The following is a 144,179-nucleotide window of genomic DNA, read 5'->3' as shown; positions in this document are numbered from 1 at the left end:
ACATGTAAACACATTAAAAAAATCAAACCATTCATTCCCTCGGATGACTTCAAAGGGGTCTTTCAATCTCTGGTCCTCTGCAAACTTGACTACGGGATTGCTATCGTCACAGGGACCCCGAAATTGCACCTCGCTCCGCTCAGATCTGTACTAAGCATAGCAGCCAGGCTCATAACAGACATTGAACGATTTGAGCACATAACGCCTGCACTCAAGACCCTCAAATGGCTTCCTACAGAAGGAAAATGCAATTTCAAGACCGCCTGTATCACCTACAAAGCCATTCACTTGCACACCCCTGAATACTTAGACAACAAACTCATCAAATCAGGAAGAACCAGAGCATTGAGAAGCTCCAACATACTTTTTCTTGTTCCTCCCAAACTAAAAAAGAAATCTACCCAGGCCCGATCTTTCTCAGGTAACGCTACCAGCATATGGAACTCCCTACGGAAGGACTTATGATGCAACCCTTCCTTCTCTGGCTTCAAAAGGAACCTTAAGGGGCGTGGCCAAGATGGCGACGGAGTAAGACGTGCCTGCAAGCTCCTCCGGCACCCCGAGCCCTTCATAGCTTTGTGTAGCGGTACCGGGGCGATTAAAACCCCAGCTTTGATTCTCCTGGGTCTCCTGAGGCGCCCTGCATTGGTTTGTCCCTTCTCCCGTCGAGTTACGACACGGGACGGCGGACTTGGCCGAAGTGTTAACTTGGTGACGCACTTGCTCCGGAGCGGCCTACCGGGCTTTGTCTGGGCGGCTTCGACCCTTTGCGAGAGGGGACTTGAGACTTTGGCTGGCGACCGAGTGACGCTTTTTCTGTGCGTGTCCCCTACACTGGCGCTGTGACGAGCCCGCCTGTGGTTCCAGTGGCCCAGCTGTCGACCATCGCCGTACGGAGGTGATAAGGAGGCGCCGTCCTGTCTGGGGCCTTGCTGGACAACGTCATCGGCGACCGATCGGTGCAGTGGTGCCATCTTGCCTCCTATCTTCGACGTTGGGACGTCGCACCATGTCGACGAGGAATCGCCTGAATAAACCGGGGAAGGAAGGTCCTGGGAAGGGGGCATCTGGTTCGCCCCCAGGCCCTAGCAAGTCGCCGACCAAAGACGACGCTGACGGCCCGGTCACGAAGGCCTTCCTGATCGAGCTTTTTTCCTCCATCAAGGAGGATATCACGGAACTGAAAGCGCAACTGGCCTCCGACCTCCGTGAAGACCGTCGTGATGTAGACGGCATTGGCGAGCGTGTGGCTACCCTGGAGGACCATGACTTGGGCCTCAGTGGGGATGTCCATCGGCTACAGCAGGACCTGCTCCAGCTTCGTGAGCAGAATCTGGATCTCCAGACCCACTGCGAGGACCTGGAAAACAGGTCCCGTCGCAATAACATTCGAATTAGAGCGGTGCCCTCAGATGGAGACGGTGGTAATCTGCAGGAATATGTGGAGGCTGTCTTTCTACACATCTTGGCGGAGGACGAACGAGACGAGATCAAGCTGGACAGGGTACATCGGGTGGGCCTGCCGCGTGGCGCGCGCTCGCCGCCCCCCGACATCTTGGCTTGTGTCCACGACTTTCAGCTGAAGGAGACGATCCTGCGGAAGGCGAGGGACACTAACAATTTGCTTTATCGCCTACACAGCCCCCAACTATTTCAGGACCTGGCGGCCACCACCCTGCTAAAGCGACGGGACTTTCGCCCAGTCACGGCTTTCCTGAGGGAACACGGGGTGTCCTACTCCTGGGGTCACCCCTTTCGGCTCATCTTCCGATGGCAGAACAGATTGGTGCAAGTGCGAACTGTGGCGGCAGCCAGGGACTTGCTGGGAATGGAGGAAACATCTGCTTCGGCAGACACTACTGCCTCACCGAGAAGACGTCGCCGCTCCCGATCCCCGCCTTGGCAGAGAGCGGGCCGACAGCGCACAACGGAGGGGCCCTCCCCGTCAGCGAGCCAGACTGAGAGGGGAGATGCTTTGGCCTCGGTGGCCCAGGTGACTGAATCGAGCCGAGTGGACAGCTCCTCGGCGGCCTAGGCCCCGTCATCAGAGGCTAGTGGGAGCCGGAGGGCTCTACCATCTCAGGTACTCTGTGGGACTTTTCTCCAATGGAGGGTTACCCCGGCCCTGGAATCGGGGGGGGGCATTACCTGGGTCTTCTACCCCGACCCTTACGGTCATGTCTGACTTTCATTGTTCTTTCTCTACTTTTCGTTTTCCTCTTTTTATGGTTTGTTTTTGAGACTCCTGAGGGCTCCTGTGGGCGTGTTGGGGATGGACCCCGGTGGTGGTGGATTGGAACCTGGTGTGGCTGTGATGTGTCTGGTGTGTCGTTAGAGTTGGGCTGCATTGATGGAAGCGATGGGTGTGGAGGTTGGTTTCGATGTTGCCTTACGATAGGTTCTTGGAACGTTAAAGGCCTTAACTCGCCTCAGAAGCGTCAAAAGATTTGGAAATATATTCTGGATCATCAACTGGATGTGGTGGGCCTGCAGGAGACTCATTTGGCCCGCAAAGATGAATCCAGGCTCAAGCACAGGCAGTATCCCTTGATTTATAAATCATCTGCCACTACTAAGCACCGTGGGGTGGCACTTTTGTTCCGATCTGCCCTTCAGTTTCAACCTGTGGGGGTGCGGGGGGACTAAGCATGGGCGGAAAATCCGTTTCGCTCGCGGATTTTGCGGATTTTCGGTAAATTCGCAATCCGCGAGATTCGCGAATCTCCCGCAAAATCCGCAAATCCGCGAGCAGCGGATTTTGCTCGCACTGTTCGCGTGAGTTCGCGGCTTCCCAGTACAACTTCGCGCCCCGCAAATAAGTGCAAAATTGCAGAAATACGATCTTAGCAAAACTGAAACTACTTACCAGGTTCAAAAGTTCAGGCTCATCATTAGTAGCCATTTCCTGTAGTGCTTCCTGAGGGGCCCCTCCAGAGTTCAGTTGCCAGTTGCAACTATTATGTGACCCTGCTCTGAACCTCAGAATAGTTACACATATGCCACAAAGGTCCTGAATTACAGCTAAGGGAGACAAGCAGGAGCCAGGCTGGAAGTTCAAATCCATTAATCAGCCCCTAATTCATTATTGTCAGTTGGGGCAGGGCAGGTGTTGTAACTAATTTTGCAACAATGAAAGCACTTAGCAAGTGCAAAAGATCACTAATCAGGAAGCACTAAGGAAGCAGGTGCCAGCTAAAAAAATATTCTGTGACACATTAATCAGCCCCAAATTAATTCAGGTCACTTGAGGCAGGGAAGGTGTGCTTGCGTTGCCACAATAATGTACACTGACTGGACAACCAGAGGGTGCTGTGATGAAACAGAGGGTGGCATGGGTGGGCCAGAGGGTGGCATGAGTAGTCAGAGAGTGGCAGTGGTGACAGAGAGTGGCAGTGATGAAGAAGAGTGTCCCAAACAGGCTGGACACGTAGAAACAACAAGTTCGCGAAACTTGCGACCCGACAGGTAAGTTCGCAATTTGCGAAATTGTACAAAACCCTCGCGAACTGGCAGAAACCCGCGCAAACACACAAAAAAAAAATCCGCAAATTCGCGAGAATTCGCGGATTTTGCGGATTGCGAGTTCGCAAATCCGCAAAATTCGCGAACGCGAGATTCGCAAAATTCGCCCATGCTTAGGGGGGACAAAGAAGGGAGGTGGTTGATGGTGAAGGGGATGCTCATGGGTAAACTCTGCACATGGGTGGTGGTCTATGCTCCAAATACGGGGCAGCATGGGTTCCTTGAGTCTCTCTTGAATGTGATTGGGGACTTTGGGGAGGGAGCGTTGATTGTACTGGGGGATTTCCACTTGGTTTGGGATAAAGATTTTGATTGTTCGCATCAACAGAGAACTGAGACGGGTCTCTTTTCCCCGGAGCTGCGTGATACTATGTTAAGTTTGGGTCTTATTGATAGCTGGCGCTCCCTCCACCCCCGCACTAGGGACTACACATTCTATTCACATGTTCACCACACATACTCCCGTCTCAACCATATCTTTGTGCATCAACCTTTACAGGGTGACCTGCGGGATAGCAAAATTTTTCCACTTTCAGTTTCGGATCATAGCCTTTTGGCGACATGCTTGAACTGGGCCCCTGATTCGTCCCCTCATCGCAAATGGTACTTCCCGGCATCCCTCACGCGAGATGAGGAATCCTGCAAGAAGCTTCGGGCGGCCATTGGGGAGTTCTTTGAGCTGAATAAGATTGGCGACACCTCGATCTTTACCCAATGGGACGCCTTCAAGGCGTCGACACGTGGTACATGCATTGCTCTGAACTCCGCCCTGAATAGGCTTCGGCGGGAAGAGAGGGAGGCGTTGGAGGCGGAGCTGACCACGTTGGAAACTGCACATAAGCAGAATCCTTCTAGAAGAACGCTTCGCCCTCTAGCGGCGGTGCGTGGGAAGCTCAGGGCGCATTATAATAACCGAGCAGAATATACTCTACTACGCTTACGGCGCCTCTCCTACGCTCAGGGCAACGAAGTGGGGAAGCACTTAGCACAGCAGCTCCATGATAAACGTGAGAGAGAATATGTGGGTGGTATTCGGAACCCCTCGGGGTAGTGGAGCATAAGGACTCGGATAAGGCTGCGCTCTTTGGTGATTTCTATGCTGCTCTGTACTCGGCGGATCGCTTGGTGCCGTCCGCTCAACAAGCATATCTGGAGAACCTGGTGCTACCGCAGGTCTCCAAAGAGTGGAATGACCTTCTGGAGGCCCCGATTACTAGGGAGGAGGTACTATCTGCCATTCGGTCTCTCAAGCCGCATAAAGCACCGGGCCCGGACAGCTATACAGCCTCCTTTTATCAGACGTTCGCGTCCAAGCTGGGGGACCGCTTGGTGCTCCTCTTCAACGCCATGAGGGATGAGGGCCACACCTCGGGTTCTATGGCGGAGGCTATGATTTCGATAATTCCCAAGACGGGGAAAGACCCCTCCAGGTGTGAATCCTATCGACCCATTGCCCTCCTGAATATTGATGCTAAGTTGTATTCTTCTATCTCGGCCGCTCGCCTTAAGGACCTTATGCCAGCTCTCATTCATCCGGACCAATCAGGCTTTATAAAGGGTCGCCAGACCCACGATAACACTAGACGCCTAGTTCACCTGATTGAGAAGGCCGAACGCTTTCGGATCCTGGCTGTCGTGCTCGGCCTTGACGCCAAAAAGGCATTCGACCGGGTTGGACTGGAACTTTCTCTTTAGCACTCTGCAGGCGTTTGGCTTTTCCCCCACGTTTATAACTATGCTTCGGGCCAACTATCACGACCCGTGCTCGAGGGTCATGGTGAACGGCCATGTCTCTCCATTTTTTGCTCATTCTCGAGGCACGAGGCAGGGCTGCCCCCTATCCCCCTTACTTTTTGCTCTTAGCATGGAGCCTCTTGCTATTAGGATTCGTGAGGATCCGGATATTGTGGGCCTCCCCTTTTCCGGGGAACAGCATAAAATCTCTTTGTTTGCTGACGATGTCCTTCTGTCGCTAACTGACCCCGGGACCTCCCTCCCGCGGGTGCAGGACGTGCTGTCCCAATTCGAAGCCGTGGCAGGGTTCCGTGTGAACCCCGGCAAATCATACATACTTAATCTCACGCTCCCGCCCTCTGAGGTAGAGCGCATCCGACCGTTCACTCCCCTGGCCTGGGCGGGCTCCTCCATCCAATATCTTGGGGTCCAGCTGACCTCTTCCATCGCCACCCTATATGCGGCTAACTTCCCTCCTCTGCTGTCTCAGATACAGGCTGAGTTGACTCGCTGGAAGCCCATGTTTATTTCTTGGCTTGGACGTGTAAATGCCGTCAAGATGACGCTGCTCCCCAAGCTTCTGTACTTGTTCCAAGCCCTCCCCATCCCCTTGGACGGGGGTTTCTTTCGGCGACTGAAAACCATGATTCTGCGCTACGTCTGGCAAGGGGGCCGAGCCAGACTTTCCTTTCTTATGCTTCGCCGACCTCTGAGGAAGGGTGGGGCTGGCCTGCCGGACATGCTCCTTTACTATAAAGCAGCACAACTCCGGGTGTTGGCTGAATGGACTCAAATGGAGTCGGAGAAGCATTGGTTGCACATGGACAGGAGTGTGGCGGGTCGCTCTATTTGGGACCTGGTTTGGAAGGCGAAAGGGGATCGGCCTCGCAACGCATACATTGGCACCCCTACTAGCACCACTCTGAAGGTTTGGGACTCGGTCTCTCATGATGAGCGATGGACTTCCTTTCCTTCCCCCTTCACACCTATTCACTTTAATCCTGCATTCCCGCCGGCGCTAGTTGAGGGGCCTTTTGATAGATGGAAGGCGGGAGGTTGCCATGCACTTACACACTTGTTTCATGGCTATGAGCCGCTCACCTTCCACAACTGCATGCGCGATTATGGTGTGCCACCTACTGAACGCTACCGACATGCCCAGCTGCTGCATTGGGCACTGTCTCCTGAGGTGAGGGACGCTGCGACGAGGCCTCCCACTGCTTTTGAGTCCTACATTACTCGCACATCCTCCATGAAGGGGGTGATTTCCTTTCTCTACGACTTGCTGTTAACCACGGCTGTTTCACCTCGCCCTAGATACATGGAGTTGTGGGAAGGGCACCTGGGAAGAGACATCTCCGACGCAGAATGGTCACATCTTTGGCGCGACCTACACACATTTAATCATTCAATCGATCTTAGGGAAGCGCATATGAAAACCATGTTAGATTGGTATCTATATCCGACCCGACTGAAAAGGATTTTTCCTTCAGCTTCTGACAGATGTTGGCGGGGCTGTGGGCTTCTGGGGGACTTCCGCCATATCTGGTGGGACTGCCCCATCATACGCCCCTACTGGGAGGAGATACTGTCTCATATTAGGGAGATCCTGGGCTACCCGGTCCCGGATTCCATTGGCTTTGTGCTCCTTGGCCTTCGGGATCCGCTTCTGGAGCACCAGACCAGGGCCGACAAGCACATCCTCTGGCTCTGCCTGGGGGCGGCTAAACTCACTCTGGCTGCCTCATGGAAAAAGAAGGAGGCCCCGGCTCTTTCCCTTTGGTTTGCTAGACTCTGGAGGCTGCTGAGTGTGGAACGGAAGGCAGATATCTTTAGGAACAACTTTAAGAATTTTGCTTTCAGATGGGGCCCACTGGTCCGCTTTCTTTCTCGTGGGTTGCCGTCTGCGGTATGCCCTCCCACTATACGTGCTTTACATCTGTTTCAAGTGTGATCCGGGCCTGTATGAACGGTTGTTTTCTGGCTGCCACCATCGGGGGGGGGTGGGCGCACTGGGGAGGTTGGAGTCTCTGGGGAGAGGGGTTTTTTCTTTTTTCGGGGTTTGCTTTTCTTTTCTGCCAGGGGATGTGGGCGATTGCTTTTATTGTTTTGCACAGTATGCTGATTTCCTTGAGGCCGCACTGCAAGGTGGCGTGCACGGACCTGGTCGACCTAGCCTCTGGATTGCATTGACTTGCCCGATACCATGCAGGCTTTTTCCTCCGGACTTCTCAGGGGGCTTGACGCTCTTCCGAGCTGCATTTTTTGGAACTCTTTCTTTTTTGCACCATTGCATTCTGCCCTGTGTGTTGATGCTGCTTAGCCCTTCATGAACGTTTCCTGCTGCCTGGCCTCTTTGTATGGACCCCTGCGTGGGTGCCTCTCTGATTTACATTTCATGTGTCTTCATCCCCCCTTTCCTTTCTATTGTTTCTGTTTTTCTGTTTCCTTAATAAAATATCTTTTACAAAAAAAAAAAGGAACCTTAAACGCCTGCTGCTCAAGAAATTCTGGAACACTTGATCAATTCTCAACCTTGGTTCTATCAGTCTTTCTATTTGACCCGTTAAACAGATGGCTGTTGATTTCTGTTTTTTGACCCCTTCTTAACTTGAATGTTTGTTCTTCTATTGGACTCTTAAGTGGCGACTTGCCATTAAGCATTACCCGCCTTCAGGGCTGGCAGCTGTCAGTGTACATAGTGTATACCATCTGCATTGCCTACTTTTTTCCAAGCGTATTTATTGCTGTTTGTACATTAGCTTAAGATTGTTTCGTATGTCAGTAACTAAGTGTATTGTTTATTCCCTGGCTCCTAATTATGTAAAGCACTTTGATACTCCCAGGTCTAGCTAGCGCTATATAAAACTTTTGATAACCAAATAAATGAATACATTTTAATATGTTTGAACCAAGGGACAGATACCTAATGGCCAGCAACAAAAAAATCATGCAGAGCTAAAGTGTAATGCAGGAGTTCTGGAGTAGACCATTGCCTCCTCCAGTACAGCAATGGACAAAGTCAGGCTTTGCCCTTGATGTTCTGTAGGCCCATGTCCATAAATAGAGGTATCAAGGAGTACTGGATGGAAGAGTAGTCATATTCTGTAAAAACTGGTTTTCCTCTGAAGTGGGTATGGCAATATTGGAATGACCCCATATTTCAGACCCATATAGAGCTGAACCTAAGGCCCTGGCTTCAAATACATGAATAGTAGACTAAATAAGTTTAAAATGAGAGGCTTCATATTCTTTGAGAATATCAAGCAGCATCTATATATATGAAACAACATAGACCAAAATAAGAATCCCTAAGCTGTGCACTAACAGACCCTTTTCAGATACATATTATACAGAAACAAAGAATTCCACATTATATAATGGATCGCTCATTTCTTGAATGATTGAATTATTCAGATGTTCTGTTCCTTGTATTCCAATCCAAGGTAAGCACGAAATGCGTTTCATTGAAGACCCAAAATATTGGTTGCACCTTCCTCAGGGCGCAAGATCAATAAAAATCAAACATGATCATAAGCACCTCGAACCAAGATTCATGACCAGAAGCGTTTATGTTAATATATATGCAAATATATCTCCAGAGTCCTCTGTGTCTCAGTAAATGGCGATACAATTCAGCATATGGCTGGTCAAGTATGGAGGAAAATCCCCTACTATCCGAATGAAGACATGATGACTGAACTACTCCTCTTTATTCTAGAATTGGTGGCCTTGGGACAACGGTCTGCTGGAATGTCAGCATCCAAGAGTAAATCCGCTCCACATTGACTACCTTTTTGGGTGTCTACAGTATTTTTTATGCATTAAAAGTATCATCAAAGTCTTCCTTTGAACCAAAGCTACTATGGTGGCCTCAAGCCTGTACTTTTTCTTTTGATGTTGAGGGCTTGCTATCCAATGCTGATCATCAACTCACTCTTCCTTCTGAGGATAGGTCTTCCCTTGTTGGTTTCATTTTCCGTCTTCCATTCACAATCCCCTTTCAGATCCAATGCTGTGAAGGTTTGCCTCCTCCAATATCGGTCTTCTATCCAGGGGGCTCATTGGTCTTTTGGGAGATGTTTAACTAGTAAATGATTTAACATCAATGGTTATTTGCTTGATGTTGGAAATTAGGTTTCTGGTTGAGGGGGTTGAACACTACTCAACCAGAATCCACAACTTTTGTTATGGTGAAGCACAAGCTAACCCCAAATTTACCTCTGCTTAACTTAGAGGCAATGTATAAAGTGTTTATGCAGCACACAAACAGTAATGACTTGAAAACGCAACACAAGAAAATTGCCACATCAATTTAGAAAAATAGAGTAAGATTTTAATATATTATTTGAGGTAAAAACGACAAAAATCCAGTCACTAGAACCAGAGATGTGCAATTTGAAAGTTTAAGTGAAACCGGTAACTAGTAGCACAAAGCTCCAAATTAGGTTATTTGGTTGCACCAAACTGGGACAAAGGGTCTGATTTAGGAACGGCAAGACTCCTGTATCCAAGTCCTTTGCCTAGCTGACAGTATACCGCCTCCATATTTAGATCAACAGATTATTTCCTGTTGTGTAAGCAGCGCACTGTCGTCTAGGCGGCAAACTCCTTTGCTGGCTGACAGTAGTCCGTTGCCATCAAGTTGGCTGGCTTGTGCTGAGCCAATTTAGATGTCTTCATTGTGCTAGCATTGTCCTATCAGTGGTTTGCTGATTGTGAGAAATGGGGGTCTCTAGTTGGCAGAGGTAGATACCTTTGTCCAAATAGGGACCCTTGCTTCTAGTCAGGGTAGGGGGGATACACACTTTAGATAACTCATGCTCACCCCCTGGGTAGCTTGGCCCGAGCAGACAGACTTTTCCCAGAGGCAATGTGTAAAGTATTTGTACTCAAAACACACAGTAATACAGTGATAACACCACAAATGGACACCACACCAGTTTAGGAAAAATAAAGTACCTTTATCTAAACTTCAACAAGACCAAAACAACAAAACTCCAACAAACATGTAATAAGAATATGACTTTAAAAAGATTTCAAACAACTTGGTCCATCGAAAACTATGGATGATTGATTTCTTACAAAGTACTTGAAGATGCGTCAAAATTCACAAGTCCAAACAGCTGCAGAGAAATGAAGCATTGGAAAACACAGCGATGCATCAGTGCCTGAGTCCCTGAGGAGGCAAGGCAACAGTTCTTCTATGCACAGGAGAAGTGATGCTTCGAATCCGGACTGTAGGGGCAAGACGATTCTGGTCTGTGGGTGATGTGTGGAAAAACTTTGTGCACAGGTACGATGAGTGACACACCGGAGGTGATGCATCGCTTTGCGAGGCTTCGGCCTGTCCGGCATCGGTGCTGGGGTTTGTGCGGCAAACCTTTGTGTCACCCGGCGGGACTTGGCGAGGCTTCGTATCATCCGGCATCGGTTCCGAGACACTTTGCACTGCTTTGCAATGCCTCGCTACGTTCTTGCAGAGAGTAGCTGCAAAACCTACCTCTGAGGCCCTGTAACTGGAAGGAGGTACCTCAGGCAAGGGTAGGACTTGCAGATGGCAGAGTCCAGCAGCACCAGTGGATTTGCAGGAAGTTTTTTGCATCTCTGAGACTTCCTAACAGGAGGCATGAACACCCAAGCCCTTGGAGAAACTTCACAAGCAGGATATACAGCAAAGTCCATTTCTTTGTCCTTTCCTTGGCAAAAGTAGCAACTGCAGGCCAATCCCAAAGAGCACACAGCAAAGGGGCAGTACTCCTCCTCACAGCTCTTCTCCTTGGAAAAGGCTCCTCTTGATTCCAGAAGTAATCTAACATTCTTGGTTTTTAGGTCTAATACTTATACACCAAAATATCTTTGTTTTCTTTGTGCAAGGGTCTCTGAGCCCGGTCGAAACCAGGTCTGTCCTCACTGGTGCAGTATGGCCACAGGGGGTGGAGACAGCATTGTGCAAGGGAGACAGGCCCTATTCAGGTGAAAAGAAATCTCCTCCTCCTACTCTAAATGCAGCCCAGCCCCATTCAGCTCAGCTCTGAGTACTCAAGGAAGGGCCAGGCATACCTAAATCCCCCCAGTGGCTGTCTGCATTGAATTCACATCCCCAGCCCCTGTCACTCCAAAACCAGACAGTCAATACACAAACAGGCAGAGGCACACAGATTGTTTAAAAATGAAAAAGCCTACTTTCTAAAAGTGGCATTTTCAAACACACAATTTAAGAAGCATCTTTACTAAGAGATGTGTTATGAAATTCTGAGTTCAGAGAGCTTAAACTTTATGTCTCTATCTTGTCCCAATGAGAAGTCATACTTGCAAGATGCCACTACGCATTTCCCATTCTATCCTATGGGGCAAGATAGCCTTTCAATGGCGAAAAACTAAATTGGCAGTATTTCACTATCAGGACATGTCACACACACCAGTACATGGCCTACCTTTCACATACACTGCACCCTGCCCATGGGGGTACCTTGGGACTTCTAGAGGAGTGGATTACATGTAAGAAATGAGAAGGTTAGGGTCTGGCAAGTGGGTGCACTTGCCAAGTCGACATGGCAGTTCAAAACAACGCACAGACACTGCACTGGCCGGGCTGAGATACCCTTTCAGGGCTACTCATGTGGTTGGCACAATCAGTGCTGCAGGCCCACAAGTAGCATTTGATTTAAAGGCCATGGCCATTAGAATTACCAGTAAATCAAATATGCCAATCATGGATAACCAATTATGTTCACAGTTTACACAGAGAGCATATGCACTTTAGCAATGATTAGCAGTGGTAAAGTGCCCAGCGTCCTATAGCCAACAACAAAAGGTCAGAACAAGCATTTGCAATGCAATAGGGCTCGCATTAGTAAAGTTAGAGGTATTAGTATTGTAAATGACAAATTTTTTATTTATGTTTTTGTTTTGAAAATAGCGAAATTATTAACTTTGTCATTTACAATGCCAATAGTGTTAACTTTTGCAAACGTGACACCTATAGCATTTGTAATGCAATATGTGTTGTATTTACATGACTTAGATGTATTCATAATAAAAATAACAATGGGTTATATTTTTTCAATATTTAGTACTTAAATAAAAGTTATTGTAATTTATAATGGCAATAGCTTAAACTTTTGCAAATAACTTTTTGGAAGATTATGTTTAGTGTATTTTATTGTGATGAAAATACAAGAACAGAAGTGAAATATTAACTATTTTTGTGACATTTGTAATAAAGTTTGAAACATTGAGAGAACATATTTGAATCAGTATTTGTTGAATGGTTGCACAGATTAATGCTGTAGTGGCTCTGAATGATGTTGTAGCGGCGACAAGTGATGCTGTGGTGTTCAGTGATGCTCTGGTAGCGCATAGTGATGTTGTGGTGCCCCTGAGTGATGCTGTGGTGATGCGATGGATAGTGAGGGCGATAGATAGATAGAGGGAGGGCGAAAGATAGATAGAGGTAGGGCGAGAGACAGAGGCAGGGTGAGAGATAGAGGCAGGGCAAGAGGGCGAGGGATGGAGTGCGGGCGAGGGATGGAGTGTGGGCGAGGGATGGAGTGTGGGGCGGGGAGGGATGGAGTGTGGTGCGGGGAGGGATGGAGTGTGGGGCGGGGTGGGATGGAGTGTGGGGCGGGAGGGATGGAGTGTGCGGCGGGGGAGGGAAGGAGTGTGGGGCGGGGGAGGGATGGAGTGTGGGGCAGGGAGGGATGGATGGAGTCCGGGGAATGGATGGATGGATGGATGGAGTGTGGGGATGGATGGATTGAGTGCGGGGATGGATGGATGGAGTGGGGGGATGGATGGTTGGAGTTGGGGGATGGATGGATGGAGTGGGGGATGGATGGATGGAGTGGGGGGATGGATGGATGAAGTGGGATGGATGGAGTGGGATGGATGGATGGATGGAGTGGGATGGATGGATGGATGGAGTGGGGGGATGGATGGATGGAGTGGGGGGATGGATGGATGGAGTGGTATGGATGGAGATGGATGGATGGAGTGGGATGGATGGATGGATGGAGTGGGATGGATGGATGGATGGAGTGGGGGGTGGATGGATGGAGTGGGATGGATGGATGGAGTGGGGGGATGGATGGATGGATGGAGTGGGGGGATTCAAATAAAAAGTGTTACTGTCACGTAACAGTACGGAAACACGTCACAAGTCTCTTTGTAAGACAGGTAACATTCTTGCCTTATGTCGAGAGATAAAGGCACACCCTCCACGACGGTTGTGACGAGTGCTGATCGTTTTATGTCTGTGAATATGGGAAAAAGAATTTAAAAAACGCACGTGAACATCTTCAAAATTATGTCACATTTCAGGCGTAAAAAGGAAGCAGGAAGAAATAAACTACGTTAAACACGGGGAATTGTGGAACTGTTCAAGAAAAGTCAAGCGCACACAACCTAAATTAGTTGATAGGTATTGTCTTGTGTCATTCAAGGAAAGGATAAGATCAAACTCAAATGTTATTGTCTTGTTTGTTTTTTATTCATCTGGTGAGAAGCTCCCCTAACTAAAAGGGGAACTTTTCTTTCACAAGAAACCAGGCGACACGTGTTTTTCGTCAATAACGGGGTAGACCCGTGACTCTTCAGGGCTGGGGAAACAAAGTAACGTGTGAAAAAAAAGGGGGGGATAAGGGCAAAGTGATAATGGGAAAGGCTAGAAGGGCCAGTGTGGATGGGTGTGAAGGAACAAAGTGATTGACTACAGGACCAATGAAGAAGCGTGGAAACCAGAGAAAGTGAGCGGGGTAGAGCAGGTGTGTGCCTAAAGGGGAGAGAGCACCCGAGTGAGACATCAATCCAAAGTGAGTGTTTTCAGTGTGGTGGTGAGCTGCTCAGATTTACAACATATCAATTTTTACTAATGCAGCGACGCAAGAGAAACAACATGGTGTGTGTCATGTGGGGAGAAAAATAACATACTGAAAATCACGCAAATCAAAATATACAATTAAATGGTAGGACTTATCCTGGGGAGAAAAAGAGAGGAAAAAGAAACGAGTAACAAATCCATGTATCAACTGTACAAATGGTGGTGAGTGATGTGTAGTGCCCCTGAACATATTAACATGAAAAGTCATTTAAGCAGCCCCAATCTCTTTTTTTCGAATAATTATGTTGAACCAAGACCAATACTACTAGTCTCAAAATACGGCGATTGATGGGGTACGTTGGGAGACAAAAAGACCTAAATATGCATCTCTTAGTAAGGTTTAAGGCCAGCAGTCACATGTGTGGGTTCATTGTCTCCTAACATGGAAGTTTTCAATTTAAACAAGCACAAGTGTTTAGCGTCTGGGTTGGTCTCAATATGTCAAAATGCACCGTACTGAGGTAAGGCATGTAAAGAAAGAGGGTATCTTGGGAGACAAAATACATTTCCTAGCAATTCTCTTTGAGGCCAAACGTGTAATGAAAAAGTTATTTTGTTCCTAATGAAAACAGTCTGAACTTAATGTGCAATAGTATTCGACGTTAAGTTTTGGGCTGTCTGGGTTGAAAAGCAAAATACAATGAGAATGTGACGAGATAAGGAAGAGACGGGAAAATGAAAAGAACGAGCTAAAAAGTCACAAAAGGGTTTGCTGAAAAGGCAGGGAAGGAATCGGACATGTGAAATGTGGGTGTAACTGGAACAGAAAAATGGGAAAGATGAAAAAGGGCCTTGGTATCCTCAACGGTGGTAAGACCATCGAGAAGCATGCATGGTAAAAGATAAAGTTAAAATGCCCAGTGTGATGGGTGAACAACAGGAGTCTCGATATTTTAATATAGACAGAAAAGCGACCTTCGTCGGCGGTAGTGAGTATTGGAAAGGAGAGTGTATTATTTACAAAACTGGATCATGAAATGAAAGAAATAACTAGAACAGCGTGGGGCAAAGCAGATGCGTGGGATGCATGGAGATGGATGGATGGAGTGGGATGGATGGATGGATGGAGTGGGATGGATGGATGGATGGATGGATGGAGTGGGGGGGTGGATGGAGGGAGTGGGACGGATAGATGGAGTGGGGGGATGGATGGATGGAGTGGGATGGATGGATGGAGTGGGGGGATGGATGGATGGATGGAGTGGGGGGATTCAAATAAAAAGTGTTACTGTCACGTAGTTTAACAGTACGGAAACACGTCACAAGTCTCTTTGTAAGACAGGTAACATTCTTGCCTTATGTCGAGAGATAAACGCACACCCTCCACGATGGTTGTGACGAGTGCTGATCGTTTTATGTCTGTGAATATGGAAAAAAGAATTTAAAAAACGCACGTGAACATCTTCAAAATTATGTCACATTTCGGGCGTAAAAAGGAAGCAGGAAGAAATAAACGACGCTAAACACGGGGAATTGTGGAACTGTTAGCCTACACTCCAGCTCCATGAAGTCCTGTCCGGCGTATTTTGCATTGCTGTTGGGAGTGGGAGAGGAGAAATGCGAGACACGGCCTGGCGGCCATGAAAAGTGTGAAGCAGGGGGCGGGAGAGCCCTTTGAAGTGAAGCTCTCGGAAAAGTGTGAAGCAGGGGCGAGGGAGCCCTTTGAAGTGAAGCTCTTGGAGGCAGGCGGCTTGGGGAGGAAGCACGTGCATGAGCACGTGCACTTCATGAAATCCGGCTATGGTTTCAGAGCTCAGATGAGCCTCTATACTCTCGTCCTATTAACGCTTGCGCGATTAATAGGACGAGCCCTAAAAATATAAGAGGAAGAAGCAAAAAGTTAGGGGATAACCCTGCAAAAAGGGACAAATCCAACACTCATGGAGTGAGTCCTTGTTGGAGTGGAGAAGGTAAGTACTACTGATTGTGTTAATACACATATAGGCTGTATTTGCTTCAAAAATATATGTAAGTAATGCGCAATGCTCATTTTCTTTCATATTGCATTGCACACAAACAGCACACACACTATTAAATGCACACCCACAGTCACCACAAGCACAACACCCAAAACCACCACAAAAACATACATTTTTTTTAAGTGTCAAATTGGTGTATTCATTTTACCTTGATAAGTTGTAAAATTTATACTAATGCATTACCTATATGAAAAATGCATGTAAGAGCAATGTATACATGCACAAGACTAAAGCGATTATCAACATACTAGTCATAGTAAGACAAGTGTAAAAGAAGCTTAGTTTAGATCCCGCCTTCAACAGAGTTGATTAGCATCATGGTCTTGTAGTAGCAGCAAAGTGAGGACCTGGACAAAGGGTTTCGAGACAGAAACGGAAGCGGGAAACAGAAACAAAGGTAATTGTCTACCTCATTTCCACCCACTTAAAATAGGAGTGATCCCTACCACAGTTTCCTCGATGGAAAGGCACATCATTGTTGGCCCGGAGGTAACCTTGGCTGGACTCTCACCAACAGCCGCTTTTGTGGTTGATGCTGTCCTCACAGGTGAAAATTCCTGGCAGAGTCGGTGGCACCTGGGGTGTCTTTTGTCCATAGACCCGCTAACATCCAAATAGAGCGGGTGGACAGTCAAGTAGGAGGGTGGTGAAACCATCGAAAAAGTGACACTAGGACCAGATCTGCCAGGATCTAAAGCAGGCCCAGAGTCATAAGTACTGGTTGAGTGCGAGGGAGCACAGGCCAGATACAGGGGCCATGTTAGGGCCCATGAACAAAATCCTGCTTTGCGGAATGTAGTGAGATCCTGTGTTGAGGATGTGTCACACAGCAAAAGTTCTGAGGAGGTGAGGGGTTATGATGCAGCATCCCGCACCATTGTCCAGAATGCAGTCAATGAAGGGCTTGCGATGCGTAGTCCTGCGTCAAAGATGCTTTGTGCATCAGAAATTCTAAGGAGACTGTGGACTGCAATACGAGGTCCGCAGTCAGGGATGTATCACACTGCAGCAATTCTGATGCTTTTGCAGGGAGATGAATTGCGCTGCATCATTTCGGCTCACAGGACCAAAGTTGGGCTGGCAGAGCACCTTCAGGCCCATTTCCAAGGGTCCAGGACTTGGGTGGCACCATGTGAGGATCGGACTTGCGGCAGGTAGAATCTAGGAACTAGGTTTGAGGTGGCTAGAGCCTTTTCTGCCCCTGAGGCTCTGATCAAGAGGCCAGCCAGCTAGCCCTTGGAGTCACTCTGGTGGTCCTGGTTTCAAGTTGCAGGTTGAGTCCTTTCACTTAGATCGCATGGCAGCAGGGCAGCAGGGTGGCAGTCCTTCTTGCAGAGCAGCACAAGAGTCCTTCTGAGTCTTCCACAGGTTCAGAGGTGTACTGAAGAGTTTGGTCTGAGGGTCCAATACTTATGCCTGGTGCCTTCTTTGAAGCAGAAGAAGTTTTTAGAGAATTCCCTTTGAAGTCCTCAAAGTTTCCTGCCTCCCCTGCCCTGGCTCCGCGCTGGCTGCATGAACAATGCAGAGGTGACAAGTCCTTTGTACGAAAGCATGGCACAACCCACGCAGTTGCAAGTGGGGCTTTGCCCAGCTCCACCTCTACCCTGCCAGTTGATGACCCATCCAGGCAAACCTAATCCCTCTATTATGTGGCTATTTGGGTGGAAAAAATAAAGTCCAACTGCCAACTACTCTCAGTCATGTGACTTAGGAACAGGCTGCAGGCACCAAATAGGGCAGGAAAATGCTAACTTTGTAAAAGTCAATAGGCAATAATAGGCACGTGCCTTACACGCCCACTGGTCGCACTGCTAAATGCTGGGGTTATTCCTCACACTAAACAAATGTATAGGTGAAACACTTGTTCAATCCACAAAGTAAACCAATATCTTTAACAGTTTTATCAAGGCTTATACCAAAATTAATCCAAGAATTCACAGTCATCTCGAGGACAGCATGATTCCACAGTTGCTTTTTATTTCATGTTTTTCAAATGCCTTCTGTGTGCCCATCCGGGCTTCAACGCCTTTGTCAGGGGTAACTTAAAAAAAAAATTGATAGAAAGACTTCTAAACCATCTGCTGAATATGAACTATTTTCAATGATGCAAATAGACCCCACAGTTAATTTTAACCCATCCTCCCCTCTACCCTCATAGAACTAGGGGTGCGCGGACATTTCTGTTCCACCCACGGGATGTGCGGAGATTTGCCCCTTCCGCCTTCCGCAAAGAAGGCGGAAAAACGGGGCAAATCTCCGCACATTCGGGGGGGGGGGGAACGGCAGTGGCCGCCCGCCTCCCGTTCGCCTCCCGCCCGCATTATTAAATTATATGTAAAAGCCTAAAATTAAAGTTAAATAAAACTCACCTTTCTGCGCAGGCTTCTGCGCATGCGCAGTTTGCAGATGAAACTGCGATGGGCAAGGAATGCGGCCGCAGTAAGGTAAGTTTTATTTAACTTTAATTTTAGGCCTTTACATATAATTTAATAAGACGGGCGGGAGGCGGGCAGCGGGCGGGCGGATGGGCGTCGCATGACGGAAATATCGCAGAGAGGAACGGAGATTGGTTTAATCTCCGTGCCTCTCCGCGATAGTCCCATACGCGACTTCCGCCCATCCCTACATAGAACCATGCTTGTATCAACATAATCAAAATGCCCCTTCACCTACTGTCTTAAAAGTGAAATAATTTCTAGAATACCTTATCTGCTTAAAACCCAACTCATTCGTAAAGACTGGGCTTGTCCTGACTGGCGGCTCATCCAGCCCTTGGTCCTCCGCTTTTTGGCCCCCTATTCTTGGTCCCCCTCCCACCCCCGTCCCCTCCGTTAAAACATTGGGCATTAAGGTCAGCCAGGACCTGTCTATGCACGGCCAGGTCAGTGCTGTAGTGTCCTCTTGCTTTCTTTCCCTCCGGTTGATCCGAAAAATTTCCCGTTTCTTCTCCCTTGACTCTCTTAAAATGATCATTTCTGCCCTCATCACTTCCCGCCTTGATTATGGAAACAGCTTGTTCGTAGGTATCCCTGCCTACGAAACTCGCCGTCTTCAAGCAATCCAAAATCAGTCTGCCCGTCTCATCTTCCATTTCCCCAAAACTCACCATATCACTCCTGTCCTCAAATCTCTCCACTGGTTACCTATCCTGCAGAGATCCCTGTTCAAACTAGGGTGCCTTGTCTTTCGGGCTGTTGATCGCTCTGCGCCGGCATTTATCAACTCTCTGATCTCTACCCACACCCCTGTTCGCACTCTCCGATCATCTTCCTCTGCCCTCCTCACTGTTCCCGGTTTCCGTAAAACTCGCACTGGTGGAACTAGATTCTCTGTCCTTGCGCCCCGGTTTTGGAACTCCCTTCCTCTCTCTATGCGTTCTATCCCCATCTTCTCACACTTCCGTAAAGCGCTTAAAACATTTCTGTTTGCCCAGGCCTACCCCTGCTAATCTCCTCGGCCCTGTCTGTTCTGTTCACTAGAGCTCTCAGCGCCAGGAAGCCGTTTGGCCACCGTGCGCTCTATAAATACTTTCATTCATTCATTCATTCTAATATCGGAACCCCTTCCATTTAATGCACACAAAACCTTTAGTTAATGTAATGTTGAAAATCTTCCAAGCCACCTCCCTGTTTCCCGACCGAATACCTGTTGTGGGCCTGAACATTTTAAGTAACCAAAATAAAAACCAGTGGAAACTACCTCGAAAGTCACAGGCCGTAGCCTAAACTCGTCCTCCTAGCTCTCTCCAACTGACAGAAATGCAAATTCTCTCACCTTGACATTGCATATCTAGGCTCTACTCACATGAAGGCTATCTAGTAATCACCAATCAGTAACGTGCAATCTTGACCCCGTGACCCCGTCCCGATTTGAGCAAAAACCTTAGTGAATTTATGATCCTACCACTCGGTATGAAATGTGAATACTCTAAAGCAAAAATAAGGTAAAAGAAACAATATTCCATCCCACCCAAAAAATCTGTGACAAATCTTGTTATACCAATCTCACCCACCCACATATCAAACCCCACAATTTCGCCAATGATTTTGTCAAATGAATACATATAAATATGTATTTCGAAGTATAACCATTGCTATTGCTGCGTGAATGTCATCAAAAATTAATCTTGAATGGAAAAAAACAAGTGTGTATAAACAGGCTTTAGATGTCCAACATGGCAAACATCTATCTGTCCTTTCAATAAGTTGTACATAGTCACATGAGCTTCCTTCTGAATGAATCTCTGTTCTCCTGCTGCCTTCGAGGTGACGTATTCATTGCAGTTACATTTTCCATATTTTGTTTGAATTAATCATCCACAGGGTGCAAACTTTGCGCGGGACAGAATATTTGCAAAGCATAAACAGCATGATGCAAGAATGCACTCCTTCCCTTCTACAAGGGAAGGAGTGCATTCTTGCATCATGTTGTTTATGCTTTGCATATATTCTGTCCCACGCAAAGTGTTGGGACAAGTTGTTTATACTTTGTAAAAGTGGCATTTTAAAATGGGAACTTAAAATCCGACTTTACCATTAAAGAGAATTTCAATTACAATTTCTCAGACATCAAAAATTGCATTTTTACCTATTCCATAATCAAACGTTAGCACTTATTAAATGTAATAGGGCAACACAATGTTATCCTATGGGAGAGATAGGACTTGTAGAAGTGAAAAACGCATTTAAAGCTTTTTTACTATCAGGGCATGTACAACTTAAAAGTATATGTCCAACCTTTTAAATACACTCCACCCTGTCCTCTGGGCTGCACAGGGTCTACCCGAGGGGTGGCTTAGGTGTATTGAAAGATAAGATTTGGGCCTGGCAGGAGGTTCATCTTGCCAGCTCAAAATGGAAGTTTACAACTGCGCACATAGGCTGCATTGGCAGGCCTGAGACATGTTTAAAAGTGATACTTAAGTGGGTGGCACAACAAATGGTGCAGGGCCACTAGTAGCTTTTAATTTACACGTTTTGGTTACATGTAGTACCACTTTACTAGGAACTTATAATTAAAATAAATGTGCCAATTGGGTGTAATTCAATATAACAATGTTTAGTGAGTGAGCACACGCACTGGTAAAGTGTGCAAAATTCTAAAAGCCAACAAAACAGGTCTAACAAGCAGGAAGTTCAAGGCAAAAGGTTTCGGGATGACCCTGCAGAAAGCACCAAGTTCAACATACCCTCCTCTAACCAAAAACCTCCTATCTAGGCCCTCAACTCTGGAACCAACTACCCTTGGACATACGACTCTGCACTAATGACCTGAGCTTCAGGAAAAAACTCAAACCTCAGTCTTTTAAACACCCAGGGGCCTCATTTATGAGCCATTGCGTCACTTTTACGCCGCCGGTGCGTCACTTTTTATGACGCACCAGTGGCGTAAAAGATGCGCCTTGTTGCGTCATATTTACAAAGTGACACATCTAGGTAGATGCGTCACTTTGTAAACCCCTGCGCTACATTATACCTACGCAGGTATAATGTATACAAGGGGGGGCGTATTGACGCAAGGAAGGGTCGTAGAAGTGACGCAGTGAAATTTATGAGATTTCACAGCGTCACTTTTAGGACACCAGTGCGTCAAAATCCTGCGCCTGCCTCACAGCAGGTGTAAGACTGACGCAGGCCCTTTCATATGGGGCTTGCCCCATGTGAAAGGACGCATTGCTGGAGTTGCGTCACTTTTGTGACACACTCCAGCAATGCGTCACTTTTGCGCTTACAGATGCGTCATAAATACTGACGTATCTGTAACTTCTTGTGACATGATGCTCTCATACATTAAATATGACGCATCAGGAATGTCGCAAGGAGTGCGCACTGAGAAGTGACGCATCGCTGCTTTCACGCAGCGATGCGTCATTTCTCATAAATGAGGCCCCCAGTGCCTCACCTGCGTACGTCCTCAGCGCGGAGATGCCCCATGTGGGGTGATTCAGGCGCTTTACAAATAAAATAAATAAATAAATAAAAACCAGGGTAGACTAAATAATACCTTGATAGGCTTCCCTGTTTACGTGATAGAACATGGACAAAGGCCATGTTATGCAGGGGCACTCGTCACTTGTATTATTTTTCTTAACTCAGGTAGATCCAGCTGTCTACACTCTCCTGATCCACTAAACCGACCCATGGGGAACCCTATTCCTCTCTTATGGACCCCATCTGTGCATTACGCCAGATTTACCAAGCCATGGAGGGCCATGCGAGGTGGCCTTATATGTCTTGATACATTTCATTATGGGTTTTGCATCAAGCTGCGCAAGTGTAATGTAGAACCATTGATACATATGCCCCCACGCCTTAGTCTTTAATAGGTCTCCTCAGGCGCAGAATAAAACCACTGCATTGGATTTCTGAGAAAATAAAACGCACATCTGTTTGCATTTGAAATGTTTGGTGCGCCACCGCAAATCGGAGCACATCGACTATTTTAAAACGGTAGTCGGTGTTTGCTGAATCAACGATGGGTTTCTCTTTTATAAATTGTTACATCTAAATGTTTTTAAAAAGTATTAACTTACCTCACAAATCGATCATCGATCAATATTTAAATATGGATGCGCACACAGGGAGTGCAACCACCTCCACTCATCAGATATGGACGCTGAATTGTCTTCGAAGCTAGGAAAGCGGTTGTTTGATACACCGGACCTTAAAGAAATCTTCAAAACAGAATCCAACGAAGCAAATACTGAATGTACAACTATGTTCACGGCACCCTACACAATTTCACTTTTTTCCTCTCCGTTTTGCAAAATATTAGTGAATTGCATTTAAAAGCTGTTATTTCTCAATAGACATCTTACATAGACTTTGAGAAACTTGACTTTATATTGTTTGGTACTACTGCCGGTACAATTTTTAAAGGGTGAACGTTTTTTAAGCTTTATAGTTTTCTGTTTGATAAAATACATTTATGATAATAACTTTTTATATAGCGTAATATTGCACTTTTCCTATTTCTAAGCGATGTAAATAACATCATTATTACCCACAGAACTGTTAATTGTTAACCATTTTGCTACTCTTGTTGTATGGTAAAGCTAAGTAAACTAAACAATAAACACTTCAGAATGACTAAAATATCTAATGAGTTTCCAATGCTCCGGGAACGGACAAACCCAGAGAGATGGGGAGAGAGGACCTCCTGGGAGGCTAATTAATTAGCATATTAGAAAGCCGCGGTATTGATCAGGAGCCACTTCACGGTCCTATTGAAAACACTTTTTCACCTGTGCACTTTTTCAGATCACACTTTGGCTTCAGAATTAGCGAGGCAAAATATGTATTGTTCTTCCGTCGGGTAATAGATCACCAAAGCGTGAGGAAGAGGAATCGATGTGCGCCTCACAGTAGTCCTGCCACAGCAATGGCCGCCATGACTCTGAGAGTGACTGCAGCCTTACCCGCGGTGACGCCATCGCAGGCTCCATCAGACACCTGATGGAGAGGGCTGGTGACGCCTGCCTCGCGGACAACGCCGGTGAGGAGCCAGCAGGGAGTGCAGCCCTGATTTATTGCATGGCTGTCCCAGGCTGTTTGTTATCTGTGTCCAGAAGGTGGAGAGGAAATGTGTTGTCACTCTCGGTTTCTGAGAGCATCGATCACATTTCAAAGAGGGCAGGTGCTCGCGGGAGCTGGATCGGGCACTTCAGGAGATCAATTGAAGAATAGTTATGCCATGTCATGCTGGCTGAGTCAGTTTCTCAGCATTAGCTCGTGGCAGCTGGTGTACCTAAGGCCTGGCGTGAAAAACGGACTTGTGCGTGACAGTGAAGAGATGGGACACAAACTCAGGGGCAGATCTACGAGGAAGTGCCGCCGCATGGCACTGCAAGCCCTTTGTTTGCGCCACGCTGTGGCACTTCCGTAGCACAGGGATGCGACATATTTACAAGAATATGTTGCATCTGTGCTTCCCCCTGCGCTGGAGCACACACTGTAGCCATGCGCTGGCGCAGGCACCCTTGCACCATTGTGCAAGGATGCCTGCGTCGTGGGGAGATTGTTTTTGTGCAGGAAGGGGCACCTTCCTGCACAAAAACAATCACTACAGGCATTTTCCTCCTTCAATGCGTGCTGTAGAATGCAGCACGCTTGAAAGAGGAAAAAACGAGGAGAAATTAAAACGTTTCTCCTCATTGCGCCTTGCTACGCCACCTCTAGGGTGGCGTAGAATTTACAAACATCTCCAGATTTGTAGTTCCTCGTAAATCTGGAGATGTGTCTGGTTCCATGGGTGTTGCGTGGGAACACCCACAGCAACACCCATGGAATGCCCCTTCAACACAAAGTGCTGCGTCTGAAGGGGGCGTATTTACAAGGAAAGGAAAAACCACGCAGGGTGGCTTTTCCTCTCCTTGTAAATATGGAGGAGCCCCCTACGCCAACAGTATGTTACGAAAAGCTAAATGTGACGTACTGGTGGCGCAGGGGCAGCCGCGGTCGGTAGGGGAGTACCTGTCGGGGTGGTGACGTAGGGAGGGGGAGGGGCAGGGTGGGAGGCAGTAATCTATAGATAATGGACGTTTGCAGGTAAGTAAACATATAAATACATCCCCAAATGCAATGCAGTGTGTGCAATGAAATTTGTTTGATGTATTTATATGTTTACTTACCTGCAAACCTCCATTATCCATACATTACTACCCCCAACACTGTACCTCATCCTCCCAACGTCACCGCCACGGCAGGTATTCCCCTACCGGCCGCGGCTGCGCAGGGGGCTTGTAAATCTGCCCATCAGTGCCTCCAGCCTCCCACCCTGAAAGCCTTGAATACAGCAACACTCCAAACTGGCTGGCAGGATAGGAGTGAGAGAGTGGCTAGAGAGGATAGAGGGCACATGCACAATCACACCGCCAGTCGTTTGAAAACAAATGCAGACCAAAAGTTCTCTTTCAAATATGTGCTCTACAAAACTACCAAAGGCCATGTTCTCACCCTAATTCCATACTTAACTAGTAAAAATGGTTCATAAACACTGATTAGTTCGAAATGTATTTTTTGGGCTGGGAAAAGATTCCAAAGTGCCACTTAAAGTAGAGAGTGCCACTTCTCTGTTTCAGTTTGATATCTTCTCAAACCAGTGCAACATTAAATATTGTTTCAGGTAATCATTTACGTGTTTTTCAACAATTATTACATGCTCTTTGCTGCCTGCACAGTGTAGATAGGGAAAACGGCAAGGTAGTGTATATACCACCACGAAAGACCAAGAAAAAAATTAAAAAGCAGCACCAGGAACAGTGTTGCGATCACAACCAGATCTGTGAAAAGAATAAAAATAATTTTTGAAGAAAAAATCGGACCATAGATTTTGGTAGCATAGGGGAAGCAGCAAAGAACACTTACTGTGATTGTTGGAGTCAAAAACAATCAACAAAGAGTGATAATATAAGTAAATAAACCCAGCATCTCCTATACTGCAAAACACAATGGACCTCATTTATGAAGAGTGACGCATCGGTGCGTGAAAACAGCGATGCGTCACTTTTCACTACGCTCTCCCTACGACACTAACAATGCATCATATTTACAGTATGACACATCATGTCGTAAGGAGTTACAGATACGTCAGTCTTTCTGACGTATCTGTAGGCGCAAAAGTAACGCATTGCTGGAGTGTGTCACAAAAGTGACGCAACTCCAGCAATGTCCAGGAAGTGGTAAGGAGACAGACTAGTGCTGTCTCTTCCCAAGACAAAAAGTTGTTTAAAAAACGATTTTCACTTTCTGTGTTTATTGTCTATGCCTGTGGTTGTTACAGTTAGACATTGTAGTTTTAGCCTGCCTGTAATTGCATATTTTATCCCCTGACTGTATTTTAAATTTGTGGTTTTCCCTGCCCATGATTTCCTCCATTTAGTTTGTTGAATTGTGGGATTTGCAGTCCAACCTGTGTAGTTTGTCCCTCTCATTCCTTGGTGACAAATCTGTTTTCCCTCCAAATTTCTCCTTTGCTCTGTGCTTAGACTTGTGTGCTAAAACAGTGCACCCCCAGCCACCATTTTGTGTTCACAAGCCAGTGAGGCCAGCCCCCATGCCTCGCCCCCTAGCAGCACGGATTTTCTACATCAGAGGGTGCTTCTGTGAGCTGTTTGAACTATATTTACTGGGGCCTGTGCACTTCGATTTTTGGCCAGCAGGGGGAGTCAAGCTTTATTCAAACAGTATTGCTAGATTTTGAGTTAGTGAAGCCTTTCTGTCTCCTAGGAGATTCTGAACAGGAGAAGCAGCTGCCCAGACCCCACCCCCAGGCCAGCAGACCATTGGCTATTAAGCTTCCAGGCAAGTCTGAGCCCTCCTCTCACACCAGCCCAGGCCCCTTAAGGCCTTGCTGGGTGCACCCCAAATCATTCTCCTCCATCTTGTGAGTTGCAACCCACATGTGCCCCATATTGCAGTGAGCAGAGTCCAGGAAGTGGTAAGGAGACAGACTAGTGCTGTCTCTTCCCAAGACAAAAAGTTGTTTAAAAAACGATTTTCACTTTCTGTGTTTACTGTCTATGCCTGTGGTTGTTACAGTTAGAAATTGTAGTTTTAGCCTGCCTGTAATTGCATATTTTATCACCTGTGCTGTGTTTGAAATTTGTGGTTTTCCCTGCCCATGATTTCCTCCATTTAGTTTGTTGAATTGTGGGATTTGCAGTCCAACCTCTGTAGTTTGTCCCTCTCATTACTTGGTGACAAATCTGTTTTCCCTCCAAATATTCACCTGTGCTCTGTGCTTAGACCTGTGAGCTAAAGCAGTGCACCCCCAGCCACCATTTTGTGTTCACAAGCCAGTGAGGCCAGCTCCCCCTCCCCCCAGCAACAGGGATTTTCTACATCAGAGGGTGCTTCTGTGAGCTGTTTAAACTGTATTTACTGGGGCCTGTGCACTTAGTTTTTTGGCCAGCAGGGGGAGTCAAGCTTTATTCAAACAGTATTGTTAGATTTTGAGTTAGTGAAGCCTTTACCTGCAGAAGTCCAAAGTTGTGGATTGAGCCTGTCTGTCTCCTAGGAGATTCTGAACAGGAGAAGCAGCTTCCAACTCCCTGGCCAGCAAACCTTGTCTGAGGTTGCTGGAACCTTATATGGTCTGCCTGCTAGTGGTTGGCACATGTGTACACTGATTGGTGGTTGTATCTGGTGTTTCTATTGGGTTAGGGTTAATGTCCTCATTGGTTGGGTATTTGAGGGTTCTGATTGGTTTCTTGGTCTGTGATTCAATCCTTGTAGGGTTGAGACTAGGGCTAGGGTTAGGATTTCTATTGGAAGTAGGGACTAGGGCTTCCTATGTTATTGGTTTTTGGGAGTAGGGTGGGACTAGGGCTAGGGTTAGACCTTTAATTGGAAGGAGCTATTTAGGGCTTCTGGTGTGATTGGTTGTTGGACCAGTTGTGGGACTAACAGTAGGGTTAGGCTTTCTGTTGGAAGTAGGGACTATGGCTACCTGTACCATTGGCTCCTTGGACTTGGGTTGGGACTAGTGGTAGGGCTAAGGCCTTTTATTTGACGTAGAGATCAGGGTTTTTTAAGTGATTAGGTGCTTGGACTAGGGCTAAGATTGGCTGCAAGGTCCTGGTCTCCTATTGGTTTTAGATGTTAGGGCTAGTGTTGTGATTGGATAGTGTTAGGGCTAGGGTTCTCATTGGCTGAAGGGGTCACCTGACTACTAGGGCTACAAAAAGGCCAGGCTTAGGGCGTCTCAGCCCGGGCGTCGAGGCTAAGGGCGGAGAGGACAAGGGTAGTTGCCTGTTTGAACCTGTTAAGGGCGGAGAGGACAAGGGTAGTTGCCTGTTTGAGCTTGTTAAGGGCGGAGAGGACAAGGGTAGTTGCCTGTTTGAGCCTGTTCGAGATTGGTCGGGACAAGGGCCAGAAATGCTACCCTTTTTCTCATTTAACAATACTCATCCCACACCATCCACAACCATGTTCATTTCGCAAAATCCATATTCCATATTCAACTATACTAATATACTGCCCAAATAACTGAATAACATATCTACTACTCAAATTACTTCATATTTATACTATACTAATTTTCAACACTAATCCTTTATGGGTTCCGGAGTGGCATGCTACTCACCAGAAGAGCGCTTCAACACCCATCAGGGGTAACATGTGCTATATGAATGCAAATCTTTCTTCCCTTTTTATCCATCCGCTATCCTTCTCACTCCAAGTAACAGACTAATATCCACCGCTGAAATTACCTCATATTTCACCATATTAATTCACCACTAATCCTTTAACCCCTTCGCTGCTCATGACGAGCACAGCTTGTCATGAGGCACGGTTGAGCTCGTCATGAAAAATGGGGAAACTCAAAGCTCAGCATAGGAGGGGAAACTCAAAGCAGCCAAGTTGTTAAAGGCTTCCTGAATAGCATGCGTCAACAAGCGAGCAATAAATGAATACAAACCTTTGTCCTCCTCTATCCTTCTGCTATCATTCCAAATCCAAATAACTGACAAATCTATCCACCACTTAAAATGTACTTGCATGTTTCACTATACTAATTCAACACTAATCCTCTATGGGTGCAGGAGTAGCGTGCTACCCGCCGAAAAAGCGCTTCAACGCCTCGTCAGGGGTAGTAAGCGCTATATAAATGCAATTACAATACAATACAATGTTGTTAGTGCCTGCGTCAGTCTTACGCTTGCCATGAGGCAGGTGCAAGATTTTGACGCATTAGCGGCCAAGAAATGGCGCAGTGAAATCTTATAGATTTCACTGCGTCACACTTACTATTAAGATATTTAGGGCCCGATGTAGGTAGGCCGTTACCGATCGGTAACGGCCGAAAATACCGAATATTGGCCCTTACCGATCGGTAAACAGCCATCGAGATGTAGGGAACAAAAAAAAATCAAAATCGGAGTGAAAACCGATTCGGAATGAATACCGAATGGAAAAGAATCCAATACGTACATACCGAAAATCGGATATGTAACGAATCGGTAACACACCGATTCGGATGCAAACACCGATTCGGTCAATGTACCGAATCGGTAGACACACCGAATCGGAAAATAACCGATTCGGTCCATGTTCCGATTCGGTATTGACACCGAATCGGAAAATAACCGATTCGGTCCATGTACCGATTCGGTAGTGACACCGATTCGGAAATTATCCGAATCAGCCCATGTACCGATTCGGTAGACACACCGAATCGGAATGAAGCCGAATCGGTCCATGTACCAAATCGGTAGATAGACCGAATCGGACATGAGCCGATTCGGAGAACATACCGATTCGTATGAATCAGCGATCGGGAAATTCCCCGATTCCGACAGATGGGGAGATGTAGGGAGGCACAGAAACACCGAAATCGGCTCAGAATCGGTAGAATTCACTCGGTATTTACCATGGATTACAATCAGGTGGTAACCAACTCCAACCCATATAAACAGCCCCAAAATGCATTGCAACTTGCAGGATGGCAGCTTTTTATGTCATTGCGAGGCGGCTACGGCTACAGCAGGAAGGACAGAGGGAATGGCTAAGAAATGAACAGGTCTACAGACAGAGGATAACCCTGTTCATGCTCACAGAGGCAGAGATCCTACAGAGATACAGGCTGGACTCTGACACCATACTTGAGCTCATCAGGGATCTCAAACCATTCTTGGACCACCACACCCCAAGGGCACACGCCATCCCAGCACACGTCCAGGTGCTATGCAGCCTACACCTGCTAGCGTCTGGCAGCTATCAAAGTGGAGTTGCGGCGGTAGGAGGGGTGAGCCAGAGCAGCCTGTCAAGGTTCTTCCACACATTCCTTGACGCCATGATACACAGGATGGACCAATACATCTCTTTCCCTGCAACCCACGCAGAACTGCTACAAACTAAAGCTGACTTCTACCAGATGGCACAATTTCCCCAAATCATTGGTTGCATAGATGGCACGCACATTCCGATTTGCCCACCAGCGGACACAGAATACATATACCGCAATCGGAAGTCTACACACACCATCAACGTGCAGGTGATCTGCAATGCGAAGTGCACCATCACCGACCTGGTAACAAAATTTCCAGGGAGTACCCATGACTCCTATATTTTCCAACAGAGCGGCATCTATGCACGGCTGATGGCTGGCGAATTTGGTGAAGGATACCTCCTAGGTGAGACACATCATCAGACCCCCATAACACACAGTAGCTAGGTGGAATACATGTATGCATGTGTGTAATGTTACCCCTTTCTCTTCCAGGCGACAGTGCATATGCCCTCCGCTCATTCATACTCACCCCCTACCTCAACCCCTCCACACCCAGCCAAAGGAGGTATAACCGGGCCCACATACGCACAAGGAATGTCGTTGAACGGACCTTTGGCATCTGGAAAAGTAGATTCAGATGCCTGCACAAGAGTGGAGGTGCAAGGCAGTATACCCCATCACCTGCTGCAAGATCATAGCTGTATGTGCAATGTTACACAACCTTGCCGTGAAGAAGGGCACTGAGGTGGAGTTGTCTGACTACGAGGACCATGACGACGACGAAGCTGTGCCACTGACACAGCCAGCTGGGGTGTGTACGCCAAGTGATGGCAGATACAGACGTGAGGAGATTACAGAAAACTATTTCTGAGTGAGTACAGATGCAAAGACAGCTAAATGGTTGTTGTGAAAAAACAATTTTAATACTGTTGCAACACATTTACTGCACTGATGTGCAACAAAAAAAAGGTGTAATGGCAAACAAAACAAAAGTCCAAGGTCCAGGTTGCCTCACCCGCCCTTGCAAGGCTATTTCTTTGACCGCTTGGCAGCCCCACTGGGGTATCCCTCAACCCCCTCTGAATGACCAGCGGCATCTGCAGAGCGCCTGGTGCTCCTGCGTGGCTCTGACGCAGCGCTGGCCGGGCTGCTGCGGCTGCTGCTGTCCCCAGCATCCCCCAGGTCCAGGGCAGGATTTGCGGCAGTGTTCGAGATGATCATGGCCTCCATTGCAGTCGTGATGCGGGCCATTCCCCTTGTTAACTCTGCCGTATTTTGTGTGAGGCTACACTCCATGTTGGCACTGCGCTGGCAGAGTTGTGCCGTTGCCGCAGCAAGGCGGCTCATGGAGCGGTTCTGCACCCGGGCATCCCGCCTGCGCACCAGCTCTTGCTCCTCCATTCTGCCACACAACTGGGTTATGGCAGTGGTTAGCCTGCCCAAACCTGCTGCTACCTCCTTGTTTGAATCCACGAAGGCCTGAAATCCTTTTACCATTTCCCCCATCTGCAGGTTGTGCTGCAGGAGCTGGCGTTGGCAGGCCATCATGGATTTCGCCTGCTGCCTCTGTATCTTTACCATCTTTCCTTCGAGGCCCAGGAAGACACTGCCCTCCGGTGCTGGTGCTGCAGTGGTGGGGATGGCACGGCGCCGGGTAGTGCTGCTGCCGGCCTGCTGAGTGGGCTGGGGTGCCACTGGTGGGGGTGTGGTGCTGGCCGGGGCCTGAGCCCCTGCTCCCAGGACAGGTTGTACTGGTGCCACAGCCATGGTCGTGGCAGGAGCTGGTGTAGGTGGAAGGAGGGCCCTTGTCGGGGAGTTCTCTGGGGAGAACTGCAAGGGGGGTGTGCTTGGCATTTGTGGGGAGTGCAGTGCTTCAAAGTCTATTACCGGGTCTCCCTCCATACCAAGCCCTATGGTGTTTTCGTCCTCCTCCTCCTCGGCAGCCTGGCTGGTGCTCGGCCCTGCGAGTGCAGTGTCAGATGGTGCTGCTGCCTCTGTTGACATTGTTTGTCCGCCTGATGGTGCCCCTAGGTACAAAGAAGCATTTGTAAATTGAGTGCCGATGTATTACAGTCAGTACAATTAAAGCATTCCACATGTCCTTGCATCTCCTTAGAATGTGTTCCACTGTTTCCTGTCTTGTGATTCTGCACTGCCATAGTTTGCTAACTTCTGCTGACTACATGTACCATGATGCTTGACTATTGTATGTTGGTTACAGTACTGTGCTGGGGTTTGCCTATGCATTGTGTCTAATGGGGAGGTGTCTGGTAGGGTGTGTCATGATGCGCATGCTTCTTACCTGTAGCTGTAGCTCTGGCTGAGCTGTCCAGGGTCCCAATTCCAGTTACGCTCTCCCTCTCAATGGTGGTGGAGACCATTTCCTCGAGGTCTGTGAGGGGTGGCGCCGGGTTCCTGCCTCCACCAGTGACTCCAGCCTGCCTCTGGATGTCTGCCATCTTCCGTTTTGTGAGGCTGCGGATGTCATAGAAACGCTTCTTCAGCTCTTCCAGGGACCTGGGGGTGACACCCACAGCATTCACCTTTTGGGCGATTTCGCTCCAGATCCTCCTCTTGGTGCTGTCTGGAACATTCAGGGACAGCTTTCCAAATAGCTGCCGGTGCACCCTCACCACCTCCTCAACCAACACCTGCAGCTCGGTGGTGCTGAACTTAGGCTTCCTCTTCTGGGAGGACTTCTGGCTCTCGCTCTGGTTTGCCATCTTCTTCAGTACAGTTCACAACCTCCTACTCCCACTGCTGCTAACTGTGAGTGTTCAGCTCAGGCTGGCTCTCCAGAAAGTTCTTAATTAGCTGCACCTGCCAAGGTTGCCACTCCCTGTTTGGGTGGGGGAGGGGGAGCCACCTCATTGGCTGAATCGGCTTTTGCCGAATCGGCTTTTACCGATTCGGATATTACCGAATCGGTAAAATCCGAATCGGTATTATCCGATTCGGATTTTGCCGATTCGGTTTCTTCAATGCATTCCTATGGGCTTTTTGGCCATGGGTGTGTTTTCATAGCTACGATTCGTTAATTGCCGATTCGGATTTTACCGATTCGGATATTTCCGATTCGTTGGTAGCCGATTCGGCTATTTACGAATCGGTGGTAGCCGATTCGGTACTTTCCGATTCGGTCCGTGCCGATTCGGAACGTACCGATTCACATTACCGATGCCGACCGATTCGGTCTTATTTCGCCGTTTGTTTGCTACATCTCGTTTTCCGATTTCAGAATACCGATTCGGCCCGCCTCGGTATTTTGAAATCGTAAAATCCCTTTTACCTACATCGGGCCCTTAGAGCCATGCATTGAGCAACTGCAGTAAGTATGTTACCAGGTATAGTGGAGTAGGGACCGGAGTCTTGTTATAACTATAGGACTGAAAGTTGTCTGTGTATGTTAACAAAGTGAAGCCAAATGGTTTGATGACATTGACAAGCAGACATAGGTCTATATTAAAAAGAGTGGGTGAAAACTGCAGATCTCTGCATCAGTAGACACCACAGTAATGGATCTAATTGATACCCCCCGAGTTCCGCCCCTACTTAAACGTTCCATCATGTGTCAGCGCAGCGGACGAGCGCAGCGGGCGCGACGAAGGCGCGCCGGAGTTGCGCCTGAGTTAAGCCCGTCTGCGCCCGTCCGCGGCCGACCGGGACCCGGGCCCACCCCCCCTGGCCAATTTCTCAGGTACTCGTCTTTTGAACTTCAAAGCCTGCGCTCTCACATACCCCATGGATCTTGCCTGTACTCACTACCCTTACATACATTGACCTCTTTAACCATCTATTCCTGAGCTTCGACCTGCATCTACTGTAACTCACAATCTGTGTTGTTATTATCTCAACACCCGGTCATTGATTAAAAACCAAGTCAACATCTTTCTATTCCTGAAGGAGGCAAAACCTGACATCCTTTTACTTACCGAAACTTGGTTAACCCCTCACTCCCTTCCCGATATTCTTGTAGCACTTCCCTCAGAATATTATATTCTGACAGCCAATCGCACATCCGGGAAGGCGGGAGGCGGTGTAGCAGCTATTATCCTTAAATCCCTCCACTTCAGGGAATTACCCTCTCTGACCCTTCCGGACACAGAGAATCTGGTGATTAAGCTCGATACTGAAAGTGGGGCCCTTATCCTGGTCTTGATATACCGCCCTCCCCAATACATGGCCAACTATCCATCTCTTTTGGCAGAGCAGTTGGCTTCACACGTAGTCAGCTACTCTAAAACCATCTTAATTGGGGCCCTAAACTACTGGTTCGACAGCATAGACACAGATACCCAAGCTGCTGAACTAAAAGACCTGCTCACAGACCTTAATCTAACCCAGCACATTCACTCACCTACCCACCATAAAGGTCATAGTCTCGACCAAATCTGGACGCACAACCTACCACTACCTAACCCTGTTATCAGTCCATGTATTTGGTCGGATCACTTCGTCATTCAGTTCACGTTGGAAATACGAGGGAATGTCAAGACCAGATCATGCATGGGCAAAGAACTCCGTAAATGGAAATCTATGGATCTTCCTGGATTCATTGACGTTTTAAGTAAATCTATACCTCTGCCGCATGATGACCTGGACTCTGGCGAGAGATCGCTGTCAAACTGGCTACGCCACGCAGCTGACCTTTCAGCCCCCCTTGTACTGGTCTCCAGTATTAGAGGGAACGACGCCCATAAATGGTTTACCCAAGAATTGAAAAATCTTAAATTAGGGGTACGACAAAAGGAACGGAAATGGAGAGCAAACAACTCCCCACAAGATAGAGAAGTGTATTGCGCTGCTAGGAAGGAGTTCCAAAAAATTCTGCACCAACACAAAACCAATTACTTCTCCCAAAAAATTTTAACCTCTTCCAACAAAACTAAAGATATATTTAACATAGTTAATGAGCTCTGCGACGATGATAGGACAGCCCCCTCAATAGTTCCTACTCAGAAGTTGTGTGACTCTCTGAATGAATACTTCAGAGAGAAAATTGTAATAATAAAACGCAACATTGCAAGCTCTCCTACATCATCTCCCTTAGATGATATATTTAATAATCCCGCCACGTTAGATGCCTTCCCTGCCATAGACTCTAAAACCTTTTCCGCTCTCCTGGCACGTGTCAAGTCTGGTTCACCCGACGACATCTGCCCACCCCACATTTTTACAGAAATAGGGCAATCTATCCCTCAGGGGATCCTTCCTCTGTTAAATGATTCACTTGATCAGGGAAAGGTACCTGTAGGGTTTAAACACGCTCTACTCATTCCCTTGATTAAAAAACCTGGCCTGGACCCCCACGATCCATCAAACTATCGTCCGATATCCTTGCTACCATTCCTTTCAAAAATTCTGGAGGCACATGCTGCTAGCTGTCTCTCTAGCTTTGTTGAATCCACTGGATATCTGGAACCTAATCAAGCTGGGTTTCGACTGGGGCACTCCACCGAGATGGTGACACTGGCGGTCCAGAATGTACTCAGATGCAATGCGGACAAGGATATTCATCAAGCACTAGTACTTCTTGACCTGTCGGCCGCGTTTGACACGGTCGACCACACTATCTTGGTCGACCGTGTCGAGCAGGCGGGCCTCAGAGGCTCGACCTTGAGATGGCTGAAGTCATTTATCTCAGATCGTACCCAGGCAGTGAGACTAGGAACCTTTACAGCCCCTAAAATTAAAAATGAATGCGGAGTCCCTCAGGGATCGTCCTTGTCCCCACTTTTATTTAATTTGTATTTACGACCCCTGTTGTTTTCACTAAGAAAGTTTAAAGCTTTAATTTTTAACTATGCTGACGACTTGCAATTGATCTTCCGCTTGGACTCCCCTGGCGCTGCCACCGAATTTCGGGAGGCCATGGTCCACATCCAGAGATGGATGAGTCTAAATCACCTGAAACTCAACCCAGGCAAAACTGAATTGATTTTGCCTGGGAAGAGTGAACTGTACTGGGGGCCACATTTTTGGCCTCCAGAAATGGGAAATCCTCCAGCCAAGTCCCAAACAGTAAAAAGCCTAGGGGTTACTTTTAATGAAGACCTCTCTCTTAAAAGTCAGGTGGGGACGGTGGTATCCTCAAGTTTTTTTCAACTCCGTAAGATCAGGAAGATTGCCCACCTGTTAACCTACTCTGCTCTGATCCAAGTTATCATCGCTCTCGTGCTGTCCCGCCTGGACTACTCCAACAGTTTGTATTTGGGTCTTCCAGCCGGGCAGCTCAAGAGATTACAACTGGTTCAGAACCAAGCAGCCAGGTTGATCTGCAAGATACCCAAGTGGCAGTCCATCAGGCCGGGTCTGGCCGGTCTCCACTGGTTGCCAGTAGCACAGAGAGCAACCTTTAATGCTGGATGCATTATCTTTAGGGCTCTACAAGGCAAGGGCCCTGGATTTATTAGCAGCCTGCTTGTCAGGTACACTCCCTCACGCGCTTTTCGCTCGGGTCACAAGAACTTGTTAGTTGTGCCTCGAATTAGGAAACAACGCCAGGGAGGCGGTTCTTTTCACTTTCTTGCCTCCTCCCTATGGAATTCTCTGCCACTGACACTGAGACTCCATGAAGACCTTTTGGTTTTCAGACAAGCGTTTAAAACTTGGCTTTTTAGGCAAGCCTACCCATAGTTAACTTCTGCCTCTTTTTGTTGTTGTGTTATGTCTCTGCAAATCTTCCAATAGCGCCATGAAGCCTACGGGCGTACGTGCGCTCAATAAACTCTATTTAACATAACATAACATACAGAAGCGTCAGTAGCTTTACTCGAGGCAGCGGTTGCCTCAGGAATGAATCTATGGATTGCACCTAGGCGTGGCAACGCTATTACTCACATAAGAAGTGGAATACCACCAGGTGACTGACAAGGGCAGATGATGAATGGGATACCTGGGGAAGGAAGTTATTGCCAGAAAGGAGGTGAGGTGTGGCAGGGAGGTACAGTATGAAATGGCATCGGTTCTGGCCCAATCCCATTCCAGGCGCTAACAGAATCAGTCAAAGATGTTGCCACAGGGGCCCTGATTACAAGTGCAGTGCTAAATTCCAATCCTTGTGCAAACACATATTTGCATAGAGTTTGGAATTAAGAGCTGTGTGATAATTATCACACACTTACAGTTTCCTCCTGATAGATTCTGGCAGGTCAAACGTGTCAAAATATATTGGGGAAAATGGGCTATGAAATAGGCAAAACGTGAAATTTGGGGTGTTACATATTGATTCTCCCTGTTATGCTTCATTTGCAAGTTAAAAAGTCTAAATGGGAATATTTACCACATGTGGCAAATAAATCACTTCATGGCAATTGTATTTACAATGTGTGGAAAATACCTCCTCTAGGCAGCCTAAGTTGTAATGAAGGCCGGGAGGTTTTTCTTAACCTCTCTGCACTTTCCCTAGGCACCTGACATGGACGCCGTGGTTGAGAGAAGGGGGTGGTGGTTGGTCTAGCTGGGAGGAAGGTCACTTCACCTGTAATACCACACTTCAGAAGGACCAATGCCCTACAGACAATAGTAATGCGGAGATAATGCAGCAGCACTTCAAGAGATAGGCTGATAACTGTTGTCCACAGAAAAATATCCCGGGAGAGCAGAGTGGAAAAGTGATCTGGACTAGGGATGATTAATTCTTAAATTCATTTGGAGAAGGCATTCTTCTACTAAGGCGTTCTACTACGATCTGAGACATAATTTGGAATTATTATGGAATGTCTGTAAAGATTTGCTAATTGTATTGATGAAAACAAACAAGAGACATGAATCTTGAATACATGTATCAATATATCTATAATTAGATCTAAAGCTAGGGAATGGAAGATGCATACAGAAGTTTACTGCTTGATTCACACAAAACGGTAGCCACGTAATTTCATAAGACAAATTCACCAGTCAAAGATGGCAGCACTAATTAAGTAGTAATGTAGTTGTCCTGATCTCTGGAGATTGCAGAAGGGAGTTTATTCAGAGAAGCGGAGGGAGTAGATGGGCAATGTGGCGTATCATGGCGAGCAGCCTATCTTCTGTCGGGTTGATTCTCTGCTATGCGCTCTTTAATTGAGATGACAAACTGCTTGGAGATTTTTTCATTCTCAGCCATGAAAATGCAGTGAAAAAAAAACACACAATTTGTGCAGAGACGTTTTTAAAATATTAACATACCCAATCCAAGATGAAAATATAGACAAACGTTGTAATTGTGTACTCAAACGGTTTTTTTTTTCTTGTTGTTTTCTCAGAACTTAACGTGAGCGTATTGACTCCCAGGGTTACTTCCTTTTCAAGGAAGTGAAATATGCATTGTCTAAGTCGTTTTTTCTAAACAATGAGCCATGAAAGCCAATGTTTCCTACTCTCTCCTTAATGTCATATTTTCTTAGAATAACCCTAGCCCGTGGTGCATTTTTAATCGTCTGCAAGTTGATGTCATATCAAGACATGAAATAATGATTACATTACACAGAGTAAAGATGTGGACCGGTACTACCATTGTACCATTCTCCCATGTTGGATTCCTTGCCCGCTACCACTCGCCTCTTTCTTCGTTGTCATGATTTTGCCCCTCCAACCATTTACTTTTCTCTCCAAACAACCGCATTGTCTCCCATCTCGTCTCCTTCCAAATGAACTCTTATTTCGACCTTCATTCGCCCTTTATTCCCACTCGACCTTCTTTTCTCGCTCATTTTGTTCGCCTTGCTCTCACCTCCCCTTCTGTCCCTTTCGTGATCTCAGCTCTCTGCCTTCACATCAACAGCTTCTCTCACTTTTTATCCTTCTTCTGCCTCTCATTTACATCCACAGTCCTTCACTCTCCCTCTCTTAGTTCCCTCTCTTTTCTCTTGCTCTCCCCCATCTGCCCTCATCTCACTCCCCCTTCCCATTTTCAAACCTTCTTTTTATCGCTCCGGTCAGACGCCCCTACCCACTTCCCTTCCAAGGGCTCTCTTTCCTTCACTCTCTTCTGTCCTGACTCCTGTCCCTCTATCCTTCTCAGATAATATCGCAATAAGTCAAGCTATCATTGCATTTAGTTCACCACGAGGCCTCTGGTAATTGTATACATACATACAGCAGCGCTTTCAGCTACCTATCCGTGGAGATGTACGGGCCCGACTGGATTACAGAAGGCCAACTCGGCCATCCGTCTGAAACTTCTGTACCATGACATTTGGCAATTGCAACACGTTAGTTACAGCGCCTGGGAACGGCTAAAAGTGAGGTATGAGGCTCGCTTTACGAAGTTACTATCGCTATTCTACAACAGGGCTTTAAGTGGGATAGAAAAACTGGGGGGTCTCTCAAAGGGGCGAAGCCAATGTAATTGAGGGCGTGGCTTAAAACACGTAACCTAAAACTCTGTGCTTAGCATAGTAGTGTGCCACCCGACTTGTATTTTGCTGTTTCTGTTATTGCATCCAAATATATGATACACCACGTAACATTATGCCTACAGCTAGCCATGACTATTGGCTTTGTCAATGGTGGAGAAGTATGGCTCAAGTGGTTGGAGCGGCAGACCCTGATGCACAGCCCTGATGCACAGGTCTGGCCCGGACCAGGGTTCAATTCCCCGCCTCGGCGGGTCTTGGGCTCAAATTTCCCCGGACCTGACAATTCTCGCCTCGGTGCCTCTACCAATCATGGAGTCCCACTCTGTAACTCTGGGCAATAGCTTGCTTAATCTCCACAACGGCCCCTCGCAGTGGGATGCCTGGCTTTCACCTTGGGGATGCCCAGTAATGGGTTATCTCGCAGGGGAATACCAGGATGGGTTCCCTAAGCAAGCGCTGGGACGCTTTCGGGCAGCCATGCGCTCTACAAATCAAATTTCATTTCATGTTAGTTGCATAAGATAAATAGGCAGCAACTATGGCTTGTATATAACATTGAAATAGCTTCCACTTAAGCCCTGCTGACACCACCCTGTTGCTGCTCCTAAGTTACAAAAAGAGAAGGGAAATCCAGAGAGAAAATGACTCTCATCAAAGGACTCCCCTTTCCCTACAACACTCGCCCAGCATGACGTAATGCCCTAACCTCCACTAGGGAGAAGTGAGCAGTGTGAGCATGCGCACATGGATGTGCCTGCTGTCACTGCAGTCGGGGAAAAAACGGACCGCCTGTGTCAGGGCACAAAACAGAACCCGAAAGAGACCCGTTTCGAGGCCCCCTTTAAAAAAAACTGCCGGTTCTCAACACCGGTGAGACCCAGCTCACTTAAAGCCTGGTCTACAGACATCATAGAGAGTGCAACCATTGCAAAACATACCCGTGTTCGTTTGCTCGTAGAATTTCTGCACTCGTTAACACCTCACAATGTTACAATATATGACACTACAGGTAAATGGCAGTGGGCCTAACAGGACTATCCAACTGTGGAAAGAGACCATATAACTTCATATCAGTAAGGGAGAGCATGGTCTAGAGTTTCCATTTCCATATCACTGTAATGTACAGGTTTAGTTCTATATGTCAATATGTGTTGCCATGTGGCGCCCTCACTAGAAAGGTTCAGTGATTATTTTTTGCTTGATTTGCACTTCAAGTCATGTCATTTTTCAATCCGAAGACTGGAGATGCACCAGATTGCTGAATTGCATATAAATATCTTATGTGGTCGTGTTTTTTGTGGGCCTGCACTTTAATAAAAAAAAGTAAATTAATGCATTTCGCAGGCCCTTCATTCTTGCTTAATTTTCATATTTTCTTTTAGTGAGGGAAAATGCAGCCAGCGTTTAAAGCTTGCAGCGCCATTGCCTGGCCTACGGCCAATATTGCAAAGGTGGAAGCGAACATATTGCATGCCCAGTTCTCTCTAGGACCCTGGCCCCCTGCTCCATGCGAGTGTGTCTGGAGTGGGACAGTTAGAGATGCCAAGTGTCGCAGGCCTGCCAGCTGAGCCTCGCTTGCCCGCGGGGTTTCCACTCACTCACTGGCCTTCCAGGGGTTTCCTTTCTGCTTGCCAAGCTGTGATTTTCAAAACATAAGGACGGAAGTATGGTGAAGGGCAGGGGCGTAGGAGACACTAAAATTCTGGGGGGGACAGGGACAACCTTTTGGACTTTCCAGTGACCTTTTACAAATCGGCCATTGTCTGAGAGCCGTACGCTCTGTTAAAAAAAATACAATTGCATAGTTTTGTAGTGTAACATTGATAATTGCAGGCATGTAGACACAGTTTGCAAATATGCTTTAATTGTTATTTACATTCATAAAGTAATTAGACCAAATGTGAAAAAAACATGTTTTTGAATCTTACACCGTCATGCATCAAGCAAACAAAGGTTGGACGAAAAAAAGGAAAAATAAACTGAATGCTCTTTGCGACATTCCTATTCCCAAAATGCAATTAGACTAATATTGAAGTGTACTGGAGACAGGCTGCATGCACACAGAGCTGTAAGAGCAGATAAATGTCCACTTTCTAAAAGTGGCATATCTTAAATAGTAATGTGCAATCTATCCTTATCAGTAAAAAGGATTTATCATTGCCACTCCAAAGTTATAAAACATGCAACTACTACTCCTTACTAACCAGGAGCTCCACCTTAAAAGAGTGTATTAAGGAATTCCCAATGTCTATCTATGAGAAGAATAGGCCTCACATTAGTGAAAAATGAATGTAGATGTTTTTCACTACAAGGACAGACAAAGGTAGGTAAACTCCTCAGTCCTAAGGTCAACAAAATTAATCACAAAAAGAGGAGGTAAGCTGGCAAAAAGGTTTGGGGGAAGTCCATCCTAGGCTGACAGGTCTAACAGTATGGTGTAGGATTCTGTGTGTCTGTTTGAGTATTGTAGTCAGTCAGACCCTTTTTGGAAGTCCCAGGTTTAGCAGGGCACTAGAAGGAGAGCGAGAATAGTTTCTCAAACACTGTAAGTTTATCGCCTGCATTCCTGAGGCTGGAGGGTGGAGAAACCCTCAATGTTTCACAAAGTGTACAACGCAATACAAAAACATTTGTTGTCTAATCTATGAGAAGCGCTATTGCAGCTGGATGACATAAGTGTAGAGTGCACTCATTCCACATTATCTTGCATAGGAATATAAGATACCCTATAAGATGCATTTGCAATAAGAATTATCCTTGTGTGGGATGTCACAACAATTGGATTTACAGTGTTTGTGTGGAAGAGAGATGCTTACCAATGTAAAAAAGCCTGCTGTGAGAGACACAAATGAGATTCTCACAGAAGATAGATATAGTTAGATATGCAGAATGAATTGTGTGGCAAAGCTCAGGTATGAGGTGTTAGTGATGAACGCCAGAAACAATGTTTGTTTGTGAAGCTTACAAATGAATACAGTGGGTGGAAGGTCACAAATGAGAAGTGAGAGGCATGCAGTAAAGCACAAAAACGTTGTTATATGAGAGGCTCAAAAAAACTCAAATGACCAAACTAGCAAATATGCCTCATGCTAGGATTTTTCTAGCCAACATATGGAGCATTTAATTAATACAATAATTGAAGGTGTGGAGGCCTTGCTCAAGACTATGATGATTTATTTACAAGAGACATTTGGAGAGTTGGGTATTAACAGTGAAGTCATCTTTGGAGAATAGTAATTGCTACCAAGAAAAAAGGTCAGATGGACAGGGTAAGTTGGATATGGTAGGGGATGCTCCTGAGGATGAGCCAAACTCTCCTTCTGAGCACATCCAGGAGGAGTCTGGAGGCCCCTTACTGGAGAACTCTAGTCCCCCAGAGAATAGTTCTAGTGACACAGGGGGAGGCCCTAGAGGTATGACTGCAGTTATTCCTCCTGGGAGGGTTCAAAAGGTTCAGGAGAAGTCCAGGTCCTCCTCGGTTAATTCAGCCTCCTCTGCCACTTCAATAGGGACTTCCATCTCTGGCAGGAAGTGGGAAATGTTTTAGAAAGGAAATACCACCTGCTCAAACTTTAGCGAGCCAAGCTCAGAATCAAGAAGAAGTTGACCCTAGATAAGGACCCCCTAGAAGTGCAGAGGGCTAGGAAGAATTTCGTTTTATAATCCCATGATGGCAGGACTAGTGAACGTAGAGTTAGGGAAGATCCCTTTGACAATTGGACTAGAGCAGGATACTCCCTCCTTACCAGGAGGGTGATGACATCCATAAGTGGGATACTGCTTTAGAGAGGGCCTGTAAAGTTCAGAAGTTTCCTCGGGCAGTGGGCAGCTATCCTTTGGCTCTCCTTTGCAAACAAAGGTAGAGAAAAACTCTTGACTGTAAAGGGAGAAAATGCAGCTTTCAAGACAAGTGGAGTGCCCCTTGGGTCACCTACTTAGTTGACCTAGGTACTCCAAGAAGTCCCCACAGGGTGCATCATGTGAATCACCTGAAAATGTTTATTGATCAGGCTTACATGAGGATGCTCATGGTCTCTGATGAGGGTGAGGAGGAAGAAAGTGACCCTCTTCCTGATCTTTTCTCTCAGGACCCTGTTGATGGATCAGTTGAAGGAGTAGTCCTGGCAGACAGACTCTTTGATCAACAGCAAGCTGATTACAGACATGTTCTCAATCAGTTTCCTGGTCTCTTTCTCTGAGAACCAGTCAAACCACATGGTGTAGCCATGAAGTGGACACAGGTGACAGTCTGCCTCTGAAGAGCACCATTTACAGACAGCCTGACCATGTCAGAAATTGCATCAGAAAAGAATCCCAAAAGATGCTGGAGTTGGAGGGGGTCATTGAGCCTTCATATAGTTCTTAGGCTAGCCCTGAAGACATTGTACTAAAGGCACATATCCAGGATGATAAGAGAGAGATTAGGTTTTGTGTTGACTATAGAGGTCTCAATTAAGCCACTAGGACTGATGCCTATCCAATTCCCGGGACAGATGAACGGACTGATTCTTTGGAAATGTGTCAGTACATTTGACCTCACTGCTGGTTATTGGCAAATCAGACTTTATGAGGATGCCAAATCAAAAATAGCATTTTCAAACCCCAGTGGCCATTATCAATTTATTGTGATGCCTTTTGGTTTGAAAAATGCACCTGACACATTTCAGAGGCTGGTGAATAAAGTCTTAACAGGACTGGAAATTTATAGAGCAGCATATCTAGATGATATCTCTGTCTTTAGCTCCACCTGGGAGGATCACCTGGTCTACCTCAGAAATGTACTTGAGGCTACTCGAGGCCCTGCAGAAGGCAGGCCTCACTATGGAGATCACAAAGTGCCGGATAGGGCAGAGTAAAGTTGTGTACTCAGGCCACATTGTAGTTGGTGGCCAACTTCCAACATTGGAGAGCAAAATTTAGACCATCATGGACTGGGTTGCTCCCGCTACTCAGACTCAGGTCAGAACTTTCTTGGGCCTGAGTGAGTACAGCAGAGGGTTTGTTAAGGGCTACGGATCCATAGCAACACCCCTTAATGATCTCACCCCCCAAAGAATGCCTAAGAAAGTTCAGTGGACAGTTAGCTGTCAGAAGACATTTGATGACCTGAAACAATCCATGTGCTCTGCTCCAAATCAGCAATGTCCGGTGCTAGAAATATGATCCCATGCACTTGGGGGGCTCTTTAGGAGACCCCCATGTACTCCCGGTAACAGTTTCTTAGGGTCAGCCAGCAAGCTAGTGCTGCTGCCAGCCACAGACATGATTCTGCCCTCCTGCCACTGAGCTGAGCCTAAACAGGGGAAGGTAGAACAATAGGTTTTCTGTCACATGAATTATGACCTCCTCCCAGACAGGATTTAGTGTATTGGGCTGTGTTCGGATCGCCTACCAGGCAACCAGACTGTTATGAAGGGCATACTTGAGTCCCTCTTTGCATACTCAAGTTTGAGCCAGTTCAGGAACCCTTGTTTCCTGCTCTGGCAAGAAACTGGAGAAAGGCCAAAGGACAGGATGATCCCCTCGGTCCAGCCCCTCCTATAGGAGGGACCATGGTGAAGTTCAAACGCTTTCTATATGGTACCGAAGTTCTCCACTGTGGGAGGGTCCTCATACTCATCGTAGAACAAGAATCACTTCTGAAACCAAGACAACACTCTTCGACCGTCTGGATACTTGAACTTCGTTGGGCTTTGATTGGAACCGAGACTGCATCAAGGAAGAGTCCTACTGCTCCTGGTCTTGCGGTCAAGTCCTCTGAGTCGTCTGTGCTTCATCCAGGTTCTCCAGAAGGCCTGTAGGCATCAAGGACATCCCTTGCATCTGTAGGCACTGCAACAAAGCTGACTGGTCTGCTGCTCCTGTTGTTCGGAGGGCTTCCCAAGGCCCAGCAACACAGGTGGTGGTTCTGAAGCTCCCTCGAGGCCGGACCTGCCTTCTCTGCAATTTTGAGGACACTATCCCTCGTTGGAGCCGCTGGGACTGAACCCCTGTGCACCCAGTCTACGTGCCATTGCCAATGCTTGTTGTATTCCAGAGATCTTCGGGCTACAAGAAGCTCAAGCCTCCAGTACCTCATCCGTTGAAGATCAGCATCCTCATTGCATCATCTGCAACCTGGGCCACCATCTTTGCTGAGCTGCCTGAGGTCCTGTGGGTCCTTTCAAAGGTCTTCCTCTGCTGCAGTGGGCTCCTCTGCTTGCTCAGGGCCTGCTCTGATTCTCCTGCTGTTGGCGAGTCCCGTGGACCTTGCTGGTCCCAACGTTTGCATCTTTTTGCTTTCTATACCAATTGCGGCTACCAAGGCTTGTTGCTGCTCCCGCCAGACACCAGACACCTGGACACTGACACCTGATGTGGGCAAGCTGGTGCACAGCTCCTGGTCTTCTTCAGCATTGCCTGGTCCTCACAGCTGCAGGGACAAGGTAATTGTCTTCAATCCTAAACCTCCAGGCATAGGTGGGCGTTGTGCTTCCATGCCTCCTCGTCACTTCCAAGTGGCATGGACTCTGTCCCCTCTGCTTGCAGGTTCTCCTCTTGAAGAGTCTACTCTTGGATTCCACCAAACTCCTTCACAGGCTTCTCCAGAGTCATTTTCAAAGTATTCTATTGTCGTCTACGGCAGGTTCCGATGCCACTTCACCCTATGCACCTGGCTTTCCTAGTGCAAGTAACCTGATTCCAGGTGGGGCGGGTCTTCAACTTCCAAACTTCCAAAGGGTTTCTTTTGAGTCCTCTGGGATGGGTTCTTCTTCTTTAAAACTGCAACTGTGACTTCTCCATTGACTTCCATTGGGCATGTGGCTGTGTTTCCACTCTGCACACAGCATCTGGGGGGTCCTGGGTACTTACCTTGGGTGGTTCCTTGTGTCTGCAGCTCCTCTGAGTCTTCTGGTCCAAGTCCCATTCTCCTTTGCAGTTTATATTCCACTTTCTTAGTATATGGGTTGGTCTTCTCCTGGAGACCAGTGTATATTTGTACTACTGACTTCATTATTTTGAAGTATTCTTGTGTGTATTATTGATATCTCTGGATAGGAGATATGCCAATTTGTTAGTGATTGTGTTGCATAATAAATAGATCTATTTTTATAAACACTGTGTGGTTCTTTTTCATCTAATCTTTACACTCCTTCAAGATAAGCCTGAAGGTTGCTCTACACAGCTACCACTTTGACAGCTTTCTATGGTTATTAAAGACCACTAAAATCACCATAAGGGTTGTCTTGATAAGTGCAAGGTGCATCACTCCTGGGCGTACACTATATACTAAACCAGCCTCCTACAACCACCAACACTAATTCTCCATTGTACTTTTCCCACCAGGATACAAGTCCTAAAAAAGAAGTGGGGCACTAACCAAGTTAGGCAGTATGTAAGTGACTATCACAAAAAATGACATCAGATTTTAAGACCTCATATATGTTAAGGAGGTCTGTCATGAGTACATTTGAGCATATTACAATATTTAACAAGTTAGATCTTGCGTCGAAGTTGTACCAAAAAGTGTTGCAACCCCAGCGCAAGATCTAGGCCTCAGATTACACATTTATTTATTAAAACTCTGCCAGAAAGAAATTGGCAACAAGGAGAAACGTGGCAGTGTATCTGTTCTGCTTAATTGCTTGCAAAGTCTGTCTTCTAAAATATCTTATGGCGTTAAGGTGCCTGCTGCATAGATCTTTAAGTACCCAGTAAATCTGAGGGAATAATACTGTTAAAATAACTCTGGAGGTTAATGCACTTGCTGGAGAGACAGGTGTTTTGTCTAGTTCCAGTTTTGTCAAAGTAGCATGGAGGGTTTATGTGCCTCCCACAAAGAACATCATGTGACACGCAGATGATGGATCTTTATTTTATATGGATGGGTAAGTAGGTTATTGCTTTTAACACAGAGATCCTTTCTTTACTTACAGTTCATAAATTGTAATCCTTCTATTATAGCACAGTGAACTATGAAGGAAAAGATATGTGGATCCCCAAATTGTAACCCTGTCTTATGTAACACATCCACTAAATTGATTTTAAAACATATGGGGCCATATGTATCATAGTTCCGTTTTGCGATTTCTAAATAGCGATTTTTAAGGAATCGCTATTTGGAAATCGCAAAACGGTATGTATGTAAAAAAAAAATCAAATTTTTTTGTGATTCCTTAATCTTCCTTATTTGCGAATTCGCAAGTTGCGAATTCTAAGAAGGAACAATTTCCCATTCATTCCTATGGGCCAGGAGGCCCATCGGAATGATTGTGTCCTGCTTCACCCCTGAAATCAGCATGTGTGTGCATTTGGCGCACATACATGCCCTATGGGCAGGTATGTGCGTCACATGCCACATTCAAAAATGCCAATTTGTGCATTTTTACAAGAAATCGCAAATTACCACCAATTGAAAGTTGGTGGTAAATTGCGATTTCTTACGCTTAATTCGCTATAGAAAAATGCTTCATACATAGCATTTAAGGAATCGCATAAATTCGGATTCCTTTAATGCTATTGCAAAATAAGGAATCGCAAATTTATGCGATTCCTTATGATGCGATTTTTTGATACATATCAAAAATTGCTAAACAGCCTTTTGCGATTCGCAAAGGCCGGAATTCGCAGAATTCCGGCCTTTGTGAAGCGAAAAAAAAAGGCTTGATACATATGGCCCATGCTTTATTGCCAATGTGCATGTGTGATGTAAGGCGCTCTGACACTCTGGATTGGGTTGAGTGGTGCAATAAGAGAAATCAGACAAACTAGTGGTATCTAAATTGTTATTTACGTAAATACAGACCAAAACATCTGACACCCAACAGAAGTGGGCTCAGACGGTGTCTGATACTAATTGTTTTTTCATGGTCCCTGGCGCGGTTCAACTGCTCAAAATATAAATTTCAACAAACATTACCCTTTGAGCGGCTAAATTACGTAGTCAAAATAACTAAGTAGGGTCGGGTCGGGGCTGAGGAGGTGCAGCATGCAGACAGCAATTAACAAACTGTCTCTTCTCCTTTGTCCTAGAAGTACAGAGTGCAGGCAGCCATGGCAGAGAGAACGAGGTGTGAAAATTCCTGGAGGTTTGCAGCACAACAAAAGGGAAGGGCCATCGGCACCTGAAAGGCTTTGACAAAAGAATCTCCCCTCTCCCGTCTGTCAGTAGCAGGGCCATTGGCACCTCAAAGCACTTATTGGCACCTGAAAGCACCAGTGCTTTGAATTGTCAATGGCCCTGCGACTGACAGAAGGGAGAGGGGAAATTCTTCTGTCCCCTCCACCCTTGTCCCCCGTGTCCCCCCCACTACAAAATCTGGGGGGGATATATCCCCCGCGTCCCCCACACTTCCTACGCCCATGGTGAAGGGATGCCAAAGGAGCACCTGGGTGAGTTGGCACGTGGTACAGGTTTGTGAAAAATGAGGCAGCGTCAAAGGGGAAAATTGAATGCTGACGATGAAGCACAGATATGCTGCAGTGACGCAGCAGCCCAAACAACATGGCTTTTGTCCGGTTGCACAGTTAAACATCCTAAGGAACTATCCTAAAACTATAACCCAATGCATACTAAATCAGCCAAGGAGCTTAGATGTGGAGAAGTTGGGGGAAACTCTTTAAATGTGGTTAGGCTGTGGAAGAGTCACACCACACATGGACAAATCTGCCCCAGCCCTGCCCAGTCAGATTTTCATGGGCAGTATTTTATCTCAACAGTCCTCCAGGGACTGGCTCTGCCCCGCTCTACCATCTTTGTTTTTGTCAATGGCTTGCTGTGAAGTCTGCAGAAATCCTTCCAGGACTTTATGGATCATGCGAAAGGAGATGTGTTCTTTCCGAGCTGCCACTATTTAGGAAACTCAGAATTACATATGTTAAAGCATATGTCAGTTCATTTAAATAAACAAATAAATATGTCAACAAATCCTGAAGCCCCCAACATCATTCATGGCTTCACATGAGGGAGTAAGATAGTGGCACTCTGAATTGTTTCTCTTATTCGTTCATGAGTGCCGGAACCGGAAATAGATACTTAAGTCTTGAGGAAATGAACTTCAGAGCGCTGAGTCCCTAATGCAAGCCGAGCTTCAAATGACTGATTCATGGAAAAAAAACCTGTAAAAAAAGTTAGAAGACAATTTCAAGAAGACTTGACACGACAGACACTGTTTCATAACGCACAAAGGGGGATATTCTCAAGAACGTGTGATAACCATTGCAAAATTAACTTAAAGCAACTTTCAACATCGCAGTCTATTGCTGGAAAATAACCCTGTGTTAACTAAGTATTCACAACATGGAGGCACCATGCGATAGGCACCCGACAAAGCATCAAATGTCTGCGATAAAGTCAACACGAAGCCTCAAAAATGCAAAACACGAATGCAAAAAAAGTTGCGATGAGGCCAGTCGCGATACAAAAAGCAGCAAAAAGCAGCGGTAGGCCTGCGAATCCCACGCGTTTGGCGGGAAAATGCACTATAAAAGCAACTAAAAAAAACACACCAAAAACAATTCAAAGTGCGTAGCAACATGGATGCACCCTGACCGAGTGCAGATGTAAACGCAAACCCGACAAGCCCCACAGACCATAAGCAAGGAAAAACAGGGTCGGGGAAGGCCAAGGAAGAGAAGGAGAGGAAGACGGGGTGCAGTCTGCAGAAAAACCAGATCAGCATCACAGAGGTGACAGAACACCACCATCAACTGACCCACAATTGGACTACCATGAATGCAGTCGGAGTGTCGAGGAGGTCAATGGAGGAGGCCAAGAGGCGCAGTCATGATGTGAAAACCAAACCAAGGACAAACCCGCTGCCAACAAGAAGGCAGAAAACGGCAAGAGGATGCAGGAGTCCTGCGCCACAGGAGGAGCTGGAGGAAATCAAGGCCACAGTCATCAGTGTGGAGACGGTGCAAGGATCTGGGAGTCTGGACACAGCTCGAGAGGACCTGACACAACAACAACAGGGCGAGTAACGACCAATGACTGAGGGAACGGGGGAGATGGGCACAATGGCACACTGCACAACAATGTGTAGCGCACTGCACACCCACAATTACCCTGGGTCATGTCCCTGATCCCCGTGGCACACTGCAGCACACACACATAGCAAGAACAGCACATCCACATTGACGACAATGTGGTACAATATGCAACCTCAACACTGCAGAACAGAGGACACAACTGGCTCCATACATGCGCAGAAATAGGCGAACAACATCTAACAGAGCTGGAAACTGTGAGATGTAAATGTACGCATACAACCTCACATCCGTCATGTAGTCCAAATGTCCACTGTCCACCCTCAAAGCACCTCCTAAACAGTCCCTATGTACATTGCCAGACAGTCTGCATGTAAACAAGAACAATGCACCAACATACATGTCAATACAATGTCAACATGCATCTCCCATTCACATTGCAGAGAGACAAACAACACCTCCAGCAGAGTAGCCAGACAACTCATCAGTGATACCAGAGCGGACCACAACACCTTCGACACGGACGCCCTATAACAGCTCATGGACATCCCAGGCAATCCACCTCCAGGACCAGAGCAGCCAAGCTACATAGAGGAGACCCCAGCCCCTGCACAGATCACACAGTAGGAAGCACCCGCAGGCCTGGCTGGCACACAACACTTCACAGAGGCACACATGCCATCCCGATTCCAGGTGTCAGAATGCCAAAAGGAGGTGGCTGAACAGGTGCGAGTGGGGTCTGAACCCATGGAAGACTAACTAGATCACATACATGGGTGCCTAATACTCATCAGGGACAACCTGCACCCCACAAAGGAGACCCACAATGCTACAGAGACACATGCATATGCACATTTCCAGTACAGAACAACACCCAAAGGCATGTAATTATCATTCACACACCCACGTTGGCTCTGCGTATGACGGCCCAGCCCACTCCTCTTACATATTGAGTGGATGACGCCAAAGCTACATGTCCAAACTCTAACCCGCTGCCTGTAGTAACATGCCTGTGTCCCCTGTACACAGCACAATGTAATGTCTTAGGGTCCAGGGCCCTCATACATACAACATGACCACAGGGACATACGCAGAGAGTATGTGGAACTGGCTATGGGCACTAGCACCTGGCCCTTTATTGGCAGGGTCACATGTACAGTGACACCTGTGCTGGATGTGTATGGGGTGAGTGTAAGCCAGCCTGCACAGAGTGGTTGGTGCTGGCAACAACTTGAACAGTGAGCACCATTAAAACGGAAACTGAAAACACCAGCATAACACAGACAACTGCTGAGCAACATGGAGGTAGCCAGAGCAAGTACAGAGGTCACCCAATATGCAAACAGAAGTGTCTGCGAGTTGCAGTGCACTGAGGTTGGGGTACTAGAGCTGAGCGCGCTCATGTGTACAAATTGTCTAGGATTGTGTCCCTTCTGGATATACCTGATGCAGCTGCAGTTGGGTGTGTTACACCTGCATCATCTTCCTCATTATAGTCCAAGGTCTTCCACGCTGCCTGAGGTGACATTGCTGCGCAACCTCTCCACAACACAAAACTTAATCAGTAACGGTCCATGAACTGAGTCAATGCACTGAGTGGTGCACTGAGTCAATGGCACCTGGAGTGCAGAGCAGGGTATCTGGTGGATGATGGCATCTGTGACAGGTGTGAGCAATTCCGTTAATCTGCCAGTACGACAGTTTCAATTCTGGCAGATGGCGGTTAGAGGTGGTCCTGGCGATGGTGGTGTGTGCCTCCTGCAGTGATGCGACGTCCAGGTCGTTCAGGACTTGATTTGATGTGTGAGCCCTGGTGGACCGCAGTTGATGCTGGAGGCAATGGACAGCACTAGGCCACAGACACATGGCGCCGATGACCCCAATGCCATCGTCTCAGAGGCCATCCAATATCTCTGGAAGACAGGATCCCTGACTTGAGCTGCACAGAGTTAGTGGCCCAAGTTGCACTGCGCCGGCACAGGCACATCGCCACGGGATGATGATTTTCAGTCCACTGAGGTAGGGCCACACGGACTGAGTGGGTCCTCGACGATGTACAAGAGGAATGTGGCAGAGGGTTGCGGGGGACACTTGAAGGTGTCCTCCAGGGCATGATGCAGAGGGCAGTAGCCGTCTGGAAGCAGCAAATGGAGGAGTGGAATGCTACAGCCTCATCTCCACCACCAATTCGGTATCAGCTACATGAGGATGAAGACTACCCCCTAGTCCATAGACTCAGATGCCACCATAGTTCAACCAGAGAGTGTCCATGAAAGTCGGGGAACAGACTTAGTGGCCCTTGGTCTGAGAGGGGATGCAGTCTGCGATGATGCCGGTACAATGATATGGACTCCGCTATTGCTAAATCAAGACTCTTTCCCAAAAGTGTGACCTACTTGACCACAGTGTAGGCCTGAGGCAGCGGTCAGCAGGTGCCCACAGCCATGTGTCGTTGGCTCACGATGCACAGAGTTAGTGACACCAGGGCAGTTGTCGATAGTGTTCGATCACCTCCGTAACGATGATCTTTTTTTCATCCTGACTGAAACGCGTCATCCTCGTACACCTCCCCTTGCAGGCAATGATATGTACTCTGACATTGAAAAATCGATGCTCAGGTCCAATCGTGTGACCTACTCGAGTGCAGCGTAGGCCAAGGGCAGAAGTCCGCCTCGGCCAATAGACACGTGTGGTTGTAATGCTATGTACAGACTTGGTGGCACCACATCGAAGGGAGTATAGTGACATAAAATCTGCCATAAATAATGTTCTCTGCCATAGTGTAATCAAGACTCAGTTCCAAATGTGTGACCTACTAGTCCGCTGTGTATGCCGGTAGAGTACGTAAACGAGAAAGTAGTACTGCGGGCCTTGCTTGCAGAGGCCATGATGGTCATAGCAGGTTTCCAAAAACAAAGAGCGAGTATCCCCAGGACACAATGCCCTAGTGATTTGAAGAAATGGAGAGAGACAATAAAGAAAGGATTCTTTCTTTATTTAAGAAACCCCTCACTCACCAACCTAGTTGGTGACATGCTTCCTCATCTGGGTCCACCCAAGTAGCCAGTGTGCTTCGACGCCTATAACTACAGTGGAGCTGGGACTTTTTTTTTAAGTGTGAAAGTGTTGTAAGTGAGTGAGTTAAAAATATCTTTGTTATACTCCCTAAACTTTTTATTTGCAGTCACAAGATACAGTTAAAATCAAGTGAGATACTTACATTGGCTTAATTGACCAGGAAGTATCAGTGTTTTCGTGAAGAGATGGCAGCAGGAGTTGGTGGTTCTATATTGAAGCAAATAAAAGACTACAAAACTTACCAGGGTGAGTCTTCTCAACATTTTTCTGCTCACAGAAGACAAGCGATTTTGAGTCTTCTCAACACATTCCCAGTGGTGTGCGTTGCTAGATTGTGTAGTTGAGGTGTGTGGTGTTCATTTGGTACTTGCCAACGAGCACTGCATTTCCGTAAGTGCCATCCTGGTAGCGTTGGTTGATGATGAACTGTTGGAAGATGTAGGAATCATACACACTACCTGGGTGGTTGGTGTCGACGTTGGTGGAAATTTAATTTATGCCACACTACACTGCACTTTCACTACCGCCATTCCCAGCCACTGTGAAATCAATTGTTTCTTTTTGTGTTGTATTGTCTTACCCGACCCTATTATTCCACCCGTGCCTGGCTACAACGGGGTATTTAGTAAGCATCCTATGAGGAAGCATGTCACACACTTGTGTGATTGAGGGCAGTATTAGCACATACAGCACAAGCCATAACAAAATATACCCACATCCCTTTATCAGTCATGCCTTTACCATGAAATTGCATGGAAAAGGCATGTGTGGTAATTGAATGCGTTGTTCAGATGCATTCGATGTTGGGGCTACATAATAGAGGTGCACATGGTTTAGCCATGTGTGCCTCTGTCATTCAACCCATATCCTTACCGTTACCTGAATCTTAAAACCTCCTTACAAACTGGTATCAACCCTGAACCCTAAAAAGCCACTACTAACGTCTTTCTTTACTCAAGTTCAGCATTTCGGGCACGTTGCTGAAATTCGCAAGGCAGTATTATGGCTACCGGGTTAATTCCCATACTAGACTTCAGGAATTGAGACTGGAGTCTTCAGGATTTACTGTAATTTTGCGATTGGTAATAATAGATCCACTGATTCTGAAGCAGAAATAGTTCGCTAGATGCCACATATTTGGTGCATAATGGTCCGTTCTTCGTAACGTCACTAGTTTATTTGTTTTTTTGTTTCACTAGTCACTCTCTTTTTACTTTTTTTGTTTCTCTGAACCACTTTTTGTGCATAAACAAAAATGTACAATAAAAAAGAATTACAATGACATATAATCACTATACATATTTACACTTTTTCACTCATCCACACCGTACTTTGACTAGTCCATTCAACCTGCAATCAAACACACACATGCATAGAACAAAAAACAATAAGGTAAGGCCCTTTGTCAACAAAAGCAATTCAACATACAATTTATGTACCCTAATAGATACCACAATGTGACTATAGTACATAAAAATATATAGTAGGAACCTAATTCTAAGTATCCTAACCAAGTCCTTCTAGTCTTATTATTGACGCAAGGCCAAAAAAGAGTCGACGCGTTTCGAACCCCTTGATTGCGGGGTTCTCCTCAGGACCATAAAGCTCTACAAAACAAAAGGCAAATGTACCAGATTAAGTCACCTATTTCGTACAACTGCCTTTTTATATCAACATGCAACCACCAGCCTACTCGCTACCGCCTACCTTATTTCTAAAGGAATCGATGTCCCTTGTGTGATCATGTGGTGTAGTCACAATGTTCTAGACATAAAAACAATTACAAAGAAACATTTACTATACATAAGCCCGTCCTCTGCATATGTATAACAATGGATCAACTCATGGAACAATGGCCATTAGCACTCACCTAATTCACTATGTGAGGAGCTGCGCCACTAGATGGAAAGAAGCTAAGCATTAATAGCGAAGAAGGCACCATAGGTCACTAACAAAGTTAATGGAGGCAACACTAACCTTAGTCGTGCTTTCGAAGGGCTCATAGTGCCTAAAAGGAGGACATATACCAAGAGTTACTACCTAAATTATGCCGTAATCGATCACAGTTTACTAGAGTCATAGGAGTCGCAGACGGAACGACTTACCCGGTCTCCTATATGGCGCGTCCACATCGGGTGGGTAGATTGCTGTCGGCGCTTTGTTTCTGAGCGATTCTAAGAACAAAAAATCAGGGGGACTGGGTTAAATCATTAAAAGGCTCAGAGAGGTAGGGGAAAGAGCAAAAACTTCTTTCTAGACTTACATAAATGTTCGAGTTCTGATTTACTAAATTTTTGCAGGCAGGTGTTCAGAGGGCACACCCCCTTTTTACAACACTCTGCAGGGCAACCCCTTGCGCGTTTGCAGAGAATGAACTAATTCCCCTTGCATACTGGGGGTCCCTGGGGGGCAACTAGCCCACCAGGAGCCTCCAGTATAAGCCAGTGGGCTGCATTGCAGAGAGGTGTAATGAGGCCACACCCTTTTTTACACCTCTCTGCAACGCAGCCCCAGCCGTGTTTGCAGAGGGGGAACTAATTCCCATTGTATACAGGGGGTCTCTGGGGGCCAACTAGCCCACCTGGAACCTGCAGTATGCGCCAGGGGGCTGCATTGCAGACAGGTGTAATGAGGCCACACCCATTTTTACACCTCTCTGCAGTGCAACCCCTGGCGTGTTTGCAGAGTAGGAACTAATTCCCCTTGCATACTGGGGGTCCCTGTGGGCCAACTAGCCCACCAGAAGCCTCCAGTATGCGCCAAGGGGCTGCGTTGCTTTGCCTCAGGGGTGGCGGTCCCCGGGGATGTGTGGGGGGGGATTGCAGACCCCCACACTCCTTTATCACTATGCCTCCGTGATTTGGTCCCCCCGGGGGGTAATTGTCTAAAAAACAGACCAGGTTTAAAAAAAAAGAATTGGGGCCTTTTTGTCCTTGTGGGACCACCTGGGCAGGCCTAGGGGGTCAGGGTGTATCTACCCTGCCCCCTTTTTGTGTTCTTCACATTTGTTTTTCTTATTTCTTGTGCCTCGGTCTATCGAGCACAAGATGGATGCAAGCAATTCCTGGTTAGAAGTGTTGACAGCCAATGAGCATGCAGCTTTCTCGGAAAGGCATGCTGATTTGCTGCCACTGTCTGTCAACACTAGCACAAGATGGATGCCAACACTTCCTGGTTTGAAGTGTTGAAAGCCAATGAGCATGCATCTCCTGCTCGGAAAGTTTTATAACTCAAAAAGGGGGCAGGGTAGAAGCACCCTGACCCCCTGGGCCTGCTCAGGGGGTCCCACAAGAACCCCCAAGTCCCCCCCAATATGCTTTTTTGGGGGGGGAAATCGCGGGGTGCGCGCACAGTGCGCGTACCCCGCGATTTATGAATTTTTTATTTTTTTGGGCCCGGGGGTCCCTGTGGGACCCCCTGAGCAGGCCTAGGGGGTCAGGAACCTCCAGTATGCGCCAGGGGGCTGCCTTGCAGAGAGGTGTAAAAAGGGGCGTGGTCTCTTTACACGTCTCTGCAAGGCAGCCCCCTGGCGCTTTTGCAGAGGGGGAACTAATTCCCCTTGCATACTGGGGATCCTTGGGGGGCCAACTAGCCCACCAGGAGCCTCCAGTATGTGCCAAGGGGCTGCATTGCTTCGCCCTGGGGGCGGCAGTCCCTGGGGCAGTGTGGGGGGGATTGGGGACCCCCCACAGTTCTTTATCACTATGCCCCCGCGATTTAGTCCCCCCGGGGGTAATTTGAAAAAAAACAGACCGCGTTTAAAAAAAAAAAAAAATTGGGCCTGGGGGTCCTTGTGGGACCACCTGGGCAGGCCTAGGGGGTCAGGGTGTGTCTACCCTGCCCCCTTTTTGTGTTCTACTGGTTTATTTTTCTGCTTTCTTGTGCCTCGGTCTACCGAGCACAATATGGATGCCAACACTTCCTGGTTTGAAGTGTTGACAGCCAATGAGCATGAAGCTTTCTCTGGAAGGCATGCTGATTAGCTGCCACTGTCTATCAACACTCCAAAACAGAAATTGTTGGCAGCCATCTTGTGCCTCGGTAGACTGAGGCACAGGAAAGCAGAAAAACAAACGTGTAGAACTCAAAAAGGGGGCAGGGTAGAAGCACCCTGACCCTCTAGGCCTGCTCAGGGGGTCCCACAAAGACCCCCAAGGCCCAAAAAAAATTGTTTTTTCCAAAAAATCGCGGGGTGCTCGCACGGTGCGCGCCTTGTGCGTGCTTATAGATATATACATTTTTTCAAATTCAATTTTCTCAACAATACTGGAGGGATTTACACCATGTAACAAAAAGCGTGATCTGCGAGCAGAACTCTACCATTTTGACAAGTTTGGTGTAAATCCGTTGAGCGGTTCGGGCTGTAGCCGTGTCTAATCGTCCTATGGAAAATAACATGGGGAAAACATGTTTTGGGACCCCCCTTTTTTCTCAGCCCCCACTTGACAAATCCCCCCAAAACTTTCAGGGAAGGAGCGGAGCGGAGTGGGCCATCTTCTTTGAGAAATTCACGGAGATTCATCAACCGGCGCCAAAGTTATTCCCAATAGAATGTTGCGGATTTCCTATGGAAACTAGGTCCTAACTATATATACCTACTGGCGACCGATGTATATATATATATATATATATATATATATATATATATATATATATATATATATCGCAGAATTCCGTCCTTCCACAGCATTCACGCATCAGACAGAGACAGACCACTCAAATTGTGCCAGTTACAAAATGTTTATTTGCCTGCTCGGTCCTGACGCGTTTCGGCTCGGGGTGAGCCTTGATCACATGACACGGTACAACAAACTTTTTTTACTTTTAAAGTGCAAGTGCTGATAATTAGTGCTCACGTTGAGGTTCTGTGATTCTGAACCCGTTTCATAAAGGTGGTGATATCGTGACGACTTTGGTAATAGCGGACCACAAATGACGAGTGCGGCAAGCACGAGTGTTTTCGTCATGATCGAGTGATGGATTCACTATGGAATTAGGGATTTCGTTCTGAACCTTCGGGTTCCATTTTGTGTACGGCAGCCATTTTGTGGTTGCCCTCACATAGGCCGATGACTACGGCCGAACGAGTCTTTGGGACACATACACCTTTAGCTGACTTCTGTGTGACCTGAGTGAACTGAGCCCGAAGCTAACTTGCTGAGCCAGTTCCTTGTCCGGCAGCTGGTCAATATAGAGATCAAAGAGCAGGACATTGCTGAGTTTTTGGTACACGCACACACCCTTCTATCTTGCTTCTCATCTGTTTCTGTTCCTTCTTTTATGGCCTATTTATGATTTGGCATTGTGGTCTTTATTATGGGTTCGTCCGGCCTGTCCGAGCAAGAATGTTGGGCTTTCCCTTGTAATTGATGGTGGGCTGGACAAACTGAAAAGTGGGCTTGTCGTTATGTGATACCTTTTGCAATGTCATCTGTGATTGGATAGTTTGTAAATAGTTGGTGCTAGTCAGGAATGTGATTTTTAGCATAAAAGATGATGTCTCGCAATACGAAAATTGTGCAGTCTCTAGCGAACCACCGTGTCGTGCTTCGTAGACTTCTGTTCCTGGTTGCAGCCAATAAATTTGATCTTTGACGCCACCGAGAAGTATCCCGTGTCTCTTTATTCTAAGACAGGTGAAACCGAAAACTTTGGGCGTGCCCCTGGTGGCGCTGGGTTCTAAAACCCGGTTCTTCAGTTGGCGCCCAATGTGGGGCGACTTCAGTGGTACCGGTCCAAGCCTGAAGATCATGAGGAGCTTCGTGTGAAAATTCTGGAGGAAGGCCTACCACTTCATCGACCCCTGTATGTCGTCCTGGTCCGAAAGACTTTGCTGCGGGTTTCCCCGCTTTCCGACGGCTACGAAGGACTGCTGCCCTGACTGTCACCCTGTCTTGGACCCTCTTTGATGATTTGTAGAGCGAGACGATAGACGGGTCTTCTGGTGACTTCATCGATATTTCAGTTAAGTATGAGTGGAGTGTCTCCCAGTCCTTAGTTTTTGGGTTTGGGTATCCCTTTGGGATCTTTGATTTTGTACTTGCAAGCTCCAAAGCTGAGGGACTCGTGTATTTGCGAGACTATCGAGTTCGATAATCCGTTGAAGTTTGAAGCTAGACTAGTGAGCGAAAATGCCTGGTCTTAGCAGACTTGGAAAGATAATTTGTTGTGGTTGTAATAGGGATTCCCGATTGGAGGATTCGTGTCCGATACCTCCGGTTGGAACTCCGACCTATGAGCTCTATTTAAAACATGGCGTGGGCCCCATCACGTATAATGAAGTGTGGGTTCGCTACACTAGAAAGGATGGTGTCTTAAAATGGCCCCAACATGGTAGCTATGACACGGAGATTTTAGATAATCTAGAAGTTAAACTGTTCAAGAAGAAAGCCCGGCCATCGATGTTTGACTCTTTCCGCCTCTGGCGAAAGGAAGCCAAACAGAAAGAAATTAAACTAGCAAAGAGAAATAAAAGACAGAAGGGTATATCGATAATGCAGGCTGCTATACAGTTTAAAGATAACGAAGAAGAACAAGCGAGTGAGCAGTTGCATAGGCAACGTAAAATGGCTATCGATAAATGTTATCCAGCTTTGTAACCCCTTAAGCAGGGTGCAACGAAGGACCTTGAGAAAGATCCTTTGATGTCACATTTGTTGAGTTCTCCACCCCCTTATGTGCAGAGTGCTACAGCAACTCCGCAACCTCCAGTTGCTTTGCCTCCTGTTATTGCACAACCGCCAGCTCCTCTTCAGTTGGCTCCTATTCCTCTGGTGCAGCCTTCTCAAGGGCCGCTGACTTTGCCTCCTGTTCCGCCTCCAATTCCTACGACTTTGTCTCCTGTATTTCTTACTTCCTTTGATTCTCCTTCTGGTACTACTTATACGTATACTTTGTCTCATTCTGTTTTTCCTCCTGTTCTTGCGACAGAGAATGACCAATACTGTTACTGGTCTTTTGTCTCCTTTCTTTGGGTCATTAAGTATGACCCCCGTTTCAGCGCGTAAACAGTTGCGGAGCCAAATGCCTGGTCCCGAAGAGCGGGAAGTATTGGATCATTTAGCGCGTAAATGGGTTACTAGTTCTTCGAGATATAATTTAGAGTCTGTTATGGATGTCTTCCGCCAATGGGAAGCACCAAAGCAGAGGTATGTCTTCAATACGATGTGTACTTTCCTTTGTGAAGAATGGGAAGATGGTGATCTGGGACAGACTCCTTCTGAGTTGTTCCGTGTACAGTCCGAGTTTGCGAAAGGTACGATTGTGGGTCTTGATGTCGAAAAAGCAGTTGCATTGCTGTCGTTTAGAAGTCCATCTCCTTCTCAGCTGTTGTTTGAGCCTGATTCTTCCATTAGGAGAAAAGTGCGACAATATCCAATGAGAGAGGTTCCTCCGGTGTGGAAAGAGGCAGTTCAGGCTGATGCTAATGCTGGTATTGCTGCTGTGGATGCTCATTTTCAGCGTGTTTGGGTACATGTTCCATGGAAGCGAGCTGAAGTCTTGGCTCTTAAGCAGACTTTGCCTGACCCCCGTAAAAATCCTGCAGGGTACAATAAAGAGTTATCACAGACAGCAGACGCATGTATTATGAATTTAGCCGATATAGACATGTTGTTTGGGAATGTGGTTCCTCAGCCCCTATGGGGAATGATTCGTCACGTGGATCATGCACAAGAGTTAGGTGATACATGGAATAATATTAGTGCCGTTGATGGTCGACAAGGTGGTGGTGCTAAACCTGAGCCTTTAGTTGCAGAACTCCCTGGTAGGATCATTAATTATATGAAGACTTTGATGCCCGCTATGTGAGTGAACTGGGATAAATTGTCTGCATGTAAGCAGAAGAAGGATGAAAGTGTGTCTGATTTCTTCACAAGGTTTGAAGAGACGCTTATAGACCATAGTGGCCAAGATATGAGTACGGAAGGTGGCCAACGATTGTTTGTAGATAAGTTTGTGCATAACTTGCTTCCCGAGTTGTGTACTAAGTTGAATAATTCAGAGAGTTTGTGGGCTGTTTCTTCGTCGGCGCAGATATTGGCTACTGCCCAGTATTACGAGAATAGAGAAAAGGATGAGAAAGAGAAAGCGGATAGAAAGACTAAAGATCTGAAGACGAAGGTTCTTTTGCAGCAAATGTATCCGCCTTGTAATAATCAGTGAGATTATCAGCAACCTCAGCAGTTTCAGAGAAACTCGCAAAGGTTTGAGTCTTCTCAACCGCGTCATCCTGTAGGCCCTAATCAGTGTGCGTATTGCAAAGAAGAGGGTCATTTCAAGAATAGTTGTCCGGTTCTGTTACAGCGCACGAATGGTGCTTCTGGTGTTCAGCAAGCTCCAAGAGGTAGGGGACATGGTGTGTTCACCCAGAATACACGTTCTTTTCCTCCACAGAATTCAATGCACTGTTTTGATCAACAGAATGGTGCATCTGGTAGGACGACTCAGTACTATGATGACGACTACTATGTCGAAGGTGAGAATGTTGACAGTAATGATTGCTAGGACAGCCATAGACAAAGAGAGGGAGTTGTGTCAGTTCCAGTAGATCAGAGTGGACCTTATGTTGAAGTGCTTACATCAGGTGTGTCAGCGCCTTTTCTGTTGGATACTGGTGCTGCGAAGAGTTCTATCATGCACTCTAAACTCCCTGGCGCACCTTTGTCTGGCTTGACGAATGTCTCAATAGGTTTTTCTGGCGCCCCAGTTTGTAATCCGGTTTCTAGTCCTTTGTCTCTTTCTGTTGGACCTTGTGAATTTGTAGCACCCCTCTTTTTAACAACAAGTTGTGGTGAGAATTTGTTGGGACTGGATTTGTTGAAAAGATTGTATGCGACGCTACATTGTTCTCCTTCAGGAGTACAGCTTACATTGGGTAAGAGAGTGATCTCTCCGATGTATTTGTCTAAAGATCGACTTCCATTGGAATTGTGTTCTCTCCCTGATACTCTTTGGGCTACTGGTCCTAATGATGTGGGTCTTTTGGAGATTCCACCATATGTTGTGACGTTGAAAGCGAATGTTAGATTGCCACGTATTCCTCAATATGGGATCTCTAGTGGTGGTGAAAGAGCGCTTCTAGCGATCATCTATGATCTAATCGATAAGGGTGTGATTGAAGAAATGAGAGGTAATGTGTGCAATAGTCCGGTTTTGCCTGTTCTGAAGCGTACCGATTCTTCACAACCGCCTGTGTATAGGTTTGTGATCGATCTCCGCGAAGTGAATAAGATTGTAGTTCCGCAATTTTCTGTTGTTCCAGATATTACTGCTTTGTTAACTATGATTCCTGCTTCTGCTACCTGGTTTACGGTGATTGATTTGAAGAATGCTTTCTTCAGCATCCCGATTGCCGAGGAGAGTAGAGATATGTTTGGCTTCTCTTTAGGAGGCCGAAGTTTCCGGTACAAATGCGCTCCTCAAGGTTATTGTGAGAGTCCATCGATCTATAGTCAGGCTTTGAAAACACAGCTTGATACGATTGTCTTACCTGATGGTGCTGCTCTTATTCAGTATGTTGACGATTTGTTAGTTGCTGCTGATAATGAGGAGATTTGTAAAGAAGCTACTTTGTCGTTGTTGCGTCATTTGTCTGACTTCCATCATAAAGTGTCTCTTTCGAAGTTGCAGTATTGTCGACAAGAAGTGACCTACTTAGGTCATCTCTTATCGAAGGAGGGAAGAAGATTGACCCCAGAAAGAATTCAAGCAATTGCGAGAATGAGTGTGCCAACCACGCAGAGAGAAGTGCGTGCTTTCTTGGGTATTACTTCATACTGTAGGCAATGGATTCCAAATTTTTCGCTCCTTGCGAAGCCTCTGTTAGCTCTTACTGTCAAGGATACTCTGAATCCTATTCCGTGGACTGACGAATGACAGAAGAGTTTTTCTGAATTGAGTTATGCGTTGTGTTCGTCTCCTGTGTTGGGTACTCCCGACTACAGTAAGCCTTTTACACTCTATGTTCACGAGAGAGAGGGATGTGCATTGTCAGTCCTGACACAGCAGTTCGGCGATAAACAACGTCCATGTGCGTATTTCTCGTCGACTTTGGATCCGGTAGCTAGAGCCTTGCCGAGTTGTTTGAGAGCTACAGCGGCAGCAGCTGTTTCTATCTGACAGTCTGCTGGTTTGGTGATGGATAATACGTTGATTGTGATGGTTCCACATGCAGTGGATACCTTGTTAAACTGGACCAAGACACAGCACTTAACTAGTGCTCGGTTGTCAGGTTATGAGTTGACACTTTTAGCGAGTCATGTGCATATAAAGAGATGCAACACGTTGAATCCAGCTACGTTGTTGCCGATTTCTGTAGAGACAGATGTCTTTGAACAGCATGATTGCTTTCTTAGGACAGAGGAGGTAACGAAAGGGAGAATAGATCTTAGGGACACTCCTCTTCCAAAGTGTGATGGTACCTTATGGGTAGATGGTTCATGCTTCAAGCTTCCGAATGGTGATACGACTGCGGCATATGCTGTTACGACTTTGCATACGATTGTTGAAGCTGCACGTATCCCATATAATTCAGCTCAAGCAGCAGAATTGATTGCATTGACAAGAGCGTCTGTGTTGTCGAAAGGGAAACGAGTGACTGTGTATACCGATAGCCAGTATGCGTTTGGTGTGGCTCACAGTTTTGGCCGTTTGTGGAAGGAACGTGGGTTCCTCACGTCTCATGGAACTAAGATTCAGCATGGTCAGTTGGTGAATGAACTTCTTGAGTCGCTTATGTTACCGATGCAAGTTGCGATCGTGAAATGCAGTGCACACAAGAAGGTTACTGATGACGTTGGTCGTGGTAATGCGTTTGCAGATGAAGTTGCGAAAGATGTGGCGAAAGATGTGATGAGTCGAATGTATGTTGCAGGTCCGGCGAGATGGGTTCCGGATAGAGGTATGTGTGAAGATACAATAGAGAGCGTGAAGTCAATTCAAGCTGAAGCTACAGAGAAAGAATTGAGTGTATGGAGAGAGAGTACGGGTAAATTGGATTTGAATGGTTGTTGGATTGAGTTGTCAGAGCATCAACGATGGTTGTTACCTGATGCGTATGTGCTTGCAGTGGTTACGATGGCTCATTGAATGGCTGATGTACAATCCTGGTAAAGGAACTCCAACTCCGGCTGGTCATTTTGCACCTCCGACATATCCGTTCGAGGTTTTGCAATTAGATTTCATTCATATGGAGAGGTGTAACAACTTGAAGTACGTCTTCGTGGTTGTTTGTGCCTTTTTGAGATGGGTAGAAGCATATCCCCTGAAAGATAATACTGCTTTGTCCACAGCTAAAGCCCTGATTAAGGAATTTTTCCCTAGGTATGGTTTGCCGAGAATGGTCTGGAGTGACAATGGGAGTGAATTTGTGGGTCAAGGGGTGAAGAGAGTATGTGATGGATTAGGTATTTGACAGAAGTTTCACGCTGCAAATCATCCCCAATCAGCTGGTTTAGTTGAGTGCTATAATGGCACCTTGAAGCTGAAGTTAGCCAAGATTCAGGCGACCTCTGGTCTCCAATGGCCCGATGCTTTGCCATTAGCACTTTTGTCAACTAGGATGACAGTACATTCTCGAGTGGGACTTAGTCCCTATGAAATTGTTTTTGGTCGCCCGGCAAATATATGGGGAGTGCCGAGGCCGACAAAGTTCAGCGAAGTCGAACATCCTGTATGCTGACTATCTGTATGATTTGACGGCTAAATTGCGTGTTTTACACCAACAGGTTCATGAAACACTACCTCAGGCTTCTGAAGGATCCAGGACACGCCATCGATCCTGGTTCGTGGGTCCTGGTCAAGAATTTTCAGCGGACAAAGAACGGTCAGCCCCGCTGGACCGGACCTTACTTGGTATTACTGTCGACGCGATCTGCAGTGCGAGTGCACGGGAAAAAGAACTGGATCCACGGCGTACATTGTAGGAGAGCTCCTTTGCCTCTGCCGTACGACCGGTGGGCCCAGAAAGGTATTGCCGATTCGGAAAATGAGACCGTGCCTCGTTTTGTGCCATTCAGCGATGCATGTTTAATTGTGACAAGTTCTGAGCGTGAGAACGACGATATTCTGCAAGAGGCTGTGCCTCCATCAGTTCGCTTGGACACTTCTGAACCTGAACTATTGTTTCGTGAACAGACATTGCCTGGTAAAGGCCGCTATAATTTACGACCGAGAGTCGATGGACAAATAAAAGAAAGTCTTTTCTTGCTACTTTTTTTAAACTAAGCTCTCCCATCTGAGAAACTGTTTTGACCGATTTTTGTTTTTCGTACCGCCATCCGGGTTCAGCTGTAGGGTCGCGGTATAAAGACTCAGAGTGCACGGCCGTGTAGACACAAGGTCGACGGTTCTGGTTTGTTCTAGGGCGTTCCCTGGGACATTCAGAGGTACACTGAGTGAATCTAACCAACTGCCTCGAACAGCACGGTTAGAGGATGGAGTTTTTCGAGATGGAGAGACCTGTTGAAGAAATTAACTTTAAGACGAAATTGTGTAGAATACTGAGTAGGAAATGTTTTCTAATAATGTGATTTCTGATGCTACTTAGTATGATGATGTTTTTGGTGGGATAAATTACTTTCTCTTTTCAGGTGACGTTTGCACCCACTACACATCCTATATTTTCTTCTACTGTGTTTTCGCATTCTTTTCACCCTTTACCTGAACATGAGTCCACTAGGAGATTGGAATTTATTAATAACTCCTTTGTTCAGCTTTTGCACCAACACCAGCTAGTAGTGAACACCACTAATTGTTGGGTGTGTGGCCTTATGCCTCATACTACCGATAAAGGTATTCCTTACCTGGTTCTGCCTTTCAGCTACAATGGTTCAGTGTGGGCATACAGAACAATGTTCATCTATGCTCGTGAAGTTTACCCCTGCGTTCTGTGAAAGACAATCCAAAGAATAGTGCTCTAGTCAAGGGTATAGTAGATATGATTAGAGGAATCGATTCCTTTGAGACTATCCCGAGAGATGAGACACTAGCATATATTGGATGGAACGTGACTGGATATGGTGTTAGTCTGAGTGGAAACCAGCGAGCGAAAAGATCGTCTCCGATTTGGATCGTACTCCATCGTGGTCATTTTTGTCTGCAAGGTAATGGCAAGAATCCGAGAGCTCAGTTAGGGAAGCGTATCTGCACTGAGACGTATGTTTTTGCGTCCCAGACTTCCCCATCATTTTTAGCAGCTAAGGGTACCTATTTTGTCTGTTACGATAGAGCATATACATGGTTGCCCCCTGACTTTTTGGGCACATGTTATGTCTCGTTCCTGTTGCCTCCCACGTATACAGCTGCGGCAGATTACCAGAAGACGAGAGTAGTTAGAGGTGTCTTCAGTAAGGAAGATACCGCTGGACCAGAATTGGGAGATTTTCTGAAGGGTTTTGGGGACCAATGGTTAACAGCAGGAACATACGGCAATTGACGAGAGTGGTTGAGTCCACTGTAGTTGAGACTGCTGTTACCCTTAGTAATTTGACTGCTGAGATCCAGTAAGATCGCCTTATAACTCTCCAGAACAGAGTTGCGTTAGATGTCATACTTGCAGATAGAGGAGGGGTATGTAAATTGATTCAATCGAGCTGCTGCGTTTTCATTCCAGGCAACGCTCCGACAGTGTACCAAGCCATTTCCAAGCTACATAAGATCTCCGAGTCTATACACGTGGACGAAGGAGATTGGTCGTTAATGGGATGGTTTTGGGGATTGTTATCCACCTGGGGATGGAAGATTCTGATGATCATTGGGATGGTATTAGCCATTCTTTTCCTGTTCTGTTTTTGTGTACAGTGTGCTCCTGCTATGTGTGACCTCTGTGCTACTTCGTGTGCGAGGAGACCTGTCCAGCGAGAGCTACTAAGTATTAGGATGATGCTACAGCAACATCTTGATGATCTGATGAATATAGACCTGGATTCAGACTGACGTGAGTTTAGGTTATTGCCTATGTAAGGGCAAAAGGAGGGTCTGAGGTTCTGTGATTCTGAACCCGTTTCATAAAGGTGGTGATATCGTGACGACTTTGGTAATAGCGGACCGCAAATGACGAGTGTGGCAAGCACAAGTGTTTTCATCATGATCGAGTGATGGATGTAGGAGAGTGGGGTCTGCAATCCTATGGTCACCCCCGATTTTTGCTTTTTGCTTCACTGGTTTACGACTTTCCCTGGCTGTGGGCCTGCTAATCAGACCAACAGCCTAAGCTGTCTCTCTCTAAATTGACAACCATGTACCTTAGGTGCATATCTAATTGGACACTGAGTCACCATATCAGTCCCTGTACAGTGTACCTTAGGTACCCAGGGCATAGGTGCACTCAGGGCCTACCAGGGGCTGCAGCATGTATTATGCCACCCCTGGCTGGCCATCCAAATCTGACACAACTGGCTGATCAATCAGCTGGGGCAAGGTGGTGTAATCACCCTTTGCTTTAGATATAGTATCCCTATATCTAACCCTAAAATGGACACATATCCTCCTATCAGTCACTCCTATGGCAGGCCTTATCAATCCTGAAGGCAGAGTGCTTGGAATTATGTGAGATGATGCTCTAGCATGAGCTGAGCCTGTCTGCAGCTTTCGGAACCAAGTCCTTTAGCTGTTTCCATGATAACGCTATACCATATACTCTTAAGTGCATTATAATCCTCGCGGTTATTGCCAACTTTGGTATAACATTATCAAAACATGTCGAGTAAGGTGTCATACGAATTGGAATACTACCCCCTCGCCAATTCTGGTGACGGGGGTAGCATTCCACCCTTCTAGAGGGTCACGACATGTATGTAACTGTGAACCCCGGTTTAATGTTAACTCGAGCCTCAGCATCACAAAATGGATGCTGCCACCACAGACACAAGTCTGACCTCCTGCTGCTGGGAGTCCTTCCAGCGAGGGAGGCTTGGACAAAGGGTTTCCTGCCTTGGGAGGTGCTAGCACCACCCCAGACAGGATTTTGTGTATTAGGTAGGACAGGGCTGAAAGGAATGAGACATGCCTGGGGCATACAAGGTGTCCCTGTGCATACACCGGTCTAAACCAGTTCCTGGGGCACTCCAGCCCCAGAGCTGGCGCAAGACCAGACAAAGGATAGGGGGTGTAACCACCCCCCTTCCTGGTCCCACCCAGAGGAGGGACCTAGTCGTAGTACAGCCCCCTTTAGCTGGATAAAGGTAGGAGCTGGTCCCATTCCAAATTAGATTATCCTGAACAACTTTACAAGAAGAAACTCTGGACTTCGACGTTCTGCTCCACAGAAGACTGAAGAAATCTCCCTTGTGGGCAAGGAGTGTCCACCTTGCACAAGCAGGCACCATCAGCGTCCAGCGGCTTCCCTTTGTCTTCTTCCCTCGAGGATCCAGACTTCAGAGCCCGACGAGACCCGGATTCCCAGACCTCTCTGACCTCTACCTACATCTGCAGCTCAGCTGAGATCCGTGGGTGCGACGAGACACGTGGGACCGGCCATCTTGAAAGAAGAAGCACTTCGCTCCAGTACAACTTCTGAGGTAACCTCGTCCAAGTGCTTTGGGGACTGAGTAGCCCCGACCCCGAGCAGCTCCTGCACCAAAGACCAGCCTTCCAGCATCCACGAGATCTGCGTGGGGCCCTTCTGCCTGTTTGCTGCTCGACGCGTTGTCTGGTCACTTGCCGGCTGGCTAGTGACCTCCTAGAAGATGAACTCTGAAATCTTCACTGCTGGTCTGGTTGCTTCAGACTGGCCCTTCTCCCTTCCAAAAGAGGAGCACCCCGGACCCTCCTGGTCCACTCCAGATGACGTTTCCACTCACCGTGTGGGTTGCCTTTGCCAAGGCCTGTTAACTCCGAATCCGAAGCCGACACCGCCGAAAGCGAGAGCCTTCGTGGGCAGCTCGTGCCTCCATCCTGGCTGTCGAAGACACCACCTGGTCCATGTGGCTGCAGAGACAAGTGTCCACCCTCACCTGATCGCGACGACGACATCTGGTTCCACTCCTGGTTCCACTCCAGTCACTGGCTAGTGACTTTGAACATTGTCCCCCCTGCTTTCAGGTTCTTCTCTTCACTGATCCACCCTTGGATCACACCGGACATCTTCCTCCTGATCGCCTGCAGCATCTTTTCTTCCAGGCCCCATAGACTTCAATGCCTGAACCGGACACGACTTGGCACCTATGCACCCGCAGCCTGTGGGTGAGGTAACACGAGCATTTCGGTGCTCAAGGGTAGCTTGACTCTCCTAGTGTCCAGTTCCACAGTTGTTTTTTGTCTTACCTAGTCAGGATTGTCCGTACTCACTTTTTTCTTGAACTGTACTGTCCATAGACACTGTTACGCATCTTGCGTGTGAGTTCTCACTCTGCACACGCGTTTCGTGGGCCTCCTCTTACCTACCTATAGTTAGTATAGCGTGGTCCCAGCGATCCTACAGCCTCTGGACAGCTCTATTCCTTTTATTGACTTTCACATTCCACTTACTTAGTATATGGTTTGTCGTGCCCCTAGGGCACCATTGTAATTTGTGCAACTTAAACATATTTTTCCTAAGAGATTGTCATGTGCTTAGCCCTCTGATCTCATAAAGAGTTCAGAGGTGTATGTTAGTTAATAAATATATTGTTTATTTTCATAACAACCTGTGTGGTGTCCTTTCACTTGGTATTCAAGGGGTTATATGTGGTAAAACAGCTGGCTTCACGTGCCAAAAGAGTTTAGCCTAAGACTGCTTTGTCCATGCTACCATTAGGCTAGCTGGTCTATAAGGTTGACTTACAACCAATCACCATAAGGGTTGTTTGGACTGATACAAGGTGATAACTAGAACTAGTGAGCATCATATATCAGGCCAACTTCTCACATTGATGTGCAGCGGTTGGGATTTGAGCTTGCTGTTGTTTTTACCAAATATAATCTTGAGATATCATTTGAAAGATCACATAAGGTACCATAGGTACATGTAACAAGCTTAGAAATACTCTGAGTTCTACTGAACCAGCTGTTGTAGTAGAAAGGGAGTAGCACACCCTGACTACAACTCTTAGCAAGGGATCAGTAGGAAAACCCATAGTGTAGGTAAGTGCACCACTTACACCTCACTAGAAAAGCATGTCTATCACAGGAGAGAACACAGTGGCTCCCCTTGGTGATATTGACTCTCCACAGGTCATGTCAAGATATGCAGCCCTTAGCTTCCAGGAGATGAGACAATTGTGTACCTCCAGGAAACTAAAACAGGATTCTAACCCTACAATTCCTTTTCTGATAGGTCTCTTAGAGACATTTGATGCCAGAAGGGCTTCTAATCCAGGGCCATCTGACCCTACAGAGGGAAACATACCCCCAGTAGAGGAGGACTCTAATCTCCCTGAAACTGATGAAGTAGAGGAAGATGGAGACTTATCTGATGGAGAGGTAAACCATGGTTAGGGAGGCGTCAGCAGACTTACCAGGGCCAACTCAAGCATACATGAGAATGGAACTGGGGGAGCCCCAGGCCCATCCTCAGGCAGGCTTAACCTTGGGAATAGATGAGCTAGGTCTCACTCCAGAGGCTCTAACAAATATATTCACACCCATGTCTCTCAGGCATCTTCCCAGTGATGGATGACATCCCCTCAGAGAAGAGAGCATGAAGCTAAGATGAGGGAAGTCAATCTGAGGATTGAGAGGGAAGAACTTGCCCTTGCCAAAGAAAGACTTGCCTTTGCCAGAGAGCAGAAATTGAGTGGGGCAGACCCCACTGGTGGCAGCATTATCCCTAGAGATAAAGACAGGAGTTTTGAAACTAGACACCTGAGTAAAATAGTGGCCCCCTTTAAGCAAGGGGATGACATCCACAAATGGATGACTGCTCTGGAGAGGGCCTGCACTGTCCAGTGCACCCCCCAGAGTCAGTGGGCAGCTATATTGTGGCTCTCCTTTGAAGGTAAAGGTAGAGATAAGCTCCTCACTACTAGAGCTGAGGATGCTAACAATTACCAGGTCCTGAAGAATACACTGATTGATGGGTTTGGCTTAACAACTGAGCAGTACAGGTTGCTGTTCACTGACACCCATAAAATTCAGTCTCAGGATTGGGCTGACTTTGTTGATTGTGCCACTAAGGCTTTTGAAGCCTGGTTACTGGGAAGTAAAGTTACTGATTACACAGGATTGTATAATCTAATTATGAGAGAGCAAATCTTAAGTAATTGTCAGAATCAGTTGTTGCATCAGCACCTTATTGACTCAGATCTGACCTCTCCCCAAGAATTGGGAAAGAAGGCAGACAGATGGATCAGGACAAGGGTCACGCAGAAGAACCAGAACCAGAACCAGGGTGGTGGCCAGAAGAAAGCAGACCAGAAGGGTAATGAGAATAAGCAAAATGACCAGAAGTCTTCAACAGGGCCCCAACAATCTAAGGAAGGTGGGTCCCAGAATTCCCACAAGAAGAAGAATGATGGTCAGAGGAAACCATGGTGCCAATACTGTAAAAGTAAAACTCACTGGTTTAGTGAGTGCACCAAGAAAGGCCCAGCTCCTACCACTACTGCCCCTAAGGCACCTGCACCCCCTAGTACAGTTAGTAGTGGTAGTGCTCCTTCCAAGGCTATAGTGGGGTTAACCCTGGTAACTGAGGTGGGCTCTGACTTAGTCAGGGTACCTACTCAGGCTGTTATTGTTTGTACTGGGGACATGGATATGACCCCTACAATAAGTCCCAGTACTCTGGGCAAGTACAGGCAAACGCCTTTAATTAATGGAAAGATGGCTACGGCCTACATGGACACCTGTGCCAGTGTCACTATGGTGACACCAGCATTTGTGGACCCTGGACAGGTAATACTAGGTTCAGACTACCTAGTGACCAATGCTAGCAATGTCACTACCAACCATAGTATGGCACTTGTTAATATCTCCTGGGGAGGGGTAACTGGCCTCAAAAGGGTTGTAGTTAGTTCAGACCTCCCAGTGGACTGTCTTTTGGGCAATGATTTGTAATCCTCCTTATGGTCTGATGTGGAGTATAGGACTCATGTGGGAATGTTAGGGTTGTCAGCACATGTCCTTGCTGTGACTAGTCCCGGACGAGCCCCCAATTCATTTGGAAGTATTTTCAGCTTTAACAAACTTCATACTGAAATTTTTCCTCTTGCAGGGACCCCCTGTTCTTCATGTACCACATAGCGCCCAGGTCCCCGTGACTGCATGGGTAAAACCCCCCTTTTTGTGTAATGCTTGCTGTGACTAGGTCACAGGCCAAAAAATGCCCAGCTGAACAAGTGCTGGATCCTGGAACAATGGACCAGACACTTCCCAAGAGCAAGAGCAGTAGGGTTAAGGCAGTGCCTTCCCCCCTTCCTCAAGGTGAGGAACAGCCCTCTCAGGAGGCTGACCCAAAGACCCCAGAAGGAACTGTCCTAGAAGGGCTTGAACCTGAACAGGTTGAGTTTCTTGGGACAGGGGGACTTTCCAGGGCAGACTTGAGGCAGGCACAGTTAGACTGTTCCTCTCTTAAACCCCTCAGACAGCAGGCTGCTGCTGAGGCTGCAGGGAATGCCACAGGTAATCACAAGGTGTACTGGGATGATGGACTCCTTTACTCTGAGGCAAGAGACCCCAAACCTGGTGCTACCAGGAGGCTGGTCATCCCCTTGTCTCTGAGAGGTTTCCTTCTTACCTTGGCCCATGAGATTCCCCTTGCAGGTCACTTAGGCCAGAACAAGACTTGGGACAGGCGTGTCCCTCACTTTCACTGGCCCCATATGTCTGAAGACACTAAAGAGTTTTGTCACTCATGTGTCACCTGTCAAGCCAGTGGCAAATCAGGTGGCACAACAAAGCCCCCCCTTATACCACTACCTGTGGTGGGGGTACCCTTTGAAAGAGTGGGGATTGACATTGTTGGACTAATGGACCCCCCAACAGCATCTGGGCACAGATTTATACTGGTGGTAGTGGATCATGCCACCAGGTACCCAGAAGCTATTCCCCTTAGGACCACTACAGCTCCCGTTGTGGCCAGGGCCCTACTTGGAGTTTTCTCCAGAGTGGGGTTTTCTAAGGAGGTTGTCTCTGACAGAGGTGCAAACTTTATGTCAGGATACTTGACTGCAATGTGGAAGGAGTGTGGTGTCAATTACAAATTCACCACCCCCTATCACCCACAGTGCAATGGGCTTGTGGAGAGATTCAACAAGACCCTCAAAGGGATGATAAAAGGGTTACCAGAAAAGCTTAGGCGAAGAAGGGACATCCTTTTACCCTGCCTTCTGTTTGCTTACAGAGAGGTCCCACAGAAGGGGGTTGGCTACAGCCCTTTTGAGCTTCTATTTGGGCATTCTGTAAGAGGACCCTTGTGTTTTGTGAAGAAAGGATGGGAGTTACCTCTCAAAAAGTCTAAGCAAGACATAGTAGACTATGTACTTGGTCTAGGTGTGGGCGGAAAATCCGTTACGCTCGCGGATTTTGCGGATTTTTGGGAAATTCGCAATCCGCGAGATTTGCGAATTTCCCGCAAAATCCGCAAATTCGCACGCAGCGGATTTTTTTGGCGGCGCGCGGCGTTGGTGATACAATTTTTGCGGCGCGCGGCGTTTATCATCGTTTGCCGAGTTGTTTTTTTCGATAGTTTGCGAGTGCTGCGCCATTTTGGATCTTGCTGTGTGATCCCGCGGGAATTGGCGAGCGCGATTACGTCATCGCGGCTTGCCAGCGATAGTTTGTCAACGCGAGTACGGCGAGATCACGTCTCGCGGTACTTCGCAATTGCGAGATTTGAGATGCGGCGAGCGAAAATATAAATTTGCAATTCTGCACAAGAAATCCACCAGCAAGCAGCATAAACCTTCTAGAAATGATGATTTTTATCTGAATAACTCCTTAGTTTGACATTTGCCTGCACTTTTTTAGCGAGGAGTCCATTTTGGGGAGGGGGGCAGGGGGGTGGGAGGAAGGAAGTGCCCCACAGTCTTCAACTTCCTGTTCCTGTTCAGCAGGCTCCTCCCAGTGCTTTGTCCATCTCCTGGTCACTTTTCATTTGGGTCTGGAGCTGGAAGGATTACTTTTTGTGGATGCTGCTGGATATTTGGATTTGAGGCCTTTTTGACTTTCTTTGGATCACTGTTGGATTAGAAATTTTACAAGTAAGTTTGTTTGGGGCATTACAGTTGCTGCAATTAAAATTTTGGAATTTTCGATTTTTGGGCTGTTTTGGGGCCTTTTGCCCAGGGGTACTCAGTGGTGGGTGGACTGAGTCTTTCTGTGGGTTGTCTTGAACTTAAACATCATGGAGGCCATGGATGAATTGGGATTGTGCTGATTTTTCTGTGTTTTTCGATTTTTGACCTGTTGTTGGGGCCTTGACCAGGGGTAGTGAGTGGTGCATGGGCCTAGTCTTTCTGTGGGCTGTCTTGAACTTAAACATCATGGAGGGCATAGATGGAATGGGATTGTGCTGATTTTTCTGTGTTTTTCGATTTTTGACCTGTTGTTGGGGCCTTGACCAGGGGTAGTGAGTGGTGCATGGGCCTAGTCTTTCTGTGGGGTGTCTTGAATTTAAACATCATGGAGGGCATGGATGGAATGGGATTGTGCTGATTTTGCAGTGTTTTTCAATTTTTGGGGGTGTTCATGGGGAGGGACATGCCATGTGGCTGGTGGCCATTTTGAGTGCAGCTACAGGCACTGGCCATGTGCTGGCAGGCAAGTGGCCATTTTGAATGCAGGCTTTGTTGTTAGGCCTCCAACCATTTTGCCTACTTTTCAACCTTTATTTATGCCCAGGGGTAGTGAGTCTTGCATGGGCCTAGTCTTTCTGTGGGTTGTCTTGAATTTAAACATCATGGAGGCCATGGATGGAATGGGATTGTGCAGATTTTTCAGTGATTTTCGTTTTTTGGGCCTGTACTTGTGGCCTTTTCACCAGGGGTATTTGAGTCTAGCATGGGCCTAGTCTTTCTGTGGGCTGTCTTGAACTTAAACATCATGGAGGGCATGGATGGAATGGGATTGTGCTGATTTTTCTGTGTTTTTCGATTTTTGGGGGTGTTCATGGGGACAGGCCATGTGGGTGGGGGCCATTTTGAGTGCTGGTACAGGCAGGCCCTGGCCATGTGCTAGGAGGCAAGTGGCCATTTTGAATGCAGGCTTTGTTGTTAGGCCTCCAACCATTTTGCCTACTTTTCAACCTTTATTTATGCCCAGGGGTAGTGAGTCTTGCATGGGCCTAGTCTTTCTGTGGGTTGTCTTGAATTTAAACATCATGGATGCCATGGATGGAATGGGATTGTGCTGATTTTGCAGTGTTTTTCGATTTTTGGGGGTGTTCATGGGGAGGGACATGCCATGTGGCTGGTGGCCATTTTGAGTGCAGCTACAGGCACTGGCCATGTGCTGGCAGGCAAGTGGCCATTTTGAATGCAGGCTTTGTTGTTAGGCCTCCAACCATTTTGCCTACTTTTCAACCTTTATTTATGCCCAGGGGTAGTGAGTCTTGCATGGGCCTAGTCTTTCTGTGGGTTGTCTTGAATTTAAACATCATGGAGGCCATGGATGGAATGGGATTGTGCAGATTTTTCAGTGATTTTCGTTTTTTGGGCCTGTACTTGTGGCCTTTTCACCAGGGGTATTTGAGTCTAGCATGGGCCTAGTCTTTCTGTGGGCTGTCTTGAACTTAAACATCATGGAGGGCATGGATGGAATGGGATTGTGCTGATTTTTCTGTGTTTTTCGATTTTTGACCTGTTGTTGGGGCCTTGACCAGGGGTAGTGAGTGGTGCATGGGCCTAGTCTTTCTGTGGGGTGTCTTGAATTTAAACATCATGGAGGGCATGGATGGAATGGGATTGTGCTGATTTTGCAGTGTTTTTCGATTTTTTGGGGTGTTCATGGGGACAGGCCATGTGGGTGGGGGCCATTTTGAGTGCTGGTACAGGCAGGCCCTGGCCATGTGCTAGGAGGCAAGTGGCCATTTTGAATGCAGGCTTTGTTGTTAGGCCTCCAACCATTTTGCCTACTTTTCAACCTTTATTTATGCCCAGGGGTAGTGAGTCTTGCATGGGCCTAGTCTTTCTGTGGGTTGTCTTGAATTTAAACATCATGGAGGCCATGGATGGAATGGGATTGTGCTGATTTTGCAGTGTTTTTCGATTTTTGGGGGTGTTCATGGGGAGGGACATGCCATGTGGCTGGTGGCCATTTTGAGTGCAGCTACAGGCACTGGCCATGTGCTGGCAGGCAAGTGGCCATTTTGAATGCAGGCTTTGTTGTTAGGCCTCCAACCATTTTGCCTACTTTTCAACCTTTATTTATGCCCAGGGGTAGTGAGTCTTGTATGGGCCTAGTCTTTCTGTGGGTTGTCTTGAATTTAAACATTATGGAGGGCATGGATGGATTGGGATTGTGCTGATTTTGCAGTGTTTTTCGATTTTTTTGTGCTCTATAACTGAACTGATGTTCCTCTGTCTTCCATTTTTTTTAGGTGCACAAGACTCAAGAGAACCACCAGTGCCAGGAAGAAGTCCTGCAGCGGTGTGTGTGTGCAGCATAACGTCACGCGACGTCACGTCTGGCCTCAGACAACTCTACAATTCGTGCAACTGCGGCCTGCTGTCTGACCTGCTCTGAAGAAGATGGCCCCGCCCCCAAAGAAAGTTCTCCGTAGCTCCTCTAGCAAGAAAGTTGCTAGTAAGGAGCAGAAGAAGCAAGTTACCAAGGAGGCTGGTGTGCCACCCGCCACGTTTTTTGGAGCAAAAAAAAAAGTACGCCTGCAGCAGCAGGATCTGCTGGGGACCAAGCTGGGAGCAGCACCCCTGCTCCATTGGGTTCAGTGCCTCCACCACCACGCCAACTTAAGTCAAAGCCCTTGAGTGCTTCAGAGGCAGTCAGTGTACTTCTCCAATCACCATCGACCAGTGATGTTGGCTCATCGCAAGAAAGTAGCAGCAATGTCCCTGAATCAACACAGGTTGTTGTAACTCATCTGACAAGTGTTGAACAACCACAGCCGCAACAACAACACCATGTGCAAGTACACGCCCAAGTACATGTGGAAGGAGAGGCAGCAAAAGGAGATGCGCAAGCAAAGGTGCATGGAGGTTCACAAGTGCCCACAATAGTTGTTCCTCCCGAAGTAGGGGCACATTTGGAAATCGACAATGAAGCCGAGGTATCATTGGAAGCCACTCCTCCTGATGATCATTCATTGTCTTCCACATCCCTAGCAAGGAAAAGATCAAGGGGGGTGTCTACATCTTCTTCAAGCCCACCTCGTTCTGATGCAAGTGATCTGTCTTGGGAACCACAACTGCGGTCTGACAGTGAGGCACACCATGATCTGACACCGGTACCTAAGCGTAAAAGGAAGGTCGTCCAAAAACTCAAACCTATGGAGTGTGATGAGGCTCAACAAGAAGTGACAGATACTGCTGGTGATGAAGCCTCTCACGATGACGACGAGCCAGTCATCACAAAGGTCACTGCAGCCCCACCGGGCATGCAGCAAAGAGACATTTTGACCCTATCCCGAGAAGCTGCTGAGCGTGATGATGATGTCGGCGAGGAGGCAATGGAAATTGAATCATTAGATTTGGAGTTAAGTAGTACACCAAAACCTACCGCTTCCATATTTCTTCCTCGCAAGAAGGTACCCACCTCGTCCTCGACCTCAATTCGTGGTGGTGAAAGTGCAAAACGTACTGAAGTTCGGCAATCCACATCCTCCACTTCATCTGGCATTAGCAGCAGGACCACCACCACCAGTATCGCCGCCTCCTCCGGCCCCCGAAGACATTTCAAGTCTCCAGTTTGGGACTTCTTTAGTGTTTGCTCAAAAAATGAAAACGTAGCCATTTGTAGCATTTGTAAGCTTCGAGTTAGTCGTGGTAAGTTGGGTTCCAACTATGGTACCGGAGGCCAGAGAGGTCATCTTAGGAGAACGCACGATGTCCAATGGTTTGCGCACCTACACACGATCAAGGAAGCCGGAATTGCACGCAATGAAAACGTTGTTTTTTCATCTGGTGATGACGAGGAGGTAGAAGACGATTCAAACACTTCACTTACACCCAGTTCCCCTGTCAGCAGCACACCCCATGGGAGCCACACTAAGAGTGTGGGAGAGAGTGAGACATCAATGCGGAAAAGTTCATCAGCGAGCGTAACTGGGTCGAAGAGATCATCATCATCCCGTAAATCCTTGGTCCAGGGCAACATTAAAAAGATGTTGTTTACAGAAGCGCAATATGAACGCAACCACCCAATGACCCGTCTGTATAACACTAAGCTGGCTAAAATGCTAGCTCTGGACCTTCTCCCTTTTTCTTTTGTAGAAGGGGTTGGTTTTCTAGAATTAGTGACAGCGCTCTGCCCTAAATGGAAGGTTCCTAGCCGGTTCTATTTTGCCCGAGTTGCGGTTCCAGCACTACATGAAGATGTTCTGAAGGTGATTGGGGCAGCTTTGCAGAAGAGTGCTGTTCACACTATACATCTGACAACAGACATGTGGACCAGTGGCGCAGGCGCTGATTACATGTGCATCACTGCACACTGGGTCTCTTTTTCAGGGGCTAAAGCAAAGCTAAACTCAGGTGTTGACACTAACATTGTTTTTAAAGGTGCTCGGAAACATGCAACACTAGCCATGTTTGGTTTGGAGAAACGTCACACAGCAGAAAACATTTTGGATGTCTTTAACACAAAGGTCCTTAACTGGCTGTCCCCACTAAAACGCAAGGTTGGTTATGTTTCCACGGACAATGGCGCCAATATAGTTAAGGCCATGAGGGACGGTTACTATTTCAGAGTGCCGTGTTTGGCGCACTGTATAAACCTGGTTGTCCAAAAATTCTTGGGTAATAAAGGCAGTGCAGCGTACAGTGTATTGGAGACCTGCCGAAAAATGTGCAAGCATTTCAGGCATTCTTTTAAGGCCCGGAAGCAGCTGAGGAGCCTGCTATATCAACGTCAAATGCCAGTGAAAGCACTCATCCAGGAGGTGGTAACACGTTGGAACTCAACCTTCTACATGCTTGAGCGTCTGTATGAGCAGTATACGGAACTCGATCAATATTTCTTTAAAGAGGGTATAGAGGAGCTGAGGATGGGTGGGCCGCAATGGAACATAGTTGAAAGCCTGACACGCATGCTTCGTCCTTTTGAGTTCTTCACGCGTGCAGTCAGCAAGGAGGACTCTAATTTGGGAAAAGCTATCCCATTGTTGTACATGCTGGAGGACCAACTGAAGGAGGTGTGTTCTGTGTTTGGAAAAGATGACAAAAACCAAGACTCTTTGCTTCTGGCTGAGCAATTATTAGAGCTCCTACAAGGTGATGAACGTCTTAAAAAGATCCACTCAGAACAGCATTACATTTGTGCTACTATTCTGGATCCACGCTACAAAAAGGCGCTGGCAGGCCAAGCATTCTTTCCTTTTGATGATGAACATGTTCCAAAGTACAAACGTTGGCTAGCCTTGTCAGCCAAGAAGTTTGAAACAGAACGGCTGGAAATTGAAGGAAATGGCAGTACATCAGCAGGCCATCCCCAGTCAAAACAATCCACTTCTGCACCTGTGGCTGTGGCACAAGTGACCTCTCAGCCGTTAAAGACACCGGCAACCGGATCATCTGCACGAAAGACAACAGAAACATTGGAGGCTGAAGAGGATTGGCTAGCTCTGCGTGGGTTTGGTTCTCAAAAGGTCAGAGGCACAGCAAGAGCTAAGCAAAGTGGAGGAACCTTGGATGAGGACCTTGAGTCGATGGTGAAGGACTATCTGAATGACTCAACAGAGGTCTATGTTAATTCTGACCCATTGGCGTATTGGCATGGGAAAAAAGAATTGTGGCCACAGCTCACCAACCTGGCTTTAAACTACTTGTCTTGCCCACTCGCAAGCGTGTCTTCTGAACGGGTTTTCAGTGCGGCTGGTGGGATTGTAACTCCCAAACGGAGCCGCCTCTCGCCCAAAAATGTGGAGAGGTTAACAATGATCAAGATGAATCAGCACCTCATACCACCAGATTTCAGAGTACGAGAGAGCGTGCCGGATGAAGAGGAGGTGGCCAGCAACATAGATGAGGGAATTTCTACTCTGTCAGGTGACACTGAGCTCACCCTGCCTGAATTCGCAGAGTATGATGACGAAGCCTTATTCTTATTCCTGGACCGTGATACCGACTTCGAGCCCTGAAAATGAGACAACGAATCAATAACTTTCTTTTTCATCCTTATTCACTTTTATTCCTGTGTGTCTGTCTTTCTTTGTTGTGCACAGTTAATATAATTCAAACTTTAATCAGATAATCACAAAAACAAGCCCATCAGCAGAACTGTCTTCACTTGTTTGCTAATTGATTTGAAGGTGCCGCAGTCTGCATTCCTCAGGTTCACAAGTTCAGAAGAACATGCTCCTCTATCCTCCTCCTCCAGACTCCTATTTCCATCAAAGCAGAGGGCTGGTTTACGCCCAATGAAGAAAGACTCAGCACTTGTGGGGGTGTTGTTCTACCTCTTTGCAGGTGAGTTGACGGGTCTGGGGCCATTGCTGGGAAGCACTAAAAGTGGTTTGGACCAAATCCGAGGCGGACATTTTTTTGTGTTTTTGATGACTTGCTTGCCTTTGAGGTGCTCTTAGGGGGGGTTCCGTCTGTTTGTGGGTGAGTTTCGTGGTCTGGGAGCATTGCTGGGACACTCTAATCTTGATTGCATTTGCTTTTCAGGAAATCCGTCGTGCCAACCCCGACTTATGGCCAAGCTACGCAGCGCGTTTGGACCGAAGGCCCAGAAATATTGCAAGTATGAGATTTTGCTTTTGGCCTGTTTGGGGGTGTTATGCTTCTTGGCGGGTGGGTTGCCGGGTCTTGGGGCATTCCTGGGAAGGTCTAATACCGGGTAGAAGTGGTTGGGACAAAATCCAGGCCGATTTTTTTTTTGGCTATTTCTGACATTTTGCTCTATGTAGCGTTTTCGGGGGTCCTGTTTGGGGGGCTTCCTGGTGTTTGTGGGTGATTTTCGTGGTCTGGGAGCACTGCCGGGACACTCTAATCTTGATTGCATTTGCTTTTCAGGAAATCCGTCGTGGCAACCCCGACTTATGGCCAGCTACGCAGTGCGTTTGGACCGAAGGCCCAGAAATATTGCAAGTATGAGATTTTGCTTTTGGCCTGTTTGGGGGTGTTATGCTTCTTGGCGGGTGGGTTGCCGGGTCTTGGGGCATTCCTGGGAAGGTCTAATACCGGGTAGAAGTGGTTGGGACAAAATCCAGGCCGATTTTTTTTTTGGCTATTTCTGACATTTTGCTCTATGTAGCGTTTTCGGGGGCCTGTTTGGGGGGCTTCCTGGTGTTTGTGGGTGAGTTTCGTGGTCTGGGAGCACTGCTGGGACACTCTAATCTTGATTGCATTTGCTTTTCAGGAAATCCGTCGTGGCAACCCCGACTTATGGCCTAGCTACGCAGTGCGTTTGGACCGAAGGCCCAGAAATATTGCAAGTATGAGATTTTGCTTTTGGCCTGTTTGGGGGTGTTATGCTTCTTGGCGGGTGGGTTGCCGGGTCTTGGGGCATTCCTGGGAAGGTCTAATACCGGGTAGAAGTGGTTGGGCCAAAATCCAGGCCGATTTTTTTTTTGGCTATTTCTGACATTTTGCTCTATGTAGCGTTTTCGGGGGCCTGTTTGGGGGGCTTCCTGGTGTTTGTGGGTGAGTTTCGTGGTCTGGGAGCACTGCTGGGACACTCTAATCTTGATTGCATTTGCTTTTCAGGAAATCCGTTGTGGCAACCCCGACTTATGGCCTAGCTACGCAGTGCGTGTGGACCGAAGGCCCAGAAATATTGCAAGTATGAGATTTTGCTTTTGGCCTGTTTGGGGGTGTTATGCTTCTTGGCGGGTGGGTTGCCGGGTCTTGGGGCATTCCTGGGAAGGTCTAATACCGGGTAGAAGTGGTTGGGACAAAATCCAGGCCGATTTTTTTTTGGGCTATTTCTGACATTTTGCTCTATGTAGCGTTTTCGGGGGCCTGTTTGGGGGGCTTCCTGGTGTTTGTGGGTGAGTTTCGTGGTCTGGGAGCACTGCTGGGACACTCTAATCTTGATTGCATTTGCTTTTCAGGAAATCCGTCGTGGCAACCCCGACTTATGGCCTAGCTACGCAGTGCGTTTGGACCGAAGGCCCAGAAATATTGCAAGTATGAGATTTTGCTTTTGGCCTGTTTGGGGGTGTTATGCTTCTTGGCGGGTGGGTTGCCGGGTCTTGGGGCATTCCTGGGAAGGTCTAATACCGGGTAGAAGTGGTTGGGACAAAATCCAGGCCGATTTTTTTTTTGGCTATTTCTGACATTTTGCTCTATGTAGCGTTTTCGGGGGCCTGTTTGGGGGGCTTCCTGGTGTTTGTGGGTGAGTTTCGTGGTCTGGGAGCACTGCTGGCTATATATACTTTACTTTGCAAGAGGTTTGAAGCAAATCCATGGTGGCAGAGGGGACTTAGGGCCTAGCTGCAGAGCGCGCGCGGAGTGATTTGGGAAATTTGTGAAAAATTGACTAAGTCCCCATTTTTGTACTTTTGCTCTTTGGCTGTTTGGGGGTCTTCTACTCGTTTTCTCCTGGGTTGACGGCTCTGGGGCCATTGCTGGGAAGCTCTAATACCGGATAAAAGTGTTTTGGACCAAATCCCAGGCGGAATTTTTTTTGTGTTTTTGATGACTTGCTTGCCTTTGAGGTGCTCTTAGGGGGGGTTCCGTCTGTTTGTGGGTGAGTTTCGTGGTCTGGGAGCATTGCTGGGACACTCTAATCTTGATTGCATTTGCTTTATTAGGAAATCCGTCGTGCCAACCCCGACTTATGGCCTAGCTACGCAGCGCGTTTGGACCGAAGGCCCAGAAATATTGCAAGTATGAGATTTTGCTTTTGGCCTGCTTGGGGGTGTTATGCTTCTTGGCGGGTGGGTTGCCGGGTTTTGGGGCATTCCTGGGAAGGTCTAATACCGGGTAGAAGTGGTTGGGACAAAATCCAGGCCGATTTTTTTTTTGGCTATTTCTGACATTTTGCTCTATGTAGCGTTTTCGGGGGCCTGTTTGGGGGGCTTCCTGGTGTTTGTGGGTGAGTTTCGTGGTCTGGGAGCACTGCTGGCTATATATACTTTACTTTGCAAGAGGTTTGAAGCAAATCCATGGTGGCAGAGGGGACTTAGGGCCTAGCTGCAGAGCGCGCGCGGAGTGATTTGGGAAATTTGTGAAAAATTGACTAAGTCCCCATTTTTGTACTTTTGCTCTTTGGCTGTTTTGGGGTCTTCTACTCGTTTTCTCCTGGGTTGACGGCTCTGGGGCCATTGCTGGGAAGCTCTAATACCGGATAAAAGTGTTTTGGACCAAATCCCAGGCGGAATTTTTTGTGTGTTTTTGATGACTTGCTTGCCTTTGAGGTGCTCTGAGGGGGGGGTCCGTCTGTTTGTGGGTGAGTTTCGTGGTCTGGGAGCATTGCTGGGACACTCTAATCTTAATTGCATTTGCTTTTCAGGAAATCCGTCGTGCCAACCCCGACTTATGGCCTAGCTACGCAGCGCGTTTGGACCGAAGGCCCAGAAATATTGCAAGTATGAGATTTTGCTTTTGGCCTGTTTGGGGGTGTTATGCTTCTTGGCGGGTGGGTTGCCGGGTCTTGGGGCATTCCTGGGAAGGTCTAATACCGGGTAGAAGTGGTTGGGACAAAATCCAGGCCGATTTTTTTTTTGGCTATTTCTGACATTTTGCTCTATGTAGCGTTTTCGGGGGCCTGTTTGGGGGGCTTCCTGGTGTTTGTGGGTGAGTTTCGTGGTCTGGGAGCACTGCTGGCTATATATACTTTACTTTGCAAGAGGTTTGAAGCAAATCCATGGTGGCAGAGGGGACTTAGGGCCTAGCTGCAGAGCGCGCGCGGAGTGATTTGGGAAATTTGTGAAAAATTGACTAAGTCCCCATTTTTGTACTTTTGCTCTTTGGCTGTTTGGGGGTCTTCTACTCGTTTTCTCCTGGGTTAACGGCTCTGGGGCCATTGCTGGGAAGCTCTAATACCGGATAAAAGTGTTTTGGACCAAATCCCAGGCGGAATTTTTTTTGTGTTTTTGATGACTTGCTTGCCTTTGAGGTGCTCTTAGGGGGGGTTCCGTCTGTTTGTGGGTGAGTTTCGTGGTCTGGGAGCATTGCTGGGACACTCTAATCTTGATTGCATTTGCTTTTCAGGAAATCCGTCGTGCCAACCCCGACTTATGGCCTAGCTACGCAGCGCGTTTGGACCGAAGGCCCAGAAATATTGCAAGTATGAGATTTTGCTTTTGGCCTGCTTGGGGGTGTTATGCTTCTTGGCGGGTGGGTTGCCGGGTTTTGGGGCATTCCTGGGAAGGTCTAATACCGGGTAGAAGTGGTTGGGACAAAATCCAGGCCGATTTTTTTTTTGGCTATTTCTGACATTTTGCTCTATGTAGCGTTTTCGGGGGCCTGTTTGGGGGGCTTCCTGGTGTTTGTGGGTGAGTTTCGTGGTCTGGGAGCACTGCTGGCTATATATACTTTACTTTGCAAGAGGTTTGAAGCAAATCCATGGTGGCAGAGGGGACTTAGGGCCTAGCTGCAGAGCGCGCGCGGAGTGATTTGGGAAATTTGTGAAAAATTGACTAAGTCCCCATTTTTGTACTTTTGCTCTTTGGCTGTTTGGGGGTCTTCTACTCGTTTTCTCCTGGGTTGACGGCTCTGGGGCCATTGCTGGGAAGCTCTAATACCGGATAAAAGTGTTTTGGACCAAATCCCAGGCGGAATTTTTTTTGTGTTTTTGATGACTTGCTTGCCTTTGAGGTGCTCTTAGGGGGGGTCCGTCTGTTTGTGGGTGAGTTTCGTGGTCTGGGAGCATTGCTGGGACACTCTAATCTTGATTGCATTTGCTTTTCAGGAAATCCGTCGTGCCAACCCCGACTTATGGCCTAGCTACGCAGCGCGTTTGGACCGAAGGCCCAGAAATATTGCAAGTATGAGATTTTGCTTTTGGCCTGTTTGGGGGTGTTATGCTTCTTGGCGGGTGGGTTGCCGGGTCTTGGGGCATTCCTGGGAAGGTCTAATACCGGGTAGAAGTGGTTGGGACAAAATCCAGGCCGATTTTTTTTTTGGCTATTTCTGACATTTTGCTCTATGTAGCGTTTTCGGGGGCCTGTTTGGGGGGCTTCCTGGTGTTTGTGGGTGAGTTTCGTGGCCTGGGAGCACTGCTGGCTATATATACTTTACTTTGCAAGAGGTTTGAAGCAAATCCATGGTGGCAGAGGGGACTTAGGGCCTAGCTGCAGAGCGCGCGCGGAGTGATTTGGGAAATTTGTGAAAAATTGACTAAGTCCCCATTTTTGTACTTTTGCTCTTTGGCTGTTTGGGGGTCTTCTACTCGTTTTCTCCTGGGTTGACGGCTCTGGGGCCATTGCTGAGAAGCTCTAATACCGGATAAAAGTGTTTTGGACCAAATCCCAGGCGGAATTTTTTTTGTGTTTTTGATGACTTGCTTGCCTTTGAGGTGCTCTTAGGGGGGGTTCCGTCTGTTTGTGGGTGAGTTTCGTGGTCTGGGAGCATTGCTGGGACACTCTAATCTTGATTGCATTTGCTTTTCAGGAAATCCGTCGTGCCAACCCCGACTTATGGCCTAGCTGCACAGCGCGTTTGGACCGAAGGCCCAGAAATATTGCAAGTATGAGATTTTGCTTTTGGCCTGTTTGGGGGTGTTATGCTTCTTGGCGGGTGGGTTGCCGGGTCTTGGGGCATTCCTGGGAAGGTCTAATACCGGGTAGAAGTGGTTGGGACAAAATCCGCGTGGAAAAGCCTTTAGTTTTGGCACTTTTTGTAACTTAGGGTTCGTTAGGGTTAGCCCTAGCAGCAGGATTGCATGTGTTTCGGGGTGTTCTAGATTTTTCCAACTGAGTTCTGGGGTCTTAGAGCACTCGTGAGAATGTGTAATTTTGGTTGCAAGTCATTTGAAGAAAATCCATGGTGGGAAAGGGGGGATTTGGCATAGTTAAAGAAAGCCTTTGCCACTATTCTTAACTTAGGGTTCGTTAGGGTTAGCAGTATTTCTATTGCATGTGTTTGAGTGGGGGGGATTTCGAGTCTTGGAGCGATGCTGGCTATGGCTACTTTTGCTTGGTTGCTTGCAAGTGGTTTGAATGCAATCCACGGTGGGTAATGGGTAATTAGGAAGGGGGTACTTCGGCCTACTTTTACTTTCAAAGTAAGTTTTGTCACCAGTTTTCTGCTAGGCCTCGTTTTTTGAGATTTGATTGGGGGTCTTCTACATTTTTGCGACTGGCTTTAGTAAGGGTCTGGGTGGGAGCACTGCTAGGAAGATCTAATTTTGTTCTAAAACACAGTTTACAGTACACCTAGCTTGAGGGGCAAGATCCACTACATTAATTTGCCCATACTTATTTATCCTTCAAAAGGTGACTCAGAGTACGCACTTTCAAAAATATTGTACTGTCTACTAGGAAAATCAAATTGTGACTTTTTGCACTCCACAGCCTACATACCTTATATTTATTTATCAGTGGTGTTGTAATATTATATCACTTCCTGTTTTTCGTTGAATAATTACAGGCCGGGTTTCAGTCTCTGCAATGGGGAAAAAAGGATGGAGTCAGGCTTCACAGTAGCGAGCCACAATTCAGCATCAGGCAGGCAGTGGACAGGGTGTCTTCTGGTGACCAACATCGATGGACGAAGCGTCTGCTGCAATGGAGGAGTGCCGCTAATAGGAGGATTTTTTTTCTGCAGGCAACTTACTTACCACTTCCAACAGGACCACTACAACCACATAGATACAGTATCCCTTGCCTTTTTCTCTGACTGTGACTGCATTTCTTGGCTCCCTCTCGGCTTCTAAATTGATCCCTTAACACATCACTTAGTCCACTCCACTATCACATCTGCACCACACATAGTCATTTGTAAGTGCTCCTACGTAATTCGCAAGTCGCAGCACGCCCCAGGCCGTAGAGGACTGGGATGGCCCCAATGATGAAGCATGTCACCAAGGGGCAACCCTGGTGAGTGAGGGGACACCTAGAAAAAAAGCAATTTCTCCTTTTCTATCTACTATACCTTCCAGACCAACCCCACTGAGTGTTGTTGTGAATGGATTTATAGTGACCAGCAAGGCTCTCGGGTATCTGGCTACAGAGACCTTATGTTGAATATCGTTATCAATAATTTACACATAGGCCCTTTACTGTTGCATTCTTTCTTCCACAGTTGTCGAATGTACTACTTACTTTTCACTGACATGCATGCAGTAGTGCATGCACTTTCAAAGATTGATGGATAGGTTTGTACCCAAAGAATTGTTTATGTTCAATTGTTTGTCTATGCTGTGCTTTTTTTTACAGGGTGTCTTCTGGTGACCAACATCGATGGACGAAGCGTCGGCTGCAATGGAGGAGTGCCGCTAATAGGAGGATTTTTTTTCTGCAGGCAACTTACTTACCACTTCCAACAGGACCACTACAACCACATAGATACAGTATCCCTTGCCTTTTTCTCTGACTGTGACTGCATTTCTTGGCTCTCTCTCGGCTTCTAAATTGATCCCTTAACACATCACTTAGTCCACTCCACTATCACATCTGCACCACACATAGTCATTTGTAAGTGCTCCTACGTAATTCGCAAGTCGCAGCACGCCCCAGGCCGTAGAGGACTGGGATGGCCCCAATGATGAAGCATGTCACCAAGGGGCAACCCTGGTGAGTGAGGGGACACCTAGAAAAAAAGCAATTTCTCCTTTTCTATCTACTATACCTTCTGTCAGGTTACGCAGCCCCTAAGCGCCTACCGTACTATGAAACTACATTTCCCATGAGTAGGCGGGAGACTTGCAGGAAGTTTATCTGGGGAACAGACGCGCTTCCTGTTGCGCGTTATTCTGGTTTCTGTTCTTCACCGGCATGAGAGCGGACGCTCTGCATGCTTTTCTATCGTGTCTCCTGTGGACTATCACCTTCCCCCCCCCCCCCTGAGGCTCAGTGGGGAGCGCTTCCATGTTCTGTCCTTGGCGGTAGACGGACTTCACGCGTCTTCAGGTAAAGCCGCTCTAAACTCTTCGGCCGCCCGTGCGGTCAGCTGATTACTGCCTGAACGGATTGTTAAGGGAGGTTCTGTGACTGTTTTCTAACAGAATTCTACCTTTGCTGAATTCCTGTTTGGTTGAATTGTGTGTGGCGGAGCACAGTGGCGGTCTATACCACGTGTTACCGTTCACATCGGGGATCGTTTTTGTACTATTAAAACGGAGCGCGGTAGTAAGGACAACTACGCGTCTCCGTTGTATAACTGTGTATTTCAAAGGACCTCCATAACTGGGCATGTAGTGAGGTAACTACAGGCTACCCCAGTTCTCTTTGTGTAGTGCACCGTGGGGTGTGTTGTTGGCAGAATTCAGTGGTGGTCGCAACTACGTTTTTCTGTTTGACCTTCACCAAAGATTCTCTACTGGGTCATTACTTAGAGAGCGCAGTGTTGTACTTCTTGCTTCCTACACACTACCGTTTCCCTCTTCCTTTTTGTTGGACCATACATCTTTGCTTTGACTATTTGGAACCCCCTTTGTACATTGAGTCCTCTACCATGTTTGTGGTATGTTGTGAGTAGTGGGTTTGATGTCTTAGTATAACGCGAGTGTGTTTGGTGCGACAGGAGTGTGTTCGTTAACTATATGTTTATGTGTTTCTTAGGCCTTCCTCACAGATTGTGGCAGAAGGGCTATAGTATTTCCTATCCAAGGTCATGTTTTCTTGGTGCTCAGGTACTTGTCTACTTCCTTGGTTATTTAGTGAGACTATATGAGAGTAGCCTTGTATGTTAGGACAGCACTTCACTGATGCCTGTCTTGTCTTCTGTTACAGGTATCCTTTCCCTGCTGACCCTACCTTTACCCATCCCACATTTTTTATTTTAGTTTGTTATTTTTCTCCCCCGCCTAATGGCTCGAACACCCTGTGTTTACACTTCTGGGTGTTGGTGACATTTGGAGGTGGAACCATATTTGCATCGACTGGATCACGGGGAGTAAACCTGACACCTTCCAGACCAACCCCATTGAGTGTTGTTGTGAATGGATTTATAGTGACCAGCAAGGCTCTCGGGTATCTGGCTACAGAGACCTTATGTTGAATATCGTTATCAATAATTCCACACAGGCACTGTACTGTCGCATTCTTTCTTTCCACAGTTGTCGAATGTACTACTTACTTTTCACTGACATGCATGCAGTAGTGCATGCACTTTCAAAGATTGATGGATAGGTTTGTACCCAAAGATTTGTTTATGTTCACAATTGTTTGTCTATGCTGTGCTATTTTTTCTTGTCTCCCAAAACCTTTCCCAAAAACCCCCGTACCCATCCATTTTTCAAACCCTAACCCTCTTCCCCCGGGCTGTGTGGTTTTGATTGATGTGTGACTAAATTATTATTACAGCAATAAATCCACACACTTGCTGGGGAGGATAAGGTGATAGCAACAGGCTGGTGAAGAAATCCGAGGATATATTCTTACTCTGCTTGACAAAGAACCATTGCTAATGTGAAAGAACTTAAACCGAATTAGTAGTTATACTTTACCATTTGTTAGGCTACAATGTGGCACTGCTCTACTGTACTTCTGTCACCTGCTATATTCTCAGTTGTACCGTTGAATTGCTCAGGAGGACAAACCAGATTTCATTTTCTTTTTTTTCATAGGCATGCAACTGCCACTGTGTCACACCACTAGTACCACCGCTATGAGGAAATTTTATCCGACCAAGATTGCCAACCTTATTCGGTGTTTCCCGTGGAGCCAGCCCTGGGTCTAGCCCTACTTTCAAACACAAATTACAGGTAAGATAAGCGTTTGGTGGTTTGGGGGTATAATGGAGTATTAGTACGAGAGACGAGAGACTGAAGGTAGTACTACTAAAGTCCTAGGACTCTTGGATTCACTTCACTTAGTCTGTGAGAGGCACTTAGTGTTGAAAACATTTGGGCATTTACACTTAAAGGAAGAAAATGGAACTAAACTTTCAGGAAAACAGTCAACGTTAAACCCCCACCCACCAGGCAAGCAGTAAAAAACAGGTATGCTCAGATAAAGTTTGAAAAAGTATATTTATATCCCTAACAAAATAATCTCCCGCAAGACCCTCCCTAACCCCAACGATTGTCCTTCAAAAGTCCCCAAAAACCCAACTCCCAATTCCCACCCCCCAAAAGTCTCTAAAAAAGGGGCAAGGGACACTATGGGTGGATGCTGTTAACTTTTTGGGCCAGGGCATCATGCTCCTCGCGGAGCAAGGCGAGCTCCTGCTGAAGGCGGGACACCATCAGGGTAGTGCGGCGCAGGCGTGCCTTCACTGCCTTGCAGGTGCAATGCCTGTGAGAGGCAGCTGTTGGCCTTGCTGCTCGGCGGTGGCGTTTGCCTTTGGCAGCCCGGCTCAGTCTGGGTGGACCACTGTGCTCGGTGGCAGCCCGTGGGGCCACGGAGGCCGATGCAGACGACGTTGTTGTTGTTGTCGACTGCACACTTTCCTCGTCCTCCAGGGCCACCAGCCGCCGATATTCCGCAACAGTGGCCTCGATCCTCCGTTGCCGGGCCGCTCTAGCCAGCTCCTTCCTCCTTGTTCGTTTGGAAGGAGCATCTATATGAAGAAAGAAAGACATAGTCTGTAACCAATGCTCTTTAAGATTAACTCAATCATTCAGCAGAAATTTGTGTTGCAGTACAACTAGCAACTTGCAAGCGCATTACATAACTATTGAGGCCAGTATCTATCTAACCTCACACTTCTTCATCCTTGCTCTAACATTAGTGGGAGTTTAAGGAACAAATTCTACGAGCACTGTGGACTTCCATTGGAGTCGACTATGAAAGTACACCAGTCTTATTCTTCTTCTTATCTCTTGTTTTGGAAAATTGGTACGTTATTTTCTGCAAGCCGGCATAATGCCAGCGCAGTAAACTTGCACCCGAGAAAAAGAGACGCACGCCATGAGGAGTGACCTAGACTTGCGTTGCGTTACTGTACCCGTCCAGTACATGCAGGTGGTGAAGCTCTTACTTTTCTATTACGGGCGGCACTGAGAATACTCTGTTACAACTCAAGGGCTACTGCTTAATTAATTTAACTTTCACCCTACAGTGGAAATGAGTACTAGAAATGGAAAATTGAAGAAGATAAATAATCTGATTATCTATCACTTCACATGGGATGTTTTTGCTTATATATGGGATGACTTTAGGTGCTTTGCTTTTTATTGAGTGACCAGTGATACATCCACACATGAATGACTGAGTACTACTAAACTTATTAAGAGAGGTAGGGAGTGGCCACCGTAATAACCGGATCTATGCAGTGCTTGCAATACAAACTACTGCTACTATTTATGGTAGTATTTGGACAAAATTAAAAGTTCTTTTCCTTGCCTTTCCTACACTGGAACGGACGTGCGGGTGCAGTGTTACATGCTCTTCAAAGTTACACTTAGTTCATCCACTGACCGTCTACTCTCTCTAGATCATGGGTACTCACAAACTTTCTCTCAGGGGCTACATTTACAGTGTAGTTTGGGGCCGAGGGCCGCACTGGTGGGGGCGGAGTCAGAGGGGGCGGGGCTAAAGCAAAACGATAACTTGTGACCATGAGGTTGCACACAGGTCCCTGCAGCAGATGCCCTCATCCACTGAGCCACCAGACCCAGCATTTACATACATCTCTCTCCCTCCTGCTCTCCCTCCTGCCCTCCCTCCGTCTCTCTCTCCCTCCTGCCCTCCCTCTCCCTCCTCCTCTGTCATCTCACTGTGTGTGTGTCTATCTGTGTCAGCCTTCAGCCCGGGTTGAGACCGCTTCCTCAACGCGCACACACAGACAACAACACCAAAGTACTTAACAGGTCTTTAAAAGACCATTAACATATTATTGAGGCTTTGTTTGTTGTAGCGCCCCTGCTTCTCCACCCTGACAATCACTGCTTGCCCGGCCCCACAGAGCAGAGGCTTTGTTCTATTTCACCTCTTTGTGGCCTTGCATCTCCACTCTGCTCTGTGGGGGCCGGGGGAGCAGTGATTGTCAGAGTGGAGATGCAGGGGCGCTAACAGGTGAAATACAAAAAAGCCTCTGCTCTGTGGGGGCCGGGGGAGCAGTGATTGTCTGCAAGGTCTGCGCACCGCCAAGGAAGGCTTGCCGGGCCACCACCGGCCCGCGGGCCGTACTATGAGTACCCCTGCTCTAGATACACATATGCTATCTAAGAGTCAGATAGTAGCATGATCCAGGTATATGGACACATACAGTTTCTGTGTCACCCACCCAGGCTGTTGTCCTTCCACCCATCATTGCTTCATCATTCACCCAGCCATGCATCTCATATTCTTGCCTTCCCAGCTAGTCTTCAATCTCAATAAGTAAGGAATATATAAGAGCTTACCTCTGGCCGCCACCACCACCGTCTCAACTCTCACAGCCGCCGCCTCCTCCCCTGAAGAATCGCCCTCCGCCTCCGTGTCGAGCACCACCACCTCCACACTGGCCCCGCCACCAGATGTTCCACCTACAAAGTACATTTAAGAATGTTAGAATAAAGCACTCACTAGTCTTTGGTCTAGGAATCAAGACATGTGAAAACAATGTAATTTGTGACTGTCTACGTTAAAGTTAAAAAAAATGTCCCTTTTTCCAGGGAAGGTTGTCTTGCTGCACTTTTTGGCACAACTGATGAAGGCTGTTTTTTTAACACGCACCATTTTTCTCCACACAGACAGAAGATGGACTTCTAACAACAAGATCAAGTTGAAACCAGGTGAGAGCTCGGCTCGACCACAAGAAATGTCTTCAATTAATCGTCAGCACTAACCACTTTTCCATTATCAGTTAAACGTTTAGTTTTATTATGACTTCATTTTAATAAATGTGTTTACTTTTAATAAAGCTTTTAAACTTAAATACAATCTGTGTTTTTTGGTCCAGACTAGAGTGACTGAGCGAAAGGTTTTGCAATTTTTGCAAGCATGAGTCCAGATAGAACACTTCAAAAGACATTATGGACAATCCCAGAGGACTGCACTAAGTTGATAGAGCTATTGCTGACTAGAATCATGGGAGTTTCGCCAACCGTGCAATCTTAGTTAGCTACACAGACAGACTAATAAGAATAATCTAGTAATACCACAGGGAGTCATAGTAGAGGCAGGATAAGAATTTAGATACAGTCTACAAGAAGAGCAAAGACAATTTTGAAAAAAGTCAAATGAGGAACGCTAGGAAAAATAGGTACTAGTCTAAAATGAAAACTTACTGGGGCCAGCAGAGGAGCCCTCGCCTGCCCGATCCTGGCCCTGTTGAACAGCATCCGCCGCCTGCTGCTCCTGTGTCCTCCTCTCGCCCCTGGGGGGAGCTGACGTACAACATGAAAGAAAGAACAGAAAACATGGATGATTGTTGCTTGTCAATGTCAACCAAATCAAACATTTCAAAAGAACAATAACAAAATATTTCCGCGAAATTATATTGATTATGGTTAGTTTTCATTTATTTGCGGACCTGTGACTTCGAAAGTCACGTAACTCACTAAACAAAGTACTGAAACGTTCACCTAGGACTGGCACGCAGCAGTCCGCAGGCAAGACGCAAAGTGACAGACAAACTCCATTGTGATTTCAGTCAGATCAGTGACAACACTAACAGTTGCCTGCTACATTACCAGTCATTCAAATAGTCAAACTATCAATCCACCGCCACTATTTTTCTTATTGTCAGGGGTACAAAGGAAGGGGCAGATTTAAGCCCTTGCGGCTCTTTTGCGCCGTTCTTGCGTGACTTTTGTGACGCAGCAGCTAAACAAAAAAGGGCGCCATGGTGCGGCGTATAATATTATAACAACGTGACGCATTTGGGAGATGCATCCCGTTATAAAGCCCTGCGCCATCAGGGGGCGTTCCGGCGCAAGGGAGGGCATTCCTGCGCTGGAACACATCCTAATAGTGGTTGAGGGAAATCTACAAAATATCAATCAGTCACCTTTAGGACAATGATGCGTCACACAAACCCTGCACCTGCTTGAAGCAGACGTACGGCTTGACCCAGCATTGGGGAGATAGGGTACCCCAGAGCATTGATGGAGCTGCGCCATCGTTGCGACGCAACTCCAGCAGTAAAGCTTCGGTGACGTTTTGGGCCCATGGTGCGCCGCATTGCAAATACGGCGCACCATGTTTGGTGGTGGTAGCGGGCCGCACAATTAATGGCGCATCCCTGCTACTTTGCAGGGATGCGACGGTAATTGCAATTCTGCCCCTTAGGGGCATACTTACTTACGCGTTCTGGCGCATCTCCAGAGATGCGCCAGATCAAATGCGTCACGCAAAACTACCCTTGCGACACGGCAGATGTGCCTCATTTACAATGCGGCGCGCCCTGGCGCAAGGGTAGGCACTTGCGTGACGCATCTCGTCACGTAAGAGCGGCGCATCGCTGGAGTCACGTCGCCAACGCAATGCAACTCCAGTAATGCTCAGGGCCACCCAATACTTAACATGCTGTGTCAGTCCTTTCGCCTGCTTCGAGCAGACATAAGGAATTGAATTGACGTAGCAGCGTCGCAGAAGTGCCTGCGTTAAATCTTGTAGATTTCACGCAGGCAATTTTGCGAGGCGCACAGCCGCTGGACCGCCCACCCTGCGTACTAGGAACGCACCCATTGTGGTGCAGGCCCATGGCTTTATAACGTGACGCATCTCCCTAGATGCGTCATGCTGTAAATGACTCGCAGGGATGCGGCACGTTTACGCCGCTGTTGCGTCACGCAAGGCAACGTAAACGTGGCGCAAGGGGCTTGTAAATGTAATCTGCCCCCTAGTGTCTAGCATTACGCAGTTCTGTAAAGTACACTCATACATAATAGTTACTCAGGCCAATGAGACCACGAAATAGAAAACAAATAAGCATAGTAGCAACGCCACTGAGAAGGAGAGCAGTGCACCTGAAATGCACAGAAGATTTTGAAATATAATTTAACTACAATGTAATCGTCATCAGCGGCATTATTGGCTTGCTCCATGTAAAAAACAAATATTTGCAATACAACAACACAGAGCAGGAGAAAACATCATAGTAGTGAGTGATTAAATGGCTACTACTACTCACCAAGCCCGGGGATCTCCAAGCCGAGCTGGTCCAGCAGGTCGCGCTCGCGGTCCAGGAGGTCCGTCCAGCGATGGGTGACCTGGCTGTAGGTGCGCTGGACCCCGTAGAGGTGGGATATGGCCCAGCACACCTTCTCCCACCGCTTCCGGCGCTCCCGCATGTTGTAGCCGCCGGCCGCGATCCTGCCGCCTCCCGCGATGGTCCTGGGCAGGCGGCGCTGGACGAAGTAGACCAGCGCGCCCACTTCCTCCGGGCTGAATATCTCCCGTCGCGTCACCTGCTCCCCCCTCAATCTCCCGCATGCTGTCCTGCCACTGGGTCCAGCACTACTCCCCGCCGCCGCTGCGGCCCTCAAGTGCCTGGGCAGCTTCACGGCGCCTGGCTTGACCATGGTCTGGGCAGGTAAGGTAGGAAGAAGTAGAAAATTAAGAAAGAATAGGATAGGGAAGAAGAAAAGAAAAGAGTTTAAAAAAGTAGTTTAAAAGTAAAGAAAAATAGCAGAAAAGACAAAAATATACAGCTAGGAAAAGAGAGGGATAGATAAGAAGCAAAATCGTAAAAAAAAAACTGAAAACAAGCAAAGGATGGCAAAGATACCAAGAGGATTAAACACCATGCCCAGACACAGGAAATGAATGAAAAACAAGATGGCCGGCGCCCGTTCACGAGCGCGAAAGTAAGTTCGCGCAAGATTTTCCTCGCGATCTCGTGCGAACCTCTAGATTTCCCGCGCGATCTCGTGCGAACCTCTACTCGCAATGCGCTTACTGCGCGAGATTATACATAGCGGGCGGAAACGGAAATACGTCACGCAAACAAAATGGCCGCGCCCGTACTCGACCTTGGGGTAAATTCGCGTGTTGCGCTGCAAGCGGCTCGCGAATACTGCAAAAAAACTCGCGAAACAACAAGCCGCAAAAAAATAAAATGCTCATTCGCACGAATTGGCGGCTTCCGCGGTCGGTTTCGCACGACGCCGCGCCCCGCGAATAGCGCGAAAAAAAACGAAAAACGATTTCAGCAAAAGCAAAAGCAATGAGCAGGTGCAAAAGGTCAACCTCATGATTTGTAACGATTCTTTGTAGTGCTTCCTGAGGGGGCCCTCCAGAATTCGGTTGCCTGCTTGCAACTATTGTGTGACCCTGCTCTGACCTTAACTGTATGCCACAAAGGTCCTGATTTACAGCTAAAGGAGCAGACAAGCAGGTGCCAGGCTGGAACTTGAAATTCTTTCAGTGACACATTAATTAGCCCCTAATTCATTATTGTCAGTTGGGGCAGGGCAGGTGTTGTTAATAAACTAACCCCAAATTAATTCATGTCAGTTCAAGCAGGGCAGGTGGGCTTGCTTTTCCCCCCCATCTTCTACAGTGATGATGAACCAGAGGGTGGCATTGATGTAACAGAGGGTGGCATGGGTCAAAGAGAGGGTGCCAGTGGTAAAACAGAGGGTGCTGGGAGGCTGTGATGATGAACCAGACGTAGAAACAACATAGTCGCGACCGTTGCGAGCCGACAAGTAAGTTCGCAATTGCGAACTAGTACCAAATCCTCGCGAACTGGCAGAAACAATTGCGAACACACAAAAAAAAAAATCCGCAAATTCGCGGGAATTCGCGGATTTTGCGGATTGCGAGTTCGCAAATCCGCAAAATTCGCGAACGCGAGATCCGCAAAATTCGCCCATGCTTAACTTGGTCTCCGCTCCAGGATGGCAGAGTACATGGAGAAGGCATCTAAAAACCTTGAGGCCAGCCAAGAACTACAAAAAGCTTGGCATGACCAAAAGGCTGTCCTTACTGTTTACCGGCCTGGACAGAAGGTGTGGGTGTTGGAGCCAGTGGCCCCAGCAGCTCTCCAAGACAAATGGTCTGGACCCCATACTATCATTGAACAAAATGGAGAGGTCACCTACCTGGTAGACCTTGGAACTCCCAGGAGCCCTCACAGAGTACTTCATGTGAACAGGCTCAAGGCATTTGTCAACAGGGAAGACGTGGGCTTGCTCATGGCTACAGATGAGGTACAGGAGGAAGAGAGTGACCCTCTCCCAGACCTGCTCACTCAGAACCATGATGATGGGTCAGTAGATGGTGTAGTCTTTTCTGACAGCCTCTCTGAACATCAGCAAAAGGATTGCAAACAAGTTCTTCAGTCCTTTAGACAAATGTTCTCTCTGACACCCAGTCAGACAAACTGGTGCACCCATGAGGTGGACACTGGTGACAGTCTGCCTATAAAGAGTAAAATCTACAGGCAACCTGACCACGTCAGGGACTGCATAAAACAAGAAGTACAAAAGATGTTGGAATTGGGAGTCATTGAACCCTCAGGGAGCCCTTGGGCTAGTCCTGTAGTTCTAGTGCCTAAACCTCACACCCCGGATGGTAAGAGAGAGATGAGGTTTTGTGTAGACTACAGGGGTCTCAATGCTGTCACTAAGACAGATGCCCATCCAATACCAAGAGCAGATGAACTCATAGATAAATTGGCTTCTGCCAAATTCTTGAGTACATTTGACCTGACAGCTGGTTATTGGCAAATCATGTTAGCTGAGGATGCCAAGGCCAAAACAGCATTTTCCACCCCAGGAGGTCATTACCAATTTGTGGTGATGCCCTTTGGTTTGAAAAATGCACCTGCCACTTTTCAAAGGTTGGTGAACCAAGTTCTCACTGGGCTGGATGACTTCTGTGCAGCATATCTAGATGATATTGCTGTCTTTAGCTCCACCTGGGAGGATCACCTGATCCACCTGAGGAAAGTTTGGAGGCCCTGCAAAAGGCAGGCCTCAATATCAAGGCTACTAAGTGCCAGATAGGGCAGAGTCAGGTTGTGTACCTGGGCCACCTTGTAGGTGGGGGCCATGTTCAACCATTGGAGAGCAAGATACAGGCCATAAAGGACTGGGTTCCTCCAACCACACAGACACAGGTCAGAGCTTTCTTGGGCCTGTCTGGTTACTATAGGAAAAGTGTCAGAAATTATGGAACCATTGTGACTCCACTTAATGACCTGACAAGTAAGAAAATGCCCAAGAAAGTTCAGTGGACAGTTAGCTGTCAGAAGGCATTTGATGACCTAAAGCAGGCCATGTGCACTGCACCTATTCTCAAGAGTCCAGACTACTCCAAACCTTTTATTGTCCAAACAGATGCTTCTGAGTTGGGTGTGGGAGCTGTTCTATCTAAACTGAATATTGATGGTCATGACCAGCCCATTGCTTTTATAAGTAGAAGGCCGACCCCTAGCGAGAAACGTTGGTCAACTATTGAGAGGGAGGCCTTTGCTGTGGTTTGGGCCCTGAAGAAGTTGAGGCCATACTTGTTTGGAACTCACTTCAAGATTCGGACCGACCATAAGCCCCTCTTATGGCTAAATCAAATGAAGGGTGAAAAACCCAAACTTCTTAAGTGGTACATTTCCCTACAGGGGATGGACTTTATAGTGGAGCACAGACCAGGGACTGACCATGGCAATGCAGATGGTCTCTCCAGGTACTTCCACTTAGAACAAGAAGACTCACCTGGTCAAGGTTAGTTTAATGTCCCTAAGTTTGGGGGGGGGGTTATGTAGGAGAGTGGGGTCTGCAATCCTATGGTCACCCCCGATTTTTGCTTCACTGGTTTACGAATTTCCCTGGCTGTGGGCCTGCTAATCAGACCCACAGCCTAAGCTGTCTCTCTCTAAATTGACAACCATGTACCTTAGGTGCATATCTAATTGGACACTGAGTCACCATATCAGTCCCTGTACAGTGTACCTTAGGTACCCAGGGCATAGATGCACTCAGGCCTACCAGGGGCTGCAGCATGTATTATGCCACCCCTGGCTGGCCATCCAAATCTGACACAACTGGCTGATCAATCAGCTGGGGCAAGGTGGTGTAATAACCCTTTGATTTATTTATAGTATCCCTATATCTAACCCTAAAATGGACACATATCCTCCTATCAGTCACTCCTAAGGCAGGCCTTATCAATCCTGAAGGCAGAGTGCTTGGAATTATGTGAGATGGTGCTCTAGCATGAGCTGAGCCTGTGTGCAGCCTTTGGAACCAAGTCCTTTAGCTGTTTCCATGATAACGCTATACCATATACTCTTAAGTGCATTATAATCCTCACGGTTATTGCCAACTTTGGTATAACATTATCAAAACATGTTGAGTAAGGTGTCATACGAATTGGAATACTACCCTCTCGCCAATTCTGGTGACGGGGGTAGCATTCCACCTTTCTAGGGGACACGGCATGTATGTAACTGTGAACCCTGGTTAAAGTTAACTCGAGCCTCAGCATCACAAAATGGATGCTGCCACCACAGACACAAGTCTGACCTGCTGCTGCTGGGAGTCCTTCCAGCGAGGGAGGCTTGGACAAAGGGTTTCCTGCCTTGGGAGGTGCCAGCACCACCCCAGACAGGATTTTGTGTATTAGGTAGGACAGGGCTGAAAGGAATGAGACATGCCTGGGGCACACAAGGTGTCCCTGTGCATACACTGGTCTAAACCAGACCCTGGGGCACTCCAGCCCCAGAGCTGGTGCAAGACCGGACAAAGGATAGGGGGCGTAACCACCCCCCTTCCTGGTCCCACCCAGAGGAGGAACCTAGTCATAGTACAGCCCCCTTTAGCTGGATAAAGGTAGGAGCTGGTCCCATTCCAAATTAGATTATCCTGAACAACTTTACAAGAAGAAACTCTGGACTTCGACGTTCTGCTCCACAGAAGACTGAGGAAATCTCCCTTGTGGGCAAGGAGTGTCCACCCTGCACAAGCAGGCACCATCAGCGTCCAGCGGCTTCCCTTTGTTGTCTTCCCTCGAGGATCCAGACTTCAGAGCCTGACGAGACCCGGATTCCCAGACCTCTCCGACCTCTACCTACATCTGCAGCTCAGCTGAGATCGGTGGGTGCGACGAGACACGTGGGACCGGCCATCTTGAAAGAAGCAGCACTTCGCTCCAGCACGACTTGTGAGGTAACCTCGTCCAAGTGCTTTGGGGACTGAGAAGTCCCGACCCCGAGCAGCTGCAGCACCGAAGACCAGCCCTCCAGCATCCATGAGATCTGCGTGGGGCCCTTCTGCTTGTTTGCTGCTCGACGCGTTGTCTGGTCACTTGCCGGCTGGCTAGTGACCTCCTAAACGATGAACTCCGAAATCTTCACTGCTGGTCTGGTTGCTCCAGACTGGCCCTTGCTCCCTTCCAAAAGAGGAGCACCCCAGACCCTCCTGGTCCACTCCAGACGCCGTTTCCACTCACCGCGTGGGTTGCCTTTGCCAAGGCCTGTTAACTCCAAATCTGAAGCCGACACCGCTGACAGCGAGAGCCTGCGTGGGACAGCTCATGCCTCAATCCTGGTCATCGAAGACACCACATGGTCCATGTGGCTGCAGAGACAAGTGTCCACCCTCACCTGATCGCAACGACGACATCTGGTTCCTCACCTGGTTCCACTCCAGTCACTGGCTAGCGACTTTGAACATTGTCCCCTCTGCTTTCAGGTTCTTCTCTTCACTGATCCACCCTTGGATCACACCGGACATCTTCCTCCTGATCGCCTGCAGCATCTTTCTTCCAGGCCCCATAGACTTCAACGCCGGAACCCGACACGACTTGGCACCTATGCACCCGCAGCCTGTGGGTGAGGTAACACGAGCATTTCAGTGCTCAAGGGTAGCTTGACTCTCCTAGTGTCCAGTTCCACAGTCGTTTTTGTCTTACCTAGTCAGGATTGTCCGTACTCACCTTTTTCTTGAACTGCACTGTCCATAGACACTGTTACGCATCTTGCCTGTGAGTTCACACTCTGCACATGCGTTCCGTGGGCCTCCTCTTACCTACCTAGAGTTAGTATAGTGTGGTCCCAGCGATCCTAAAGCCTCTGGACAGCTCTATTCCTTTTATCGACTTTCACATCCCACTTACTTAGTATATGGTTTGTCATGCCCCTAGGGCACCATTGTAATTTGTGCAATTTAAACATATTTTTCCTAAGAGATTGTCATGTGCTTAGCCCTCTGAGTCAGAGGTGTATGTTAGTTAATAAATATCTTGTTTATTTTCATAACAACCTGTGTGGTGTCCTTTCACTTGGTATTCAAGGGGTTATATGTGGTAAAATAGCTGGCTTCACATGCCAAAAGAGTTTAGCCTAAGACTGCTTTGTTCATGCTACCATTAGGCTAGCTGTTCTATAAGGTTGACTTACAACCAATCACCATAAGGGTTGTTTGGACTGATACAAGGTGATCACTAGAACTAGTGAGCATCATATATCAGGCCAACTTCTCACAATGGATTCACTATGGAATTAGGGATTTCGTTCTGAACCTTCGGGTTCCATTTTGTGTACGGCAGCCATTTTGTGGTTGCCTTCACATAGGCCGATGACTACGGCCGAACGAGTCTTTAGGACACATACACCTTTAACTGACTTCTGTGTGACCTGAGTGAACTGACTCCGTTGCCCGAAGCTAACTTGCTGAGCCAGTTCCTTGTCCGGCAGCTGGTCAAGATAGAGATCAAAGAGCAGGACATTGCTGAGTTTATGGTACACCCACACACCCTTCTATCTTGCTTCTCATCTGTTTCTGTTACTTCTTTTATGGCCTATTTATGATTTGGCATTGTGGTCTTTATTATGGGTTCGTCCGGCCTGTCCGAGCAAGAATGTTGGGCTTTCCCGTGTAATTGATGGTGGGCTGGACAAACTGAAAAGTGGGCTTGTCGTTATGTGATACCTTTTGCAATGTCATCTGTGATTGGATGGTTTGTAAATAGTTGGTGCTAGTCAGGAATGTGATTTTTAGCATAAAAGATGATGTCTCGCAATACAAAAATTGTGCAGTCTCTAGCGAACCACCCGTGTCGTGCTTCGTAGACTTCTGTTCCTGGTTGCAGCCAATAAATTTGATCTTTGACGCCACCGAGAAGTATCCTGTGTCTCTGTATTCTAAGACAGGTGAACCCGAAGACATTGGGCGTGCCCCTGGCGCCTCTGGGTTCTAAAACCCGGTTCTTCAACGTGCTAGTGCTTGGCAGTAGATATAGCAGACAGACTTATAGCCATAGTAGTATTGATTCTGATATAGCGACCCAGATATTTACAATAAAAATCATTGTATAAATACATATAAGTCTATAATGACATATTAGATTGCAAATAAATATCACATATTTATAAATACATGCAATACAGCATCATAACATGACTGAATTCGTTATGGCAATTGTTGATTTGCGTAGTAGTCCATCATGTCTTGTACTGAATTTTTAAGTGTGTGTGATAATTAAAATACAAGTGATATGCTGAATAAAGGGATAATAATATAAATTGACAGTGCGCATATTATTTGATTCAATCTACTTAATAGTAGTATGTGGTAATGTAGTCGAGAAACGTAGTCACATGTCCATGATCACTAATGGTAAACTCAGGATTCATATCATAGAGGACCCTTGGTTGACATGTGGCAATGGATCGTGTATGAATGGAATCCCATTTATATCTCTATATATAGACAGGGTAAGATAGTGGTGAAATACCCAATGGACCTCAAACATAAAATTTAATAAAGTCGATGTGGGTCCAATGGTAGTTGGTTGCCTGCATAGTGCAAAAGCGCATTCATAAAAAACATCCTATGAATAAATATTTTGGTATAAATCGCTTCTATATAGATATACATCAACTATAAAATTCGTATATAATCAATAAATATATAAATAGTGTTGCTAAAACCACATATCTAAAACCCTGATAATATTGATCCTGTGTCATAGTCCTCTTCGTACTGAGTATACAGGTGTATCAGCATATGTCGTGGACATGGTCCTATTATATAAATATGTAAGATGTTAAAAATTGAATATTCAATTCATTTAGAAATTTAAACAGTCTCATATTTCACTCAAGGATTAGTAAGCAACTCAAGTAGGACCTCTTTGCATATGCTTACAATGAGGATTTAAGGTAAATTTTAAATATTTTCTGTAGGGCCCAACTTATTTTGGCACAATAGCATTCACTAGGAGTGATGTGAATCCAAGTGTATCAATACTATATGTATATGTCGATGTGCATCTCATATATTCAAAACCATATCCCCACAAGAACTCTTCAGGAGGACTCCACCATCCATGTGATTATTGTACGTGTAGCACATGAATGTTTGTGCTAGCATGCTAGTATATTGTACCTGAGTCAATAGCTCTTTTGAAGGCCACAGGATATGGGACCTTTGCTACCCACATTATAAATTGTGATCCAGATCCAGAAGATGGCCAGGTATCCCAGATGGAGCCAATAACACCTCTGTAACATGTCGACCAGTGGGATGTGAGAACAATAGTCATCTTCAACATCTCTGTATTCACTGTGCTTTTAATATCGCTTTAGAATTCATTAATAAAAATAATTTTTGGGCCATCTATAGGGATTTTTATCCTCTGACATTGGTTCACCGCTAAAGACAATTGGAGGTACAGTCACCTTCAAAAAAAGCTAAACTAAGGTGACCGTGGGTCCTAAGACCGTTCGATGGATGAGGCAAACCCAATGATGAAGTATGTCACCTAGTTGGTGGTGAGGGTCTGTCTTAAAATTCTATTAATCTTTATGAAATCTACACAAGACATTAGAGTACCCATTTATTCAGGCACATTCTCTGGCAGAACCCTTATGTCCTGCGTGCCTGTTTCTGATTATTGAGGCATCTTTTTGCCAGTAAAGCTCACACTTCCCCTCTAAAGCATTACATCTCTGTAGAGCTGCCTGGGGCGCCTCCTGCTGGCAAATCTAACCATTTTCCTCTGATGATCCTCTCATATATTACAAAGGCATATGATACAGATTTTACTGGGACACTAGTGCATTTGGTGCCTCGCAATTATTGTTTTTAGTCCCCATCAAACGCCTTCTGCCCCACCTTCTCCTCCACAACCGGCTATGGGTGTCATCCTTTGCCCTATTCGGAGTTATTGAAAAAAATGCATAATTTTTTTCTTAAAAAGCAGCACTCTGCTCCCCTTTTGAAGGGGCGGGTTGCATTGTTTGGAGGGCGCATCTTCTTTTATTGTAGTTGATGTCTGCCATCCTGGCGAATCAATATTTCATCGCGCGGGGCCGCGTTTTTGATGCCAAGCCTGCTTTGCGGCTCTGCCAGCCCGGCTTTGTACGGCATCTCTGTCAGTCAGTATGTAAATGAAGCCAAGCGCAGATAGCTTTGTGTTGCTTAATGTTCAGTTGATAAAAATTAATGTGGTGTGAAATGAGCATTTTATCTGGCTGCAGATACAGTGATGGAGGTAATTAGATCGACAGAGGAAATGTTATTGAACATCAGGGCCCTCTTTCCAAAGGCTGCGATGGGGCGGGGAGGCGGGGTGTCGGGGTTTTCCACGTGTTTCTCAGAAGGTGTCGGGCAGGGCGATATGATGGGCCTGGAGCAGAGTAGACATGGTAATGCTGAGATAGCGCTGAGTCACTGGCTCTCGTGGCACGCAGGGGAAAACCCGCCATCTTAAACCTTATCCCAATGCGGGGTTTCATGGCTTCCTTGCAGCTCAGTTAAAAGCAGATAGTTCAAAGATTATTCTTTCGTGGACTCATTCCGTATACCTGCGAAATGAGACCTTTTTTTATATATACATTTTTGAAAAATATCGTAGAGTAACGCTGTTCCGTCCGTGCTCTCCAGCTTTCGATTAAATGTTTTCTCACCTTTCTGCTCTTTTCAGTAGTTGTCTTATTGCTATAACAATGCTCAGCGTTATCCAGACTAAACTCATACACAAGAAGCAAAGAGGAAAATATTCTTCAATCTAAAACAGAAGATGACAGAGAAAAAACAAGCATTTGCAATGCAATAATAGGTCTCGCATTTTTTCGAGTCAGAGCTATTGGCGTAGTAATGGAAATGTTTTTTACTTATGTGTTTTGGAGTGGAGTGGATCACGTGATGGCAATTGTATGTTTTGTAATTAATGTAAAATGAAGCACATTGATGGTTGGCTCTGGTGGATGGAAAATGTCAGCTGTTCTCTGGGCCAGAGCAGTCATCACATGTTCCAAACTGGGATTGATTAATGAGTTATAAAACTGGGTGGGAATAGCGCAATGTAATAATTAGAAAAAGGCCATTAAACATGGCAATGATGAACGCAACTGTCATCTATTCAAATGGAGCAATGTAGAAAAACATGACCAGAAGAATGCAGCCTGAAAAGACCGGCCTATAACATATCACCTTAAGATAGACCATGGTATACATGTTTTAAAAACATCCCCAAACACACTATGGCTACACTGCCAAATAAGAAACTTTCAAACACAGGGTTTGTTTTTCTGAAGTCACTCAGCACGTTGCAGGTTTCAATACACAAAAAACATTAAAAAAATAATTGATCCGATACTATAATGGCAGTAAAAAAAGCAGCAGCTTGCAAAACAGCAGTAACTACAACCCGGCCGGCCAAAGAATAACAGAGGTGTCAAAACTCCGCCTAGCCAATATTTGATAGTTGTTGGCTAATGATGCCAAAGAGGTTAAAGACAAAAAATAACCAGTGATATAACATTACATTGTGATGAAATGCTGTTGGGTGTCAGAACAGTGACCTGTCATTTTAGCACAGAGAAGAGGAGAGAGGACACTTACTTGCTTAGGCTAGCGATATCAACACAATAGCTTTAAAGAGGACAGTAATATTTGGCAGGTGGACAATGAATCAAAGTGTACTGAACAAAAGATGGTGACTTCAAGCAGAGGATGGTGATGCCATACCAGTGACTGGAACAAGTTGTCATCAGAGATAGTGGTTGTTAAGCCAGGCCACAGTGCTGAGACTAGAAAAAAACTAATGGTGAATGCAGCAGGGCAAGGCAATACTAGAGTTGTTGCATGTTATTACAAGGAGCACAAGCGTCAAAGTTATGTGTTAACAGTAACTGTAAACAGTGAAAGGTGCTGGTACTCACACGAACGTATCAAAAGATTAACAAATTGTTCCAAAAGAGGAACTGCACAGTTCTTTCTGTAAAGCCATTCTTGAAAGGAAAGCCTTCATTAAGTTGTGCAGCTGAAAAATATAACAACCAACTTGATACAAGTAGCTAAATAAAGCCTTCATACACAAACATGTTTGCTTGTACCATATTTCACAACTAAATAGATTATTTACAAAGACAAAGTTAATCTTTGAAAAAACAGTACAAGGCGAGGCTAGCTGATGTCGGTATATAGAACAGGAAAATGGGACAATGCATTAATGCCCAACACTACTTGGACATGGGAAGGAGGCAAATATAATCTGGGGATTCACATCACCCTCTGACTCCAGTCAGTCCCCTGGTAGGAGCGGAGAAAATGGGGCATGAGAAGTGACTCATGAAAGAACTTTCGCAGACATTGAAGAAAGAACCGATATAAGACACCAGCTGCTATGCTGTAAAGAAACGCATGGGTGGCAGGAGACAGGATGAAGGCAGATTGTGCCACAGGGTACGCTCTCACCATGACGGCAGCTGTAGAAGTGTCTCTGCTCCTAGGGCAGGAAAGGAAAGGCAGGGCAGCTGTTCAAGGGAAGATGGGAGGCAATGTGCACCGGAAGCCTCGCATTCATGCGGCAGTGGAAATTGAAAGCTAAATCAATCAATTAATTAATCAATCAGACATTTATAGAGCGCACTACTCACCCATGAGGGTCTCAAGGCCCTGAGTGGGGGTAGCTGCTACTGCTCGAACAGCCAGGTCTTGAGAAGTCTCCTAAAGGTCAGCAGGTCCTGGGTGTGTCACAGGTGGATGGGGAGGGTGTTCCATGTCTTGGCGGTGAGGTGGAAGAAGGATCTGCCACCGGTGGCTGTTTGGTGGATGTGTGGAATGGTGGCGATGGCGAGGTCAGCGGAGCGAAGCTGGTGGTTGGATGTGTAGAAGGTGAGTTGTTTGTTGAGGTATGCTGGTCTGACGTCGTGGAGTGCTTTGTGAACGTGGGTGAGGAACTTGAAGGTGATTCTCTTGTTGACGGGGAGACAGTGTAGGTCCCTTAGGTGGGCGGTGATGTGGCTGTATCAGGGGGTGTCGAGGATGAGGCGCGCAGTGGCACTCTGTATGCGTTTGAGTCTCTTCTGAAGTTTGGCCATGGTTCCTGCGTAGAGGACGTTGCCGTAGTCAAGCCTGCTGCTAACGAGTGCCTGGGTGACATTTCTTCTGGTTCCGGAGGGGATCCATCTGTAGATCTTGCGAAGCTTATAGAGGGTGTTGAAGCAGGAGGAGGAGACATCGTTGACTTTCTAGGTCATTGACAGTGATGAGTCCAAGATGGACCCAAGTTTGCGTGCGTGGTCGGTGGGTGTTGTTGAAGCTCCCAGCGAGGCCGGACACCAGGAGTCGTCCCAGACGGAGGGGGTGGCGCAGAGGATGAGGACCTCCGTCTTGTCCGAGTTCAGTTTCAGGCGACTGTTCTTCATCCATTCGGCGACTGCCTTCATTCCTTCGTGGAAGTTGGTTTTGGCTGTGACTTTGGGGAGGGAGAGGATCAGCTGGGTGTTGTCGGCGTATCAGATGATGTTGATGTTGTGCGATCGGACAATATAGGCGAGTGGTGTCATGTAGAAGAGTTGAAGAGGGTCGAGCTGTGAGATGACCCCTGGGGTACATCGCAGGTGTTCTTTGTGGCTTCAGATTGGAATGAAGGGAGGCGGACTCTCTGGGTTCTTTCGGTGAGGAAGGAGGTGATCCAGTCCAGGACCTTGTCGCGGATCCCTGAGGTGTGGAGGCGTGTACGTAGGGTACGGTAGCAGACAGTGTCGAAGGCAGCCGAGAGATCGAGGAGGATGAGGGCTGCAGTTTCGCCATTGTCCAGCAGGGTCCTGATGTCGTCGTGGCAGCGATTAGGGTGGTTTCCGTGCTGTGGTTGCTGCAGAATCCGGACTGGGATGAGTCCAAGATATTGTTCTCTGCGAGGAATCGAGTCATTTGTCTGTTGGCGATCTTCTCGATGACTTTCGCCGGGGATGGTAGCAGGGAGATGGGCCAGAAGTTCTTGAGGTCCTTAGGGTCTGTCTTGGGTTTCTTGAGTAGGGCATTGATCTCTGCCTGTTTCCAGCTTTCCGGGAAGGTGGCGGTCTTGAAGGAGCTGTTGAGGTTCTTTCGGAGTTGGGGTACGATGATGGAGCTCGCTTTGTTGAAGATGTGGTGGGGGCAGTGGTCTGATGGTGAGCCGGAGTGGATGGTGTTCATGGTTTTGAGGTTGTCTTTGTCATTGACGTGGTTCCAGGAGGTCATGAGGGCAGTGTGACTGGGGAGCAGTGAGTCTGCGGTGTTGGCGACTGTCGGAGGGGTCTAAGTGTTGAAGCTGTTGTGGATGTCTATGATCATGTGGTGGAAGAAGGAGGTCTAGTGACGGCGGGATGTCGTTGAAGCTGGAGCTGGGGTTGGCAAGTTCCTTAATGATGTTGAAGAGCTCTTTGCCGGTGTGTGCGTTGTTGTGGATGCGTTTCTTGAAGGAGGTCCTTTTAGCGGTTCGAATTAGTTGGTGGTGCCTGCGGCTGGCGTTCTTGAAGGCTGTGTGGTTGTCTGGTGTTTGCTCGAGGCGCCATTTCTTCTCGAGTCTTCGGCAGGTCTGCTTGGATGTCCGGAGGTCGGCAGTGACCTAGATGGCCCTTCTGTTGGTGCGTCTGGTTGAGGGTTCCTTAATCGGGGCTAGAGTGTTGGCACAGTGTTCGATCCATTGCCTGAGGTTGCAGGCGGCTGTGTCAGTGTGGTTGGTTGGTGGTTCTTGGGCGAGGGTGTTGATTAGCTGGTCTTCGGTGACCCTGTACCAGCTACGGTGGGGTATTCGTTGCGGGTAGTTGTGTGCTGTGTTTTTCTCGAAGACGTGGAATGGATGCAGCGGTGGTCGGTCCAGTGGAAAATAGGATAAAAAAGTTGAAAATACTATGAACGCGATAGTGCAGCAACATGAATTAAGTAAACAAAATAAGTGAACAAACACCTAAACATTCGGCACCTCAAAGGTATAAATAATCAACAGTGTAATCCACTGGCTCCAATAACTTCATTGGGCCACACTCTTTAAAAAAAAAAAAAGATACAGTAAAATGAATGGTTTCAACATCTGAGGCAAGCGTGTGTATGTGCAGACTGTGCGCTGTGAGCACAGTGGTGGCCGGCAGAGGTAAGAGCATTGGGCAGTGCGGGGTGGGGGTCAGAAAAATTGATGTATAACGGGATAAGTTACATTAATTTAAAAAAATCATGCATGGAATCCTGCGATAGACGTGATACCCAGGGACCATGCTTAAAGAAACCTGGCTCAAGCATGGGTCACTGACAGAGAGTGCCTCGGTTGCTGGAGCCTGGTGGCACACCTAATCATAACATGATGGTTTGAGGACCATTTTGGGGGTGCTTCGCTGGCAGTGGGGAGCTGAACAAGAGGCAGAGTGGACTTTTCCCACTGAGTGGACCCTTGACGAGCATATAGACCTGTCTTGCAGGGCACAATGGGAAAGGAGACACATACTAAACATGTGTAGGGCAACAAGATAGTGAATTAAACCCATACGTTGCACCCGGAGGAGGTGGCTGACGGTCTGAAGGTCCAGCGAGGGGGAGGGGGGGCAGAGGGACATATGACCTGTGTCCAACCAGGACAGATTTGATGTCTGAAATTAAGGACTTACAGGAGGAAATGATGGAGAAATTAAAGTTTGTGGCAATAGAAGTCAACCTCATAAGAGCCAATTTTTGGAAAGTAAGTGGGTTACCAATGCGGAGGAGAATGTAACGGAACTACATGAAGAAGTGGAGGAGTGAAGGAGATGGTATCGACTCTCTGAAAAATAGCTGAGTGCCTGAAGGAACAACTTGAGAACTTAGAGGGTAGATCATGCCGAAAAACCTGTGGTTTATTGGGTTCCTGGAGAAGGCGGAGAGGCAATCTACAGAACTCTTTCTAGAAGAAATGATCGTTAGCACACTGCATCCTTAACGTCTGTCTAAATTCTTTACTATCGAATGAGTACAGTGAGCACTGGCTTACTGCAGTGGCTTGGGATGGCCCCCAGGGCACTTATAAGACACATGTTTAATTTTGGGGCTGAGATGCCATTCTGCAACATGTCAAGGTATGGGGTCCACCCTATTTCGACAGCAGGAACATTGTCATTTTATCTGACTATACCAAAAAGGACTACATGTATATAACAAATATATGTCTGTTAAAAAAAGACTTTTTGACCTCAACTTGAATAAAGCTTTATGTATCTCACAAAGCTGTGAGTGCTACATGGGGGTAAGACTTTGTTCTTTCTCACACCTGGGTAGGCAAATGAGTACATGGATACTCTTGCTGATGCACCACACCTGGGCGTCTCCAGTCAGAACAGGAACCTTCTGAACTTGGTGAGAGAATCTACATGTGTCAACAAAAGAGAAGGAGGGGGACTGGGAGCTAATTATGGTCCGGGCCTGTGCTCCACGATCAAGTCGTCAAACCAAAAAAGAAGGTCACTGTTCCGTCGGTGGGGGTGCAAAAAAGTCAACCACTCAGCAGCATGAAGTAAAAGGAGTGGAGGAATAAGCAAGACGGTAAACCTAGGTCTAGAACCCACTCTGTAGGGGGAAGGACAAGTCTTGTCTCATGTTCCCCTCACACACCCCGAAGGATGTCATGCTTCATCATCAGGCGTTTGCTCCTTGTCAGGCGGGCGCTGCAATGGCCTACGGGTCCCCCTAAGGGTCACTTAAGCAGAGATCTTTTTGAGAACAGCCATTAGATGAGTGCGGGTGTGTGGGGTGGGTCCTATGTGCACGGTGAAGTGGGGTTTAAATCCCTCCACTAACTTGCACTTTTCACATCTCTATTTATTCTTGGTCCTGAGGAAGTTCCACGGATCCTTATGACCATCTAGGAGCGAAACATGTCGACCAGACCTATTAGTTACCAGGGGCACATCACTGTCCACAAGAGTAACGTACAGCCTTCAGGTTTTATAGAATGACAAGGGTACGCCACAAGAAAGATACCCCTTCCCTGGTATCCCATAGCCCTTTTTATCCTTCACATACACTTCACTGTGCACATAGGACCCACCCCACACACCTGCGCTCATCTAATGGCTGTTCTCAAAAAGATCTCCTCTAAAGTGACCCTTCGGGGGACCCGTACGGCACTGCAGCACCGGCCCGACGAGGAGCAAACGCCCGATGATGAAGCATGACATCCTTCCGGGTGTGTGAGGGCAACATGAGACAAGACTTGTCCTTCCCCCTGCAGAGTGGGTTCTAGACCTAGGTTTAGCCTCTTGCTTATTCCTCTAGTCCTTTTACTTCTCAAGCTGGTGAGTAGGTGACTTTTTTGCACACCCACTGATGGAACAGTGACCCTCTTTTTGGGTTTGGAGAGAATCTACATGTCTGTAGAGACAAAACTTTCAATCAGCCAGCCTCAACGGACCTTGGCAATCCAGACAAATCGTGGTCTGTCCTGATGGCACCCTCATGGACATGGACATGGTGCTGGACACAAGGGAATAATTTTCCTGACTGAGAAGTGATCCTCAAAGATGTTTGAGTGCCTGTTCGGGGTTTGCAGATGGCACTTCTCTTGCAAAGTACAGTTATAGTTGCAATAGGGTTTTTTTCTCTTACACGAGGGACTATAGCAGTGGATGCTATGTCCTAGCCTGCTAGTTGCAGCATTTGGTAATTGGGATGTGTTGCCTGTGGGGGGCAGTAAGTTGTGGGTAATTTGTATTGTCACTTGTTTACTGTTCTAGGGAAAGCTGAACTGCTTGTGCACAAATCTGTACATGTTGAAGTTGCACCCGTCACTCTCTCAGCAAGTTGCCTGCTGTGAAGGAAAGTGGGACAGGATGAGCTTAGTACAGAACATAAAGTATGATGTCTGCTAACATGGGTAAACTATTGTCATGGAATGTCAGATGTTCGGGCCAGGTAGATAAAAGACGCTGAGTGTACACCTATTTGAAAAGGTATGGAACCTCCATCAGCTTCCTACAGGCAACGCACATCTGGAGGGACTGTATAGCACATCTATGAAATAGATGATGGGGACAACTCTACGCCACTTCCTACTCTGGCTTGTAAGGGCGCAGTGATCTGGGTAGCCCCAGGGGTTCCTTTTTGGTACAAGGGACATAATAAAGTAGACACACAGGGTAGGTTTGTGATCCTACTTGCGGTGCTAGTTAAGGGGGATATTTGCTTGTTGAATGGTTATGCAGTTAACACGGACTGGCCAGATGTTTATGGCCAAGTAATAGCAGCGGCAATTAAGTACCTTGCTGCAGAGCTTATTATTGCTTGCAATTTCAATCACGTCATGAATAGTGCCATTGAACGGGATCCCCATATACTTAACACTAAGCCTGCCTTGACAGGGTATTGGACACCACTCTGAAGCAGGGGTCTTCAAACAGGTGTTCCCACGGGGGATGCCAGGCTCTTGCCAAAACAAGCCACATGCTGATAACTACTTTTTTAAGAGGAAAAAATGAGCATCAGTAATCCTCTTTGTAATGGGCCATCATTAACATCTTTTCTTAATATCCTACCTGGGAGTATTTGTCAAAAGGGAAGGGATATGAAATATTCTTCAAAACCCCCAACCCATTTCTAATAATCGGACTGCGGATGCTTTTACACTTTAGTAAGTCCTGCCTGACCACAATAGTGTACTTGACAATCATGTATTTAATTGCATTTAAAACTGTGACTGAACTTAACTGCAAAGTTTAAATATGTGTAGACATATTTAAACATTTTCAATTTAATAGAATTGGTGGACTTTTGGATAGAGAGAGACACCTAGGAGAAATACTCATGTTATACACCTGCTTCTGGGATCTATGTGTTGGGTTCCTGTTACATTTCTACAGCCTGAAATCAGGCTGTGCTGGAGGTGTCATTAGCCCAATATCTGTCAGATAACTACCCTTGTTGGTTTCGTTATGTTAGGGAGGGTTTTTATATAGCGCTCGACTCACCCGGGGGCATCTCGGCGCTTCACCTAGCTTAATACACTGAAGACAAGAGGGGGAACTAACAGAGAGGGGGCGGTTAAAACAGGAATGCTTTCAAGTGCTTCCTGAAGATCAAGTAGGAAGTTCAGTTCCGCAGAGGTAAAGGAAGCTGGTTCCAGTATTTCGGGGCTACATAGGAAAATGCTCTGCCATCGGTACGAGAAAGGCAAATAAGTGGCATCTTCAACAGAGCTATGGAGTTGGACCTAAGGTTACGACCCAAGATCTGTTGAACAAGGAGGCTTTGCAGGTATTTGGGACCCCTGCCTTCCCGAGCTTTAAACGTCAGACAGCAGATCTTGAAGAAGGAACGTTTTTTTATTGGGAGCCAGTGTAGTTTCTTCAGTAAGGGAAGTGATGGCGAGCTGGCTGGGCAATTTAAAGTCATCCTGGCAGCCGAGTTCTGAATAACTTGTAGTCTGGCCAGCAATGTCTTGCCCACTTCAGCCAGTATAACTGATTACCAGGGCCTGGACTACGGTTCTGCGATGACTCTCTGGCAGAAAAGGTATTATTCTGCACAGCAAACGCAGGCTGTAATAACAAGAGCTCACTGTGGCTGAAATGTGATCCTTCATTGTAAGCGCTCGGTCTAATTTTAGACCCAAGTTTTTTACTGATGAAGCAGGGGCAGGGGCAGGGGATCGTCCCAGTGTGACCGGCCACCACTCCTCTGTCCAAAAGGATGCTGCTTTGCCAATGAGCATCAGCTCTGTTTTTTCAGGATTCAATTGAAGGCAATTATCGGTCAACCATTTAGAGATGGCCAACATGCCTTCAGAAAAGCACAGTTTCTCTTCTTCGGGATTTGAACCAATTGGGAATAAAAGCTGAGTGTTGTCAGCATATGAAATAATGTCAAACCCAAAAGGCTCAACAATAGAGGCCAATGGGGTCATGTAAATATTAAAAAGCGTAGGGCTCAGACATGAGCCTGGGATACCCCTTTGTCTAATGGATTTTTTTTTACAGATAAGGTCCAAGCATAATCGTTTGTGATCGATCTGTCAAGAAATCATTAAGCCATTTTAAGGCCAATATTCTGATGCTGCAGGCGTGTAATCTCGCCGCAAGCATTCCGTGAGAGATGGTATCGAATGCTTTGGAGAGATCAAGAAGGATAAGAACCATTGACCCGCCATCATCTAGTGTTCGTCTCATAGAGTCAGTTACGACGAGAATAGCTGTCTCGGTGTTATACTCTGGGCGAAATCCCGATTGCGATGGATGAAGTATGTTATTTGCTTCCAGGTAAGAACTAAACTGATGTTTCTAATAGCCTACGGAGCAGGGGCTGCAACGATATTGGTCTATAGCTACTGAGCACCTGGGGGTCTGCGGTAGGTTTCTTTAGGATGGGGCGAACATGGAATTCCTTCCATACTGCGGGGATGCTGCCCAATTGAATCGAACTGTTGAATATTTCTGTAATATCTCGTGCACAGCTGGAGGCAAGGAGAGCCATGGTTTTAGGAGGGCAAAGATCCCCTGGCGAGCCTGATTGTGCCATTAGCAGGAGCTTCTCAACCTTATCCACTGAGATGGTGTTGAACTGGTCTAGATACCCAGCAGATAAAGTAACCCTCTCCTCCTCTGACCCCAACTTAAAATCTATGTTATCTGCTGTTATTGTGGGAAAGTTTGCATCAATTACTGCGATTTTATTCTGAAAAAAATCCGCAATAGAGTCACAGAGTATCTGCGATTCCATTGGTGATTCCTTGCAAGCATGAGGTGCCACAAAGTCTTTGACTATGTTGAACAAAGCTTTGGAGGAGTTCGCTTGTTCGATTTGATTCAATATAAAATTCGATCTTGCCATCTTAATGTTCTGGTGATAATTGGCAATTGCCATTTTGTAAATATGCCTATCTTGAGGGCTTTTAGTGCTTCTCCAGCGTCTTTCGAGGCGCTTACACTACAGCTGGATTTATCATTTTTCAGTTCACCTGAGTACTATGTGGCAGTTGATTGTTGGTGGGAAGTGCTTAGATTGGATCGAGGAATGACTAAATCAAATGATGCAGTCAGCTTAGAATTAAAATTATCCAACCTCCTCGTTACATTTTCCTCAGCATTGTCTTTTTTATATTCCCTTTCTTCCCTATGTTGCTGTATGGCCACATTAAAAGACTCCAGAGTGAGTTTATGCCAGGGTCTGCCTCGTTGTTTCTTGTTCTGTTTTGGTTGATCAGAAGGAATCATGATAATCTGAAATTTATCGGTGAATATAATCAAGTCAAAAGAAGTCTTTATTCGATTGTTCATCTTAAAAGACATGCTACACATCCAACATTATATCTCATTTTCTAAAGTGCAAGCATAGTTATTAAAAAAATAATTTAATATAAAGTTAAAAACATAACTAAGACAGAATTAAATCACTATACACGATTTCATTTACAAATTTTAAAAGTTAAATATAGTAAAAAACAGTTATTACAGGATATCACTGTCTAACTTGGATCTTTTCGATTATTTAACTGGAACTTTGATGCAAATTAATCAACCTTGAGCGTAGTATCCAAGCCCAACCAAGGTATTTAGCAACCCCTGTTACTATTAAGTATGGGCGAATTTTGCGAATCTCGCGTTCGCGAATTTTGCGGATTTGCGAACTCGCAATCCGCAAAATCCGCGAATTCTCGCGAATTTGCAGATTTTTTTTTTTGTGTGCGCAAGGATTTCTGCCAGTTCGCGAGGGTTTCTTCCCAGTTCGCAATTGCGAACTTACATTTCGGCTCGCAACAGTCGCGATTATGTTGTTTCTACATCTGGTTCATCATCACAGGTTCCCAGCACCCTCTGTTTCACCACTGCCACCCTCTGTTTCATCAATGCCACCCTCTGGTTCATCATCACTGTAGATTATGGGGGGGAAAAGCAAGCACACCAGCCCTGCTTCAACTGACATGAATTAATTTGGGGTTAGTTTATTAATGTGTCACTGTTTTAAAATAACAGTCTGGCACCTGCTTCCTTATCTGTAATTTGCTTTCTGTTGTAGTGCATTTTTTTTTCCAGGACCTTTGTGGCCTACTTGTAGCTATTCTCTGAGCCTGCTGTGAGGGTCAGAGCAGGGTCATACAATTGTTGCAACTAGCAACTGAATTTTGGAGGGGCCCCAGTCAATAAGCACTACAGGGAATTGTTACTAATGATGAGTTTGAACTCTTGCACCTGCCGAGTGCTTTCAGTTTTGCAAAACTCGTTTTACTGCAATTTCGCGGGATTTGCGGGGCGCGAACACTCGCGAGATCGGATTCGGAAGCCGCGAATTCGTGCGATTATGCAATTTGTTTTTTGCGGTGTGTTAGTTCGCATGGCTTTGTGCGTTTTTGCGAGCCGCTCGTAGCGCAATGCGCAAAGTTACCCTCGCGGTCGTTCAAGGGCGCGGCCATCTTGTTTGCCTGACGTATTTCCGTTTCCGGGCGCGAAGTGTAATCTCGCAAAGTGTGCGGCTTGCCAGTACAGTTTCACGAGTGTTCGCAAGGAAAATCTCGCGCGAACTTTCCCGCGCGGTCGTGAACGGGCGCGGCCATCTTGTTTCTCATTCATTGCTATGGTTCTGGGCATGGTCTTTGTATCCTCTCTAAATCGCTGCCATCCTTTGCTTGTTTGAAGTTTTTTTTTATCTATTTTACTTATTATCTATCCCTCTATTTTTCTAGCCCAATATTTTTGTGTTTACTGCTAATTTTGGTTAATTTTAAACTACTTTTTTAAACTCTTTTCTTTTCTTCTCTTCCCTATTCTATTTTCTTTATTCCTTTCCGCCCAGACCATGGTGAAGGGAGCCGGGAAGCATCCCGAGAAGGGGAAGGGTTCCGCACCCCGTGTCCGGCTCCCGTGCGGGCGTTTGAGGGGGGAGGAGGTCGTACCCAGGGAGATCTTTACCCCGGAGGAGGTGGGCCAACTCATTTTTTATGTTCAGCGCCGCCTCCCCAGGACCATCATGGGAGGCGGCAAGATCAGTGCCGGGTACGGGGTCCGGGAGCGCCGGAAGCGGTGGGAGAAGGTGTGCCAGGCCATTTACCACCACTCTCGGGTCTGGCGCACCTACAACCAGGCCACCCACCGCTGGATGGATGTCCTGACCCGTGAGCGAGATCTGCTCGACCTCCTTTGCCTTGAGATCCCCGGGCTTGGTGAGTAGTAGTAGCTATTTCTTTACTACTATGTTTTCTCCTGCTGTGTTATTATATTGCAAATTTTTGTTTTTTACCAAGAGCAATAATGCTGCTCATTACATTGTAGGTAAATTATATTTCAAAATCTTCTGTGCATTTCAGGTACACTGCTCTCCTTCTTCTCAGTAGTGTTGCTATAAGCTTATTTGTTTTAGATTTTGTGTTCATTTCATTGGCCTGTGAAAATATGTATGAGTGTAGTTTAAAGAACTGCGTAATGCTGCACACTAAGGTTCAGATTTTTAATTACCGGCGCATCCCTGCAAAGTAGCAGGGATGCGCCAGTAATTGTGCGTCACGCCACCATCACCCATGGTGCGCCGTATTTACAATGCGGCGCACCATGGGCCTAAAACGTCACCAAAGCGTTACGCATCTGTGCCGTAAAGGCGGCGCATTGCTGGAGTTGCGTCGCAACGATGGTGCAGCTCCATCAATGCTCTGGGGTGCCCTATCTCCCCAATGCTGCGTCAAGCCGTACGTCTGCTTCAAGCAGGCGCAGGGTATGAGTCATGCATCATTGTCCTCAAAGTGACTGATTGAAATCTTGTAGATTTCCCTCAGCCACTTTTAGGATGCGTTCCTGCGCAGGAACGCCCTCCCTTGCGCCGGAACGCCCCCTATTGGCGCAGGGCTTTACAACGTGATGCATCTCCCATATGCGTCACGTTGTTAATATACGCCGCACCATTGCGCCTCTTTTGTGCTGCCGCTGCGTCACAAAAGTCACGCAACAATGGAGCAAAAGAGCCGCAAGGGGCTTCTAAATCAGCCCCTACAGACTCAAGTCCAGTCCTTCCTTTGTACACATGGCGATAAGAAGAAATAGTGGTGGTGGATTGATAGTTTGAGTATTTTAATGACTGGTTAATGTAGTAGGAAACTTTAGTGTTGTCGCTGATCTTCAATCACGATGGACTTTGGCTGTCACTTCGCGTGCTGCGGACTGCTGCCTGCCAATCCTAGGCAAACCTTTTTAGTACTTTGTTTAGTGAGTTACATAAGGTAATTTCCAATTCGACGGTCCGCAAATCAAGCAATACTAAAGTAATAACGTAGTCGACCACATGAGATTGGCCAATAATATATCCCGTGGAGTAGTTGTCTATTTGCTATTTCGCAAAAATATTTTGTTACTTCTTTTGAAATGTTTGATTTGGTTGACAAATATCATCCATGTTTTCTGTTTTTCTTTCTTTCATGTTGTACATCAGCTTCCCCCAGGGGCAAGAGGAGGACACAGGAGGAGGAGGAGGGTGCTGTTGACGATGCAGGCCAGGACCGGGCAGGCGAGGGCTCCTTTGCTGGCCCCAGTAAGTTTTAATTTTAATATAGAGTACTTATTTTTTCCTAGCGTTCCTCATTCGATTTTTTCTAAATCGTCTTTGATCTTCTTGTAGACAGGATCTAAATTCTTATCCTGCCTCGACTATGACTTCATGTGGTATTACTAGATTATTCTTATTAGTCTGTCTGTGTAGCTAACTAAGATTGCACATTTGGCATTTCCATTGGACTCCCATTCTAGTCAGCAATAGCTCTATGCACTGAGTGCAGTCCTCTGGGATTGTCCATAATGTCTTTTCAAGTATTCTAAATGTTTATGCTTTGACAATTGCCAACAATAAAAAGGTGAATGACCACCAAGAAAGAATAAGATACTACTTTACTTTTGGTTTGGATAGGAGGACAATCCATGCTACTACTGTTGCAGGGACAAATCTGCACAAACAGAACTATGGACACTAAATAATGCATTGCTTAGCTTATCAATTATAATAGGTGCTGTTAGACTTTCCACATACCTCAGTGATAACAGACTTTGTAGTTTAACCCCCAATCTCCTTACTGACTAGATAGTGTGGCAGAGTCATTTAGCTCCCAAAGTCACCGATGGCAGAGGCACGGACTTATGCTTGCAAAAATTGCAAAACCTTTAGCTCATCCACTCTAGTCTGGAGGACCAAAAACCACAGAGTCTATTTGAGTTTAAAAGCTTTATTAAAAGTAAACACATTTATTGAAATCAAGTTTGTCATAAAAGTAAACGTTTAACTGGAAATGAAAAAGTGCTTAGTGCTGACGATTAATTGGACACATTTCTTGTGGTCGAGCCGAGCTCTCACCTGGTTTGAACTTGATCCTGCTCGTGTTCTTAGAAGTCAAGCTTCTGTCTGTTAGGAGAAAAAGTGGTGCGTGTTAAAAATAAAAAGCAAGCATTCATCAGTTGTGCCAAAAAGTGCAGCAAGACAACAGCCTTCCCTGGAAAAAGGGACATTTTTACTTTACAGTAGACAGTCACAAATTATTAAATTGTATACTGTTTTTTTTCACATTTCTTTCTTCCTCCTAGACCAAATATTATATAGTAGTGAGTGGTGTATTCTAACATTATTAAATGTACTTTGTAGGTGGAACATCTGGAGGCGGGGCCAGCGTCGAGGTGGTGGTGGCATTGGACGAGGACAACTCTGGGGAGGAGGCGGTGGAAGTGCCGGACAAATCTGTGGGGGATGACACGGTGGTGGCGGGCAGAGGTAAGCTATACATTCCTTACTCATTTGAGATTGAAGACTGCAGAGTGTGCTTTCTGCACGGGTGTATTATAAATAAACCAGGTAGTAGCCTCCTCTAAATGTACTTCGACTTAGCTGTGAAGTTTTTGGCGAGAAGAATCCCAATCAGATCTGAGGTGAACTTGATGGAAGGGATGAACGAAAAGCGAAAGAAGGGTGTAAGTAAGTGTGGAAGGACGAGAAATGTAATGATGACTGGCAAAGAAGAATGATATGTGTTTGCTTGGTCCCCGAGGTGGCTGGGAAGGAAAGAATATGGTATGGTGCATGGCTGGGTGAATGATGAAGCAAGGATGGGTGTAAGGAGAACAGCCTGGGTGGGTGAAACAGAAACTGTATGTGTGCATATACTTTGAATGGATGGATGCCTGAATCATTCATGGTACTATCTGACTCTTAGATAGCATATGTGTATCTAGAGAGAGTAGACGGTCACTGGATGAACTAAGTGTTACTTTGAAGAGCATGTAACACCGCACCCGCACGTCCGTTCCAGTGTAGGAAAGGCAAGGAAAAGAAGTTGTAATTTTGTCCAAATACTACCATGAATAGTAGCAGTAGTTTGTATTGCAACTGCAAGCACAGCATATATCCGGTTATTACGGTGGACACTCCCTACCTCTCTTAATAACTTTAGTTTAGTAGTAGTACGTCATTCATGTGTGGGGGTATCACTGTTCACTCAATAATAAGCAAAGCACCTAAAGTCATCCCATATGTCATCAAATACATCCCATATGAAGGGATAGATAATCAGATTATTTAGCTTCTTTATTTTCCTTTTCTAATACTCATTTGCACTGTAGGGTGAAAGCTACATTAATTAAGCAGTAGCCCTTTTAACAGAGTATTCTCAGTGCCACCCTTAATAGAAAAGTAAGAGCTTCACCACCTGCATGTACTGGACCGGTACAGTAACGCAAGTCTGTCTCACTCACCATGGTGTGCGTCTGTTTGTCTCGGGTGCAAGTTCACTGCGCTGGCATTATGCCGGCTTGCATAAGATAACGTACCAATTTTCCTAAACAAGAGAGAAGAAGAAGAATAAGACTGGTGTACTGTCATAGTCGACTGCAATGGAAGTCCATAGTGCTTGAAAAATTTGTTCCTTAACTCCCACTAATGTTAGAGCAAGGATGAAGAAGTCGGAGGTTACATAGATACTGTCCTCAATAGTTATGTACTGTGCTTTCAATTTGCTACTTGTACTGTGACAACTTGCTGCTCAATCATTTTGTGTTAATCTTAAGGAGCATTGGTTACAGACTATGTCTTTCTTTCTTCATGTAGTTGCTCCTTCCAAATCCAAGACACCATCAAGGAGGAAGGAGCTGGCTCGAATGGCCCGGCAACGGAGGCTGGATGCCACTGTCGCTGAATATCGGCAGCTGGTGGCCCTGGAGGAGGAGGAGACACAGTCTGGTACAACAACAACGTCCACGGGGACAGCTGCATCCTCCTCCGTGCGGGCTGCCAGCCAGCGCAGTGCTCCAGCGGTACGGAGCCGGGCTACCAAAGCCAAACGCCAACGCCGAGCAGCAAAGACAGCAGCTGCCCCCCACAGGATTTGCAAGGCACACCTGCGCCGCTTATCCCTCTGACTGTCCTACCTGGAGCAGGAGGTCCTGAACTATAAGAACTTGGTGGAGGGCCTCCGCTTCGAACTTGCCACCCTCCGCAAGGAGCAGGATGCCCTAGCTGCTAAAGCCAACAGCACCCTGCCATAGTGTCCCTTGCCCCTTTTTTAGAGACTTTTGGGGGGTGGGTATTGGGAGTTGGGTTTTTTGGGTACTTTTGAAGGACAATCGTTGGGGTTAGGGAGGGTCTTGCGGGAGATTATTTTGTTAGGGCTATAAAAATATACTTTTTGAAACTTTATCTGACCATACCTGTTTTTTACTGCTTTTGAGTCTGGTGGGTGGGGGTTTAACAGTAAGTTTGTTTTCCTGAATAGTCCTAGGACTTTAGTAGTACTACCGTCAATCTCTCATCTCTCCTAATACTCCATTATACTACCTCCAACCAAACACCTATCTTACCTGTAATTTCTGTTTGCAAGTAGGGCTAGGCCCAGGGCTGGCTCCACGGGAAACAGCGAATAAGGTTGGCAATCCTGGGCGGATAAAATTTCCTCATAGCGGTGGTACTAGTGGTGTGACACAGTGGCAGTTGCATGCCTATGAAAAAAAAGAAAATGAAATCTGGTTTGTCCTCCTGAGCAATACAACGGTACAATAGAGAATATAGCAGGTGACAGTACACTAGAACAGTGCCACATTGTAGCTTAACAACTGGTAAAGTATAACTACTAATTCGGTTGAAGTTCTTTGACATTAGCCATGGGTCTTTGTCAAGCAGAGTAAGAATATATCCTCGGATTTCTTCACCAGCCTGTTGGTATCACCTTATCCTCCCCAGCAAGTGTGTGGATTTATTGCTGTAATTTAGTCACACATCAATCAAAACCACACAGCCCAGGGGAAGAGGGTTAGGGTTTGAAAAATGGATGGGTACGGGGGTTTTTGGGAAAGGTTTTGTGAGACAAGAAAAAATAGCACAGCATGGACAAACAATTGTGAACATAAACAAATCTTTGGGTACAAACCTATCCATCAATCTTTGAAAGTGCATGCACTACTGCATGCATGTCAGTGAAAAGTAAGTAGTACTTTCGACAACTGTGGAAGAAAGAATGCGACAGTACAGGGCGTGTGTGGAATTATTGATAACTATATTCAAGATAAGGTCTCTGTTGCCAGATACCTGAGAGCCTTGCTGGTCCCTCTAAATCCATTCACAACACTCAATGGGGTTGGTCTGGAAGGTGTAGTAGATAGAAAAGGAGAAATTGCTCTTTTTCTAGGTGTCCCCTCACTCACCAGGGTTGCCCCTTGGTGACATGCTTCATCATTGGGGCCATCCCAGTCCTCTACGGGCTGGGGCATGCTGCGACTTGCGAATTACGTAGGAGCACTTACAAATGACTATGTGTGGTCGCGCATACAGCAGCAAAATTGCCCATCAGTTTCATCCCCAAGTCCAGAGCATTCTTAAGCTGTTTCAGTACTTCAGGCAAAACAGCCAGAGAAGGGATACCATGTGTTCTGGTATGTACTGCAGCAAAGACAGTACCATACTGCGGTGCAGTCTTCCATAGGGAGAGCCATTCCCATCGACATTCAAATTGTTAATATCTTCTGTTTTTCTTGCGGGCACATTTGGGGAAAAAGTGCCTCAAGCTGGTTAGTTTTTTTGCAACCCAGAATGGAAATTCCTCCCACCTGACTGGAACTTTTGCCATGACTGTATTTAGAATTTGTGGGCAGATGCCCGGGGTAGCTAATTGTGATTGTGCGGCTTGAGCAGCCTGAGCAGGGTTAAGTGTCAATGTCTGCATAACGATCTGTGTAAGACATCTGTATATTGTTACTAAGTCTTTATCTAGTGTTCGCACCTCTGCTGTTGGTAAATTATTAACATTAGGATGAGGTGTGTATCTGGCTAAGACCGGCCATGCAGTTACCTCATTGCTCAGTGGACCTTGTCTAACATTTGCAGTTGTGTGTGGGAGGGCACTTTTAAACCAATTTATGTGTTCTTGATAAATGAGAGGTATCTCTATTTCTTCGTATGGAGGGTATTCCTCTGGTATGTCATCCTCAGTGTACCTATGAAATAACTGTGTGACGTCTGCAGCTGGGACTGTAACCCAAGAATAGAATATCTCTGTCCAAAATGCCTCGTGGGCCTCAACCACAAAGGTAACATCTCCACCCCTGGCCGGAACACCAGCTGTAAAAGTTTCATAAATGTAATGCTCAAATTCTTGAGTTGTCAGACATATTCTGTGAAAATTAATTGCAGAAAGGATAACACAATGGAAATAAAAGATCCTTTCCAACTTGAACTATCTACACCCACTACATAGGTGTTACCTACTCAGCTGAGGAGGATTTCCATACCACCACGGACATCTCCGGGTGGAAGTAAGTAGGGATCTCAGAGAAGACACAATTGAACTGCTCATGAAATCCATTAAATAAAAACCTAACTAACATTGGACACCATGTTGTGTAATTTCCACCCGACGGTAGGAACTGTGTGTTTGTGGAGAGCATAAATATTGTATTGTTGCCAGACTGATTTTATACCCCACATCAGGATATGTTGTCCTAGAGACCAGCTAGCTCACAGTGCCACTATAACCCCCACTAAACCTAGACGGCAGCAAATGGTTATGGCAACCACTAAACATGACAACCCTGGTCCCCCAGGAAGTGTGCTAATAGATCTAGAACCATTTTGCTGTACTCTCAGAGAAATACACAAAGAATACACAGAGGGACATTTTCAATATTTATTGAACCATCGTGATTCTTGTATAAAATATATGTACTGCAATGATCAATAGACAGAAGCGCCTTGGGACCCTACGGGTAAGTAGTGCGCTATATAAATGCCTATACATTTACATACATTACAGATGTGATAGTGGAGTGGACTAAGTGATGTGTTGATCAATTTAGAAGCAGAGAGAGATCCAAGAAATGCAGTCACAGTCATAGAAAAACACAATGGATACTGTATCTGTATGTTGTTGTAGTTGTCCTGTTGAATTTGGTAAGTAAGTTGCATGCTGAAAAAAATTTCTCTTATTAGCGGCACTCCTCCATTCCATCTGACGCTTCGTCCATCAATGTTGGTGACCAGAAGACACCCTGTCCACTGCCTGCGGCTCGCTAATGTGAAGCCTGACTCCATCCTTTTTTCCCCATTGCACAGACTGAAACCCGGCCTGTAATTATTCAACGAAAAACAGGAAGTGATATAATATTACAACACCACTGATAAATAAATATAAGGTATGTAGGCTGTGGAGTGCAAAAAGTCACACTTTGATTTTCCTAGTAGACAGTACAATATTTTTGACAGTGCGTACTCTGTCTGAGTCACCTTTTGAAGGATAATAAAGTATGGGCAAATTAATGTAGCGGATCTTTCCCCTCAAGCTAAGTGTACTGTAAACTGTGTTTTAGAACAAAATTAGATCTTCCCAGCAGTGCTCCCACCCAGACCCTTACTAAAGCCAGTCGGAAAAATGTAGAAGACCCCCAATCAAATCGCAAAAAACGAGGCCAAGCAGAAAACTGGTGACAAAACGTACTTTGAAAGTAAAAGTAGGCCCAAATACCCCCTTACTCACCGTGGATTGCATTCAAACCACTTGCAAGCAACCAAGCAAAAGTATCCATAGCCAGCATCGCTCCAAGACTCGAAAACCCCCCCACCCAAACACATGCAATAGAAATACTGCTAACCCTAACGAACCCTAAGTTAAGAATAGTGGCAAAGGCTTTCTTTAACTATGCCAAATCCCCCCTTTCCCACCATGGATTTTCTTCAAATGACTTGCAACCAAAATTACACATTCTCACAAGTGCTCTAAGACCCCCGAACTCAGTTGCAAAAATCTAGAACACCCCGAAACAAATGCAATCCTGCTGCTAGGGCTAACCCTAACGAACCCTAAGTTACAAAAAGTGCCAAACGGCTTTTCGGCGTGGATTTTGTCCCAACCACTTCTACCCGGTATTAGACCTTCCCAGGAATGGCCCAAGACCCGCCAACCCACCCGCCAAGAAGCATAACACCCCCAAACAGGCCAAAAGCAACATCTCCTACTTACAATATTTCTCGGCCTTCGGTCCAAACGCGCTGCGTAGCTAGGCCATAAGTCCGGTTTGCCACCACGGATTTCCTGAAAAGCAAATGCAATCAAGATTAGAGTGTCCCAGCAGTGCTCACAGACCCCGAAACTCACCCACAAACAGACGGAACCCCCCCTAAGAGCACCTCAAAGGCAAGCAAGTCATCAAAAACACACAAAAAATTCCGCCTGGGATTTGGTCCAAACCACTTTTATCCAGTATTAGAGCTTCCCAGCAATGGCCCCAGAGCCGTGAACCCAGGAGAAAACGAGTAGAAGACCCCCAAACAGCCAAAGAGCAAAAGTATAAAAATGGGGACTTTGTCATTTTTTTCCAAATTTCCCAAATCACTCCGCGCGCGCTCTGCAGCTAGGCCCTAACTCCCCTCTGCCACCATGGATTTGCTTCAAACCTCTTGCAAAGTAAAGTATCCATAGCCAGCAGTGCTCCCAGACCCCGAAACCCACCCACAAACACCAGGAAGCCCCCCAAACAGGCCCCCGAAAACGCTACATTGAGCAAAATGTCAGAAATAGCAACAAAAAAATTCCCGTGGATTTTGTCCCAACCACTTCTACCCGGTATTAGACCTTCCCAGGAATGGCCCAAGACCCGCCAACCCACCCGCCAAAAAGCATAACACCCCCAAACAGGCCAAAAGCAACATCTCCTACTTACAATATTTCTCGGCCTTCGGTCCAAACGCGCTGTGTAGCTAGGCCATAAGTCCGGTTTGCCACCACGGATTTCCTGAAAAGCAAATGCAATCAAGATTAGAGTGTCCCAGCAGTTCTCACAGATCCCGAAACTCACCCACAAACAGACGGAACCCCCCCTAAGAGCACCTCAAAGGCAAGCAAGTCATCAAAAACACAAAAAAAATTCCGCCTGGGATTTGGTCCAAACCACTTTTATCCGGTATTAGAGCTTCCCAGCAATGGCCCCAGAGCCGTCAACTCACCTGCAAAGAGGTAGAACAACACCCCCACAAGTGCTGAGTCTTTCTTCATTGGGCATAAACCAGCCGTCTGCTTTGATGGAAATAGGAGTCTGGAGGAGGAGGATAGAGGAGCATGTTCTTCTGAACTTGTGAACCTGAGGAATGCAGACTGCGACACCTTCAAATCAATTAGCAAACAAGTGAAGACAGTTCTGCTGATGGGCTTGTTTTTGTGATTATCTGATTAAAGTTTGAATTATATTAACTGTGCACAACAAAAAAGACAGACACACAGGAATAAAAGTGAATAAGGACAAAAAAGAAAGTTATTGATTCGTTGTCTCATTTTTAGGGCTCGGTATCACGGTCCGTGAATAAGAATAAGGCTTCGTCATCATACTCTGCGAATTCAGGCAGAGTGAGGTCAGTGTCACCTGACAGAGTAGAAATTCCCTCATCTATGTTCCTGTCCACCTCGTCTTCATCCAGCGCGCTTTCTCGTACTCTGAAATCTGGTGGTATGAGGTGCTGATTCATCTTGATCATTGTTAACCTCTCCACATTTTTGGGCGAGAGGCGGCTCCGTTTGGAAGTTACAATGCCACCAGCAGCACTGAAAACACGTTCAGAAGACACGCTTGCGAGTGGGCAAGACAAGTAGTTTAAAGCCAGGTTGGTGAGCTGTGGCCACAATTCTTTTTTCCCATGCCAATGCGCCAATGGGTCAGCATTAACATAGACCTCTGTTGAGTCATTCAGATAGTCCTTGACCATCGAATCAAGGTTCTCCTCCAAGGTTCCTCCACTTTGCTTAGCTGATGCTGTGACCTTTTGAGAACCAAACCCAAGCCGAGCTAGCAAATCCTCTTCAGCCTCCAATGTTACTGTTGTGTCTGGTGGTGCAGATGATCCGGTTGCCGGTCTCTTTAACGGCTGAGAGGTCACTTGTGCCCCAGCCACAGGTGCAGAAGAGGATTGTTGTGACTGGGGATGGCCTGCTGATGCTGATGTACTGCCTTGTCCTTCAATTTGCTGCCGTTCTCTTTCAAACCTCTTGGCTGAGGAGGCTATCCACTGTTTGTACTTTGTAACATCTTCATCAGCAAAAGGAAAGAATGCTTGGCCTGCCAGTGCCTTTTTGTAGCGTGGATCCAGAATAGTAGCACAAATGTAATGCTGGTTTGAGTGGATCATTTTAAGACGTTCATCACCTTGTAGGTGCTCTAATAATTTCTCAGCCAGAACAAAAGGGTCTTGGTTTTTTCCATCTTTTTCAAACACAGAATACACCTCCTTCAGTTGGTGCTCCAGCATGTACAACAATGGGATAGCTTTTCCCAAATTACAGTCCTCCTTGCTGACTGCACGCGTGAAGAACTCAAAAGGACGAAGCATGCATGTCAGGCTTTTAACTATGTTCCATTGCGCCGCACCCATCCTCAGGTCCTCCTTCTGAGCTGTACCCTGTGTTAAGAAATAGTGATCGAGTACCGTATACTGCTCATACAGACGCTCAAGCATGTAGAAGGTTGAGTTCCAACGTGTTACCACCTCCTGGATGAGTGCTTTCACTGGCATTTGACGTTCATATAGCAGGCTCCTCAGATGCTTCCGGGCCTTAAAAGAATGGCTGAAATGGTTGCACATTTTTCAGCAGGTCTCCACTACTCTGTACGCTGCACTGTCTTTATCACCCAAGAATTTTTTGACAACCAGGTTTATACAGTGCGCCAAACACGGCACTCTGAAATAGTCACCCAGCTGCATGGCCTTAACTATATTGGAGCCATTGCCCGTGGAAACATAACCAACCTGGCGCTTTTTTGGGGACAGCCAGTCAAGGACCTTTGTGTTGAAGACGTCCAAAATGTTTTCTGCTGTGTGACGTTTCTCCAAACCAAACATGGCTAGTGTTGCATGTTTCCGAGCAGCTTTAAAAACAATGTCTGAGTCAACACCTGCGTTTAGCTTTGCTTTAGCCCCTGAAAAAGAGACCCAGTGTGCTGTGATGCACATGTAATCAGCGCCTGCGCCACTGGTCCACATGTCTGTTGTCAGATGTATAGTGTGAACAGCACTCTTCTGCAAATCTGCCCCAATCACCTTCAGAACATCTTCATGTAGTGCTGGAACCGCAACTCGGGCAAAATAGAACCGGCTAGGAACCTTCCATTTAGGGCAGAGCGCTGCCACTAATTCTAGAAAACCAACCCCTTCTACAAAAGAAAAAGGGAGAAGGTCCAGAGCTAGCATTTTAGCCAGCTTAGTGTTATATAGTGTTATACAGACGCGTCAGTGGGTGGTTGCGTTCATATTGCGCTTCTGTAAACAACATCTTTTTAATGTTGCCCTGGACCAAGGATTTACGGGATGATGATGATGATATCTTCGACCCAGTTACGCTCGCTGATGAACTTTTTCGCATTGGTGTCTCACTCTCTCCCACACTCTTAGTGTGGCTCACATGTGGTGTGCTGCTGACAGGGGTACTGGGTGTAAGTGAAGTGTTTGACATGTCTTCTTCCTCCTTGTCATCATCAGATGAAACATCAACGTTTTCATTTCGTGCAATTCGGGCTTCCTTGATCGCCTGTAGGTGCGCAAACCATTGGACAGCGTGCTGTCTCTCAAGATGACCTCTCTGGCCTCCGGTACCATAGTTGGTACCAAAATTACCACGACTAACTCGAAGCTTACAAATGCTACAAATGGCTACGTTTTCCTTTTTTGGGCAAACACTAAAGAAGTCCCAAACTGCAGACTTGAAATGTCTTTGGGGGCCGGAGGAGGCGGCGATACTGGTGGTGGTGGTCCTGCTGCTAATGCCAGATGAAGTGGAGGATGTGGATTGCCGAACTTCAGTACGTTTTGCACTTTCACCACCACTAATTGAGGTCGAGGTGGATGGAGGTCCCTTCTTGCGAGAAAGAAATATGGAAGCGGTAGGTGTTGGTGTACTAGTTAACTCCAAATCTAATGATTGTTGTGTTTCCATTTCCATTGCCTCCTCGTCGACATCATCATCACGCTCAGCAGCTTCTCGGGATAGGGTCAAAATGTCTCTTTGCTGCATGCCCGCTGGGGCTGCAGTGACCTTTATGATGACTGGCTCGTCGTCATCGTGAGAGGCTTCATCAGCAGCAGTATCCCTCACTTCTTGTTGAGCCTCATCACACTCCATAGCTATGAGTTTTTCGACGACCTTCCTTTTACGCTTAGGTACCTTTGTCAGATCATGGTGTGCCTCACTCTCAGACGGCAGTGGTGCTGGTTCCCAATTGGGATCCGTTTTATCAGAAGGAGGTGGGCTTGAAGAAGATGTAGACACCAACCTTGATCTTTTCCTTGCTAGGGATGTGGAAGACAATGAATGATCATCAGGAGGAGTGGCTTCCAATGATACCTCGGCTTGATTGTCGATTTCCTGATGTGCCTCTACTTCGGGAGGAACAACTATTGTGGGCACTTGTGACCTTCCATGCACCTCTGCTTGCGCATCTCCTTGTGCTGCCTCTCCTTCCACATGTACTTGGGCTTGTACTTGCACATGGTGTTGTTGTTGCGGCTGTGGTTGTTCAACACTTGTCAGATGAGTTACAACAACCTGTGTTGATTCAGGGACATTGCTGCTACTTTCTTGCGATGAGCCAACATCACTGGTCGATGGTGATTGGAGAAGTACACTGACTGCCTCTGAAGCACTCAAGGGCTTTGACTTAAGTTGGCGTGGTGGTGGAGGCACTGAACCCAATGGAGCGGGGGTGCTGCTCCCAGCTTGGTCCCCAGCAGATCCTGCTGCTGCTGCAGGCGTACTTTTTTTTTTGCTCCCAAAAAACGCGACGGCAGGCACACCAGCCTCCTTGGTAACTTGCTTCTTCTGCTCCTTACTAGCAACTTTCTAGCTAGAGGAGCTACGGAGACCTTTTTTTGGGGCCATCTTCTTCAGAGCAGGTCAGACAGCAGGCCGCAGTTGCACGAATTGTAGATTTGTCTGAGGCCAGACGTGACGTCGCGTGACGTTATGCTGCACACACACACCGCTGCAGGACTTCTTCCTGGCACCGGTGGTTCTCTTGAGTCTTGTGCACCTAAAAGCAATGGAAGACAGAGGAACATCAGTTCAGTTATACACCCCAAAAAAATCGGGAAAAAAACAGAAAAATCAGCACAATCCCATTCCATCCATGCCCTCCATGATGTTTAAGTTCAAGACACCCCACAGAAAGACTAGGCCCATGCAAGACTCAATACCCCTGGTGAAAAGGCCACAAGTACAGCCCCAAAAAACGAAAATCACTGAAAAATCAGCACAATCCCATTCCATCCATGCCCTCCATGATGTTTAAATTCAAGACACCCCACAGAAAGACTAGGCCCATGCAAGACTCACTACCCCTGGGCATAAAGGTTGAAAAGTAGGCAAAATGGTTGCAGGCCTAACAACAATGCCTGCATTCAAAATGGCCACTTGCCTCCCAGCACATGACCAGGGCCTGTAGCAGCACTCAAAATGGCCCCCAGCCACATGGCCTGTCCCTCACCATGAACACCCCCAAAAATCGAAAAACACCGAAAAATCAGCACAATCCCATTCCCTCCATGCCCTCCATGATGTTTAAGTTCAAGACACCCCACAGAAAGACTAGGCCCATGCAAGACTCAATACCCCTGGTGAAAAGGCCACAAATACAGCCCCAAAAAACGAAAATCACTGAAAAATCAGCACAATCCCATTCCATCCATGCCCTCCATGATGTTTAAATTCAAGACACCCCTCAGAAAGACTAGGCCCATGCAAGACTCACTGCCCCTGGGAATAAAGGTTGAAAAGTAGGCAAAATGGTTGCAGGCCTAACAACAATGCCTGCATTCAAAATGGCCACTTGCCTCCCAGCACATGGCCAGGGCCTGTAGCAGCACTCAAAATGGCCCCCAGCCACATGGCCTGTCCCTCCCCATGAACACCCCCAAAAATTGAAAAACACCGAAAAATCAGCACAATCCCATTCCATCCATGCCCTCCATGATGTTTAAGTTCAAGACAACCCACAGAAAGACTAGGCCCATGCAAGACTCAATACCCCTGGTGAAAAGGCCACAAGTACAGCCCCAAAAAACGAAAATCACTGAAAAATCAGCACAATCCCATTCCATCCATGCCCTCCATGATGTTTAAATTCAAGACACCCCACAGAAAGACTAGGCCCATGCAAGACTCACTACCCCTGGGCATAAAGGTTGAAAAGTAGGCAAAATGGTTGCAGGCCTAACAACAATGCCTGCATTAAAAATGGCCACTTGCCTCCCAGCACATGGCCAGGGCCTGTAGCAGCACTCAAAATGGCCCCCAGCCACATGGCCTGTCCCTCCCCATGAACACCCCCAAAAATCGAAAAACACCGAAAAATCAGCACAATCCCATTCCATCCATGCCCTCCATGATGTTTAAGTTCAAGACACCCCACAGAAAGACTAGGCCCATGCAAGACTCAATACCCCTGGTGAAAAGGCCACAAGTACAGCCCCAAAAAACGAAAATCACTGAAAAATCAGCACAATCCCATTCTATCCATGCCCTCCATGATGTTTAAATTCAAGACACCCCACAGAAAGACTAGGCCCATGCAAGACTCACTGCCCCTGGGCATAAAGGTTGAAAAGTAGGCAAAATGGTTGCAGGCCTAACAACACTGCCTGCATTCAAAATGGCCACTTGCCTCCCAGCACATGGCCAGGGCCTGTAGCAGCACTCAAAATGGCCCCCACCCACATGGCCTGTCCCCATGAACACCCACAAACATCGAAAAACACAGAAAAATCAGCACAATCCCATTCCATCCATGCCCTCCATGATGTTTAAGTTCAAGACACCCCACAGAAAGACTAGGCCCATGCAAGACTCAATACCCCTGGTGAAAAGGCCACAAGTACAGCCCCAAAAAACGAAAATCACTGAAAAATCAGCACAATCCCATTCCATCCATGCCCTCCATGATGTTTAAGTTCAAGACACCCCACAGAAAGACTAGGCCCATGCAAGACTCAATACCCCTGGTGAAAAGGCCACAAGTACAGCCCCAAAAAACGAAAATCACTGAAAAATCAGCACAATCCCATTCCATCCATGCCCTCCATGATGTTTAAATTCAAGACACCCCACAGAAAGACTAGGCCCATGCAAGACTCACTACCCCTGGGCATAAAGGTTGAAAAGTAGGCAAAATGGTTGCAGGCCTAACAACAATGCCTGCATTCAAAATGGCCACTTGCCTCCCAGCACATGGCCAGGGCCTGTAGCAGCACTCAAAATGCCCCCCACCCACATGGCCTGTCCCCATGAACACCCCCAAAAATCGAAAAACACAGAAAAATCAGCACAATCCCATTCCATCCATGCCCTCCATGATGTTTAAGTTCAAGACACCCCACAGAAAGACTAGGCCCATGCAAGACTCAATACCTCTGGTGAAAAGGCCACAAGTACAGCCCCAAAAAACGAAAATCACTGAAAAATCATCACAATCCCATTCCATCCATGCCCTCCATGATGTTTAAATTCAAGACACCCCACAGAAAGACTCAGTCCACCCACCACTGAGTACCCCTGGGCAAAAGGCCCCAAAACAGCCCAAAAATCGAAAATTCCAAAATTGTAGTTGCAGCAACTGTAATGCCCCAAACAAACTTACTTGTGAAATTTCTAATCCAAAAGTGATCCAAAGAAAGTCAAAAAGGCCTCAAATCCAAATATCCAGCAGCATCCACAAAAAGTAATCCTTCCAGCTCCAGATCCAAATGAAAAGTGACCAGGAGATGGACAAAGCACTGGGAGGAGCCTGCTGGACAGGAACAGGAAGTTGAAGACTGTGGGGCACTTCCTTCCTCCCCACCCCCCCCCCAAATGGACTCCTCGCAAAAATAATGCAGGAAAATGTCAACCTGAGGAGTTATTCAGATAAAAATCATCATTTCCAGAAGGTTTATGCTGCTTGCTGGTGGATTTCTTGTGCAGAATTGCAAATTTTATATTTTCGCGAGTGCGAGATTGTTGCTGCTCGCCGCATCTCCAAGCTCGCGATTGCGAAATCCCGCGATACGTGATCACGCCGTACTCGCGTTGACAAACTCTCGCTGTGCAAGTTGGCAAGCCGCGATTACGTAATCGCGCTCGCCAAATTTTCGCGGGATCCCGCAGCAAGATCCAAAATGGCGCAGCACTCGCAAAATATCGAGAAAAACAACTCGGCAAACGCTGAATGACGGTAAGTGAACGCCGCGTGCCGCAAAAATTGTATCACCCAGACAGAAAAAAAATCCGCTGCGTGCGAATTTAGCGGATTTTGCGGGAAATCCGCGAATCTCGCGGATTGCGAATTTCCCGAAAATCCGCGAGCGGAGCGGATTTTACGCCCATACTTAATTACTATCAGGGGCGATAGATCAGATTTTAAAATTCTACAGGCTGTAGATGCTGAACGAGTGCCCAAACTTCTACATAATGGCCGTAGCCACTTTTTTCTAGGGGCAACACACAGGGGGCATAGAAAGAGAAAATGACACACACTTTCACCCTGCCTGATACACAGTGGGCAGTGCTCTGGCCCTCCCTTACCCCATGATGTAGTTAGGCACCTCAGTGGTAGCGAGCCAACTCTCAGTTGATGGAATAGTTTGCGATCCAGGGGCTTGGTGATGACATCCCAGTACTTTTCAAGGGAAGAGACATCCTTCAGAAGAACAAATGTCGTTGTAAGGGAACTTCCTGTCAATTCCGAATGTCTTTTACCAACAACCCATTCCCAGTAAAGATTTCTCAGCTCTTTTTTGGGAGGGAAGGTGGCCGAGTCAGGGTTATGCCATAGTTCACCAAGCCCCATGGCGCAGAGAGTAGATCTTACCCCTTTGAACCATCCTATATTGTCAGAGCCCAGGGAATCCCTTACCTCTAGGCATGCTTTGGCATATAATCATAAAATGATCAGTCCATGTAAGTGGATATGCGTGGAGACAACTCAAGTGTTCCATGTTGGTGAAAATTAAATCCAGCGTATGTCCCGCCTGATGTGTAGGGCCCTCAACCTTTTGGGTTAGGCCGATATGGTTGAGGCTGGAAATTAATTTAATCACCTCAGGGTTTGGGGTATCTTCCTATGGAAGTTAAAATCACCAAGGAGAATAAACTTTGTGGAGGCGAGTACTTGCATGGCAATACGTTCGATTAAAGAATTGGCAAAATTTGCCTTTGGCCAGGTGGCCGGTAAATTAAAGCACCGTTCCATACCTCTGAGGGGGACCTAATAATTTTAAAGATCCCTAATTCTTGGGTATCGTCTGCTATAGAGGACAACCATTGACCCTTTAGATAAGTTTTTTAGGCGTTAGCTATACCACTTCCCATTTTTCCCACTCTATCCAGATGGATGATTTTGTACCCATCAGGAATAGCCAAATAAATTGGAGGGAGATTTGTAGGTGTCATCCAAGTTTCAGTAATGAAACAAGGATCGGGCGAATGAGTGCCAATCATGTCCCACACCTCTACCAAGTGTTTAGCTAGTGAGCGTACATTACATAAAATATAAGTAGGGGAGTTATGAAACCGTGGGGGTTCAGTGTGTTCATCGAGTCGCTCAGTACAATGGGGGGCCAGCAAATGGCAGTTCCACTTTGGAGTCTTATGGTGGAGGCATGTACAGATTCGGTATTCACAGCAATGGTAAATGATACATTGACACCCTACTTTGAGGAATACTGGGGCAGTGCGGGAGCAGAGTCAGAGATTGGGACGCCATGAAGGTGGTTCTTCATTTGAGTGTCCCATTAAGACCACTTATACGGTTAGGAAGCAATTGGAACAGATTTTAGATAGGCATGAGGAAAACCTGTGTGATATTGAACAGGCTTTGGTCACGGATCCTAGTAAATTACCTGATTGGCAGCAGTATAGGAGAGACCTTGTAGAGGACTGTTGCAGATTTGAGAAGTTTGCTTATATCACCTACCATTAAAGGTTGCATCTTGCTGGGATAAAGCGGGGCGCTGCTCGCTCAATTGATTAAAGATGACGTCCAACATGCCCCAATACTGTTGGTAAAAGATGATAGAGGTGTGCTTGTATGCATGCAGCGAGCCATCAATGATGCATTCATGACCCATTAAAATAAGGTATATACAGACCAGCCAAGCGCTACAGCAGTAAATGGGTGGATGTATCTGGCAGCAGTGAAGATGCTGTGTCTCACGTAGGGAGACTATGAGGTCTTGGCAATGCTTTATTTGACCCAATGGTTCCAGTGCTTGGCACCAGCACTTAATTGCTGGCACTGGCACTTAATTGCTGAACCTGCACTTATGAAAGGTGCCACATGGTGGTGCTGTTTGCATAGATGAGGGAACAACCAAGGGCCTTGACTCTACTCAGTAAGGCTGAGCCAATATAGTACAAACCAAAACAAGTGCCAACATTGAACACTATTTGCTAACCACTTTATCACTGGTACCAATACAGGTTCCATGAACACTCAATTTAAAAAAAACTTTTTTCTTTTTATTTTAAATCTTTAGCCTATTTTTCAATAAATACGTACAAATACAAATAAATGATCAAAGAAACAAATACAAAAAAAACACCAACCATTCCTTCCCAATTGCACAACTTATAAACATATCATTCCTCACTAAGCATGGGCGGAAAATCCGTTCCACTCGCGGATTTTGCGGATTTTCGGTAAATTCGCAATCTGCGAACTCTCGCGAATTTACCGAAAATCCGCAAATTCGCACGCAGCGGATTTTTTTCTTGTTGATACAATATTGCGGCGTTCACTTACCGTCATTCAGCGTTTGCCGAGTTGTTTTTCTCGATATTTTGCGAGTGCTGCGCCATTTTGGATCTTGCTGCGGGATCCCGCGGGAGTTTGGCGACGCATCGCGAGAGTTCGCAATTGCGAACATGTAGGTGCGGCGGGCAGCAACAATCTTGCACTCGCGAAATTACAAAATTTGCAATTCTGCACAAGAAATCCACTAGCAAGCAGCATAGACCTTCTGAAAATGATGATTTTTATCAGAATAACTCCTCAGGTTGACATTTGCCTGCACTTTTTTGGATTTGAGGCCTTTTGACTTTCTTTGGATCACTTTTGGATTGAAAATCAACTTTCACAAATAAGTTTGTTTGGGGCATTACAGTTGCTGTTCTGCAGAAAAACGAGTTTTGCAAAACTGAAAGCACTCAGCAGGTGCAAAAGTTCACTCATCAATAGTAACCATTCCCTGTAGTACTTCCTATGGGGCCCCTCCAGAGTTCAGTTGCCTATGTTTGTTTGGGGTATTACAGTTGCTGTTCTGCAGAAAAACGAGTTTTGCAAAACTGAAAGCACTCAGCAGGTGCAAAAGTTCAAACTCATCATTAGTAACCATTCCCTGTAGTGCTTCCTGACTGGGGCCCCTCCAGAGTTCAGTTGCTAGTTGCAACAATTCTATGACCCTGCTCTGACCCTCACAGCAGGCTCATGGAATAGCTGCAAGTAGGCCACAAAGGTCCTGGAAAAAAATTGCACTGCAACAAACAGCAAATTACAGATAAGGAAGCAGGTGCCAGACTGGAATTTTAAAACAGTGACACATTAATAAATCAACCCCAAATTAATTCATGTCAGTTGAAGCAGGGCAGGTGTGCTTGCTTTCCCCCCCCCATAATCTACAGTGATAAACCAGAGGGTGGCATTGATGTACCAGAGGGTGGCAGTGGTGAAACAGAGGGTGCTGTGAACCTTTTGATGATGAACCAGACGTAGAAACAACATAGTCGCGACCGTTGCGAGCTGACAAGTAAGTTCGCAATTGCAAACTGGTACAAAACCCTTGCTAACTGGTAGAAACCCTTGGGAACACAAAAAAATCCGCAAATTCACGAGAATTCATGGATTTTGCGGATTGCGAGTTCGCAAATATGCAAATTCGCAAAAGCCAGATTCTCAAAATTCACCCATGCTTATTCCTCACACATAACCAACTCCACACACTCTCAAGTTCACCTCAGGGGTTAAGCTAGATTCACTCACAGTTTCTTTTAGAAAGACCAAACCCAAAAGGAACACGATGCACACTGCCAAACAACATCATACTTTACCACCAATTTAAGTAAAGCAATGCACTAAAATATCAACAAAGTAATTACAAAGTAAATACAAAGCATTACAAACAACAACCTAATTCTGAAAATATTTGTTTGACTAGAAAATGTGCAAGGTTGACGCGTTTCGAACCCTTTGACTAGCAGGGTTCTCCTCTTGACCTTCACAATCTTTACTCATGAGTGAGAAACTGTTCTAGTTCCATCAATCCTTAGTATGTATTGTGGTGTAATCCATAATCCTTGTAACTTCAACCAATATTCTAGAGTCATATAATGGGTCAGTTCTGACGATTTTCATCGATCAGTTAGATGAAACTCCAAGGGATTCCTAATGCATTGCGGCCAATTGTTTTATGTACACCTCATCACTTCCCAAAATTCTGACAGATCCTCCGCTCGGTGTGTGGAGCCCCAGACACGCTACAACATGGCACCAAACAATATAATAAAGGTCGGGCCCCAGGAGATGGGGTCCCTGGGGCTGAAATCGTCCCCCCTCCTTTTAAGTTTGACTTTCTTTTTAAAAGGCCTGACCCCAAGGGATCACGCAGCCCCCCTCCCCATTCAAAAAAGGCCTGGGCCTGGGGAATGGGGTCCCTGGACCTAAATCGGCCCAGAGAAGGGTGGCCATGCAGCCCACCTCCCCTAATACATAAATATATATTTTTTAAAAGGCAGACCAGCAAATTGTTGGAGGCTCCACCCCCTTTCTCCACCACTCTGCAAATGCACCCCTTTGCTAGTTGAATTCTGGGGGTCCTTGGGGGATAACAAAGGCCCCTGTTACACCCAGTAAGTCATACACAGTGGGATTGCTGAAAGGTCCGCGAAGGCCATATCCCCTTTCTCCACCACTCTGCAGACGCGGTTCCTGGTACACTGTTGATTGGGGGATGAAGTCCCCTTGGCTCCAGAGGGTCCTTGGGGGCTAACAAGCCCTCCTGTTACCCTCAGTAAGTCCCACACAGCGGAATTCCTGAGAGGTCTTCACAGTCTACAATCCCCTTGGCTCCAGAGGGTCCTTGGGGACTAACCAACCCTTGTGTTATCTCCGGTAAATCCCACAAACCGGGATTGCTGAGAGCTCTTCAGAAGCCAGGCCCCCTTTCTCCACTACTCTGCACTTCCTTGTGCAGAGTAGTTCCTTGTGCACTGCTGGTTTGGGGATGAAGTTGCCTTGGATGCTGAGGGTCCTTGGGGGCCAACAAGCCCTCCCGTTATTTTCACTAAGTCCCACAAACAGCAAATGCTGAGAGGACTTTGGAGGCCACAAACCTTTTCTCAACCACTCGGCAAACACACCTCCTGGCGCACTGCTAGTTGGGGGATGAAGCCCCCTCGGCTCTAGAGTGTCCTTGGGGCCAACAAGCCCTCCTGTTACCTCCAGTAAGTCCCACAGAGAAGAACTGCAGAGAGGTCTTCGCAGGCCACGTCCCCTTTCTCCACCACTCCTGGTACACTGCTGGTTGGAGGATGAAGTTCTCTGGGATGCTGATGTCTCTTGAGGGCCCAGCAGCTCTCCTGTTACCTCCAGTATGTCTGACACAGCAGGATTCCTGAGAGCTGGTCGTAGACCCCGCCCCCCTTTCTCCACCACTCTGCAAACACAGCTACTAGATAAAAAATGTAGAAATTCACTTACAAAACCCATAGGTTAGAGTGTTGCTATAGTTAGGAAATAGAATTTTTAAAAAACTTACAAATTCACAAAAAATAGTATCACTCAGTGGTAGCGCACCTAATATACGAATTTAACATTTGTAGTAGGTTAGTATCTATATTTAACACCATCATCTCTTAAAACACTACACTCACTTGATGATGTCATCAGTAATGTCATTTGAGGTGTCATTAGAGATGCCATGAGTGATGTCACTGACCATGTCATGGGTGATGTGATATGTGAGGAATTAAGCAGTGCATTGCGGGGGCGTAAGTTATAGTTAGCTCGGTTAACTATAACTGCTGAATTTCACTGGTTTTATACAAGTGAAATCTGAGCCTAACTATAATGTTCCTGTAATTAGTTACATTATTTCTAACATATCACATCTGAGTAGCTGTCTGACTGTCTGTCTCAGTGTGTGAGTGGATGTCTGAGTGGCTGTTTGGATGTGTGAGTGGGTGTGTGAGTGGCTGTATGGACATGCTAGTGGGTATGTTAGTAGCTGTATTGGTGAGTAAGTGGGTGTGTGAGTGGCTGTATTGGAGTATAAGTGGGTGTGTAAGTGGCTATATGAGTGAGTTACTGGCTATGTAAGTGGCTGCATAGGTGTATGAGTGGGTGTATGAGTGACTGTATGGGTGACTAAATTGTTGTGTGAGTGGCTGTATGGGTGAGTTAGTGGATGTGTAAGTGGCTGTGTGGGTGAATGAGTGAGGGGCTGTTTGAGTGGGTGTTTGGTTTACTTAGTGGGTGTATGAGTGGCTGTATTGGATAGAGTGATCATCTGAGTGCTTGTAGAAATGAGTGAATGGCTATGTAAGTTGTTGTGAGAGTATGTGAATGGGTGAGTGAGTCATTGTATAGGTGTTTCAATAGGTCTGTTGAGATTCTGTATGGGCGAGTGACTGGCTGAGTGATTGTATGATTGATTAAGTGGGTGTGTGAGTAGCTGTATATGTGATTGTATGGTTTTGCAAGTTGTTGTATGGGAGAGTAAGTGGTTGTATAAGTAGCTATGTGAGTGTGTAGTTGTGTGAGTGGTTGTATGGGTGAGTGAGTGGGTATGTGAGTGTTTGCATGGATGAGTGAGTGGGTGTGTGATAAGTTGTACGAACAAGTGAATAAGTGTGTGAATGGTTCTGTGGCTGTGTGCATGTACAAGAGACTGTAGGACCCTCCTGGGTGTGTGAGTGGCTCTATGGATGATATCATCAGTGATGCCATTTAAGATGTCATCAGTAATATCACTGACCATGTCATGAGTGATGTATTATGTGAGGTCATAAACAGGGCATTGCAGGCATGTAAGTTACAGTTAGCTCAGGTAACAATAACTGCTGAATTTTACTGGTTTTGTAGGAGTGAAATCAGAGCCTTAATATAACGTCCCTGCAACCTTTTATTTTTTCAGTGAATATATATATATATATATATATATATATATATATATATATATATATATATATATATATATACACATACATATATATGTTATATATATTTATATATATATATACTTGATGCAAAGTGGTCAAATTGCCACACACCCCACATAATATGACTCTCAATGAAGAAGAAATGCTGCACTCCCAGGAGTTCTATTGAAGCAATTTTTTATTGACAACACCAATTTCATTACAGCTTTATATCAGAGCTCCATGATGTGTTTTGACTTCCGTCTTTCTCGAATGGTAATTGATCTCAGAGCTTCATGACGCACTTTGACTTCCGTCTTTTTCGAATGGTAATTGCTCTCAGCTGTTTGCAATGTCATGCTTTTATATCTTGCACTTCTGTATATTATTTTCTGCTAAGTGCTCAGTTTAAACATGAATTTCTGGTTCCTTATTCCTATTTTGCATTTCCCTGAGTTCTCCTTTCAGTTCAATATTTAAAATATGGTGTGTGTCTCTGAAAAAATGCTGACTCCTAATCCCTTTCACCCACTTAGTCCTGGGCCTCATCGGTGCTTTGAAACCAAAAGTCATAACCTCACCTTTAGCCGCTTAACCGTGGCGGTAATTCCGCCGCCATGCAGCGGTTTTATTGAATGGGCGTGCCGCGTAGGCCAAGGACGTGCGCAGTACTACGGAGGTCGTGCTCGCGACGGCCGTTGGCCGATGGGCGCATCGAAGGGGTTAGTTTTCAATGAGGCTGTCCTTTTGAAACAAAGACATGCCAGGTGGAATTTGAAGTATTAGACACACTGGTCTTCACGTCTCTAAATGCTGAGTGCATTCCGCGGGAGATTAATATCTCCTCGTCAGCTTCGTAAGCATTCCTGCACCGGGCACTGTCACCAGTTGAAATGTTTGATGCAAGTGATCAAAATTGCGTCACGCTCTTTCTACTGGTGTGGCCTGTAGAGATAAAGACTACACACTCCTCATAATATATATATATATATATTCCAAAAGGCAAACTCTTCTCATTCCAGAAAATTAATTGAGCCCACCGGCCAGCATGTCATCAAATTCCTTTATTTTCACATTTCTCTGGGCATGGATACGTGACCCGTTTTGACCTCTTCCAGGTCTTAATCATAAGGAAATGCCAAGTGGTCGGATACCCCCATTTAAATACACAGTGTATGAACACTATAGAGGGACTTAATCATGGATTTGGTAGACAGAAGACATTCATTTTGTTTTAGCAACTACTTTGTGTAAACACATTGGTAACCAGTGAGAGTTACAATTCTTAATACTCCGGTCTCCATTAGACCAATTTATATTGCTGAAAGGTGAAATGTACAGTAACAATGTAACATTTTAAACTAAAAAGAACACAGAAATTCACCAGTGATAGCTATCTCAAGTAAAAGTAACTTGTGTCCCCGCCATGCAGTTTTCTCATCAATAATTTCATTGCAAATGTTGCAGTGATATATCAATGATGTCATAGAAGATGTCAAGAGTGATGTAATATGTGGAATAATTAACAGTGTATGGCAATGGTGCGAGGTATAGTTACCTTATGGGGCGTTGTTACTTAACATTTCACCTAACTGTAATGTTACTTTAACTATTGTTTTTTTCAGTAAAATTTCTGGATTTTTTCAATCATAAATAAAGTCCATTCGTACCATGCATGGCTTTCCCCCCGTAGGCAGTCAACCCCATGCTAAGAGGTTGGCCCCAGGACCTGGCCTGTGACCCCGCCCTGTGTTCAACCTACCGTAAGGCAACCATCCCCGGCAGGCTGCCAACCTCAAGCCATGTACAGCCTTTGATAATGAGGTGTATGGCTGGCCTTCAGGGGGGTGGAACCAATCCCCCAGGGCCAAAACATATATATTGAGGGGGGCTCCGGGCAGACTATACCCTGGAAACAAATTCTAAGGAAAGTAGGGCCTACAGCCCTCTTCCCTCAACATTAAAAGGTCCCGGGGACACCATCCACTGAGGCCAAATGTCATAAAGCCAAATGTCATAAAGCCCCCCATCCTTAAAACTCATTAGGCCCTAGGACCTATCCCAGGTCTGCATGATACCATAAAAGAGAGGGAGGCCAGGCAGGAGGCCCCAGGGACCCCATCTTCTGGGGCCAAATACACTGTAAAAGAGGAGGATAGCTGTGCCGCCCCTCTCTCTGGGGCTCATTAGGCCCTGAGGACCCCATTGTCCAGGGATGTATCTAAATTAAATGGGGTGGTGAACCATGTGACCCTTTCCCTGAGCCTTCTCGGGCCCCTGGAGACTCTATCCCCTGGGGCCAAAAACCCTTATAAAGTAGAGGCCCCCCCCCTCGCCGAGCCTCTTAAGGCCCTGGGGACCCCATCCCCCAGAGCCAGAGGTGGGTGCCCCAGTGCCCACCTGGGCTTCCACATACCACATGTTGAGGGCTGCAGGGGGAGCCCAGAGCCCCCACTGCCCCAGCTATTTGTGATTGCTCCCTCTGGGCAGGAGCAATATAGGTTCAGACACAAGTCTGCTCCCAGCCATCAGGAGCATTTTTAAATCTTCCGCCAGCTGGGAGCAAACTTTGAGGCTAATTACAAGTTTGGCCATCCATCGGACAGCAGAACCTGTGATGGCATTCCCTGGACTGCCAGACTGGTGGCCTGTCCGCCATATTACAAATGCGGTGGTGGGACCAACAAAAGACTGCCGCAAATGCCAGGGGGCATGGATCCCGCAGCGGTAGAACAGAGGTCAGAGGCCCTAATATGCTGGTGGTGCAGCTGCATCAAGGCAGAGCATATTAGTAGCTTCCGCACCACCACGGTTTTCATGGCAATGAGGCCACCATGAAAACTGTGGCGGTGAGGAAATAATGGTGGTCCTAAAGGGCCCTCTGTTGCCTCAGGGCCAAGGGGTATCTGCAGGGGGACGCATCTTGTGCCCCCATGTGCACTCAACCCCTTTCCTGCACAGCATGGACTTTACAGTCCATGGCATGCAGGAAAGGGCTTTGGTGTTCCCATTGAGGTGTCTTTTTAATAGGAACTGCCACGGAAATGCCAAAGGACCGCCCACAAAACCACAAGATTACCCGTAATCTGGTGGGCGGCCGGCGGTCGAGTTTATGGTCCTGGAGG

Source organism: Lissotriton vulgaris, chromosome 2_1 (assembly GCF_964263255.1).
Source record: "Lissotriton vulgaris chromosome 2_1, aLisVul1.2, whole genome shotgun sequence".
Lineage (NCBI taxonomy): Eukaryota > Metazoa > Chordata > Amphibia > Caudata > Salamandridae > Lissotriton > Lissotriton vulgaris.
Note: the sequence above shows the minus strand (reverse complement) of the source record.